Source organism: Cupressus sempervirens, chromosome 7 (assembly GCF_028749045.1).
Source record: "Cupressus sempervirens isolate cs-2001-9-10 chromosome 7, ASM2874904v1, whole genome shotgun sequence".
NCBI classification, from domain to species: Eukaryota; Viridiplantae; Streptophyta; class Pinopsida; order Cupressales; family Cupressaceae; genus Cupressus; species Cupressus sempervirens.
Window position 1 is genome coordinate 459984302 of NC_143124.1, and position 144179 is coordinate 460128480.

Consider the following 144179-nt stretch of genomic DNA (forward strand, 5'->3'; position numbering starts at 1 on the left):
TGTTAAAAAGTGACATTCACTAAAACTTTAATAACTTTTTTATATTATAATTTTTCTTAAATTAATTTATATGTCATCAATCTACATAAAATTCTTTTTATGTTAATTTTTTTTGTTTTTCAAAAAAGTGAGATTTTGATCAAATTATGTGGTTCATACATGAGAGGTTTTAAAATTTACTTTTATAGCCAATTAATAATTAATAATAAAAAAATTATTCAATAAAAAATTAAGAAAAAATATTCTCATCAATCTTAGGTGTATTAGGTAACTCCCTTTGAAAGGATTTGCGAAAATTCATTTATTTGTGTCAAATTATGGTGTCCATACATGAGCGTGGTATGGTCCTGAAACAAGTATTTTGAAAAAGTGGTTTTTTAAGATCCATACCAAAAAAAAATCTATCATATGGGTACACAAATAAATTACATATTCAAAAACTAGATTCCGAACACTAAAATTTTTATTTTTGGAGTTTTTTATATTCAATCTTTAAATACCTCAAATTTTGAAATCAATTGACAAAAAAATTTAAAAATAGGAAAAACACTTCCAAATTTTGGCCAAAAGTGAGATCCAACTTCTTGCACTAACCCAATTATAAAAGCCAAAAAGGGAGGTTATTTATTTGGATATGCTTTTGGATGGGTTATTAGATTTTGGATATTATAATATAAGTCAAAAATTATAAGGGCCATTTTTTTCAAGGATAGTAGTAAAATTGGGAGATTTGGGTTATTTGGTTATTTTAAATAACACAAATAGTAATTATATTGGTTATATGGTTTTAAGCCAAATATAGCCAATATCAAGTATAAAAGGTGAATTTTTTTCCTTTGAAAAACAAGCCTAGAGAGGAGAAAACTCTAAGGAGAAAATTCTTGTAAGAAGACAGAGTATTCTTATTTCTTAAATTCTTGGAGAGTTATTTTACTCTTGATAAAGAGTTTTGGGAAAGTGAAAGTTTTTCTTGTAAGTAAGCTAAGTGGTCTCTTCAGACATAAAAACTTGGTGAATTCCTTGAGATATTTTTTATGACTTTTAAAATCATTTTTGTAAAGGCTTAATACCCATTGAGAGAGAGTTGCAGTTTTATTGCTTAGCATTGTAAAAATGGCAAAGGAGCTATGCATGAACATGTTGCTAGCAAGTCTCTTTCATTGCAATGTGGAAGCAAGAAGTAGATTGTAACTCCATGGAAGACCATGGTGATATATGAGTTTTGCATCATAATAATAGCATTGATCTTGCGAGTTTGCAGATTCAGAGACATAGCTAGAGTCTGGTGAACTCCAAAATCAAATCTTTTGTCTCTTGTTCTCTTTGATGCATGTTTTGTCTACTTAATTATTTTTTGAATTTCTAAGTATTATTTTCTTAGTTCAAAAGCAACATGAGTTATGATATTTCTATTATATATGTATCCTAGTGAATCTTGAAATTCTAAGTGATTCATAACAAGGATTTTATAGATCAATCAATTGGAGAACTTAAAAATGATATTTCCTATTTAACTAAAACTTCATTATATGAACCATATTTGGAGATACATTTTCCTTCATTGATTCATAATTACAAAATAAGTGTGATGCTACATTTGCAAGATCATTTTGAGTGTCAACAATAATTTTCGTTTGTAAATGAATCTTTTTTACTTTCAACAATGACTATCATGCTACTACTACCATTTTATATAATTACATCTAGATGCATGTATAGACACATATGTTAAAATAAAAACTTCCTCAATTCTTTCATGAGTCCATCCTTCACATATAATAGAGATCTACACGTTATACAAACATTCATGGAGATTACCTCATTACAATACAATACTCAAAGGGCATGAAGGAAGGTTCATAATTTTCAAAATATTACTCAAAGGAAAATATTTGTTTTCCTTCTCCAATACAAGGGAATAACAATAGCTTCTTTTGTATCCCAAGAGCACAAAACCTACAAAACACTTACACAAGAACCATGGAGGCTCACCTCCCATCCTAGGCTTCTAAGAAGCCACCCACTGAGCTTGGGAAACAAGACTCAATTAGGTTACATTCAAGCACCAACAATGCATACAACATCTTATTATAACACATATAACTCCCTTCCAAGGCTTAACACAATGGTTCACCATTGGAATCATGAAACAATGGGTGAAGGTGGGTTCTCCAAATAGGAGAATTCCATATCCATATACACATATTCATTTGCAATTGCATACTGCCTCTTCAAGGCTATCAAATACATCATCCTCATCATATCATTACACTTATACATCCAATAATACAAAACAAGGCATATGGCTTCAATGGAGCCCATACTCCATGAATTAAAAAACCCTCTCCAAGAGGAAAATCTCTCAACTTCAATGTTGAGCCGAACTAGCCCCTTCACCCAAGGCATCTCTTCTCTCCCAAAGGGTGAGTGAAGCCTTCACACCCATTAACAATCAACACTCAAAAACAAGAATAAGGAGATAAATCCAAAGAAAGTAAATGCAACACAATCTACAATCACTTCAAGACAATACAAAATCTAATTTCTCCAACAACAATTTAACAAGATCACAACACCATTATGCAAGTGCACAAGAAAGTCATGGCATGGGCACCAACCTTGGTCCAAGCTAAAGGCAATTATAGTTGATGAAGAGCTCCCTTAGCCTCCCTCCAAAACCCTAACTATTTCTAAACTTAGAGAGTGGGTGAACACCCACCAGTTTGTCCAAACTCCCTTAAGAAGATGTCCAACCCCACTATCTCCTTTTTTGGCAAAATATGAAGCCCCCTTTCTCATACACTTTTGCCCCTTCTAAACATAGGACCTTGACCAAGTGTGAAGGAAAAGTTAAAGTCATATGACAACTCAAATTTGAAATTGGTGAAAGAATGCATTGGTAAAAGGGTCCCTAGGTTAGCTAAGCACTAAAATGGTCAAATTTAGGCCCCTAACATGTTATGCTAACATATGGGTAGTTTATTTTCACAAAAAAAGGAACTTTGGGACCACTTATTGACCCTCTAAAATATTTGTCAAGTTTAAATTTGAAATTCCCCTTGATGGTGACTCATCCTATTCTCTCTCCAAGTGGATTTGATTAAACTTGTTGAAGGGCATTTAGTTTAAGGTTAAGTGTTGCCATGACCAAGACCCTAGGTGACATGTCATTAACACATAAGCAAGTGTCAAGTGACACATTAAAACACATTACACACCACAATAACATGTTGCTAATTCATTCATGAATATATATTTACTGTACACATGTAACTTACATTTACTAAATAAACACATCATAGTGAGGCTTTGAATCTTCCAAAGATTCACCTTGGCTATACTATGTCCACATAAGTTTGGGCCTTGTTTCCCCAATAAAATTCCATGGTTCAATTGCCTGCACACTAAACTCGAACATCAATAGCCCAATGAAAAAAATCATATAAAATGCATGTGTATAGGTGCATGACAAATTTTCATATTGAATAATTTGCATTAACATAATCAATTATCCTAATCAACTTTATTTTCTAGTCATTTTAGTATAAAGCATCTAAATATTACAATATCAGAATCTTCATATCAATATTACTATCTAGTCAAATGTTCCAACTAACATTCTAAACCACATCATAATCCATTTTTGAGCATATTGATGAAATGTTGAATGTATACTATTAAATGAGTAAGCATGAAAATTAGTTCTAAATACACATTTTATGTCAAAATGATGAAAATGTAGACATCTCAACTAATATCCTTTGATTCAATTAAATATAATTTGGTTGCTAATATTATCTTGGTATTATTATGAGATAATTATAAAGTGTATCGATTATATCTCATGACTATTAATATTATTCACCAGAGTGGGTGTTGAATCATCTTTCCATACTAGCCATCTAATTTAATTATCCTAATAGGCCATAAAATATCACAAACCCATTGACGTAGTTTCTAAGTTATGACATCTCAAGCTTTTATTACATAGGGTCTCAACGTATCAACCTAATGTAACTCCAAATAGGGTACCTAGCATAACAATAACTATATCAGTCTTAATAAGATCTCTGGTTCATTTTTGATAAGGGAAATGCTAATCATGACATACTTAGATCTTGGAACCTTCTTACCATTGCTGAATCTTAAGGTATATGGTGATAGTATATAGTTCACATTAATTACATCAGACACAAAACTTGACATCTCATCTCCTTACGCTTCCTATCTTTGACCAAATTTGGGTTATTAAGATTCATAATAGGGTATCGGGGAAGGGGACTTACAAAATCTTGATGTCAAGTGTATTCATGCTATTTATTTTATGTATTTTCAACTAAGTTAAAGTAATATTAATCACAAATAATATTTTAAATATTTTTGTGTTATGCATTTATCAAGCTATTTATGTGTTTACTGAGTTACATCATTTTTCTGTGTTTATTGAGCATCAATATAATTAAGTTTTCAACGAGTTTTTTTGTACTAACATCTAAGGGATTTGGGATTTATTTTAGTGGTAATTGATTCACCCCTCCCCTCTCAGTTACTCCTCTTATATTTCCAACAATTGGTATCAGAGCATTTGGTGCTTGTAGAGAAGGTTTTAAGGACCAAAGCTAAAGATCAGGATGTCTTATAGAAGAGAGATTCCCAAGTTGAACTGAGAAAACTTTGTAGCATGTCAAGGACTTATGAGGTTACATCTAACAACTATCAATGACTCAGGCTGTAAGTGTCTTTACACTAAATACAAGACTCCTACTAGAACACTATCAGTTGAAGATATTGTTGAAAAGAAAAATCATAAGATCATGATGATTGATATTGCTTTTGCTCTTAACTATGTTGAATTTGATGGAGTCAAAAGTTGTACTATAGCTTATGATATGTGGATTAAACTGAAAGACATCTATGGAGGAGATGATAATGTAAGAAGAGCTAAAGATGAAATTCTTAGAGGACAATTTGATCAGATGAAATAGAGAAGATGAAAACATTACAAAATATGTTGAGAGAATTAAAGAAAGTGTGAGCACAATAAAGTATCTAGAGGAGACATTGAGTAAAAAACAATTGTGAGAAAGGTAATCCAAACCCTTCTTCCTATCTATGCAATTAGAGTGTCTACTATTCAAGAAATGAGATGTGATCCAAATAGAAAAATATCTTTGGATGCTCTAGTTGGAAAATTGATAGCTTTTAAGTTGGATAACTGTGTTCCTAGTTCCAAAGCTATTGAGTTTGCATTTGAAGCCAAACTCTCACTTAAGAAAAGAAGTAAGAAATCAAAGGCTAATCAATCAAGAAGTCAAGAAGAAGAAGAAAGTTCTAACAATGATCTTGAAGTTGTTAAAGCCCTACTTGCAAGGAAATATTCCAAAGAAAGAGGAAAGTACAAAGGTAAGATACCTCTAATCTATTTCTCTTGTGAAGAAGTTGGTCACATTGCTACAAGGTGCCCAAATAGAGAAGACAAGGATGAAAATAAAAGCAATAAATAAAAAAGAAAGAAGGAATTCAAAACTACGAGCACCACAAGGAAAAAGGTAAGAAATCTTGTTTTATAGCTAAAGATTCTGATAACCATAAAGATGAAATGGTATATATTGCTGTAAAAGACGAATCTAATGATGAAGGATATAAAATGTCACTTATCTCTCATATTAGCAAAAATGACACATGGATTATTGATAGTGGCTGCTCACATCATGTGACTGGAGACAAAAAAAAGTTCAAGCACATGGAATATTATGATGGTGGTAGTGTGAGTTTGGAAATAATGAACCTTGTTGCATAAAAGAAAAAGGATGTATCTCATTAACCAATGAACTTATATGTGGCAATGCTTATTTGGTTGAAGGAATAAAGCACAATTTATTGAGTGTGGCACAATTGAGTAACTTTGGATTCAATGTAGAATTTATGAATGGGAAGGAAAAACTACTAGATGGAGAAGGAAATCTAGTTGGATCTAGCAAATAAACAAAAGGTAACCTATTCTATCTAGATCTCAGTGAAAGTTCATATTTTATTGCTCAAGTAGAAGAAATTTGGTTACAACACAAAAAATTATGTCATGTAAAATTTTATAATATAGTGAAGATAAGAAAATATAGAAGAGTAAGAGGTATTCCTAGCTTGAGGAAACTTGATATGGGTCTATGCAAAAATTGTCAAATTGGTAAGATGAGAAAAACTACTTTCAAAAGAAAGAACTATCATTCTAAAGAATTCTTAGAGCTTGTGCATACAAACTTATGTGGACCTATTGGAATAGAGAGTTATAGTGGGGATAAGTTTTTCATTCTTTTTGTTGACAACTATTCTTGAATGATGATTGTAATGTATCTAAAAGAAAAATCTAAAGCTTTTCAAAAATTCAAGTGGTATCTAGCAAGAGTAGAAAAGGAAACTGGAAAGAAGCTAAAATGTTTAAGATCAGATAGAGGTGGTGAATTCATCTCCAATGAATTCAATGAATTTTTCATTGAAAAAGGAATTAAGAGACAAGTATCAACCCCTAGTACTCCTCAGTAGAATGGTATAGCTAAGAGAAGGAACATATCCATCATGGATTGTGCAAGAACATTGATGATAGAAAAGAAGTTTGCAATCAAATACTAGAAGGAAGTGATTAGTACTATAATGCATACCTTGAATAGAGTATAGTTAAAAAAAGACTCAAATAAAACTCCTTATGAACTATGGTATGGCTACAAATCTAATGTAAGTTACTTGAAAGTATTTGGCATCAAATGTTATATCTTGAAAGAATCTAGGAAAGGTAAATTTGATATCAAAAGTGATGAAGGCATATTCCTAAGATACTCCTTTAGAAGTAAGACATACACATTTTTAAATTTATCCACTCATAAAATCATAGAAAGTGGACATGTGAGAATTGATGAGTTTGTAGAAAAAATAGAAGAAGAAAGCAACAAAGAGTCTGAGGACTACATAATATTTGTTTACTATGAAGCTAATACTCTGCCAAATCTATCTAGAAGAAAGGAGGTTGTTGTAAATATAGATGGAGGAATTGAGAGTGGGGGGTGAATCAGTTACCACAAAAATAAATCCACAGATCTGTTAGATGTCTCAAATAACTAGTTATTGCTATCACTTGGTAGCCACACAAAAAAAATGATGTAAGTTGATAGATGAACTGTGTATTAACTTATTATTGATCTTTAAGCATTCAAAATCATTAACATGCATGCAAAAGTAAATAACATGAACACAAGAGACACCAAATTGAATGTGGAAACCCAATATGGGAAAAACCACTAAGTCACTAGCTACCAATTTTCACTCTTCTAAAGTGAGCCCTATTAGGAGCCAATCCTATTAAAAGTTACAAAACACACTATTAGATGCAACCCTATTAGAGGATTTAATCACCCTACTAGGAGTGGCCTTGCTAGAGGACTTTAGAACAATATAGTAGAACTATCCACCTTGTTAGAGGATTTACAAAATGGCTATTAAACCAACTCTATTAAGAGATTTAGAATTCACTACTACAATTGTGAGAAATTAACAATGAGAGAACTAAATGAGATGCAACTAAACTTTTGTTGATACAGATCTCTATTCTTCTTCAATAGATCCTCACTAATCAAATACAACTTTGCTACTCCTCAAGGATATCTGATCCTTCTTCAAAATTCGCTCACACTTCCTCTTCACAATCAACTCACTTGCATGCTCATTCATTACAATTAGAATTCACAACTTGACCTTTTATTTATACATTTAAAATTATCAAGTCAGCTCATTTACAAGTTACATTTACCAATAAGCATTACATTAGTCAGCTACTAACATTACATGAAGCAATTAAGCTTTATTTCCCAAAACAATGAAATCCTTCATTGGCCAACCTTGCTCGATAAACACTGCTCCAGAAATTTCCAATGTTAGACAAGTGAAGCTTGGTAAAAATTGAGAACTCTGCAAAATCCTTTGGAGACCAAGTAAAATTGGTAAGAACTAATTTTTCTTCATTGACTTTGTGAGATCAGTAGAAACTAACTTTCCTTTGTTAACCTTGGGAGCTCGGTTAACACTAACTTCTGTCACATAATCTTTTGAGACCTGAGTGAGCTCGGTAGAATTTGTCATCACAGTGTAACCTCTAGAAACACTCGGTAGACTTTGTAATTCACTTTGCTAACCTTCTAAACTTGGTAGACTCTATCTAATAAATGATATGACATTTGTGTAACATCAAAGACAACACACAATTGAACAATTGTATCCAACAATCTCTCTCTTTGGCATTGATGGCAACACAACATGTCATAGCAGATTGAAATTTGAAAACAAGTCTTTTTCTAAAAATTTCTCCCTCTTAGATTATATTCCACAAATAGTAATCTCCCTCTGTGAAGGAATTACATAAACAACAAACTGTCCACAAAAAAAATTCAATTTCAGAAAGATATGACAATATACTCTCCCTCTTTGAAAACACATGCCAAAGACAACACAAATCAAATGAATAGCAATGTACCTTATGTACTAATTCATATGCAATATTTTCATGATTATGTAATCAACTGATAGATATTCAACTTGTTACCTATTGATGCATCACTAAAACTTCATTTTAGTGAGCCTTAGATAGGGGAATGACCCCTAACTTACCTCTTAGATACAAGAATGCATCTTTAGGTAAAGGCTTGGTGAATATGTCAGCAATTTGTTCCTTTGTATGGACATATTCCAATATGATCTCCTTATCCTGCACCAATTCTCTGAAAATGTGATATTTTATTTCAATGTGCTTAGTTTTTGAATGCATCACTAGATTTTTAGATATGTTAATTGCACTTGTATTGTCACAAAACATAACAATAGGTTCTTTGATTCCCACCTTCATGGCTTCCAATAATTTCTTGAACCAAACAATATTAGAATATTTTACTACTGCTACAACATACTCTGCTTCAACTGTAGATTGGGATGTGCAATTTCATTTTCTACTTGTCCAAGAAACCAACCTCTTTTCAAGAAAAAATTCTTCTCCACTTGTACTCTTTCTATCATGAATGTTTCCCACCCAATCTGCATTAGTAAACACTTTCAAATCTAGATTACCTCCAAATTTGTACCATAATCCATAATCTTCAATTCCTTTCAAGTATCTCATGATTCTTTTAATTGCCATCATGTGATTTTCTGTTGGTTTTGCTTAAAATATTGCTACAATACCAACTGCAAGAGCAATATTTGGTCTTGTATGAACTACATACTGTAGCTTTCCAATCATAGATCTATATAGTGTCTGATCTACCTCCTTTGATTCATCATCCTTGGTAAGCTTTAGACCAGTGCACATAGGAGTCCCAACTGGTTTACAATCCTCCATACCAAATTTTTTTAGTATCTCCTTGATGTATTTTGATTGAGTAATGTAGATGCCATTCTTACTCTGCTGAATTTGAAGACCAACAAAGAATTTGATATCTCCAAACATTGACATCTCAAATTCCTTGTTCATTTTCTCTGAAAATTCTTTGCAAAGATCATCATTTCCTATGAACAAAGTATCATCCACAAATATTTCTTCCAAAATAATCTTATTATCTGGTTCTTCCTTGATATACAAGCTACTATTATCATTAGTTCTCTAAAAACCAATCTGAATAAGATAGTTATGCAATCTTTCATACCATGCTCTAGGGGCTTGTTTTAGACCATACAATGCTTTGTGTAATTTTCAGACCATGTCCTTCTTGTTTGGATCAACAAAACCTTTAGGCTAATCAATGTAGACTTCTTCTTCTAGTATACCATTGAGAAATACTGACTTGACATCCATTTGATAAACCTTAAATCCTTTCTATGGAGCATATGCAAGTAGGGTCCTAGCACCTTCCAATCTTACAATAGGAGCAAAAGTCTCTCCATAGTCTATTCCTTCTTCTTGAGAGTATCCTTTGCATACCAGTCTAGCTTTGTTCCTTGACACCTTACCATCTTCATTCAACTTATTTCTAAATACCCACTTAGTTCCAATCACATTTTTATCTTTAGGCCTAGGTACAAGAGTCCATGTTTTGTTTTTCTCTATCTGATCTATCTCTTCATTCATAGCTTCAATCCAAATTTCATTTTCTAATCCATCTTTGACACTTCTAGGTTCAAAATCAACAAGTAAACAAGTACCTTTTAACTTCTTATCAAGGTACCTTTAAATTTGTCTCCAATGATCTGATATGGTGCATGATGTCTCCTGACATATTTTGCTAATACAGGTTCCTTGCCCTTTAAATGCATTGCACTATCATCCTCTTGCACTTCAACTTTAGGTTTTGGCTATTCTATCTACTACTTGGGTCCTTCAAACTCGGTAGGCATTGGCTTGGTAGCATCAAAATGTGACTCGGGTTCCTATATCTTGGTTTGAACTTCCTGCAACTTGGTTATTGAAGACTCAGGAGTAGAAGATTCCTAATTGAAAGGTGTATTTGGTATTGTATCAAGTTCAGTGGAAACAAATCTTCTGTAGTCTCCTAGTTCCCTTCTTCTTTCTTCTTCAGTCCTTTCTACAAAATCATCTTCTTTCACATGTGCACTTTCTATGACTTTGTGAGTAGACAAATTCAAACATCTATATGCCTTACTTTTGCAAGAATATCCTAAAAATATTCCTTCATCACCTTTCACCTCAAATTTACCTTTTCTAGATTCTTTCAAAATGTAACATTTGCTTCCAAATATTTTTAGGTGAATTACATTAGGTTTATAACCATACCATAACTAATAGGGAGTTTTGAATGAGTCCTTCTTCAGCTATACTTGGTTCAAGGTATGAACTATAGTGCTGATAGCTTCCTTCCAGTATTTGATAGCAATGTTCTTTTCAATCATTAAGGTTCTTGTATAGTCCATGATAGATCTATTCCTCCTTTCAACTATTTCTATTTTTCTTGGGTGTTCCAGGTGTTGATACCTATCTTTTGATTCCCCTTTCAATGAAAAAGTTATTGAACTCATGGGAGATGAATTCACCACGTCTATCTAATCTCAAGCATTTGAGTCTTTTGCTTGTTTCCTTTTCTACTCTAGCCAAATACCATTTGAACTTTTCAAATGCTTCTAATTTCTCTCTTAGATACATGACAATCATCATTCTAGAGTAATCATCAATAAAAAGAATGAAGAACTTTTCTCTAGTATAGCTTTCAATTCTAATAGGTCCACACAAATCAATATGCACAATTTCTAAAACTTCTTCAGATTGATAGTTCTTACTTTTAAAGCTAGTCTTTCCCATCTTACCAATCTGACAATTCTTGTATAGACCAATCTCAGGTTTCTTTATATTGGGAATACCTCTTACTTTCCTAAATTTACTTATTTGCACCAAGTTATCAAAGTTCACATGACATAACCTTCTATTCCATAACCAACTTTCTTCAACTTGAGCAATAAAGCATGAACATTCACCAAGTTCAAGATAGAACAAGTTATCTCTTGTCTATATGCTTGATCCAATCAGCTTTCCTTTGTTATCTAGTAGTCTTTCTTTTCTATGCATGAATTCCACTTTGAATCCATTATTGAGTAGCTATGCCAAACTCAATAGATTGTGTTTTAGTCCTTCTACCTAGTATGCATTATCACATACAAGCTCTTTGGTTAGTGAGATTCTTCCTCTTTCTTTTATGCAACAAGGTTCATTATTACCAAACCTCACACTACCACCATCATAGTCTTTAAAATGTTCAAACTTAGTTTTATCACCAGTCATATGATGGGAGCAACCACTATCTACAATCCATGTATCATTTTTGCTCACATGGGAGATAAGTGTCATTTCTTCATCATTATCAGAATCATCTTTCATAGCAATGTAAACAATTTCATCATCTTCTTCATCAGAATCATTAGAATCCTTAGCCATGAAATATGTTTTCTTACCTTTTTCCTTGAATGATTTGAAATCTTTCTTGCCATTTCACTTGTGACCTTTCTTCTCATCCTTGTTCTACTTATTTGGGCACCTAGCAAAAATATGTCCAATTTCTTCACATGAAAAATAGATTAGAGGAACCTTACCTTTGTATTTCTCTCCACCTCTCGAGTATTTCCTTGCAAGCAGAGCTTCAACCAACTCAAGATCACTATCAGAACTCTGTTCTAATTTTTCTTCACTTTTTGACTAAGAATCCTTTATCTTCTTGCCTTTCTCCTTGAGTGAAAGCTTGGCTTCAAATGTTGATTCAATGTTCTTGGTAGCTAGAACATAGTTATCATAGTTATCTAGCTCAAATCCAGTCAATCTTTCAACTATGGCCTCTAAATTTATCTTATGATTTGCTTCACATCTTCTTTCTTGAATTGCAGAAACTCTAATTGCATCAATATGAAGTAATGTTCTAAGAACTTTACTTACAATTTTTTCCTCCTCAATGTCTCCTCCAGAAGCTTTGATTGCACTGACAACTACTTTGACTCTTTCAACATATTTGGCAATGTTTTCATCCTCTCTCATCCTCATCTAATCAAATTTTCCTCTTAAACTTTTTGCTTTGGCTCTTCTCACATTATCATCACCTCCATAGATATCTTTTAGCTTGTCCCACATTTCAAAGGTAGTTGTGCAGCCTTTGAAATCATCAAATTCTTCATAGCTTAGGGTAGATGCAATGTCTATCATCATGGTCTTATGAGTCTTCTTCTCAGCAATGTTAGTAGCAGATAATGTTTCAGAAGGTGTTACATATGCTTGATCAAGATATTTCATTCCCAAATCTCCAATGGAAGCCAGATGGAGTCTCATGAGACATTACCATGCTAAAAAGTTGTCCTTGTTAAGCCTTGGAATTTCCCTCTTGTAAGACATCCTGATCTTTAGCTTAGATCCTTGAAATCTTTCCTACAAGCACCAAATGCTTTCATACCAATTTTTGGAAATATAGATGGAGTAACTGAGAGGGGGGGCGAATTAGTTACCACAAAAATAAATCCACAGATCCCTTAGATGTCTTAAATAACTAGTTACTGCTGTTACTCAGTAGCCACATAGAAAAATGTTGTAACTTAGTAAATGAACTGTGTATTAACTTATTACTAATGTTTAAGCATTCACAATCATTAACATGCATGCAAAAGTAAATAACATAAACATAAGAGACACCAAATTTAATGTGGAAACACAATATGGAAAAAACCACCAAGTAACTAGCTACCAATTTTCACTCTTCTAAAGTGAGCCTTGTTAGGAGCCAACCTTGTTAAAGGTTATAAAACACATTGTTAGGTGTGACCTTGTTAGAGGATTTAATCACCCTACTAGGAGTGGCCTTGCTAGAGGACTTTAGAAAAATTCAGTAGAACTATCCACCTTGTTAGAGGATTTACAAAATGGCTGTTAAACCAACTCTATTAAGAGATTTAGAATTTACTGCTACAATTGTGAGAAAGTAACAATGAGTAACTTGAATGAGATGCGACTGAACTTTTTTTGATATAGATCTCTATTCTGCTTCAATAGATCCTTATTGATCAAATACAACTTTGCTTCCCCTCAAGGATATCTGATCCTTCTTCAAAATTCACTCATACTTCCTCTTCACAATCAACTTACTTGCATGCCCATTCATTACAATTAGAATCCACAACTTGACCTTATATTTATACATTAAAAATTGTCAAGTCAGCTCATTTACAAGTTACATTTACCAATAAACAATACATTAGTCAGCTACAAACATACCCAAAATCTCCAACAACTACCAAGTTGTAGATAGTGCAACCTGAGCCATAGTCTAAAAGGCCTGAGTCATAGTCAGAAGCTACAAAGCTATTACAAAAGAAAATAGAGTCTGATGGAGCCGAGTCATAGATAGTGGGACCCAAGCTTAATGTTGAAGTTCATGATGAAATCAGTGAAACAAACCCCAAAGCCAAAGTACTTGTGCTAGCAAGATATGTCAAAAGGGATCATGCACCTAGCCAGATCAATGCAGACAAATTAGATGGAACAATGACAAGAAACAAATTGGAAGTACATGTTTACTTACTGAATTTGAACCTAGAAATGTTAAAGATGCTTTGGATAATGAAAATTGGATTGAAGCAATGAATGAAGAAATAGAATAGATAGATAAGAATGAAACTTGGAATCTTGTTCCTAGACCCAAGGATAAAAATGCAATTGGCACAAAATGGGTATTCATAAATAAGCTAGATGAAGATGGAGAAGTTTCTAGAAATAAAGCAAGGTTAGTATGTAAAGGTTATTCTCAAGAAGAAGGTATTAATTATGGTGAAACTTTTATTCCTGTTGCAAGATTAGAAGGTGTTATAACTTTACTAACATATGCAACACACAAAGGATTTAAAGTTTATCAAATGGATGTAAAATCTGCATTCTTGAATGGAATTCTTAATGAGGAAGTCTACATAGAACAACCTGAAGGTTTTGTAGATCCTAGCAAAAGAGATATGGTTTGTAAATTATACAAAGCATTATATGGTCTCAAGAAAGCTCTCAAAGCTTTGTATGAAAAAATTCATAACTACTTGGTACATATCAGTTTTAAAAGAACAAATGAGAATAGTAGTTTGTATATCATAGAAGGACCAAACAAGAAGATTGTGTTGGCAGAAATATTCGTTGATGATACTTTATTCATAAAAAATGATGACTTATTCAAGGCATTTTTAGAAGAAATGAGTAAAGAATTTTAGATGTCTATGTTTGGAGAGGTAAGTTTCTTTGTTGGATTGCAAATCCAATAGACGAAAAATGTTATCTACATTACTCAATCTAAATATATCAAGGAGATACTTAAGAAATTTGGAATGGAAGACTTAGGACTAGTTGGAAACCCCATGTCTACTGGACAAAAGCTTTCCAAAAATGATGATTCCAATGATGTAGATTAGACCACATACAGATCAATGATTGGAAAATTATAGCATGTAGTGCACATAGGGCTTGATATTGCATTTGTAGTTGGTATGGTGGCAACATTCTCAGTAAATCCCAAAGAAAATCACATGATGGCAATCAAAAGAGTCATGAAATATCTAAAAGGTACTGAAGAATATGGTTTATGGTACAAAATAGGAGGCTATTTGGATTTAAAATTATTCACAAATGCTAATTAGGTAGGAAGCATTGATGATAGAAAGAGCACCAGTGGTAGAGCATTCTTTCTTGATGAAAGACAAGTGTCTTAGACAAGCAAGAAACATAGTTGTATTTCTTAGTCCACAAAAAAGGTAGAATATGTGGCAAAAATAGTTAATTGTTCTAATATTGTTTGGTTCAAACAACTGTTGTTAGGTATGAAGATAGAGATCACAGATCCAGTGGTTATATAATGTGATAACACCAGTGCAATTAATATATCAAAGAATCTAGTGATGCATACCAAAACAAAACAAATTGCTATAAAATATCATTTTTTGAGAGAATTATTACAAGATAAAGAAGTTAGATTGGAATATGTAAATACTAAAGAACAAATTACAGACATATTCTCCAAGCCATTACCTAAGGACGCAGTTTTGTATCTAAGAGGTAAGCTAGGGGTCATTCCCCTATTTGGATCTCACTAAATGAAGCATAGTGATGCATCATACAGAGCATGTTGAAGATCATTCAATTAGTGCAGTATTGACAAAGGGCATATTGCAAATGAATTAGTACATAAGGTACATTGATATTCACTAAACATTGTCTTTGGCATGAGATGTCAAAGAGGAGAAGTTTTTTGTCATATCTCATAGAAATTTTATAAAGATAAAGAGTAAAAGATGTCAAAAAGGGAGAATGAACTTGGTCTGATATCAAAGATAGAGTTTTTTATTAGAAGAAGTTGTTGCAAACAAAAGTTTTCTAACAAAGGAAGAAACTAAAGGCAAAAATAGTTCACACTGATAGAGGGAGTTTTCATAGATGAGAATTAGAATAAAATTGAGGATATGTTCCTTACTCTCTAAAAATTTCATTGCATTATGACATGTTGTGTTGCCATCAATGCCAAAGAGGGAGATTGTATCCATTAATGGGTGCATGAGCCTTTACATGACATACAAGAATAAAAGAATGAGTAGAAAAGAAGAAGAAAGTTTTGAGATGATGTAGTACTCTATGGAATCTCTAAACATGAAAGCTTAATTTTCTTTAGGCACCTTTGGGAGTTGAACTGTCATCAAAATGTGTTTCTGATGCATGGAATACTCTAAAATAATAACTAATAATTAACTATTGATGCATTGATTCTTCTTCAAAATTTTTGGCGCAACTCTATGAAAAGTGCATCTGCACACTGGCACACCTATACCTCTATTAACCTTGGTGACATGATAAAAAAATCCAAAAAATATTTTTAGTGTCAAAACTGAATCTCTTGCATCTAAGCTTTCTCATTCTTTATACCAAAATGATGTCTGGATGTTTATTCTTGTACTTTTCTATTATCTCCACAAATTCACTAGCTTTCAATAAATCTAATTCACCATACTCATTCTTTATTTCTTGTCGGTAGTCACTAACTTCTATCCTCATCTCTACAAAATCCTCAAGCTTTGTGTCTCGTTCCACCAATGCCTCTTTAGTTGTAAATGCTTGTTGTACATCTTCCAACAAAGCATTTTGAAATGTATATTTGAATTGATGAGCCATTTATTGCACCAAAAAATCTTGGTGTTTGACTCATCCTAAAAAATCTCAAGGATGGCAGCATTATAGTACCTTTCTACTTCCAAAAATTGTTCTTGAGATTTTTCCTTTATTTGTTGGATTCCCTCATGCAATCCTTCCATAAATTTATTCTCCAAGGATATCTTCTCTATCCAATCATTGAGTTTATCTAGCTCCTTCACTAAGTAATCTTCCATTAGCATCAGGTAGCTTTTCCCCTTTATTGATCTGAGTGCTTTTAGATCTTTAGCTCATGTACACACTTCATCCATTAGCCCAAAATCTTGGTTTACAATGGAAACCAACTTTTTAGCATTAGTTTGGACATTTTTGACACCATTTTTGACATGCTACCAAAAATGAATTCATCTACGACCTTGCTTCATTCCTTCCAAGTGCATCACCAAGAGTGATATCAAGATTCTCTAGGTCAATGGGTCCCACCACCTCATTCAAGTAGCCTCTTAACAACTCATTTTTCTTTTTCTCTGTTATCGGTTATGATTCATCCTAATCCAAGTGCTTGAACATTTCCTTGAGGCCTATGGTTATCAACATTTTAGTCATGTCCACCGTGGCCTTTCCCAATATGATCTCTTTTATTTTGTAATCCTTAGGACTTAGTTCTTTGGTGTCACCATGAGGAGGAGGAATAGAAATATGGGTTAGAAGGTCTTGATCTTGATTCTTCATAATGAAGGCAAGTGTTTTAGCATCACCCTTAGATGGTTAGGCTTCTTTATTTCTGTTATTAATTCCTTCATTCCTTCCTCTTTTTTTAGCTCCATCTACTTCTTCTATCAGAACATAATCTCCTTCTTTATCCATGATGGTGTGGTCCCTATTGGTGACATGTACTTGGCTAAAGAAGTTGATTTTGAAGTAGGCTCCTTTCCCTTATTACTCCTCTTTGGAGTCTTATCATGTCAAGGAAGATATTCAAAAGGAGTTTCTATGTTTTTTTAGGCTAAGGATATAGCCTCTATATCTAGGGGAGTTTGTTTAGTTTCTTTTTCTATTCCCCCCTGTCAAATACTTCATCGGCATGAAGTTGTTGATATTCTCCTTCCTCAATTCCTTGACTTTCTAGTTCTACTTGTATTTCTAGAGGAGGTGGAGCTATTGACCCTTTATCTAATATGGTGGCCATATCATGTGGTGATGGAATTCCAAGTGGTCCCTGAGGTAGAGAAGGCAATTGTTTCCAACCCTCTTCTAATGACTCATTTGTCAATGTATCCCTTATCTTCTCACCCACCATATCTATGCCCACTGGCATAAAGTTAAAATCTAAGAGATCAAAAATATCTACCCCTTCACTCTCCATCTCAACTACCCACTTATGTTGTTCATCCTCTAAAGTTTCTACTTGGATAGGCTCCATTGGAGTAGATGGAGATATTTGAGTAGAGCTTCTCCTCCTCTCTTCTTCTATTGTTTTGGATGAGTGGGTTCTCTAACTTAAGAGGAAAAATTCTATGTGTTCCCCTTCTTCCTCATCCTCTTATTTGGGAGCCTTAGGTAGAGGTATGGTCGAGGGAATTGGATCCATCTAAAATGCCTTCAAAATCCATTCCATTGTTAACTTTACTACATGTCTGGCTTGATGATCTATGTCATCATTCTCCTTGCACCATATCTTTGTGTTCATCATGGCTTCGTTGTATATTTTATCCCTCCTATACAAAGGATCCCTTACCTCTAGGACATCCTTTTCAATGGAATTTAGGGGAATCTTCATTTTAAGAATCTTTTTTTCCCAAATGTAGACTCATCTTACAATAGTCCCTAACATGGACATCATAGGCATCCAGTGATCTTCTAGGTCTTCCTCATGAATGAACTATTTTCCCACAAGATGCTGAACCATCCCAATATTATCAAAATATGGGAAAGGAGCTTGATATTATTCCAAAGGATACTAATCCCATTATGAATTAAAGGTAACAAGATCCTATTTTTTCTTTACCTCAAACATCCCAATGGTGATTGGTTATACCTAGGTCTTCTTGTGCTATTTCCTCACTCTGCCATATGTAGAAGTTAGTTGGTGGGATATCTCCAAAAGTATTAACTAATCCAAAGGGTACCTTGGGATGTTATTGTTGGAATTACAATAAAAAAGGTAAAATTCTAAGGGTGGGTGAATTAGTAGTTTAGACTAGGATCCATAAAACTTTCACCATACATCCATCTCATGCATTCAATGAGTAAATTGAAATAACATGTAAATTATATACATCTAAACCATGTAAAAATGTAAGCATTCACACACATAACACCAATATGACTACCCAGAAACCCTCCAAGTGAGAAGGTAAAATTGGGGTAGGGATGACACCTAGAAATCTTCACTACTATATTAATAAAGTGCATCTATTGAAGGTTACAATGTTTTGACCATGAAACATGATCTACACCATAGAAGGTCTACCTTGTTAAAGGCTTACAAAGACTGTTAGGTCTCACGTTGTTAGAGGATTTCAACTCCATGTTAGAAGTGTGCCTTGTTAAAGGAATTCAACTTACAACTAAGTAAGCACCCTATTAAAGAATTTCTTAAAGTCTATTAGGACTACTCTATTAAGAGATTTGACTAAAATCACTTGTTAAAATGTCTTAGCATAGATCCTATGATTGGCACTTGCTTTCCTAATAATAGATCACCTCTAAACAATGTCTTCTTGATCCTTCTCGATCAAATGTCTCGATGATGTATCCCTTACTCTATTGTTTGATCTTCTCTAATTGATTATGTAATTCACTCTCACTTCTAAGTCACCATGAATACTCTGTATGGGAACTATCTTCTTTGCTCCTCTAATTCCTTACACACTCATTCATTCATCCCTCTATCTGTAAAGAGTTTAGGACTTCATCCTCCTTAAGAAGAATTTGGTGGCTTAGGGTTAGGTATGAATCTATGGTTGAAATTCATCCATTTTGCCACTTAATCCTTCCCATTCTATGATTGGTTGCATGTAATTGGATAAGGAATCCAAATAGAGATTTTTCCTTATCTCCAAAATATCAAAATATAATCTTAAGTCAGATAAAAAATGGTGTACATAGTTGTTTGTGCCATAACAAAAAAAAATGTCAAAACTATCTTACTCAACATATGAGGTCTTTGATGCTCACCATACATTGTTCTTTATATTGTGACTCAACACCTATATTTCTTGACATCCATTGTTTACTTAGCTCTTGATTCACTCAACATGGTTCATCTACTTGGAACTTGATTGACTTAGCAAATGAGTGGCTTAACACTCATTGAAATTCAAAATGGTCTAATATTTACATGTTGTGCTTGGCATGAATTACTAGTTTGGCATGAACTAAGTAAATGGATTAAGTGTGTTGACACTCACTTGTCAAAACCAATATGAGATCAACAATATCCCCGTTTGACATGAGTATCAAAAACACTTGAATACACAATATTATCCTTAATCTCTCAAGTATAACATATCCATGACTCGACTTATATACAAAACCTCAAAATTTCAAAATTATGAAATAGCTTAAATACCTCAAAATTTGATAACTCCCCCTGGGTTAATATGTCTATTCTATATCCATAATTCTATGCTCCTTTCTGAGTAAATGTGTCTTTGCTTACACACTTTGACTTCAATTCTTTATTTTCTTTCATGCTCTGCCTTAGCTAATATTTCATATCTCTGCTACTATGCTCTATTTTTTGATTCTCTCTTATTCTCCCCCATTTTTTGTTTCTCTATGTTTCCCCCCCTTTCTTTTATTCTCCTCTATTTTATTCTCCCCCAAAAGTATTTCTCCATGCTGTTATGCTCCCCCTTTTCAAAACTTATGTCAAATGGGTTATACACTTATTGTGTGTTTGTCTTGAAAGTATGATCATGAGGACTGCATCCCAGTTATCACATGCAACATCCAATTACTTTATTTGTATTGCAAGCTTAGCAGCAAGGTGTACTAGACCATCTAAAGTAGAAAGATTGGGGTGTTTCTTTAATAATTGTCAACATAGCCTATCTCCTTGTGTAGCATTTACATGTGTGGGGTGAGAGTTGCCTGCATGCTTGTCAATTTGGATCTTATGTTAGCCTCATTTGCTATTAAAATAACTAACTAAATTTATGATTGAAGAAATGTCCTAAAATTATTCTCACTCTAAGCAAGATTTGTAGGTAATCATGCACCTAATGTAGATATTTGGCTTTCGAAACTAAAAATGTGACTTCTGGTCTCTTGGGTGAAGAGTGTTGGATTACATAGTTTTATGCGCAATGAGAATATATTCTCTATTACCTTCTTCACATCCTTAACCTTAGTTGCCAATGCAACTTCTGTAAGTGCTATATCACTAGATATTTTCTCATTCACCTTGTTCTAGAACTTCTTTTTTGACCATTCTAATAGTTTTGCATTAGTATCAAGGTCTTCATTACTAACCTTCTCCATGATGTCTATCAGTTGTTCTATGAGTGGCTTAGTCTCTTCAGAAGTTGATAGACTAAATGCATCTAGAAAGATGTCCTTAATATCTTGAAGTGCTTGCTTCTGCCTATGTTCTCTCCTAAGAATTTCTTGATGATTTTTCCTTTTTAATGCTTGTTGTAGTATGCCTATTTACTCTAATGTCATAGTATTACAATCATACTTAGGTATAAAAATTTCTTCATCAAGAGTGATATCTCCATAGTGAATTACCTTTTCAAAATTTGATGAGCTCGGGCTTGGCACTAAGATCTGCAATGGAATAGCTTCTGTGCTTAGCTTCTAAAGAGTTTGTGTAGAAGGAGTGCCAGATAATAGTAAAGCTACCAATGCTTGAATGACAACTTTTTCCTTCACCTTTGGTATTAGCTCACTCTCTTTAGGCTTATCCTGGTTGATCACTATGACTTGACTAACACCTTGTCCTTGTGCTATAGGTATAGATGAATCTATTTGAAATATTTCCTTCTATTCTATAGTGGTGTCTTTCTCTTCTACTATTCTCTTTTGAGTTGTATCAACTTTACAATTATATTACCCTTGGTAGACGTATCTACTATGGTTTGGACCAAAGGTTGTACATGAGTGACTAAAGGGATGATAGAAGGTGGTTCTTGTGGATTAACCTTTTCCCTTGTAATATCAGTTATTACCTTCTATAGTTCTTCTACACTAACCAAAATAGGATTATCACTAAGATTGGCTTGCAATGTAGATTGATCTAAGATTTTCTTCAAATCTTCTACAATAAGAGGATTGATGTTCTAAGCTGATGGATTAGAGACATCCTTTATAGTTATTTTTTGAGTTGTCTTGGTCATGTCATGGGGAGGACTAACACTCGACAATTGTGTGTCATGCACACTCTATTCTTCTTGCTGCTTAGGTTCAACTATTGCCTTATCATATTCTTTTACTTCTATCTCTCCTCCAATAGTGTTATCTTTTTTGTCATCTTCCTTATAATCATCTTTAGCCTCTAAAGGGTTAGTTTCTCCTTTCTTTACTGTGGTCAACCCATAAATGACTTTCCATATTTGTGCTGATTTCTTTACAACATCCTCAATATTATTTTGGAGAATGCTAAAGGCTTTGTGTTTAGGTTTTAACCTAACTGCATGTTTCTTTATAGCCTTAGCAATTTTTTCCTTAGTCAACTCTAGCACTACTAAGGCTAGTTTTGTCTCCCTAATTTGTCTTTGCAAATTTAGACAGTAATGCCATTTTTTCTCAACAATTTCATATAGACTCTTAGGTATAGAGTTGGAAAATTCTAGTGGAGTTGTTTTGAACTTTGACATCATGAGAAACAATGCCTCTTCCACTTTTTTTTTCTCTACTTTGTCCAATTTATCAAAATCAACATGACTAAAACCTTACCAATCCAATTTACAATTCATCAAATTTGGCTACAATACAAGTTTCACCAAAATGCACATAGTTGACCTAACTACTGGTACTTAGGTTTTGAAGATAAACTCAAGGAGGTTTTGATACTTGGAAACCATTTTCAACACTCAACATCATCATGTACTCGATAGACATAGAAGCTCAACTCATACTAATCACTTCCAAGTAGTCTAAACTCAATCTACACTGGTGACTCAGTGAACACTATGAAACTTGGCATATAAACTAAATTACTTGGTTGACACTACATATCTCAGTCAACACTATCACTGCAATCTTGGTATAAACTAAATCACTTAGTTGGAACTCTATAGTTTGGTCAAGACTAGATTCTCATTGCTAAAGCTGCAAACTCAGTAATCACTGGAGAACTTGGTTTGCACTGAGAAACTTGGTAAACACTATGAAGCTTAGTTTACACTGATAATCATCAACCTAGTAGATATTGCTCAGTACAAATTGAATAATGGTCCTAGAACTCAGTGACAACTATAGAACTCGGTAGAGCTCGAATTACTTTGTTAACATTGTTAAATGTACTATAAGTTTTGTAGCTACTATCCATTTGATTAAGTGTGTGTGTCACTAATAAATAAACTTGACTATAATGTCAACACTGACACTAACAACACAAAAAGCATAAAATTTCTCTAAAAAAGGATAATTGTGGACTATGTATTTTGATGGTGAAAGTTCAAAATAGGGAGTTGTTGCTGGAGTTGTACTTATTTCACAAGAGAACAAGAATTTTGGATACTATTTTACTTTGGAATTTACATGCACAAATAAAATTACAAAATATGAAGCACTACTCATGGGTTTAAGATTGGATGCTAAACATGGTATAAAATATGAATATGTAATTGGTGAATATGAGATAGTAGTATCATAGATTAGGCAATCCTATGTGTCCAATAAAATGAGGTTAAAGCAGTATGGGAATGTGTTATGGAATGAAATTGAGGCCTCTTCTACATTTGGGATTACATGGATGGATAGAATAAACAAAAAGATGGAAGATTCACTAGTTAATGTAGCCATTAATCCTGATGACACAAATTTTGTAGGAATATCTAGACTTGATGTACAACTCAAACCTTCAATTCTTGACAATGTTGAAAGATGGAAATTATTTGAAGATGATGCAAATATTTTGAATTTTTTGAGTGGTGAGCATAATTATCATGGACAAGAGTTGGACTCTAGTGATTTAGTAGAGACAATAGATAGATATGACACTATTTTTGGAAAAGAGATGATCCAACTCAAAACTTACAAAGATCCCAAAGGTTTAGTTGTCCTAGAAAGTGTGTTTGATAATTTGGATAGAGTAATATCAGATGTTGGAGACAAGAAACTAAAAGAGTAAGAGGAACTAAATCTAGGTTCAACAAAAAACACACATAAAATATACATAGGAAATAAGTTATCTCCTATTGTAAGGGATTATTTGATTGAGTTGTTAAGGAAATACATACGTGTCTTTGCACTATCCTATGATGACTTGAAGGATTATAGGGAAGATCTATTTAAACATGTCATTTCTCTTAAAGAAAATAATAAACCTTTAGGTAGAAGAAAATATTGATAAATCCTACCTTGGCCTCAAAAATGAAAGACGAATTAATGAAACTCAGGGATGGGGGAATCTTAAAATCAAATAGACTTTCTATATGGGTCTCAAACATGGTGTGTGTTAGAAAGAAGAATAGGGACATCATGTTGTGTGTTGATTTTAGGAACCTAACTATTTCATCTTTTAAAGATAATCATGGATTATTTAACATGGAGGCTATCATATAAAGAGTGAAATTTCTTGGATTACTTTCCATGATGGATGGTACCTCTAGTTATAATCAAGTATTGTTAGATGCATTTGAGTAATACAAGATAGTTTTCACCACACCATGGGGGGCATATGTGTATGTGAGAATGCATTTTGGAGTCATGAACACTAGAACAACATTTCAAAGGGCCATGGTTATATCATTTGATAATTGTATAGATAAGTTCATGGTGGTGTACTAAGATGACCTTACTACATACTCTAAAAGAGTAGATGACCATTGTAAACATCTCAAAAAGATCTTTGTAAAAGACATTGAGTATGGTGTTTCACTTAACCCAAACAAATGTTCATTTGCAGTGATCAATGGTCAACTCTTAAGTCATATAGTATCTGAAGAAGGGGTTAGGATATATCTTGAAAGGATTTATGCTATAGATAAGGTCCTTAGACCAAAAATATAAAGGGGATTCAATCATTCTTTGGACAGGTGAAATTTTTAAGAATATTTATGACCAATTTTGCAAAAATTAGTAGACCTATACCCAAGATGACCAATAAGGGAGAAAATACTAAATAGGAGGAAGAACTAACACCTACATTCCAAAAAATTAAGGATGCAATAAAAAATAAACCTATAGTAAGAACACAATATCACAACAAGCCTATGAATATATTTTCTTTTACCTTGGTCCACATAGTTGTAGTAGTGTTACTTCAAAAAAATGAGGAAGGATTTAAACAACCTATAGCCTTCTTAGTAAATCTCTCTAGATAGAAGAGATTAAATATGATACAAATAAGAAACATACATATATCCTAGTAAAAGAAGTGAAATGTTTTAGATATTACTTAGTAGGAGAAATAATGGTGGCTTTTGTTCCCAATGTTGTGGTTAAGGACACTTTCTCTCTACAAGAGGTGTCAGGTAGGAGGTGTAGCTGGATAGGTTAAATTCAAGAATTTAATATTAATATTCAGATCACTAATATTGTCAAAGATAGATAATAAATTGAGGCCATATATATGTGATATGGATTCCTATGACTATTATAGAAATGTTAATTAGTATTTATAGTGTATGTCTACCCCTTTACAATGAGTGATAATGAAAAAGATAGGACTAAAGCTTTAGAACATCAAATACATAATTGCAAAAGTTATGGTGGAGAGTTACACAAAGTGTACTCTTGAAATTTGTAGACCAAGAGGGTTAAGTTGAAATATTAAGTGAGATGAGCAATGGTGTATGTAGAGGTCACTACATGGATAAAACCATAGTTCATAAGGTCATAAGGGTTGGGTTCTAGTGGCCTACTTTGTTTAGAGATTCTCATGTATTAGTAAAGAAGTATGATACTTGTCAAAGGTTTGTAGGCAAATCAAAGTTCTTTGAAAATTTACCCTTAAATCTAGTAGAAGTATAAGCACCTTTTCAACAATGGGGTTTGGATTTCATAGTTAAGATAGCTAACAAGTCTAGTGGTGGATAGTCTTAGATTTTGGTGGCTATAGATTATATGAAAAAGTGAGTGGAAGCTATCCCAACTAGAAGGTCAAATAGAAAAGTGGTAAATGATTTAATTTTGAATAATATCATTACTAGGTTTGGATGCCCTAAGAATATTTTCACTCATATTCCATGTGTTTCAGATTAGTTGAATATATTCAATTTTGTGACAAGTATGGAATAACAAGGTATTCTTCTTCTCCATATCATCCCTAGGGGAATGGATAGGAAAAATATATCAATAAAAGCATCTAAAAGATCATGAAAAGGAGTTTGGATGAGAACAATAAAACATGAGATTCGAAGTTTCCTTTGGTAGTTTAGGGTAACTAAGTTACAATCAAGAAAGCAATTAGTTCTACACCTTTTGATCTAATATATGTAATGCATTCTAGTTTGTAAAAAAAAATCTGATTGGGATGTATATGTTCATTGAAAAATATGAGGACAAATAGAATATAAATTCAATTTTTTTTATTTAGGCCTAAAATGGTAAATTGTGCACAAGAAGGGCTTTACTTTTTTTTCACCTAGTAATTTTTTTAGCTTAAAATAGAACCCTAGTTATACCCCATATTTCAAGTTTATCTTCAAATTTTCTAATTCCTAACCCTTACATTGAAATTGGCCTTTCTGCAACTTCACATGAGCCTATATGGTTTTTCCTTAAAGAATTGCAAAGTAGTGATATAGGCCTTGATCACAAAATCTTATGTGTCATGTAATAATTCATTTCTAATCTTGCAATGTTGGAATCCACATGGAAGAAAAACTTCACAAATACTTTTTATAAGTAGAAAATGGATGTTACAAAGTCACAATAAAACCTTTATTCACTACATCTCTTGCTTTTATCTTTTAACTAATTTTTGAGGTGTGATGCAACAATAAACAGTTTGTGAATGAAGCACATCTCTTGAATTTTCTCACTTAAATGTTTCAAGTTTGTGATCTAGTGACCAAAAGGAATGCAATATTATTGTGGACATTTGTCTTCTAGGAAGGAGGGTTACAAAGTAACAATGAAAGTTATTTTTTTATAAACATGAAAATTCTCCATGATTATGTAAACATAATAATAAAGGGTTGCAAAGAAGTGATATCTTATTGTTAACAACCATCTTGACTTCTTTGTGGTTAGTTACTTGATCTAATTAGAGGTTGAGATGTTACAGTGGACTATGGAAAAGGCTAAGAAGTACTTTGTTGTAGTTTTATAAAAAGTGTTTTATAGGGTCACAATGCTACAAAAATCCTTAAAATTAACTTCATATGATTATGTGTAAGGATGACATCCTAAAATATGGATAAAGAAGAATAGAAAGAAATTACAAATCAATCATCAATAATGATGCTTGATGAATTATGTCAGCAATTCCTTTTTGGTTACCATGCACATTTGTAACATTTTGAAGATAGTAAATTCTTTGACTTGTGATGTCAAAATAAAATTTCTCTTATGGTTAAGCACAAGATTGCAAGGTTTCTAAACTATGACAAGTAGGATATTGTATCAGTGTGATAAACCATTAAAGGATTAAGCAGAATATTGCCATTCTAGAAATGGTATGACTTGTTATCCATTGTGATATAATGAGGAAGGTTGGTACATGGTTAAGTTTGACTTCATAGGTCATAAATATGACACTAAAATAAGGTTACAACCTAGAGATATAAGGTATAACGCGAGTTCACAAGTGTGAGTCTTGTGGTTAGGATAGGAGGTTGTGAGGCTGTGAGGTGAAAGGAAATATGTGTAGCACAACGGTCATAGGTTCCCCATGAGGTTAGGAGATAAGTAATACAAAGTAGGGACTAAGGTATTAAGTGACTTTGCAAGGGTATGTGAACTATTGAAGTTTAGGGGAGCAAAGTTCTAACTAAAGGGAATTTTTTTGAGTACATAGTTAGCACTACATCATGAGAGTTAAGGGTTACTATTTGAATCAAGTAGTGAGGTTTTAATAAGAATAAAATGGTAACTAGTGTAGCTTCATGGAGGATTAGAAGGTTAAAAGGGACACCATTGTGAAGCAACAATAAAAATTAAGAAAATAGTTTAGCAAGGCATCACAACCTTGAGTTGAAAAGTCATAACTAGCCTACAATGGATATGTAGGTGGGGTCTAGAAAATGATTTTATACTATTACTAATGATATAAAATGAATGCCTAGTTATAAAAATTCAACCAGTTCTTTGATGAAATATTTTTGAGAATTTTGAAAGGAATCCATGCATGCAGAGTTAATTCCTAATGTTAACTCTAAATTTTAAAAGCCACTAAATTGTTTGTAAACACCAACATTGCAAAAAAAAATTTAGAGATCAAAAATTTGAAGAGAGGAAAGATTCATAGAGATTTGTAGAAATAAATTTCCAAAATTTGAAGATGTTACAAGAAAGTGTACTAAATACTAAAATTGAGGTAGTGGAAGTTTCTACTTCTTCTAGTTAGGCTAAACTAAGGAAACCAATCTATTTTGTTAAAGAATGGTTGGAATTTATTCTTGGTTCATCAAATACATAGTCAAATAATGCACATGAATTGAGAAATCCCTATTTATTTTTTAGAGACACTAAAATCCTAGACACTAATGGAGATGAAGTGTTCTAGGTTTTCTACAATAATAGGGTAAAAAACCCTCTTGTGTCAAACCCATGGGAGAGATTAATTTGGGAAAAATGATAATTCTAGAAGTGTTCATCAATGTGGACCTAGTTAAGGCTATAATTAAGCTACATAATCTTCATACCCATTCATTTCATAAAATGGATAGGAGTTTATTTTGTTGATTGGATAGAAAAAGATTTATTAAAGCATTTAGACTCCAAAGATTGATTGGTGTTAAGGTTGACTTGAAAAAGTTGGAGAATACTTTTCAATCATAGAATAATTTTTTCATTGGTAGGGAAATTTAAATACATATACCAAGAAGTAAAAAGAAAATGGGAGAAATCCCTAAGATGGTTGATAAGCTCATGCTACTAGAGTACTTTTGTAAATACTTTTAGAACACAATCTTTGGTGTAAACAAGGTGTTAGGTGTTGATGGAACCATTAATATATCTGTGTTGGTCAAAAGAATAGTCTTGAAAATTGAGTGTCAACACACTTAACCATTTTCACTATATATGCTAAGTACACAATGTATGGCAAGCCAAAATTTCAATAGATGTTGAGCCATAGTTGGTGCTGAGTAAGTCTGAATGTAGTATGTGTTGAGTAATTTAGAAATGTTCAAATGCTGAGCAATACAAGAACACACATGTGCTAAGCAATATAGTATTTAACAAGTGCCGAGTGATCTAGGAAAGTAACAGGTGCCGAGCAAACCAGGAAAGTAATAGATGCTAAGCAATCCAAGAATCAATTCATGTCAAGCATCAGTAATGTAATGAGTGCCAAGTAACTCAGGATCAACATAAGAGTTTGTGCTTTCACAAACTAAGATGTAAATCATTTTTGGAACCGACTTAGAGAGATTTCAAAGGAGAAAAAGGATAAGGATGAATCATTTACATTCCCTATGCAATCTACATGCAATGAATCAGAAAATTGGAGACAACATGCAACCAATGAGAAATATCCAAGGTATGAGTGAGAATTTAAGATTCAATATGGATTATAGATCCATACCTAACCCTAAGTCTTTGCATTCTTTAAAAGGACGTCAAAAACCCATTGCATGTGTGGAAGAGAATAGTGTAAGGGGAGATTATAGAAAAAATTTAGTGTGAAGAGGAAAAAGAATTAGAGGAATAGAGCAACAATTTCATATCAAGTTGATTATAATAGTACAAGAGACAAGGAACACATATAGAGATCAGATCAAGCAAGGATCAGGACGAGAAGAGCAGATCTAGTACCTGAATCCAACAATTTGAGATTGCATTCAATTAGGTCAAATGTTTTAATACTTTCTCACAATTGTATTAGAGGTTGAAATCCTATGTTTATAGATTAGCTTAATAGCTAGGTAGGAGAACCTTTCGAGAAGGTCTTGAAAATCCTATGTATTAGGTGGGTTTAAAAGCCTATTGTAAATCCTTTAATAGGGTGACACTTCATGTAAGTGTTTGTAAATCCTCTAACCAGGTCACTATTGACACAGTGTAAAGCCTTTAACAGGGTAGGCCTTTCACAGGGCAGACCATTAGAAGTGGTTGAACATTGATTGCTACAATGATTTTTGTGGGTGTTATCCCCACCCCAGTTTTACCTTCTTATTCCTAGAGGGTTTCTGGGTTACCAAGTCTTTGTGTTATGTGGTGATACATGTTTTCATTTCATGTTTGCATATATGTTTAATTGAATGAAATTTACTTTTAGTTATATGTTAAAAAGGACTTAAAAGGATAAAAGCTAATACTTCTGATTCACCCCCCCCCACCTCAGAAGTACTCTTCCCATTTGAACATTCCAAAAATTGGTATTAGAGCTCTAGTTTTGACAAGGAGAAGCCTAATAACTTGGAGAAAAAGGTCAAAAGATGGAAGTCTTCAAACTTGGGAAGATCATTAACAATCGGGTGATTGATGTGCAACTAGCTCTACATAAAGAAGAGGAAGCTAGGGAGGAACAGAGAAAATCCTTGAAAAGAAGGAAGGAGATAGCTATAGCTAAAAATGACATACAGTACAAGGAGATTGACACCACACAAGTGTTTTCCAATGGAGATTCCAAGGAATTTGATGCAGCAATAGTAGAATTAATGGAGAAAAATAGGGCTCAAGTAGAAGAGATAAGATTTCTTAAGATGGAACAAGAATCACAAGCCATGATGCTATGTGAGATTACTAAACAAAAGAAAAGAGCTATTGAAGACAAGGACATGATAGAAGATGACAAGAGAAATCTCACCAATAGGCTGGAAGAAAAGATAACTAAATTTGAAAGGATCTCAAACATGTAGTTGGATACCTTAAGCTAGATGATGAATGTTCATCATGAGCTAAACATGAAGGACATTGAGATTTCCACCTTGAAGATGCAGAATGAACAATTATAGAATGGATTGTAGAGAGAAAAGGAAATAGCAAAAATTTACAACAAACAAAATGAGGCTATCAATTACTTTGAGCAATTTCTAAAATCACCAAGGGTTAGTAATGATACTTCAGGACTTGGCTACATTAGCACTAAACAAGGAGAATCATCCAAGGCTGCATAAGAAAGAAGCAACAAAGGTAAGAACACTAAACCTACTTGTCATTACTGTGGTAAAAAGGGACATACCTCTAATTTGTGTAGAAGCAAGAATAGTCATCAACATGATAAGCCTACAAATGCAAAATTTTATCATAAATGCAAAAAGAAAGGAAATTCAACACAAGACTATAGAACTAAGACCATGGGGACACCAAGATTTGAGGGTCACTGCTACAATGGTAAAAAGTATAGAGATAGAGAATTTGAATGTAGATCAATGCCTATGTGGACACCTAATCTGCCTGCAAGAGGAATCAATCATCCACATCACTACAATTGGGATTACAATACTAGGTATAGTTGTCACTATTGTCAAGAGTATGGACACATTTCTTAAAATTGCATAAGGACACATTTCAAGGGAAGTTACAGCAGGTGGCTGAACCAAACTACATGCTTTAGTTGCTTGAAGATTGGTCATATCAATAGAAACTATCCTACAAATTTAAAAGCACCAAAAGCTGAAGTCAACAAAGGAAAAGAGAAGATTGATGTTGAACAAATAAGAGGACAAATGAACAAGACATGGAAGAAGAAATGTGAATGCAACACATCAAATGGAGAGATCACTTTACCCAAGAGGTCAAGTGATCATACCTCATCCAACTAAGCAAAAGACAAATACATGGGGCTGATACATATAAAAGATGTATGATACATTAGCCCAAGAAAACATAGAAGTATTGCAAAGGAGAAATATGAATGAGAAAAGATGTCAAGTTAAAAATTAGAAGATGATGCCTAGCTATCTTTGGTTACGAACTCAAATTCCAATATATGCCGAGTTGAATAGACTAGTCGATGCTGTGAAAGACATGTTAGTAGCTACTAAGTAAATGAAATTTAGTGGAAGTCAAGTTGATAAAATATTTGGAAGCCGAGTGTACAACTGTAATCACAAATGCAATAAATGCTAGGTTTTTGAACCTAATAAAGTTGAAAATCATTCATTTGTGAATCATTTTAACACAAAGCAAAGTTGAGTAGAGGAAAGAGGCAATTCTATAGCAATTTGCAGCAATTCCAATAGCAATTCAACTCGATTTCATCAATTCACAGGTATTTCATTCAAATGCCAAGCTATGTAGAGTTTGAAAGCTTATTTAATTTTAAACCCTAGTTTGGTAAATGATGGCATTCGAGTCAAAATCTACCAAAGGAAAAGAAGGTCTTGAAATTCAACTAGTCAGTAATGAAGTCAAACTATTTGAGTTTAGACCCATTCCTGAAGTCACTTATAAGAATGATCCCATTGGTGCCCTATCCGTAATACCTGATAAAGTTGTTATGGTTAAAGACATTTGAAAGTGTTATAACTACAAAGTTAGAGCCATAGGAGATTTGGATATTTTTAATGCATTTGATAAACTATGTGAAAATGGAAAACTTAAAGATGAATTCTCCATAGTTGAGAAGAAGGGTCTGATCAAAACCCTAGTTTTACATACTTTTTTCAAAATAGAATGGATATGCATAGTGTTGAGCAGAATCTATGATGGAGCCTTTTGGTTAGAGACAGGACCAGTAAAGTTTACAAAGAAAATTATCCATAGGTTTACTGGTATTCCAACCCTAGATTGGCCAAAGACCTTGAGAAGTGACAAAAAGGAGGCCATAGAGAAGAATACAGGTGCAAAATGGAATAATAGGGGAATGCCAATAGACATCATCATAGAACCCCTACTAGATTTTGCTATGAGTTTCATATCCCACAAATTTTTACCAGTCAAGTAGACTAAATAGTGTACCATGTATTGCAGTAGATGTAGCTTATAATTGGTGAAGAAAGATCATACATATGATCCTACAGAGCTCATGTTATAGCAGATCAATGAGAATCAGGGAGCTATACTTGGAAGTATAAGGGAGCTCATTGAAAATTTGGCTCAATTTTGGTTTGTATGTTTTTCTATATTATGAAAGAATTCCCTTTAGTAGAAAAGGTGAAATGGGATCAAAATAAGACCATTTTTGAGCAAATTAATGGATTCATTGAGCATATGGGTGAGAATTTTGATTCCCAAATGACTAGCTATTTTGAGGACTTCAAAAAGTCCATGAAATAGAGGATGAGGATACTAGTCACTAGTTGAGCAACATGAAAAGGATATTTTCTTTCTTGTGGATATTGATTACACTTATATACAAGCATTCATACCTAGAGTGAGATGGCTTAGGCCACTAGGTTATGAACTTGATGTTGATCAAGCCTCAACAATAATAACAACACTACTTGTAGAAGACATTGACAAGGCTGCAAAACATTTTTGAACTTATGACATTGTCAAATCAAGGGTGGCGATAGACCTTAAGAAAGCCACAATAGTGAAAAAGAAGGACAAATTGATCAAAAATATCAAGAAAAGATTTGGATTTTAAGAAGCAGGCATAGCAGAGGAAGATGAAGCAGATGAAGAAGAGGATGGCAATGAAAATGAAGAAGATGAGCCTCTACAATTGACACAAGGTCTAGGTGAGGATAAAGAGGAAGGTGTAGAGGAAAAAGAAGCTGAGGAAGCACCTATTAGAACCAAAGTCACCAAGAGGAAGGCTAAAAATCCACTTGCTCCTCAACCTAAAGCAAAGAAAGTGACAAAACCTGCACCAAAAAAGCCTACTATTGGAGCCACCACTAGAGCTACAACACAAAAGGCCAAAGAAGGGGCAAAAAAGAAGAAGAAAACTACCAAGAAGATTGATGAGTAGCCAAGGAAGAGAATAAAATATGTAGCTCAACCTAACTCAAATGAAGAAAAGATAGAAACAAATGATAATAGTCAGTTCAAAGTGGTAAGTCGTCCACCTATGTCTTCAATTGATAAATTATGTGCAAAAATTAGAAATGGAGACTTAAAAGATTTAAAGAATTTAGATTTTAATAAGCTCATTAAGGAAGAGAAAAATAAAATAGAGGAATCTGTGTATGCTATGATGGCCGAGTACAAGCACACACCTCTAGAGCTAGATGGCTCAATGCCTAAGGAGTTGCACAAAATCATTGAAGATAAATGGCATTTTTGCTTACAAATGGAAAAGGAAATAAGGGAATCTACTTTAGCTAGATTTTTGCCTAATTTGACTAAGGGTCAAATAACTCATACAGTCAAGAGGAACAATAGTAGATTTACTCCTAAGTATAGAGCATTTTGTATTTTGCAAAATAAAATTGAAGATGTAGTCAACAAATCCACAAGACCATGGAAAATAATTTATAAGAAAATTGATGATGTTTTTGATGAGGAATACAAAGCAGAAGCAATTGCCAAGAAAAAAGAAATGAAAGAAATAGGGAAGGAGGAGGAAGATAAGAAGGAAGAAGAGAACAAAGATGAAGAAGAAAAGAAAGATGAAGAGGAGAAACAGGAAGAAAAGGGTACAAATGAATAGCAAGAGAAAAGCATGCAAGATAAACAACTAGCACCTCCTACCCCTCCTCATGCCACCATCACACCTATAGAGATTATCAAGATTAAGGATGTTATTGACACTTATAGTCAAAAAATCAATCCATTAACTATAGAGGATCTAGCAAAGATCCTTGAGCAATCAACACAAGTAGCTAGATTATGTTCAAGCCCAATACTAGTTAGTGTTGATGAGTTGCAAAAGGTAGTAGTAAAATCAAAGGAAGTCAACGTGAAAACAAAAGAACCACCTTCGACCACTCAAACTGCTGGAATCCTATTCCTTCCTCCACCATCTCCACCAAAAGAAATAGTAGATGCACTTCAAGTGCTGAGTGCAGCAATAGGGGAAGACAAAGAAAAATCAATACAACCAACAAGCACAACCCCAACCATTAATAGTGAAAAGGAGAAACAAATAGAGGAGAAGGAAGAGATAAGAGATGAGGAGGAATTGACAATACAAACTTTGGTTGAATTACCAAAAATAGGTACTCCCACTCAAACTCTTCAGAAGCTGAGCACTGAAATGCTAGCATTGCAAGTTAGAAGACCAAGCTTGAGCTCAACAAAAGTAGCCAGGAAACTTTAGTATGGAATTCTTGAGCTTGATGAGGAAATCACAATACCTTACTATGAATCCAACACCCTCACTAAAGAAAAGATTAATGAAATATAGAGTGCATTAGATAGAAGAAGAAGACAAGAGTTATTGAGAAAAGAATACAAATGTAGGCAAGCACTGAATGAGATAAAATACATCTTTATGGATGCCTTTAGCTTGCAGACACCTAATGAGTCAAGGCCAATAGTAGAGAAACTATCTAACATAGTTGATTAGGTAACAAATGAAGACCATGATACAAAAGAAAAATTAATGGAATGGTCAGAAAGGAAGTTCCAAGGAAAGGTAAATGAGAAAATATCTGGTGATATAGCACTATCTCAAGTTGAGCTAGCTAAGAAATTGGATAGAGTAAAAATTGTACTTGGGAATATATTCTCCCAGTACAAGTTGTGTGATTTTTCCAACTTCACACAAGAGACTAGCTAGAATATACTGAGTTTGGAGAGATATCTAAAGATTTCTAGTATGCAACTCCCCACCAATCTAGCTTAGAGTCAGAAGCATTTTGCTCAAATGCTTCACACTCAAAGAGAATTAGCTATATTAACAATAGAGGAGGCAAATACAAAAGCTAAGTTGATGCAAATGCAGTCCTCCATAACCCCTCACTTGGAGGTACTCCATAAGGAGCAAATGTATGCACAAACAATCCTCAAGAAAGATTCCAATATTTATACCTCAGATGGACTTATACATCTAGGAGTAGAGATTGCTATCTAGTATAAGTCATTGGACATTGCACTAGCAAACTGGAATGCAGCTTTGAAAATACTCTTGGAGGTAAATAACACATTTTTGGCTAAGCATGGTATTACTCCATAGAACGCTTTGACATTAGTGTCAAAAAGAGGGAGATAAAGTAAGGGGGAGATATATGTATAAGGGGAGATGAATCATTTTTTGATTACATTCTTTCATTTTGAGAATAATGTGGAAAGTTTGTAAATAGCCAAAAAGGGGGAGACTAGTAATAAAGGAGAAAGGGGGAGATCCAAAATTTTGAACTTCAATAGATTAGATACAACACACAGGCTTAGAATGTAGAAATAAGACAAAGGATAGAGAGAATCAGGCACATTAGCACAAAATTTCAGTCTCAAGAATGGAGAAAGCATAATCAACTCAGAGGGAGTCATAAGGTATATTGTTACTCACAATATTTTTTGAAAATTTGCATGAATACCAAGCAAATAAAGAATGTACTCAATAAGGTTAAGTTCATAAATGTTTAGTTAAGTGTTTTTGACACTCATGTAAAAGGGGGAGATTGTTGGTCAAAAGAATAGTCTTGACAATTGAGTGTCAACACACTTAAACCATTTTCACTATATATATGCCGAGTACACAATGTATGTCGAGCCAAAATTTCAATAGGTGTCGAGCCACAATTGGTGCCAAGCAAGTTTGAATGTAGTATGTGCTGAGTAATTAAAAAATGTTCAGATGCCATGCAATACAAGAACACACATGTGCCAGGCAATACAATATTTAACAAGTGTCGAGTGATCTAGGAAAGTAATAGGTGCTGAGAAAACTAGGAAAGTAATAGATGTCGAGCAATCCAAGCATCAGTTCATGCCAAGCATTAGTAATGTAATGAACCAAGAAAGTAATAGATGTTGAGAAATCCAAGAATCAATTCATGCCAAGCATCAGTAATGTAATGAGTGTTGAGTAACTCATGATCAACATAAGAGTTTGTGCTTTCACAAACTAAGATGTAAATCATTTTTGGAGCCAAATTAGAGATATTTCAAACGAGAAAAAGGATAACAACAAATCATTTACATTCCCTATGCAATCTAAATGCAATCAATTAGAAAATTGGAGACATCATGCAACCAATGAGAAATATCCAAGGTATGAGTGGGAATTTAAGATTCAACATGGATCATAGATCCATACCTAACCCTAAGTCTTCACATTCTTTAAAAGGAGGTCAAAAACCCATTGCATGTGTGCAAGAGAACTATGTAAGGGGAGATTATAGAAAAATTTTAGTGTGAAGAGGAAAAGGACTTAGAGAAATATAGCAACAATTAATTATTAATTAACCTATGCGGTAAACATTTGGCATCGTTGCTCGATGGACCTGGTACGCAGGTAGGTGGATATGAATTAAATGCCGAATCAGTTGAACAAGAATAAGAATAAGTTGAAGGAAAAGGATGAATTACGTGCAGCACAGGAAAATTTAATTTTGGCACAACAAGATGAACGCAGACGGAGATTTCAGCAAGTTACCAACGGACAAAAAGCACTGAAAAATTGTTAGAAGAGACTCAACAATGGCTCAATTTGGTGGAAGAAGCAAGGGAGGAGTTTCTAAACTTGCATACACCCCGGGAAGAGAATCTTGATGGAAGGAGATTGACTCACACGGCTTGAAGTGCCGAAGGAGCACGAGTGTGGAGTGACCTCTTCATTCGAGATATACTTCTGGAATGAATAGCTTTGGTTGACGAAGCCTCTTCTTCACCAAATAGCGCAGAATTCGAAAATAGCGTGGAAGTCAAAAACAACGCGGGTGTTGCAAACAGCGCGGGTGTTGAAAATAGTGCAGAAGCAAAAAACAATGCAGGTGTAGAAAATAGCGCAGGTGTTCAAAACAACACGGGTGTGCAGAACAACGGGGGTGTTCAAAACAGCACGGGAGCTCAAAACAATGCAGGTGTTTAGAACAATGCAGGTACATAACAAAACCCCCAACATACAGTAATAATGGTAGGTCCAAAAGAAAAGTTGCCTAAATTTGATGGTGAAGGAACCGCCGATCTGATTCGACATTATAAAACATGTGAAACAATCTGAAGAGCAAATGGCATAACATATACAAACAAATGGATTCGACAACTTAGAGGAATAGAGCAACAATTTCATAACAAGTTGATCAGAATAGTACAAGAGATAAGGAACACATACAAAGATCAAATCAAGCAAGGATTAGAACAAGAAGAGTAGATCTAGTACCTGAATCCAGCAATTTAAGATTGCATTCAATCAGCTCAAATGTTCTATTACTTTCTCACAATTGTATTAGAGGTTGAAATCCTATGTTGATAGGTTAGCTTAACAGCTAGGTAGGAGAATCTTTCGAGAAGGTCTTGAAAATCCTATGTATTAGGTGGGTTTAACAGCCTATTGTAAATCCTTTAACAGGGTGACACTTCATGTAAGTGTTTGTAAATCCTCTAACTAGGTCACTATTGACACAATGTAAAGCCTTTAATAGGGTAGGCCTTTCACAAGGCAAACCATCAGAAGTGGTTGAACATTGATTGTTGCATTGATTTTTGTGGGTGTCATCCCAACCCCAGTTTTACCTTCTTATCCTTGGAGGGTTTTTGGGTTACCAAGTCTTTGTGTTATATGGTGATACATGCTTTCATTTCATGTTTGCTTATATGTTTAATTGCATGCAATTAACTTTCAATTATATGTTAAAAAGGACTTAAAAGGATAAAAGGTGGTACTTTTGATTCACCCTCCCCTCCCCTCCTCAGAAGTACTCATCCCATTTGAACATTCCAAGAATCTGGCACATCTTATGTGATGGCCATAAATATATAAGATCAGCACACTAATGTGGGATATGATTATGTGAAAAACATGATCACTGTGATGTATAATAAAATCATAGCCACAAAGGTAGGAGAATTGGGGAGCTTCAAATTTCATCATTACTTAATGCTTATGCATATGCTCTTATACAAAAATATTGGTTAGATTAGCCCATATTTCATTGAACAAATAAAGGAGATGGAAGAATCAATCCACGTGCAATGATGGAATAGGGCATGGATAAATTTTTATCCTTACTCCAATTATATTTCATTTTATAATGATTTCATTTTCTCTATCATGAATATATTATTTTCTAATATAGAGAGAATTCCATGAGAGACAAGGAAGTTTCTTAGGCCAACTTTGTGTCATGATGATGTTTTATTAGATCATAATTGGAGGGATATGTATTTTTATTTGGAAATAACACTATAATGAGGGTATATGGGTGCCCACAACCTCCCCATTTTTTACCAAGAATTTTTCCTAAGAGGTTAGGAATCATTGATATCTTTTGGAAACTCAAATTGACGAATAGAGAACATTTAGGCCTTGCTAGGAAAAAATGCTCATTGTGTGTAGGAGTTTCAAGAAAGGAAATTTCACAATCAGAAAAGAGGCCATTGATGAAATTAATGTATTCCTTAGATAATATAAATTTCTATCCTTAGTTGGCAGGACTTATAATCTTTAACATGTCTTAGAATAACACTAAGAAGTATAAGGGGTTATAGTTTACCCTAGAAGAAACCCTTATGGGAAGAAGATATAATAAGAAATTTTCTATTTGATGATTTTCGTAGAGATAGAACCCTAAAGTGGAGAGATATAGTGAGGGTTGAAGAGGAGTCAAGAAGGATTGGGCTTGAATTTTTGGGATTATATATATAACAAAAAACATTTGGACACATTTAGTAAATGCATTACAAAATATCAAGGGATTATGTCACATATTCTTGATGAGGTTCATGAGAAATAATATGGAAGGGTGAATTATGTATCCCTTGAGCCATTTATATACCTTGAAAAGGAAGAAGATTAAGAAGAATATGCACAAACTATGACATCAACATGGAAATAGGGGTGAAAGAAGAAGAGAAAATTGACTGATATACCTTCAAAGGCTGGGAAAAGGGCTTGCAAATCTTGCCTAAAAGTAGTCATTATTTTGGTGACATAAGACAAATTATTTCAATAAGATAGGCAACAAAGAATGAAAAGGCTACAAGTAAGTTGGAATTGGTAGCAAAGATGATAGACAATGGGGTTGTTCAATCCTGAGAATTCCTTCAAGATGATGATTTTGTTAAGAGTTAGGAGATAAAAAGATTCTTATTTAAATTGAAATTTTTTAAACTATCTTTTTCATTGCAACCAGGGGATCCCAATGAGAATATTTTTGAACTCATAGGAAGGTTTCTATCCTATGATCTTGATAGTGAAACACTCACTTTGAAGGAGGCTATAGAGTTGGTGAAAATAAGTGGGACATTACTACTCTCTAGATGTGATCTTAGCTCTTCTTTTATATTGGATCAAATCAAAGAACATGAAAATTCAATTTATTTTTAAATCATTTGTCCTTGGGGGATTTTAGAGAGGATCTAGATACAATATAGATGTATAGACTAATGCAATTTTGAGCATCCCCTCAGCATCAACTAAGCCATTATTGATGGAAGTGATGACACAACTTAGGAGAGTGTCATGATTTTGAGTGAAAAGTCAGTATCTAGTGGAGAAGTCTCAAGATTATTGAGTGTAATGTCATTATTGAGCAAGGATAAGATGGATAATATTGTAGATCAATTATCTTAAAGAATTATGTTGCTTCTAGGAAGCAATATGAAGAGGAATTAGAAATGAATTATGTAATGGAAAAGAAAGATTCATGAATTTGTAACAGAGGTAAAAACTCTAAAAAAGGTCACCAAGCCATTGATAGAAGTTTTTGACAAAGAAATTAAAACAAAGGGAGAGGGATCAATTCCTATTGTGGTAATAGACCTACGTGTGAATATGGACATTGATGCAAAAGAATCAGCTAGAGATATTGAAATAAATGAAATGAAGGGTGTTTTTCCCCATAGGATAAGTATTTTGTAAAATATTTCTCAAAATGTTCATAGTGTTTTTATCTCTTTGCAAGGTATAGAACACCAATGTTATGAAGTCCTTTCTTTGTTAACTTTATTATTTAATAAGTGGAGCCCTTACTCTCATATCCTTGACAAATTAATCCCAATGATGACTATAAAGAAAAAGTTGCCAAAGGAAATTATCATTACTACTAAGAAAATTCTTTGTAGGGTTAAATAGTTGTATGGGATTTTCACTGGCAATATCTAATTAATACAAAGTGAGGTGAAGGTTATTGCTGATCATATACAAAGTTTCATATCTCCTATTATAGATGATGAAGGAAAGTTAAATGAATGAAAAGAATTATCTACATCCTTTGACAATAATCTAGAAAATAAAAGGATTGTTGCATATTTTGATGGATATGTCAATGTATAAACTTTTTATGAGGTTTGTGACACACTGTCTAAAATTGAAATGGACATGAACATGATTTTTAATGATGTGAGACCCATAAAAGATGCTAGATGGGGAAAATGATTGACTGAGTTGAATATAGTTAGAGATTCTATGTGTCATGATGTGGATACAAATATTACTATTTGGGAAGGAATAGAAGGATTAAGGCCTTGCCAACTAGACATAGCTAGAGAGAAGAATTGGAAGAAAGCATTAAGAGAAAAAAGAGGGAGGAAAATTGTCAAATTATGATACCTTAGTTTTGAAATTCACCTACTATAGATATACCTACATTGAAAATAAAGAACTAATCTTGAATGTCCATGCTCCCATCTATTCAAATTTGGAATTGTCTCCAATGTTTTATTTCTATTATTTTGTCTTTAATAAGGTATTATGTCCAATAATGTAATGAAATGTATATTTCCCTTTCAAGTATAAAACTTGTTGCAACTCATATCTATATATGAATTTCCAAGACTTAAAAGAGGGTCCAAAATTTAGGAAAATGAGTATTAATTTTAGATGTTTAACCGGTCCAAAAATGTGAAGCGTCATATCTTGATTTTTCTCATCGATAGAACAAAATAGAGTTTTAGTGTTTTGAGTCTATCTTGAGTCACTTCATTTAATAAGATATGACACTCCAAATGTATTATATCAAGTAAACTATTTAAAAATGAGAAAGCCATTTTTAATTACTAAAATTTGAATCTTTTCTCTTTTCATGCTATTTTTGAATTTTCTACGATTCAACGACAAGTATGTTGAATTTTGTTGGAAATTTGATTGAAAAGATCATTATTGAAGGAGATTGTTTGCAAAGAGGGAAATTGTTGATAAAAGAATGTTTTCAATCATTGTTTTTCCACTAATGTCAAACTTTCTATTTGCTAGAATGATAATTTCTTATAAGATCCATGTACTATCACTTAGTTGATTGATGAAGAGGATTTAATCAACAAGATGTAAGAAAAACACCTAAGGGAAAGGTTGAGTTATAGTTTTGTAATGGAGTGCAAGAATTAGTTAAGAAAATGGTAAAATTATATATTGATAATATAGTTGAAGATACAGAGGTTGGCCACACTTAGATACATTAGAAGTATAAGTTGTAACAAGGTTGTCTACAAAGCTTGACTAAGTTCATTAGTGAGTGCCGAGCAAGCTAGTTCATGCCAAATAGATTTTTAGTTAGTGCTAAGAAAATGCAAAATCTAGTGTGTGCTAAGTGAAACAGAAGGAGCCAAGAAAGTTCAGGTGTTGAGAAAAGTAATAGGTGTTGAGCATCAGAAAACCTAGTGGATGCAGAGTGAATGCATAGTAGGTGTTGAGCATCAGTAAAATGTAGTTGGTGCCAAGTAATATAGTATGTTCCAAGCACCAGAATTTCAATAATGCTGAGTTACTAAATTATTTGAAAAGTTAAAGATTCGGTAGATTTGAGCTAACAAGATTGTTACCTTGAATTTTGTGAACTAGATGGAGGATAAGGATGATGAGCTGGAGGCATAGCATTTTAAGTAAACCATTTTAAGGTGAATTTAGGAGGATTCTTCATGATTTTTCTAGAAGGAACACGATATGGGTTAGATTCATTGAATCCTACCTAACCCATTCAATCTAAAATTAAAGTGGGAAGATCAAGAGCTGAAATTTTTTTCTAGACTTCTGTTTAAGGAGTCATAGCCCAAGAAGCTAGAGTTGTTGGGTCAAAGTTGTTGAAGGGTGTCAAGGAGAAGGCATTGAGAAGAAGGAAGAATAGAGCACAAAGACTCTGCTTCAATAAGTGGCCATATAGGAAATTGCACTAGTAAATTGAGCAAAGAGACTCAATGAAACAAAGCTTGAAAAGAAGGACAAGTTGTCAAAGCTATAGAGATTTAAAGCTAGGCAATGTTGTGAGTTTAACAGAGATCTAAATTCTGTCAGTTAAGTTGTTGTTACTCTCTAATAATTGTACCAATTAGGATAAAATCCTATGGACTTAGGTTGGTTTAACAACCATTTGTAAATCCTTTAATAGGGTGGCATTCCAAGCGAATGTTCTAAAGTCCTTTAACCAGGTCCACTTCTAATAGGGTGGTTGAATCCTTTAACTAGGTCACATTTAATAGCGTGTTGTAGCCTTTAATAGGGTAGGCCTTTCACAGGGCATCACTTTAGAAGAGTGAGAATTGAGTAGCATGTTACTTGTGGTTTTTCCCAAATTGGGTTTCCATGTAAATCACTATGTTATGTGTTGATCTTTCATGTCTTATTCTTGCATGTTGATTTTATAGTAACTTGCTAAGTAGGAAAGTTTAAGCTTGGATGCATGAACAATTTAATGGGCTCACTTTACTTGATGAAAAAGTTTTATTAGGACATTTAGACCTTGAATGACTGATTCACCCCCCCCTCTCACTTATTCTAAAGCATTTCTAATAGATAGTTATAATTCATTTTGAATTATATCCCATTTCATGTTTTACTATTAATCAAATTGAATAATAAAATCATTAATATGATATGAGAGAATTAAGGGGTTTCATGCTAAGAATGCGTTATGTATGAGATCTGTATTCTATATTCAATCTTATTCAAAAGGTAAATGAGTAGATCTAAAGCTATAGTGTCAGATTGATGAGAAATAACCCAATGGATAAAGTATTGGTCATGTTATAATTCTAAGCAAGTTCTTAGGCTTACATAGCATTAAAATATTTGATCAAAATCTTTTACATTTTATGTTATGTTGTAGATATAAAATAGTTGGCCTAAACTTGATTTAGAGAGCTTTTAGTTATTTTATTATATCAAAGTAAGAATAATTGAAAGATATTATCTTCTATAATGGGATTAAATTTTAATAGTGTTGTAAAGAGAAGTGGTGATTAATCCAAAGGTATACCCATCTAAATCCTAAAAAATTCAAAGGGAAGAAGAATAATTAGCCTTATCAGTATGTCCTATTGGTTTGATTTGATATATTTTTCATGATTTATAGCTAACTTCTAGATGTTATCCACATCCCACAGATAATTGAAATCCTATTAAATTAGGAGCCAATGAAATAACAACTCTAGTGGGGAAAGTATTATGTAGATAATGTCAAAAGGTTCTCATGGTATGTATGTTAGCCCAATGTCTTTTCATCATGTGACATAGTTACTTTCCTTGAAGTACACTTTTCTTTTATCAAGTTAGTATGTTGTCACATCTAGGTGTGAGTACTGAATCTTTTATGGTAAAGGTGGGCCAATCAAGATAGTTCACATTTTCATAAGCGAAGGGCTTGCTTCTGTGGGTTCTCATTTGATGTATATTCTTAAGGATTGTCATTAGAAAAGTCATATTTTCCTTAGTAGGTGGTGACTTAGTCAAGGTTTCCTAAGTAGCGTTTAGTTTATTTTAACAAAAATCGATAAAAAGAACAAGAAAAAAGGTGAGTCTAGTCATAATAAAACACTTAGGGATAACATTGAAAGTAACCCACAATATCAACCAATAGAGGAAAGAGAATCTTGGTGAAATTTTCATGACCCCTTTCTAAGAGGAAGGTGTTGGAAGCATGAATGCTAATGATATTCCCATGGGGAAGTATTGTAGATATGTTACTATGATGATATATTACATTCATAACTAAGTTTTTCATTGATGTCAACATAGCAATTTTCTATGGTATCTGACAGAAGAACAATAGAAAGATCAAGTTAGTATAGATGGATAGTTGAGTATTCTAACTATCTGAGGTTATGGGAGATGCTTTTTAGTATTTGGTATATGTAGTTAAAGTCAAAAGAAGAAAGGATAAGTCTAGAAGAAGTGATCTAAGTTTTGGTGATTTCTGTTTTGAGATAGAGTTTACAGAGGCATGTTCTGGTAAACTTGTTATATCTCTTAGCAGAGTTGATATTCTAAGGATTGAAGTTGAGGACATGAATAAAACATGTTGATGATGATGTGGATAAGTTCTCTCATCATAATATTGCATGTATGAAAAGATAGTCAAGTTGCAAGGCAAAAGATTTATGTTATCACTAAGTGTAACATGTTCTTATTGTGGTCTTATAATAATTAATTGAGAAGGTCTAACAACTGACTCAGAGAATTGTTTTGAGGAATTGGTAGAAAGAAATGAAATTTTATTTTATCATGGTATGGTTTTATAATTGATGATAAGAAGCAGCAAGAGCGAAATGTGAAGTTGAGCAGAGTAGTGTAGAAGTGAAGGAAACTTCATTGTCGAGGTTTTGTTGAGTGATCCAAGGTTTGATATTTGAGTCCAAGATTTGTGACTTGGTCTACAAGGTTTGATAGTGATTGGTTTAGTTGAATGAACAAAGGAAAGAAAAACATAACAATAAATTACATGTTTGAGCAATGAGCTCTTCTTGTAGTTAAAATTGCATGTTTGGGCAGTGGGCTCATCTTGCATACATAGTACCACAACTCCTAATAGGGTTGTAATCTCTTAAAAGGGATTCAAAGTCTCCTCATAGGGACTCTATATACTAAATTTTGTAATAGAATCCTAATGGGGTCCATCCTCTAACAAGAAATATTTATATTAGTACATCATCTTGTGGGCATCATGTCCATTGGGGTTTTCCCTTTGATCAAGCATTTTTGTAGTCAACATATCTAGTGTAATTGTCTATGTGCATTTTATTATGGTTGTTGTTTAATTTGGTTGAATGGTTAAGTTTTTTTTTAAAAAGATAGATGTTTTAATTGTCAGATAAGTGATTCACCCCCTCTCTTAGTTATCTTGGTGGATTATTGTATCTAACAATTGGTATTAGAGCATCAGGTCCTTGAAGATAAAGTTTGAAAAATTCAGGAGATCCATGGAGAACATGTTTAGGAAAGATAGTCCAAAGTTTTATGGAACAAATTATGACAGCTGGAAAGAAAAGATGAAGATACATCTATTGTGTATGGGTCCAGAATATTGGATCTTAACAAAATCAATGAAGACAATCATTGCTGAAAATGATTTGGAAATTTGCACTAAGGTAGAAAGAGATCTTTTTATGTGTGACATGAGAGCTAAAGAGGCACTCTTGATTGCACTTCCTAAAATTGAGTACAATTAGGTAAAATCACTTGCTACTTCACATTTGATTTGGAAAGCTTTGGAAATAGTTTTGATTTGGAAAGCTTTGGAAATAGTTTTGAAGGAGATGCACATTCTAAGAAGTTAAGACTACAAAGTTGGATTTGTGCATTTCAAGATGCTAAGATGATGAAAGATGAATTTGTAAGAACAAATATAGGCAAGATATCAGAAATTACTGTAGGTTATATGGAAGATATTGAAGACTTTAACACCACCATTTAAGTCAGCAATTCGGATGATACAATTGTTGATATCTTGTACCAAAGATTTCACAAAAGATTCATTGCTTGGAAGACTTGAAGTAGTTGAGAAGGAGCTTAGATAGTCTAGAGAATTGAATAGAATAGAGACAACTTTCAGTGCCTTGAATATTCAACCCAGTCTATCAAGGAGCACAAGTGCTAGAGGAGATTTTGCTAGCAGTAGCAAATCTAAGGATGAGAAAAATATTGAAGAACAAGTAACCCTTCTAGTAAAAAGAGAAAAAGGAGGTAATAAAATCTTTGAATGTTGGGCTTGTGATGAATATGGTCATTATGCATATAAATGTCTTGAAAGAGAGAAAAAGTATAAGCGAGATTACAAGCCTAGAAAAGAAAGAAAGTGTTGCATGAAAATAAAGATAGTGATTCTGATGAATAAGCATTAAGTGCTAGTGATGATGAAATTGGATTTGTGGCAATTAAAGAAGAAAGTCTAGAAAAGGTAGATTTGGTGTCGTAGGTTGAGAAGAAATCTAATTGGATAATTGATAATGCTTGTTCACATCATATGACTAGTGACATGAACAAGATTTTTGACTCCAAAATTTAGGATGGATGAATTGTCAGAGTTGGAAATAATGTATTTGAATCTTATTGAAATGACATGTTTGGTTGCAAAGGTAGATGACAGTTGGTTATGGCATAAGACATTTTGTCATATAAACTTTGAAAGTATTGTAAAGACTAGTAGAATGTTTGTAGTTAGAGATTTTTTGAAGATTGTAAAGTGTACTAACACAATTGGCAAGGAGTGTGTTTTGGAAAAGCATAACAAAACTTCTTTTCCCAGCAAGAAGTTTACCACTACAAAAAAGTTGAAGATTATACACATACATCTTAGTGGTCCTAAAAAGACTAAAGGATTCTATGGTGAAAGGTATTTTATGATTCTAGTTGATGATTTTTCTAGAATGATGTGGGTTGCATTTCTTAAAGAGAAATCTGAGGCATTTGATAAGTTTAAGATATTCAAGAATAGGGTTGAGAATGAATTTGGTATGAAGATTAAATGATTAAGATTAGATAGAGGAGAATTTACTTCAAATTATTTTAACATGTTTTGTAAATAAAATGGAATTAAAAGATAGTTATCAGCTCTAAGAACCCTAAACAAAATGGCATTGTAGAGAGAAGGAACAAGTTAGTTATAGAAGCTGTAAGAGCTATGTTAGCAGAGAATGATGTATCCAAAATGTTTTGGAGAGAAGCTATGAATACACTAGTCTACACTATGAATAGAGTGAAAGTTAGGAAAGACACAAACAAGACATCTTACAAACTATGGTTTGATCACTCACCTACAGTTAAGTATTTCATTATTTTTGGGAGTAAATTGTTGGAAATCTAATTGAAAAGCTCATCGTTGATGATTAAATTGTTGAAGATCAAAGAGGGAGATTGTTGCAAAGAAGGAAGATTGTTGTTTTAAATAATTATTTTGTCATTGATGTCAAACCTGCTACTTGTAGGAATGGCATTTTCTTATAAGATTCAAGTACTATCACTTAGTTGATTGATGAAGAGGATTTGATCAACAAGATGTAACAAGAGTACATAAAGTGAAGGTTGAGTTATGATGTTATAATGAAGAGCAAGAATCAATTAAAACAATAGTTAAATAATGTATTGATAACATACTCAAATAAAAATAGGTTGGTCACACTTAGAAACATTGGAGGAAGAAGTTGTAACAAGGTTAAATGCAAAGCTTAAACTAAGATCATTAGTGGGTGCTGAGCAAGATAGTTGAAGTCGAGAAAATTTTCAATTGGACCTGAGTAATAAGAAATTCTAGTGTGTGCTGAGTGATCTTTAGGTTTCAAGTGAAGATTAGGTACCAAGCATTAGAAAACCTTAGTTGGTGCTGAGTGATCTTTAGACTTTGAGCATCAGGAAAAACACAGTTGATGCCGAGTAACACAGTATGTGTCGAGCACTAGTATTTCAATAGTGCCAAGCTACTGCATTATTTTAAATGATGAAGATTTGCCAAATCTGAGCCGACAAAGTGGTTACCTTGAATTTTGTAAACAAGTTGGAAGATAAGGATGATGAGCTGGTGGCATATAATTCTATGTAAACCATTTTTGAGAGAATTCTAAAGGATTATTCAAGAAGTTTCTAGAGGAAACAAAATATGGGTTAGAGGCAATGAATCCTACCTAATCCACATGAATTGAGATTAAAGAATGGAAGAATGGAGTTGGAAAATAAGTCCAAGACTTCTATTTAAGGAGTCATAGACCAAGAAGCAATTTTTTTTGATACTATTGCTGCTAAAGAGCCAAACTATGAAGTTGTTAGAAGGGTGTCAAGAAAGACATATAGGAGAAGAAAGAACACATAGGCTCTGCTTCTACAATTGGTCATGAAAAGATGATTGCATTGGTACATTGAGCATGGAGACTCAAGGAGAGTAAGCTTGAAAGGAGGGAAAGCTATCAGAGTTGCAGTGATTGAAGGCCAAGCAAGGGTATGAGCTGAGAAGTGATTTGAGATCTGCAAGATAAGTTGTATGTTGTTGTCAGGTCAAATAATTTCTAATACTCTCTAGGAATTGTATTAGATTTGAAAATCCTATGGACTTAGGTTGGTTGAATAGCCATTTGTAAATCCTTTAATAGTCTGGCATTTCAAGTGAATGTTCTAAAGTCCTTTAACTAGGCCCACTCCTAAAAGGGTGGTTAAATCCTCTAACAAGGTCACATTTGATAGTGTGTTGTAAGCCTTTAATAGGGCAGGCCTTTCATAGTGTATCACTTTAGAAGAGTGAGAATTGAGTAGCATGTTACTGGTGGTTTTTCCCAAATTGGGTTTCCACGTAAATCACTATGTCATGTGTTGATTTCTTGTGTGTTATGCTTGCATGTTGATTTATAGTAATTTTCTGATTAGAAAAGTTAAAGCTTGGATGAATGAAAGGGCTTGCTATACTTAGTGAAAAGTTTGAATAAGACATTTGGACCTTGAATAATTGATTCATCCCCTCACCCCCCCCCCTCTTAGTTATTCTAAACCATTTCTAACATAAGTGTTGTATCAAAAGATGATGATATTGGTAAGTTTGATGGTAGAAGTTACAAAAGTATGTTTCTTGGTTATTCATTGAAAAGAAAGGCTTATAGATGTTATAATCAGAGAATTAAGACTATTATGGGAAGTGAAAATGTGAGAATTGATGAAAAATTCAAGATACAAGAGAGAATAGTTGATTAAAATGATGATGATGTTGTTACTAAGCCAAGGAATGATGAGGTATTTCTTGAGACTAACGATGATTTGTAGAATGAAGGAGAGCTAAGGTAGGAAAAAAGATCAAAACCTTTAGTAGAGACAAGATTTGAGATAGCAAGTCCTACTTCAGCAAAGAATATGATAAAGAATCATCCATCCAAGAAGATCATCAGAAACAAAGACAAATGTGTGATGATAAGAAGCAGAATAAATGAAGAACTATGCTTGATATCAAGTTGAGCCTAAGAATGTAGATGAAGCATGTAAAGATTATTATTGGAAAAAAGCAATGAAAAAGGAATTAGATTAGATAGTAAAGAATAAGACATGGGAATTGGTCCTTAGACCAGCAGACAAAAATGTTATAGGAAATAAATGGATATTTAGAAACAAAATAAACAAACAAGGCAAAGTTGTAAGGAACAAAGCAAGATTGGTATGTAAATGTTACTCACAACAAGAAGGGATAGATTTTGAGGAGACTTATGCTCCAGTGGCTAGAATATAAGTAATAAGATTATTCTTAACTTACACAACATAGAAGAAATTCAAAGCATATCAGATGGATGTCAAGTTAGCATTTATGAATGGAGAACTTGAAGAAGAAGTATATGTTGAGCAACCTAAAGTATGTCATTTAACAGATGACAAGGACATAGTATGCAGACAAAGGAAAGCATTGTATGGATTGAAGCAAGCACCTAGAACCTAGTATGCAAGGTTGGAAAAACATTTGATAAAACTTGGATATAAAAAAGGTATGGTAGATAATAATCTATATTGGAAAAAAATTGATGATGGTTTGATGATTCTGGTAATATTTGTTGATGAAATCATATTTGAAGGAAATGATGAAGAAAGTAATAAGTTTGTTGAGAAGATGAAGAAAGAATTTGAAATGAATATGATAGGAGAGATGAAATATTTCTTAGTATTGTAGATTGTATTTAATAAAGAAGGAATCTTTATTTCTCATACTAAGTACTTGAAGGATTTACTAAAAAGGTTTGGATTGGAAATATGCAAACCCATTTAAACACCTATGGTAACTAGACATAAGTTATCTACAAAGGATGAGACACCTACTGTTGAGCAAAAAAAGTAGAGATCTATGATTGGAGGATTGCAATATCTAACACACATAAGGCTGGATATAGCAAATGTAGTTGGAATTGTTGCAAGATTCCAAGCTGATCCCAGAGAATCACATTATGCAATAGTCAAAAGGATATTTAGATATCTAAAGGGAACATTTGAGTTTAGATTGTGGTATGACAGATCTAACAATTTCACTCTAAGTGCTTACATTGATGTAGATTGAGTAGGTTGTATGGATGATAGAAAAAGCACTAATGGTTGAGCCTTCTTTCTCAGAGGAAGATTGGTTTCTTGGTTAAGAAAAAAGTAGGATTCTACATTACAAAGTATAGTAGAAGTAGAGTATGTTGTAGCAAAAAAAATTGCAATCAAGTCATTTGGATGAAGTAGATGCTAAAGTATATAAGGATAGAAATCAATGACCTATTGTCATACATTGTGACAAAACAAGCATGTTAAATATGTCTAAGAATCAGTGTTGCATTCTAAGACCAAGCGCATTTCTATTAAGTATCATATGTTGAGAGAGAAATTTGCAGAAAAGGAAATAAAATTGGAGTATGTGAGCACTAAAGACAAGATTGTAGATATATTCACTAAGCCTCTTCCCAAAGAGACTTTTCAGTATTGTCGAGGTATGCATGGGGTTATGCCCCTTCCTACATCAAAGTAGAAGATGCAAGAGTGCATGAGTCTAGTGTAATAGAGTACCACTATTGTCTGGACTGAATGCTAATGCTTCCTGTATCAAAGAGTATCCATGATTGATAAAGTCATCCAAGACTCTTGTTGGGTGTTGTTTTGAATAGTGTCTTTTGACACTCAAGTTAAGTAAGAATCAATTGTTGCAAATTTTGGTGCAGTAAAGTTGGTTGTTCAAAGCTTTGACATTGATGTCAATGGGGAAGAAGTTTGGCATAAAAAACAACATAATAAAGTAGTATGCATGAAAATTGGAGAAGTTAGGCATGACTACAATATTATTGGCACAAGCACAACATGGAATAATAGTTTGACAGAAAGCACATTAAGGTACATCAATGGGGCAGAATAATTGATGAAGAAGATTTGAAGTTGAATAGTCTTTTGGTGGTATTCTTAAAACTAGATGTTTTTCATCTATGTTTCCATCAGTGTCAATGGAGAAGATTGTTGGAAGCATGAATTCTAATGATATTCCTATAAAGAATTATTATAGATATGTTACTATGGTTATATGTTACATTCATGATTGAGTTTGTCATTGATATCAACACAACAATTTTCTGTGGTATTTGACAGAAGAACAATGAAAAGATCAAGTTTCTACGGATGGCTAGTTGAGTGTTCTTACCATCCAAGGCTATGGGAGATACTTCTAAGTATCTAGCATATGTAGTTAATTTTGGAAGAATAAAGGATAAGTCTAGAAGAAGTTATGTATGTTTTGGTGATATTTGTTATGAGATAGAGTTTATAGAGGCATGTTCTAGTAAACTTGTTATATCTCTTAGCAAAGTTGATATTATAATGATTAAGGTTGAGGACATCAAGAAGACATGTTGATGATGACATGGCTAAGTTTTTTCATCATAATATTGAATGTACAAAAAGAAATCCAAGTTGCAAGGTGGAAGATTTATGTTATTGCTAAGTGTAACATGTTCTTATTGTGGTCCTATAATAATTAATTGAGAATGTATAATAGCTGGCTTAGGGAATTATTTTGAGGACCCAGTATAAAGGAAGGACATTTTACTTTATTATAGTATGGTTTTATAATTGATGATAAGTAGCAGGAAGAGCAGAATGCAAAGTTGAGCAAAGCAGTGCGTAAGTGAATGGAACTTCATTGCCAAGGTTTTTCTGAGTAGTTCAAGGTTTGATATTTGGATATGAGTTTGTGACCTAGACTACAAGATTTTATAGTGATTAGTTTTTTTGAGAGAACAAAGGAAATAAAAACATAACAATATATTACATGTTTGAGTAGAGAGCTCTTCTTGTAGTTAAAATTGCATGTTTGGGCAGTGGGCTCATCTTGCATACATAGTACCACAACTCCTAACATGGATTCAAAGTCTCCTAACAAGGACTCTATATAATAAATGTTTTAATAGAATCCTAATAGGGTCCATCCTTTAACAAGGAATATTTATATTAGTACATCATCTTGTGGGCATAATTTCCGCTAGGGTTTTCCCTTTGATCAAGGGTTTCCCTAGTCAACATATTTGGTGTAATTGTCTATGTGCATTTTATTATGGTTTCTATTTACTTTGGTTGCATGGTCAAGTTTGTTTAAAGAAGATAAATGTTTTAATTTTCAGATAACTAATTCACTCGAATAGGAGTATACCAAGGTAAGATAGTCTCATCTACTACATATGTCATCTTAAGGAAAAGTTATTTCAAAGAAATGGATCAACATAGAAAACCAAGAAGTATTCAACCTATAGGATCTCATCTAGGGAGAATCCCTTTCATTGAGAGAAATCTCATAGAATTGAATGATACCATAGAATTAGGAGCTACCATCATCATTCTTGATGATATTTTTACTAATTTAGATTCTTCAAGGAAGAAAGATGCAGAAGAAGATGCCAAATGCTTACATTTGGAGGAAGAAAAATAAAGGACAACCATGAATGATCTCATAGAGAGAGAAAAGTTATTGAGAAGGATGACCTTGTTGAAAGAATATAATAAGAAGTTTCAAGAAAAATCAACATCTCTGAATATAGTTTTATTTGGTGCTGTTGAAATCTTGAAATCTAAGAGTTAAGATGAAGATAATTCTAAGAAAAAGAATGAATGACCTATCATTGCACAAATCCATCCATATAAACTAGTAGATGAAATTAGGTTGGAAGAAAGCACCATAGAGCCTATAGTCAAGATTGCAGATAATGGTAAGTCAAAAGTCATGGGTATTCAAATAAATGAACCAATGGTAACTACAAAGAATAACCTCACCATATCCAAGATATATTTGGAATTAGAGAAGGCTAGGAAGGAGTGTGAAGATATTTCTAAGAAATAGAAAAGGTTGAGAATGAATATCAAGTTGCTCACAAGAGAAGAAAAATTGAGTTCCTCAAGTCATTTTCTAGTCTTTTTGTTGGAGAGGTTGCATCTTCCTAAGCTATGTCTTTTGGTGTATCTTGTGACCCTCTAGCAAGTAATATAGATGCTTCCCAAGATGGTCCTATGATGTATTGTACTACAATAGGTCAAAGTATGTTTGGAAAACAAGTAACACTAATGTAGGGACAACATCTAATCTTGTTGGACCAATTACTAGTGATAGTCAAGGTTTTCAAAGAAGACCCATATTCTAGAAAGATACAAGAAAATAAGATTTGTAGGAATATAGGTGTTCTAGTTTCATAATGCACACCCCATTTCCCTTAGAAATGGGGAACCCCTAGTAGATTTTTGGTCTCCCAGACCCCTGGTCCAGGGCCTAGGTAATTTTTGGGACTCCCCTAGGAGTATGGATTTAGTCTGTGTCTCTGACTGAGAAGCTTAGAGTGTTAGATTTGGGAGAAATGGGTAGATTTTAAGTCTATTGTCCAAAAGGTTGCACTAGCTCACCTAGTGCACATGCATACCTATTCTATGTATGCATGTGTACTAAATGCACAAGTTCATACCTTTTTGCCTTTGGAGATGTGCACCTATGCACATGCGTAGGTGCACACCTTCAAAGGGTGTGCACCTACCCAGGCCTATAAAATCCCAGCCCCCCCTTGCCTCTCCTAACTTATTTACCCATGCTCCCCTAATTGTGCACCTCCACAGTCTTAAAGGTGTGATCATACCCTACATCAAACACAAACACATAAGTCTTAGAACACAAGGATGTGCACATGAGCACCTGTTCAAGGTGCACATATGCACACCTTTGTCCATTCATTAAAAAAACCTAAAAAACTAACACAAGAACAAGAAAACCTAAAACTAAGGCATTAAGGCTAGAAAAGGTGTGCACATACACACCTATTCAAGGTGTGCATGTGTACACCTTTTCCTTTAAGGTGCGTATGTGTGCACCCTTTTTTATGACATTGGAGGACCTAAGTTGAGTCCCCCTTGCACTTTCTTCATAGGTGCACACCTCTCTAAGGTGCATAGGTGCACAACTATACCAAAATGGTTATAGAGAAACCATTTGAGTGCACTGTTTGTCATATTAGGGGTAAAGGGAAGATTACCTTTTTTTTTTCACTATTTTGGAGCATTTGGGCTAGGCAATTTTTTGTCAATTAGGGTTTGTTTTAGGTTATATATTTTTTGATTTTTAGGCTAATATCTTCTTTTTTTGTAGATAAAATGGCATTCTCATCATCCTCACTTGCAAAAAATATTTCTCCAAAGCCTATAGTGTTAAAATTTCAAGGAACACCAAAGAAATCCCATTTTCAATATGGACACTCCAAGATTAGAGACACAAAACTTGGTCACATTGATTGGAATGCATTCCTCACAATCTGTAACAAGCCTAAGGAGAGATCTGCAATGGTTTCAACACTTATCTAATCAAGGTTGGTTAACATGGCATCACATCCTACATTAGTGTAGTCTTCTGAACTCATCATAGGCCTTGTTGAGAACTACATTAGAGAAGAGAAGGTTGTCAAGATCATTATAGGTGAAATTATCTTGGACCTCCAACCTAGAAACATTAAGTATTTCACCTTCCTAGAGTAGATCAATATTTATAGATATCCTATGAGGGAGATGAAAGATGGTAATAAAAGGGATGTGAGAGAGATAATGCAATAATCATTTTTGATTGATAGAACACTTTTGGTCCAAAGAGTTGGCAAGGTAGATATGACTCAGGGATACATGAATGATGAAGTGGGATACACCATCATACTTTTAAGAAAACTCATGGGCCTACCAATAGCTAGGAATCTTCATATTTGGATGGTCCATTTCATTGAAACCATTAGAACAATCAAGATGCCAATTGATTGGACCACATAATGTTGAGTGATAACCTAGATGAGAAACTAGTAGCTACTAAGGTAGATCCTAAATTCTATATGAAATCATATTCGGTGTACTTATTGATGGTAAGGATAACAAACTAACCATGACTTTACAAAAGGGCAAGCATGCAAAAAGGAAATGCTTGGCTCTATGTGGTATATCCTTAGCTAGTGAAGAAGAATCTCTCAGATTAGAGAAAAGAATACAAGATAGTGAATGATGACTTTATATTTGCAATCATCCTATTGATAGAGGGTGATTATGCCAAAAGGATTATAGTAGAGGCAATATTAAGGATCACTAAGATTAGTGCCTACTACATCCAGTTTAAAATATTCACTTACCTAAGGGTAGCTAGTACTATGGTCAAACCAAAGAAGCTCCCAAGATATTCATCTGATAGGATCATTTTTTTTGAGATTTCTAGGTGACTCACATGTGCATATGACAGAGTGAGGAAATTTCATAAGAAGACATGGGTATGGTCAATCACCATAGGTGCATTCAAGGTCAAGAAAAAATAGGATATAATGACCTTCGATTTGGAGTAGGATCAATATCTCTTAGAAGAGTACAAATCCCCTCACCCATACTTTGATAATATTGCAATGGTGCACTAGAAGATCATTCAATGAATGCCATAGATGAATATGAAGTTTGAATTAGGGAATATTATAGGATGACTCTATATTTAGTGGAGAAAGATCTTAAAATGAAGATCCCTCTTTAGGCTGTCAAGAAAGACAAAAAAGATGTCTTAGATCTACTATACAATAGGGATAAAATATATGGTAGACTAATAATGAATGCAGAGATTTGTAGGGATGAGAATGTAGACATCAACAAAAAAGCCTACCATATAGTACAACTAATGAGGGAATGGGTCAAGAAACCTTTTAAACTTGATCTAGTTCCACATGTTGTTTCTCTACAAGCCATCACATAACCTATCAAAGAAAAAGGTGTTAAGGTCACTATACCAAATTTATTGGCTCAGTCCCCAATAAGGGAGGAAATAATTCATCGACATGAGTGCGAAGCTGAGTATCTTGAGGCACATAGAAGAGGGAAGAGGAAGAGAAAGGCTAAGGAAAAAATGGTTCAAACTCAAAAACCTCCACATCCATAGAAAGATTTGACTCACACAGAGCATTAAGTTGAATAGGTAGGTCAATTCCAAGAGACTAAGCAAGTACCTCCTCTAGGAGAGGAATAGGAATCAGAAGAGGAGGAACAAAGGGTGCCACTAGTTGGTCAAGAGGAATAAGCCTCAACCTTAGCTCCCAAGAAGGCCAAGATTGAGTCCACTATGAGAGGGGCACAAAGGAGGAAATGAAAGAAAAATAATACTCCTCCCCCATAGGTTCCCAAGACCATCCCTAAAGTTGATGTAGAAGAAGATGAGGATGAACAAATGGATTATGTTGACTTGAGTCAAAGGACTCACTCAACTACAACTATGAAAGAAGAAAGAAGAAGAAGCTCCACCATGATGCCACCATCCATTCCCAAAGAACCTATTCAAGTTACAACTTTAGAAGATGAGCAAAACTAGTGGATTATAGATGAGGAGGGGAAAAACCAAATGTCTTTGACATTTTTGATTTTGACTTTATGTCAATAAGAACTGATGATGGGTGACAAAAGAGGATTGGAATTAATTTCCACCTCTACCTAAAGAACTTCTGGCCATACCACTGCTACCATCTCAAGATCTATCATTTTTGGACAAAGGCTCAGTCACCCTACTCACCATTCAAATAGAGGAACAAGAAATAGAAGAGGAAGCACCTAAACAAATGCCAGCCTATGAAGTATTAAAGGAGGGTCAACTACTAGAAGAATCTCAAAAAACTCCTCGTGATATAGAGGCTAGGACATTGACCACAACATATACAAGGAATCCAAATGTAGATCTTTCTTAGAAGGAGAAGACACTAGAAAGGAGTGATAAGGGGAAGAGTCTTGTAGTACAAACCCCCTCTATAGCCAAGTACAATTCTCCCATGGGCACTACATCTACTTGGATGAAGAGGGAGGTTATGGTTTGATAGAAAAGGCTGTTACACTTCAGTGTAGATGAGGGAATGGATGAGCTAGTAAAAGACATCAAGAAGCTTGAGCCACCTATGGGTGATGCATGACCATTAGCCTTCATTATGAAGAACCAAGATCAAGACTTGTTAATGCACATTTCCATCCCTCCTCCACATGCTGACACTAAGTATTTGACTCCTAAAGACTATCAAATCAAGGAGGTCCTACTAGGAAGGCCCATGGTAGATACTGCTAAAGTGTTAATCACTATAGGAATAAAAGAGGTGTTTAGACACATGGACCAAGATGATTCTAAGTTGATATTACTGTGGAAGTAAAATGAGCTTTTTAGAGGCTATCTACATGGAGTAGTGGACCCTATAGACATGGATCATCTAGAGATCACCCTTTCCAAGAAATTAGAGAGGAAAAAAAGGGTAGGAAATAGATGAATTCATTTTTTGGGAACATGTCAAAACTAGCATGATAATTTTGAGGATAAAGGTGTATAGATAATATAGAACAATTTGAACCTATTGCACCATATTGAGTCTAGTGCACATAAATTGATGTCCATAATGAACTAAGATTTTGGTTTAATGGATGTCGTACATACCTAGGGGAAAGTCCTTCAAGCAGTTTGAGTAATAAAGGGTTAGAGGTATCATACGATCATGGAGGTATACTTTGCTAAAGAGCTTGATAAATTAGAAGATTGGATCAAGAAGATTTCCATTGAGAATAAAGTAATGGAGACATTACATGCAAAGATATAGAAGTTGAAAGACAAAACTCAAGAGCAGATTTTGGAAGTAGAAAGGTACAAAAATGCTGCTTGCCTTAAATTTTTTGAAGATGATTCAAAAGCCAAGCTCAATTTAGTGAAATAAATGGTCCAATAGTTCTAAAGAACCTTCAAATATGGTTCATTAGATCAAGATATTAGACAAGCATTTAAGACTAGAGAGGTACTATTGGAGCTAGACACTAAACTTGAGGATTTTGTGGCAACACATATAGAAGTTAGTAATTATTGAATGGTAGTAAAAGATAAGTGTGTAGCTTTGAATTTTTTGGAAGTAAGCCAAGTGACTGAGGTAATAGAGAAATTCAAGAGAAAACATTCAAAAATTGTTCTAGTATAAAGGGGTACAAAACCTAGAAGATAGGAATTTAGTTTTGACACTTGCGAAATTTTGCAATTTTAGAACTTGTCACCAAGGTGTGTAGGTGCACTTTTAATAGAGGTACATTAACCATTTTGAAGAAGTAATAGTGCATCGACAGTTAACTGGCAGTTCCTAATTTAGATCATTCCATGCACTAAAAACACATTTTGATGACAATTTAACTCCCATAAACACCCAGAGAAGGCTAAGCTTCCATTTTTAGAGCTTCTAGTGACTCAATCCTTTTGAATCTTCCTTCTTCTTATCTCCTTCTTATTTTATTATTTCAAGTCATGTAAAGGCTCATGCACCTATTAACTGATATAAAGGGTGGAGACATACTTAACACCATTTAGAGAGTTAGTTTGTATATAATTATATTTGTTTTATTAGTTTTTAGCATATGCTTGCATGAAGATATCTCTCATTCTGAATACAAATTGAGGACATGATTTCTTATAAACACATGGATCTAATATGTACTACAAGATATTATTTTGATGCAATAATATATGCTATTTGTGCTCTCATTATGAGTGTAGTTATTCTTGCTGGAGTGTGTTATTTTTGTGAATGCATGTTCATGAATAATAATGAGCCAATGACTTTATTATGTTTACCTCATGTTAACAAATTCCACTAATGTACCAAGTTGGAGAAGAGATCACCTATTTATTCCTACACAACTTCTTGTCTCACATGAGTGGAATTTTTGTGGCCCTGTGATTTGATGAGAAGTGAAAAATCTTTTGGTTATTATTAAGTTCCCATTGATGATTGCATCAGTGGAATTGAGGAATCACTACTCCTATTTGTTTATCTCAGATTGGTTTTGACTACTAAGTGTCTATACACTTAAGTCATTTACTTAGTTCAGGCCAAACAAGTAGTATATACCGAGTACAACATTTATAAGATAAACATGTTGAGCCCACAGTGAGTGTGGAGTCACTCATGTGTCGAGTCACTCAAGTGCCAAGCAGACATTGTATGTTAAGTGATATAGAAGCCAAATAATATGTGCATGCTGAGTCATTTAGATGTTGAGTCATAATATAGAAATTATTATATGTTGAGAATCAGAGACTATAGATGCCGAGTAACATAGTTTTGTCATAGTTCTTTGTATTGGCACAAACTACTATGTAAACCATTTTTTAGCCAACTTACAGATTGAATTACAATATTTTGGTGATAAGGATGAATCTTAAGTTGGAATCCTAATGCATTACATGCAACCAATTAGGTAAAGGAAAGCTTTAAGAAGAAAAATGGATGAATCAAAGTTGTTGATTCATACCTAACCCTAAGTCACCTAGGTCTTCTTAAAGAAGAAAAACCCTAAACTTCATATGTGTGTGGAAGGAGTGAAGAGAGAAGTTTGCATGTGCAAACAAAGCACTCATGGTGACTAAGGAATTGTGAATTGAAATTGCATTGTAGAATTAGTTAAAGTAGAATAGAGGAAGGAGATAGTGAACAACATAGAGACATCTAATCAAGAAGGATCAAGAGTACATCAATTTAGAGGTGATCTATCATCAAACAACAAAGTGCTAATTGTGGGATCAATAATGAGACATTCTAACAGGTGAATTAGTTAAATCTCTTAATAGAGTAGTCCTAATAGGCTATATTGAAATCCTCTATCAAGGTGCTTACTTTATTGTGAGTCAAAGTCCTTTAACAAGGCACACTTTTACAAGGGTGTTGAAATCCTTTGACAAGGTGAGACCTAATAGTCTTTGTAAGCCTTTAATAGGGAAAACCTTTCATAGGGTATATCATGTCTCATGATCAAACATTGTAAGCTTCATTAGATACACTTTATTATTGCAGTAGTCAAGATTTGTGGGGGTCATCACCACCCTAGTTTTATCTTCTCATTGGAGGGTTTCTAGGTAATCATATCTAGTGTTAGATATGTGTGAATGCTTACTTATTTCCATGATTTAGATGTACATTCTTTACATGGTGTTTTAGCTTACTTATTGAATGTATGAGATGGATGTGTGGTGAATATTTTATGGGTCAAAATTTAAAGCATTGATTCACCCCCTCCCCTCAGAAGTTTACCTTTCCTATGGTAATTCCAACAATTGGTATTAGAGCCTAGTTCTGTGAAAGAGGAGCTTTGTAGCTTTGAGGAAAGATCTTGAAAATGGAAGTCTACAAGTTGGGAAAGATCATTGAGAATCAGGCAATTAAAATACAACTAAATAAATAAAGAGAAGACTTAAAGAAATCTTTAAAGAGAAGGAAGGAAATTTCTATTGAGGAGAATGACACACAATATAGAGAGATGGACACTACTAAGATATTTTCTAATGGAGACTCCAATGAATTTGATGCAACAATTATAGATCTAATGGAAAAGAATAGAGCCCAAGCTGAAGAAATCATAAATTTTAGGTTAGAGAAAGAATCATAGGCCATATTACTATGTGAGGTGGCTAAACAAAAAAAGAAATCTATGGAAGAAAAGTCCATGATTGAAGATGATAAAAGAGTTTTGACCAATAGACTAGAAGAGAAATCATTAGAGCTAGCTAAGATTTCTAACATAAAATTGAATACTTTGTGGCAAATGATGAATGCCAACTATGAATTGAATGTCAAGGACATTGAGATAACAACATTAAAGTTGTAGAATGAGAAATTGGATAATGACCTAAAAAGGTAAAAGGAATTTTATGAAAGCTTTAATAAACCAAGTGAAGCCATCAAATACTTTGAGCAATTAATGAGATCCCCTAGATCCAACAATGATACATTTAGACTAGGATACACAAGCACTAAAGAAGGAAATTCATCCAAGAGTGCTAAAGAAAGGAACAATAAAGGTAAGAATTCCAAACCTACTTGTCATAATTATGGTAAGAAAGGAAACACTACAAATGTATGCAAGAGCTAGACTATAAATCATAATGTTAAGCAAAAGAGCATGGGTCACTATCATAAGTGCAAAAAATAAGGTCACAAGCACATGAATGAAGAACTAAGACCATGCACACTCAAAAATTTGAAGGATATTGTTATAACTATCAAAAGTATGGACATAGTGCTTTTGAGTGTAGACCCAAATGCATGTGGTCATCAAATAGGCAAACAAAGGTAAAGAATAATGGCAACTCTTGTAACTGGGATTATAATACAAGATATAGCTATAATTATTCTCAAGAGTATGGACAAGTTCTTGAGAATTGTATTAGAACACACTCCAAAAGTGAGTACAAAAGGTGGTTGAGTCAAACCACATGTTTTAGTTGTTTGAAGATTGGTCACATTAGTCGATATTGTTCAACAACGTCAAAGGCACCAAGTTATGAGTTCAATAAAGGTAAAGAAAAAGGCAAGGAAGATATTGAAAATGTTATAAATGAAATGAACAAGACATGGAAGACATAGGAGGATTGCAACACATCAAGTGGGGAAGGGATCACTTCACCCAATGGTTTAGGTGATCACACCTCATCAAACTAAGCGATCAAAAGGTATGTGAGATTATAATTCAAAAGTTACATCATACATCAGTTCCAAAAGGATTTAGTATTGGAAAGAATACATGAGAATGAATAAAGATGCAAGGTGTTATAAGGAATTCAAAAAAAATCTTTAAGTTTTCCATGTTATTGCCAAGCATGAAAAGTTTCTTGTGATTATCGAGTGAAATGCTAGAGGATGCTGAGCTAATAGACTAGCTAGTTGTTGCCAAACTTGTAATGGTTTCTGAACAAATGAAAAGACAAGTGGATGCCAAGTGAGCTAGAAATTGGTTGATGCCAAGCTTATAGCTGTGTAAGCACTCAACATTAATTGTAGTACTTCAAAGGAGTATTAGATCAATTTTTGCTCATTTAACATCATTTAAAATTGAGAGGAAGCAAGGAGAGCTAGAGGTGATATGGACATTCCATTTGAAGTGATTAAAAAAGATTTGAATAGCTATTCAACATCATTTCATTAGATTTTGCAAAGTATTTATCATGTTCTGAGCTACATTGTTTCTATTTTCATAAACCATAGTTTTACATAATGGCACCTAGTTCTTCAAAGGCAAAAAGTGTAGAGGGAAAAGAGGTTTTGAATGTTTAGCTGGTTAGCAATGAAGTAAAAAAATCCATTTTCAAATCCATTCTAGAAATTACATATAAACAAGATTGCTCTGATGCGTTATCTATGATACCACCAAACGTCTTAATGATTCAAGATGTCAGAAAGTGTTACAATTGTAAAATTGGGAGTATTAGTGGCATGGAAATAAGAGAAGCATATGATAAACTATGCGAAAATAGATTGTTAAGGGAAGAATTCAATATTGTGGAGAAGAAAGGGTTAACTCGTGCCCTAGATTTCCTTAATGTTTTCAAAATTGAATGGATCAAAGACTGTTTTGAGTAGGATTCATGATAGTTCACTGTAGTTAGATAATGGACCTATTAAAAAATAAATAAATAAAATCCATAGGGTAACAAGGTATCCAACCCTAGATCGGCCTATGACTATGAGGAGTGTATCCAAAGAATTTATTGAGAAGAACATAGGGGCTATGTAGAATAAGAGGGGAATGACCTTAGATACCATCACAAATCCTCTAATAGATTTTGTAGTAAGGGTAATTGCACACAAGTTTTACCAATCAAGTAGATTGAATAGGGTGCCTTGTATTGCAGTAGATACATGGGCTACAAGATTGTGAAGAAGGATCACACATATGATCTTGTTGAGCTACAACTACAACAATTGATTGAAAACCCAAGAGCAATAAGGAAAACAAAGAGTGCTCAGTGCAAATTTGGATCTATTTTGATATGTATCTTCTTCTATGTTCAGAAAACATTTCCTAAATTTGGCACTATGACATGGAAGACAAATGGGTCTATTGCAGTTCAAATAGGAAAGTTCATTGAATAGTTAGGTGAAAATTTTGAGTCAGTAATGAGCAGTTACTTTGAGGACTTTAAACAATCTATGAAGAAGAGATTTAGGATTCAAATATCATTAGTGGAAAAACATTATGATGATGTTTGTTTCCTAGTTGATATTGATTATACATTTTCTCAAGCAACAATTCCAAGAGTAAGATAGTTAAGGCCATTAGGCTATGAAACTAATATAGATGAGGCCTTTGTAGTAATAAAAACATTGCTTGTAGAAGAAACAAACAAAGATGCTACAAAATTTGGTAATTATGAGATGACTAAATCTAAGATTACTATGGAATTAAAGACTACCTCTGTCATCAAGAAGAAAGAGAAATTAGTAAATAAATTGAAAGAAAAATTGGGTGAAGGTGTCGAGCAGGAAGAGGATGAAGAGGAAGAAGACAACTAGATTCAAGCACCACTTGCATTGACACAAGGACAGGGTGAAGATCAACAAGAGGAAGAGATAGAAACTATAGAAGATGTTGAGGATGAAGAAGTTGAGGAAGTACCTATTCCTACTAATTAGAAGAAGAGAAAGGCTATGACACAAATAGTGACAAGACCCAAGAAGATTGTCAAACAAAACCAACCCAAACCTACTGCACCTACCACAAGGGCTAGTGCACGTGTCACTACATAAAAGGCTAAAGAGGAAGCCAAACCTATATAGTAGGAAGGAGGAGCACTAAAAAGAACAAGGAGAAAGTACATTGCTCAGGCTGAGTTTGATGAAGAAAGAACTAAACCCAATGACAAAAAAAATTCCAAGTGGTGAGTCATAATCCATCTTGACATCTAGACAATCTATGTGAGAATGTTAAAAATAATGTAGATTTGTCAAGATTTTCTCACATTTATTTTGAAAACCTTGGAAAATTTGAAAAGAATCAACTAGAGGAGGCAATATATGCAATGATGGCTACTTTCAAGAAAGCCCCTCTAGAGATTGCAAACTCAATACCTAAAATACTATATGAAAGAGTTGAACAAAAATTGGCACCATCATTTAGAAAATGAAAGGAAAATAAGAGAAACTGCCCTCACTCAAGTTATGCCTGAACTTAGCAAGGCACAAATGGCTCAAGCTATAAAGAAATATGCTGTTAGATTTGTCCCTAAATATAGAGCCTTTAGCATATTATAGAATAACATAGAAGATGTTGTAAATAAGACTACATAGATGCAAAAAGTCACATATCTTGTTGAGGCCTTCATTTTTTCAGCATTTTTGTACTTACCTCTTTTTGGGAGAGGGGTTTTCCCATGAGGTTTTCCCTCTTTCCCTATTTTCAGAGGTTGCAATTATTTGCATTGTACATGGGTACCTAACATGGCCTTGTTGCTGGGACCCATTCTACATTTCATCTTAGCTGTTGTGAGCTTAAGGCATTCCCCTAAGTTGCACTTAAGGGGGGGTGTTAGAGTAAATAATTATTTATTAATTATTTATTCTTTTACTTAACTTTACTTAGGTTAAATGCATTTATTTATTAGTTGTAGTCTAGGAGTTGTCAACAACATGGGATTTTTTCCCTACTTAGTCATACTTATCTTCTCACCTACATGGAGGATAATCCACCTTTTGTGGATGTATGCTTACTTGTCAACCTTATCTCCTAGCACTTTCTAGCTTGTTCTATAAGCTTCCTTGAGGCCTTTATATTCAGGATCTCCTATTTTAATTTCATATCATATCACATCATATTGTACAACAATTTACATTTTATCTGAGAATACAATTTTCTTATTCTTAGATCAAACCCTTGCCTCTTCTTGTCTTTTTCTTCACTGTGATAGGTTTTCTATGTGTAGGTGATTCAAGGGCTTGTGGGTTTGATTTGCATATTTACTCAAATCCAACATGTTATCAAAGCCAAATCTATTGTAGCTTGTTCAATATTTGGAGAAAAGGGACAAAGAAGGTTTGACATAACATATCTAACATTTTTTGGGCTTTTATCTTTATTTTTTGGAGGTGTGACAGTGGCGATTTAGAAAAAATAACTATAGAGGTGATTTTCAAACAATGATATCTCCCTCACATAGACTCATTTTTTTGAGAATTTTCTTTTGTTTTGGGGTAGAATTTCATGATCTACACATTGGTGTAGGAATTTTGACATCTCTATTCCTAAATTTTTCTGCAATTCAAAAATCCCATTTTTTGCACCTTCAAAGGCTTCATTCGGGCTCATATGGACACATATTTTAATACTATTTTTTTAAAAAGTGCATGATTTATTGTCTACTTTCTAGATCTGGAATTAGTTTGGTGTAATATTGAGTTCCTATTTTTGGTATTGAAGTAGAGGCTTCAGCTTCCTCCCTCTCTGCATCTGGAATCCAGGTTCTTTTCTCAAATTTTGTGCTTTCTATAGTTTTTTCTTTGATATTTGAGGGATATCTTTACACATTATGGGGGGAGCATTTTCTTTTCTACAATTTACTTCAAAATAGACCCTTCTACTTCCATCTTCTTCTCTCAATGTCAGATCCTTCTGTGACCCAGCTAACATTGTACAACTATCACACCTGGAAGGCACAAATGACAAGGCTTCTCATGTCAAGAGGCTTATGGTCATGTCTGGATGAGAACCAACCTATTCTAACATGCCCTTTTGAGGTTCTTCAACACAAGAATAAAATGGATGAGGCCATGAGATTGATTACACTGAACATCTCAGATAGTCTTCTATTTCATTTGGATAGTTTGACCACTTCGCAGGCTATTTGGATGAAATTCTAGTCTTTGTTTGGCATAGTAAATGAGTTCTGGGCACTTCAACTTGATGTAGAGTTGACTCTTTAACACTTGATAGCTTTCCCACCATTGAAGACTTCTTAATGAAGTTCAAATCTCTATGTGCAGTTTTGCAAGGATGTGGGAAAAACAAAATAGATGATGAGTGTATCTTTTTAATACTCTCAAAGTTTCAAGGACAATATCAGATCTTTTCTTCCACTTTCTACTCCACTATGGATGCCTTGGGTACTAGACATCAGATAACTTCTTTTGAGAAATTTTATGATTGGTTGACACAGGAATAGTCTAAGATCACTTAGATGGATTCACTTATAGGTTCACAGTCACAAGCATTGCTTGCCAAGGATACACAGGAGCAAAAGCTAAAGCAAATATCTGATTCCTCATCTTAGCACACTATTGGTAAATCCTCTTCTTCTAAGAAGAAGGAGAAAAAGAAGGCTAATACTCCTACCTATTCCTATTTTTAGAAAGGATCTCATGATGAGTCATGTTGTTTTTAGAAGAGATTTGATGGCTATGAGAATCAGATTGCCGATTTGTAAGCTCTCCTTCAGAAGAGCACTATTTCCTCTCCATCCTCTTCTACCTCACAAGTGTCTTATTTTTAGGCATCTTACACCTCTTCAATATCTACACCAGATCTTGGAAATGTTAATACATTCTGGGCCTCCATTGCATCCCCTTCACAGGTCCCTTGGATACTGGATTCAGGTGCTTCTCACCATATGACATCTTCTCAAGGTGTCTTCTCCACTATTGAGGATTCTCCCATTCCTCATATTCTCATGGGAAAATAACACTACCATACTAGTCTGTGGGGAAGGTTTAGTTCACATCTAAGATGGTATATTCAATGATGTATTGTATATTCCATCTCTGTCTGCAAACCTTCTCTTAATTTCTTAGATTACACATAGTGGATCAGGGAAAACAGTTGAGTTCGCTACTGATTTAGTCTTCATTTGGGATCGTGCAATAGGAAGTCTTATTGCTATAGTGGTAGTTGATCCTTAAACTCATCTCTACACCTTCTTGCACTTTGGTCCACATCTCCATTGTCAGAGCACACTTATTCTCTTTTGCAAGAGCATTATGTGGTGTAGTCAGGATACTTGAACCTTTGTATTATTCCTAAGATCCTTGTTTTGACTACCACACCACATTCAATTGAGGTCTTTTCTCTTTAATAGGATTCTTCTTTTGCTCTGCCTACTTCTCCAACTCCATTCATCAAGTCTCCAGGTGCACCTATTGTGGATTCTACAGTGGACATGCATGACAATATCATCACACCTACCTTAGGGATTCCCTTTTAGGATCCTCATATTTTAACTTTTGAGCATCAACTAGGCCTTCTAGTTTTCCCTCTCATTCAGGGGTTCCCTAGTTTTGTTCTCTTGTTTACTTTGCATTAGAGTTTGATTGGTTCAATTATTTCTCAAGGAGCTCCATTATTCTAGGGGGGGCTTTGGCATCTTTTCTATCTCTCATGGGGGGGCTGGTTGTACTTATGGTTTTGAAAGATTCTCTTAAAACATTTTTGGTGGAAGTTGTTCATGGGGGGTCTTGTTGAGGCCTTCCTTCCTTCCTTCCTTCCTTCATTTTTTCAGTATGTTTGTACTTACCTCTTTGTGGGGGAGGGTTTTTACCATGAGCTTTTCCCTCTTTCCCCATTTTTAGAGGTTGCGTTTCTTTGCATTGTACATGGGTACCTGACATGGCCTTGTTGTTGGGACCCCTTTTTTTATTTCATCTTAGCTATTGTGAGCTTAAGGCATTTCCCTAAGTTGCACTTAAGGGGGGGTGTTAGAGTAAATAATTATTTATTATTTATTTATTCTTTTACTTAACTTTACTTAGGTTAAATGCATTTATTTATTAGTTGTAGTCTAGGAGTTGTTGACAACATGGGAGTTTGTTCCTACTTAGTCATACTTATCTTCTCACCTACATAGAGGATAATCCACTTTTTGTGGACGTGTGCTTAGTTGTCAACCTTATCTCCTAACACTTTCTAGCTTGTTCTACAACTTTCCTTGAGGCCTTTATATTCAAGCTCTCCTATTGTAACTTCATATCATATCACATCATATTGTACAACAATTTACATTTTATCTAAGAATATAATTTTCTTATTTTTAGACCAAACCATTGCCTCTTCTTATCTTTTTCTTCTCGATGATAGGTTTTCTATGTGTACATGATTCAAGGGCTTATGAATTTGATTTGTGTATTTGCTCAAATCTAACAACATATGGGTTAGCTACAGTTAAAGTAAGAGAACAAGTGCCTATTAAGGTTAAAGATGATGAAGAAGATGACAATAATGAAGGAACAGTCGAGGGAGCTACTAAAATGAATATATATGATTAGGCAATAGCTAAGAAAGAGTAACAACAAAAACAAAGTGTACAAGATACAAGTAACAAATAAAAAGTGTAAATACTAAAACTATCATAGTAAAGGATGTTTCTGATCTCATTTCTAAGAACATCAATCCTTAATAGAGGAATACTTGAAAAAGATACTTGATCAATCTATACTATAGGCTAAATTATGTGACAACCCTGTATTAGTGAGTGTAGATGAAATTCAGAAATTAGTGACTAACACTACATGGGAAGAGGTGAAAACACAAGAACTACCTACCATCACCCCTCAAGTCACTAGTTTACAACCTTTAGATAAAGCACCATAAATTACACCAACAAAGGTTTATACACTTGGATAAGATAAAGTAGAAAATCAAGCCACTACTGAAACACATAGTCAAATAAGTCAGATATATTTATCTGCACCTCCAACACAAGCTCAAGGTGCAATTCAAGGTATTGTGGTAGAAAAGGACAAGCCTAAAGAGACTGAGTTTACACCAAAACTAAAGGAGCAAGCAACAATTCAAGTCCTAGTAACTTTACCAGAATCTGTCTCTCCTTCCAGTCACACTCTTCAAAGGCTGAGTGCAGATGCAACACCTTTGCAATTTTCAGTGCCAAGTCCAAGTTCATCAAAGGTAGAGGAGGTAATAACATATGGAGATGTAAGCCTAGATGAAGAAATTGTTTTGCCAAAATATGATTATGCCACAATGACAATAGAGCAGATGGGTATAGTTCAAGAAGCCCTAGCTAAAAAGAAATGACAAGAACTACTTAGAAGGGAGCATAGGTAGAAGCAAGCTTTGCTTGATATTAAAGACATCTTCCTAGATGTATTCAATCTTCCTACTCCAAATGAAACAAAGCTACTTATTGAACAATTGACAAATATAGTGGAAAAGGTAAGTGATGCAAACCTTGATACTAATGCAAAATTATTAGAATGGTCTGAAAAGAAATTTCAAACTAAAGTGAATGAGAAAATATCTAGTGATATAGGTGACGAAGGGCCACACCACCCTTACCAACTCATAACCAGCAATACAACAATATGGAGACAAATAGATGAAAAAATGATTTAATTATACTTGCAAATCCTTACAATATTCTCCAAATGAGAAAACTCCAAAATCTTACAATATAAGAGAGTTTCCACACTAAGATATTTCACCTCAAAAGCTTGCTTACAAGATATTACACCATGAGAGCTTATACTTGAAGAGCTTGATTACAAATTATCATAAGCCTTGCTTGAATAGGAACTTCTAACCCAAGACATTAAAAACACAACTAATGTGGGATAAAAGGTAAATACAACTACCTTAAAATAAATATTGAATTCCCACCCGAATACAACTAAGCACCACCATGTAGCCAGTTAGAAAATTACATTTCCTTTGTCAATCACAACTAATATTAAATGCATAATTTAAGGAACTTTCCAAAAACTTATAAGATGCCACCTACACACCTTGATAAATGAAATGACAACAATTTTTCTTATTTTTCTATTTATGCTACCTATGTACCTTGAAAATCAAAATTTCTCTTTTCTCTTTTTTCCTATTTATTTTATTTTAAAATTATTTTTCTTTCTATTTTCATCACTTTCTCTCTCCTCCACTTTTTTTTTTAAATAATAATTTTGATCATACCCCCTTTTTTTGTGATGCAAGATGCTCCTACATCAATATCACTTACACAATTTGCATTGGCAACTAAGATAGAGAGTGTGAAGAAGGTATTTGAGAACATTTTCTTTCTGTACACCAAACTGTGTAATCCTACACTCTTCACACAAGAGACAAGAAGTCATATTTTGAGCTTGGAAAGTCATTTAAATTCATCAGGTGCAAAATTTTCTATGACTTTAGGTCAAAGTGAGAAGGACTTCATGACTTTATTGCAAATCCAGATTTAGTTAGTAGCATTATCTATAGATGAAGCCAACATAAGGGCCAAACTGATAAGCATCCAAACCACATTGACTCCTCACATGGAGATTTTTCACAAGGAGTTAGGCTATGCAAAAACTCTTATAAAGGAAGACCCCAATCTTTCTACATTAGCTGGCTTAGTTCACCTTGTTGCCAAGCTAACTATCCAAATTAAGTCTTTGGATATAGCTTGTGATAATTGAAATGTAGCTCTTAAGATTATCCTTGAGACCCATAAATATTTGTTAGAAAAATACACTATTAGTTTATAAACGATTGACATCAATGTCAGAAAGGGGGAGAAAGAGAGCTAAAGAAAGGGGGAGAAAGTTAGCTTAAGAAAAAATAAAGAAAGAGAGTTAAGTAGCATGGGGGAGAAAGTACAGATAGAAAGTAAGTAAAAGAGTATTGGTCAAAGCATATCTATTTAGCAAGATTGATATTTTGAGCACAATAACTAGATCTAACAACTCAGGGGGAGTTATAAGATTTTAAGGTATAAGTTGTTGCAAAATTTTGAAATTTTGAAATTTTGTATATAAGCCAAATAAGAGATATGTTATGCTCATAAGAATAATAGTATTAATGCATGAACAAGTATTTTTGACACTCATGTCAAAGGGGAACTTTTTTTTATCTTAGATTGGTTTTGACTAGTGAGTGTCTATACACTTAAGTCATTTACTTAGTTCATGTTGAACAAGTAGTATATGTTGAGCATAACATGTACAAGATAAAGCATGTCAAGTCCACAGTGAGTGTTGAGTCACTAAGGTGCTAACCAGACATTATATGCCAAGAAATACAAAAGCTGAGTAAGTAGTGCATGCCGAGTTATTTACATGCCAAGTCATAATATAGAAATTAGTATATGTCAAGCATCCGAGACTATAGTTACTAAGTAACACAATTTTTCATAACTATTTTTATTGGCACAAACTACTATGTAAACCATTTTTGAGCTAACTTACACATTGAATTATGATATTTTGGTGATAAGGATGAATCTTAAGTTGAAATCCCTATGCATTACATGCACCCAATTAGGTAAAGAGGAAGTTTAACAACAAAATGGATGAATCACAGCCATTGATTCATACCTAAGCCTAAGTCACATAGGTCTTCTTAAAGAAGAAAAACCCTAAACTTCATATGTGTGTGAAAGAATCAAAGATAGAAGTTTGCATGCACCAACAAAGAATTCATGGTGACTAAGGGATTGTGAATTGAAATTGCATTGTAGAGTTAGTTAAAGGAGAATAGAGGAAGGAGATAGTCAACAAGAGAGAGACATTTGATCAAGAAGGATCAATAGTACATCAGTTTAGAGATGATTTATCATCAAGAAACAAAGTTCTAACCATAGGATCAATGATGAGACATTCTAATAGGTGAATCAGTTAAATCTCTTAACAGAATAGTCTTAACAGGCTATATTGCAATCCTCTAAAAAGGTGCTTACTTTATTGTGAGTTAAAGTCCTTTAACAAGACACACTTTTAGTAGGGTGTTGAAATCCTTTAATAGGGTGAGACCTAATAGTCTTTGTAAGCCTTTAATAGGGCAGAGTTTTCATAGGGTAGATCATGTCTCATAATCAAACATTGTAGCCTTCATTGGATACAATTTATTATTGTAGTAGTGAATATTTGTGGGTGTCATCTCCACCCCAGTTTTACCTTCTCATTGGAGAGTTTCTAGGTAATGATATCTACTGTCATATATGTGTGAATGCTTACTTTTTTACATGATTTAAATGCACATGCTTTACATGGTGTTTAAGTTTTCTTATTGAATGTATGAGATGGATGTGTGGTAAATGTTTTATGGGTCAAAGTTTAAAGTACTAATTCACCCCCCCGCCCTCTCAAAAGTTTACCTTTCCTATTGTAATTCCAACACTATTTTCATTGGTTTCTTACTTGATCTTATCAATGATTTAACTCACAAACGTGTAGTTACCATGGTTTATGTCTATTAAGAATTTCCTTTTCAAGTTATTTTCTTTAATATCTCATTACCTTATCTTTGTTATTTTCTTTTCTAAACACTTGGTTAAAATACGAATTCATTTAGTTGCATCAATTAATTGTATTCATAATAAAACATAAAATACCAAATATATATTTCTTTTGTGGTTACTTTTTTTGAAACAACAAGCAGATCAAACATCTTATCTAAAATTTGTCAGACTAGCAAAGGCCTCCTTATGAACATACACATTTATCTTCAATTGAGATAATTCTAGTACATCGCAAGATCACCCAAAACCTTGGAGTTGATCCTAGAATAACTTTTCAAGAGAGGAATTCAAAAGGATTCCTACCATTAAGAATCCTGCAAAATGATAGCTAAACAATAGGATATCCTAACCCTATTCCTAATAAATTAAGAGATAAGGTTATAAATGTTTCTCAAAATAATGACATTAGTGGAGACGAATATCTTAGGAACTTCACTGACATGCTCAAATATCATAAAGTGGAGCATAAAGATGTAGTTATTAAATTGTTTGTTCACTTCCATATTAAGGATGCTAGGGACTGGTTTAGAAGACTCCTTGATGATAGTGTTAACTCCTAGAAAGACCTTTAAATTTTTTTCAAAGAATAATACATGGATAACACCAATGATATATTTGTATTGAATGAGTTTATTAACATCAAGAATAACCAAAATGAATCTACCTTCAATTTTAATGTTAGGTTCCAAAAGGGTATGTAAAATTTATTCCAAGTGGTGAAGTTGGATGAAAATGTGTATATTATAATGTATTTAAATGCTTTTGAAATTAAGATGGCATACATACTAAGAGATAAAGACCCTAAAACCTTGAGATATGCATTCATAGTTGCAATAAATATATAAAATAATAAGAGAGCCTCAAGTAAATTGGGGAGAAGGGATAACCCTAAGTTTTTTTTAATACTAGAGGTAACAAGAGGGAAAGTGCAAAGTTTGTGGAAAAAAAGAAGCACGAGGAAGAAAAGATGGATCAGATGTTAAATCTATTGATGAATATAAAGCTTGTAACTAGAAATGTAAATAACAAATCTACTAATGAAAAGCCCAAGTTTAACATCAATAACTTTATAGGTAAGACACATTACAAAATTTTCCTTATAATACCCAATGGAAGGATGAAACTCCCATCAATAATATTTCCGAGGGTACTAATGAAAAGGCTACACCAAACTCTATAAATGTTGCAAAAGTCCCTTGATGCATAACTTATCAGTCACCACATGCTCTAGAGTATTGTAAAGTTTTCCAATCCATTGCTACCTCCCAATGATTTGAACTGAAAGAATTTGTTGATGAAGAAAATAATGATGATGTGGCTAGCAACCTAGTGAGCTCTTACTATGAGTGTGATGATGAATCATACCCAGATGAGTTAGAATTGGATGTGAATGATTAGAGAAAAGAATATTGTTGAAAACAATTGATCAATTGTATATAGTCTTTGATGTTACACAAAATGTCATATCTTTACCAGTTAGTGTTTGTTGAGCTCACTTAGGTAATGAATATGGTTTCCCATGTCTATTGTGCATTCCAAAGTTTACCAAGTTTAGAAGATAGTATCTACCAAGTTCACTTGGGAACCAAAGAGAAGTTCACATAAGTTCAGTGTTAACCAAGCTCACTCAGTTAACAAATGAAAGTTTGTATGGAGCCAGTGTTAACTGAGCTCACTTGATTACCAAAGAAAGTTTACAAATTTGCAGTGCTAATTGAGCTCACTTAGTTAACACATGAAAATCATTTTAGATTTAATGTCTATCAAGCCAACTTGAAAATTTATATGATATAAGTATAAGGTCAAGTTGAGGATTGAAGATGTGAGAATGTGTGGTAGAAAAAAAGATTGTTAGAGGAAGCAAATTGGAAGGATAAGAAGAATATCCTTGTTGAGCTGCAAAGATAAATCTAATCAGGAAGGATCAAGGACTCAAGCCAAAATTGAGATCTAAATTAGAAAAGAAAATTTCATCAATAATTAGGTCAATTCATTGTTACTCTCTATCCATTGTATTAGTGAATCAAATCTCTTAATAGAGTTAGGCTAACAACTATTTTGTAAATCCTCTAACAAGGTGACATTTCTAGATTGAAGTGTCTAAAGACCGTTAACAAGGCCACTCCTACTAGGGTGATTAAATCCTTTAACAAGGTCACACCTAAAAATGTATTTTTTAACCTTTAATAGGGTTGGTTTCCAATTGGGATCACTTTAGAAGAGTGAAAAATAGTAACTTGTTGCAATTGGTGGCTTTTCCCAAATTGGGTTTCCATGTTAAATCTTGGTGTCTCTTGTGTTCATGCTATTTCTTTTATGTGTATGCAACTAAGTTAATTAAGTTTAGTTACACTTAATATCTTAATATTTGCATGTTTAGTATCTACTCAGTAATAGTTGATATTATAGTACTTTTTGAGTGACAGTAAGTTGTTAGTCTTAACCGAGTAACAACAATAGTTCAGTTTCAGTAGAGTTTTGGTTTTGATTTGTATTGATATCTAAGGGATTTTAAATTTATTTTTATGGTAATTGATTCACCCCTCCCCTCTCAATTACTCCTCTTATATTTCCAACAATTGGTATTAGAGCTTTTGGTTCTTTCAGAGAAGGTTTCAATGACTTAAGCTAAAGATCAAGGTGTCTTACAAAAGAGGGGTTCCCAAGTTGAACATAGATAACTTCGAGGCATGGAAAGAACTTATGAAGCTACATTTGGGAACCATTAGTGACTTAGGCCTAAAATATTTGAAAACCAAGTATAAAGCTCCTACCAGAACTTTGACTATGGAAGAAATTATTGAAAAGAAGAATCATAGAATAATGATGATTGACATTGCATCTACTCTCAATTATGCTGAATTTGATGAAGTCAAAGATTATACTACTACTCATCAAATGTGGGTCAAGATGAAAGATATCTATAGAGGAGAAAATAATATGAGGAGAGACAAGAAAAAAAGTTTAAGAGGTTAGTTTGATCAAATGAAGATGAGAGAGGATGAGAACATTGCAAAATATAGTGAAAGAATCAAAGTGTTAGTACAATCAAAGTCTTTGGAGGGAAAATTGATGATGTAACAATGGTCAGCAAGGTACTCAAAAATTTTCTTCCTATCTATGCAATTAGTGTTTCAACTATTTAAGAAATGAGATGTGATCCCAAGAATGACATAACTTTCAATGCACTAGTGGGAAGGCTGACAACCTTTGAGTTAGATAACTATGACAACTATGTTCCTAACTCTAGATGAATTGAATTTGCATTTCAAGATAAGTGTTTCTTATTCTTACCTCCCACCAAAAAAATTGAATTCAAATGCTTAAACCCCACCCAATGACATTCTCATGTTTAATACTATTTAATTTCCTCAGAAATGCAAAATAAAACATTTAAAACCTTAGTGTATTTCCCCTTTTTCTGTTACCACCGGCCTGTAACTTTCATTACCATTAGATCTCCCATGCTCTACGGTCCTCGCTTCCCCACAAAATGAAGGTGCAGTGGTTTTAGGTGTTGCAGGGAAGCCTCTTTCCACCGCATGGTATGTGGATCTCCTTTTTTTGGCAGGTCACAAAAGATGTTCGAGACACAAGCCTTATTCACCATTTGATGTGATCTGATCCACGGTTGGTTCTTTCCTACTTGATGGAGATGTAAGGGGTTTAATTATTGCAGGAAAGCACCTTAGTGACACCTATCCTAGATGATGTCATGGGCCCACCTATTTCACAAGATAATGTACGAAGAGCTCCCACCATCAGATCTTCACAGATCAATGGATAGCACTTTCCCGCAAGATGAAATTGCATGAACTTTAAAAGATGTGGGCAAGCACTTTGCTGCCACATGTCCCTATGGGGCCTATCTCTTTGGGCATTGCTAGGTGATGCCATGTCATGCTGAGGTGTGGTACGGGTTGCTGAGTGGTACCAAGTGTTATGGGCTCAAATTATATGACAGGTGTAGATACAAAAGATCTTCTCGATTGTTGATCTCATGGAGATCAACGATCAAGGCTTTCCTGCTTTATGGAGTCACAGGGAAGTTAAAAGATGCATGAAAGTGCCTAAGAGACATGTGTCTTAGCAGCTCAACTAGGGTATCAATGTTGCTAACAACTTATGTAATTGCCATGGTTAGGGTTTTGGGGTGGCACAATTAGTTTAAAAGGGGCGGTCAACACAGAAGACCTTGCGAGGTGGCAAAAAGAAAGAAGTTCATTGGCCCACATGGCTCCTCCTACTTACAGATCTCGTTGACTTGCTAACTATGCTAACTACCAGGCCAAAAACAAATGAAAGCCAGGGTTCTGCATGAATCTGATCTCCATGATCGCTTCTAACCACTAGAAGTGAATGCAAAGCATGTGGAGACACTCTACCACCTCAATCCAATCTATCTATCCAGTCAGAGCACAGTTATGGTACTTTTTCTGTCTTCTCAAGGCCCTCATTTAGTTAAAAATTAGATTTCATGGTACCAAAAGCTATACTCAGATCAAATTTTCTTTGAAATCCCCATGATTGTTCTCTATAGGACTTCAATGCAGTGGATGCGAAGTAATTATAGTTAGAGGACATCTCAGTTATGCCTGAACTATAAAGGAAATTTTTTGTAGATTTTGTTTTGGTCAATCCTTCTCTATTTTTTCTGTTATTGCTCTGCAAATTTTTAGTGTAAATTCCCCTGTGCCTCTGAACTGCATGATTTTCTACGTTATCTCTTTCAGCCATTGGTGTGAGAGTGCAAGAACTCTTTGCCTTTGCCAGTGTTTTGTGGAAATATGTAATCTGCATGACTATATCTCCTATCGGACAATGAATGATAGTATAAGTGAATCTCTCTTTCCTTGTGTCATTCATCTTGGTCTTTTGATTTGCATTTGATTATTAGATTTAAACAAGTTTGAATTTGTATATCCTTAGTTTCATTCTGGTTCTATAGTGCATGTATGGGGAGAGATTGGTCTGAACACTCTATTTTGGTGCATCACCTCCCTAGATTAGAATAGGTAGATTTTCTTTCTTCCATCCCCTTCTTCCTTTTCCCTTCCAAGAGTAGTTAGGTGCACCCTGATAGTAAGAGGAAGCTGGCCTTCTCCAGAGACTCAACCTCATAGTTCAAGTCCCATAGCTTGGAGGTTGTTTCCATGTTTCACTAGGTTGTCCTCATGCATAGGCTTTGGACAAGGGTACAAATCTCAGTGACAAATTTTTTTGGGATGCACGTTGGGACCTATATCAAAAGATTTCAAGACTACTAGTGTCAAGAAGAAAGATTTCAAGATTAATATCAGGGAAATAGTATTGGCTTCGGTGTTCAAGCCTTTAAGAGGCTCATTTTTCAAGTACTTGGCGACTCTAAGCTTCAAATACATCTAGTTCCAAACCAAAGTTGCAGTATTTCATGCCCAAAGCTGAAACAAGGGCATCTTCTAGAGGTAAATTTCAGTACCAAGAGCTTTCATTTTCCAATCCTAGAAGAAGAAAGACTAGAGTATCTTTATCACTAGTTAGGAGTGCAATAGCAACTAATACACCTACAAGATCTATCTCTACTCCTCCTACTATTAGATCTTAGCCTAGATTACCATCAACACATATAAATAGATTGCTTGTCTATATGGCATTGCCTAGAGCTCATGCTTTTGCCACCTTTAATGGTGGGAGTCCTCTTTTATTGGCCCAAAGACATGACATACCAATAGCTGCACTTAAAAGTATACCAAAGTTTACTGGTGAAACCTCCATTTCCTCCTTAAAACATATTCAAGAGGTTGCAAATGTTTGTAATATCCATGGTATTATAGAGGATGATGTTGTAGTTAGGCTTCTAGCCTCATCTTTGAAAGGAAAAGCACTACAGTGGTATAGAGGTTTGGCTCATGGTTCTATAACAGATTGGGATGGATTAGGAGTAGGACTATGTAAACACTTTGAGGATAAAAGTGACCATTTGTCACTTTTAGAACAGATGACTACTATAAAAAGAGCCCCCCCATGAATGTATGACTGATTTCAACTATAGATTCTAAAAAACATGGGATAGAATACCTATTTTAGTGAAGCCTACCCTTGGTAATGCCTTCTTGCATTACCTTAGAGCCTTTAATAGTGATATTTCCACTACAATCCAAACCATGGGAGGGGATACCTTACCTAATGCTTATGACATAGCAATAAGGGTAGAAAATATATTGATACAATAAGGTAAGTTAGCTCCAAGGCCTCCTATGCCTTTCTTCCTCGATGTCTCAAACCACCAACCAGCGATGACTCCTCTTCCCACAACTTCCACATCATTATCCCTTACTCTAGTCCCTCAAGCTTCCACATCTTCAAATGGAATGGATGAAATCAAGGAAATGATGCAATCTATGTTGCTTAACATAGATAAAAGATTGCAGGGCCAAGAAAAGAAGCTAGAGGACAACTTCTCTATGATGCAAAAAATGAGCAATAAGGTGGTGACTTTAGAAAGGCAACAAGCTCAAGGTAATAAAGCTCATCAATTACAAGGTCAAACTCTAAATAGTGGTAGGCCTCCAAATTAGAATTATGGGAACAATTCTTTTGATCATAATAGATAGGGTAGTCATGCTTCAACCTCAAATATAAACCAAAGCAAGGCCATAGTTCTTCAAAACAACATAGCCCAAGATCAGGATTTTTGTCCCTCTTGTAACTATTTTTATGCCCATTGCATGTGTCAAAAAGCTGAATCTTATTTGGCTTTGGCCATCCAAGAGCCTACAGTAGGACAATCATACATGGAGGACCAATTCAAGGATGCCTCATATGTGCAAGGTCAAGGTGATTGTTCTTTTATGAACCATCAGATGGAGGAACATTGTAATGTAAACTAGGATTCCATTGCTCACAATACTAGGAGCAAAAGAAGAGCTATTGAAGATGCTGCCATGCCTTCCCCTGATCAGGCCTCAACTTCAAATGCAATACCTCATGAACAAGCAGTCAATGAGCAATCAAATGTTTCTAAGTAGCAAAGGCAAAATAATGTGATCTTCCAGTTGTTCCATCTCAACCTCCTACAAACACAACCCCCAAGGTTTCTATCAAAGCACCTACTTCCCCATTCAGTGTGGTAGTTAGATGAAGAAGACAACTATGAATATTTCCATGTGGGATGCTGTTGCTACTATACCCATGAAAAAGAGGTTGCTGCAGCAAGCATTGGAAAGTATTGAACCAAAGGGTTAGCCACCAAACATGGAAAGTGCCACAAGCCTAGTACAACCATCAGACAGGGCAAAAAAAAACAAAAAGGTTAGACCTCCTCCATTCTATGTTTCTCTAATTATAGGGAATAAACTACTCCACAATTGTATGATTGATTTAGGGGCTAGTAGTTTAGTAATGCCTAGGTGTGTTGCTGATGCTTTGGAAATTAAATATGAGCCCATTGTTAAGGATGTATTATAGTTGGATGGTAGTACTGTCAAGACTGTAGGGATCCTTAGAAATATAGAAATGACCCTACATGCATGCCCTAGTTGTACTGTAACTCAAGATATATCAGTGGCTGAAGTCAAGCCACATTTTGCCATTTGTCTGTCAAGAGACTTCACTGCCCAAATAGGTGGTTACATATCTTTTGATTGGTCATATATGTTTTTTAGAACAAGATATGGAACCAAAGCTTCAATTGGAGTAGAGACTCTAGCCCTTCATCATACTGAACCCTACACCCCTAATCTCATCAACATGAATTACACTATCCTAGAAGTGGATGAAAATGACATAGTGAATGAGCCCACCACACCCCTAGTGCAAGTACTTGACTCTTTCTTAGATGAATGAGTTGATGCATATAATTTTGATCCTATGTCAAAGATCCTTGAGATAAGCCTCAATACCTATTGTATATTAGAAAAGGATGCTCTAGTTCCCAATCTTGTGGAAACTAAAGAGGATGTAAGTGGGATATGAAGTATGTACTTTGATGGATCAAGGAATAAGAATGGATCAGGAGCTGGTGTGATGTTGATTTAAGCTCTAATTCAGTTGCACTAATAATGTGGCTGGCCAAGTATGAATCCTTGATTCAAGGTCTCCTACTCACTCAAAAAAGAGGAATCCAAGCTTTAAGCGTATATGGAGATAGTGACTTGGTGGTGAATCAAGTGAGAAATCAGAATATCAAAAAAAATGGTTTTCTCAAGTCTTATAAACATAGAGTTTGGGATTTGCTTGAAGGTTTCAATGCATTTAACATCCTAAGCATCCCTAGAAAAGAAAATAGACATGCTGATAGAATTGTAGCAATAGGTGCATCTCATGATGTGTCAAGGAATTTTGGGGAGAAGAAAGGGCAACAAATTAGAGTGGTAGTAAGGCTTGCCATCCCTGACAATAACACCCATTGGCAAGTTTTTGAGTCTGATGAGAAAATTGTGAGCTTCTTGGAGAATGAGGCAGAATTTTCAGAGAGAAGTCAATCAAGATTGCAGGATCAGTATGGTGACCAAATCATTAATCTCAGCTCCAACAAGCTGCCTAAAGGTCTCATTACTCTAGAGAGTGCTTTTAATCTTGATGATCAAGCAAGAGGCAAAGTCATGAACCAAGCTACTAATGAAGATGACTATACTCTAGTCATGATTGATGATGGAAAGTCCTTAAACATAGGGAAGGTATGTTCTAAAATTGAACACGAAATTTTTATTCATCTATGTCAAGAATTTAATGATGTATTTACTTGGACATATGATGACTTAAAGGTCTTTGACCCAAAGTTGTTTCAGCATACCATAGATTTAATTGATGATGTAAAACTAGTAAGACAAAAACAAAGACTAGTGAATCCTAAAATTGAACCCTTAATGAGAAAGGAGCTATCCAAATTGATTGAGGCCAATATAATTTTCCCTATCAAGCACTCATCATGGGTAGCAAACCTTGTCCCTGTGAGGAAGAAGAATGGGGAAATTAGATTGTGTGTGGACTTTAGAGACCTTAATTGAGCTTCCCTTAAAGATCACCATTCTCTTCCTTCCATGGAGCAAATTTTATCCAAGGTCAGTGGTTCAAAGAGATTTTCATTTTTTGATGGGTTCTCTGGTTATAATCAAGTACTGGTCAAGGAGTCTGATAGATACAAGACTGTATTCACTACCAAGTGGGGTACCTATGCTTATTGCAAAATGCCATTTGGACTAACTAATGCAGGTGCCACATTTCAGAAAGCAATGGAGATGGCCTTCAAGAATATGATTGAAAGGTTTGTGTTGGTTTACCTTGATGATATCATAGTGTATTCAAAGAATGTAGATGATCATTTTGGTCATCTCAAACATGTATTCTTGAGATGTAGAGAGTTTGGGGTAACTCTTAATCTAGGCAAGTGTGTCTTTGCTACCAATCAAGGAAAATTAGTAGGACACATTGTATCTAAGGATGGCTTAACCATTGACCCAGAGAGAACAAAAACAATACTTTATCTTCCCCTTCCTAAACATAAGAAAGGGCTGCAAAGTTTACTTGGTAGGATAAATTTTGTGAGAAGATTTATCACTAATCTTGCTACCATGGTGAAACCCCTTAGAGCTATGCTCAAGAAAAGTGTGGTCTTTACATGGACCAAGGAGGGGAAGGAAAGTTTTGAAGAGATCAAAGTAGCCATAGCATCAACCCCTACTCTCATCAATCCAAAATTTGAGAAGGATTTCATTCTTTATACCTTAGGTGGTGAGTCAAGTATCTCTACTATCTTGACTCAAATAAATGACAAGAATGAAGAGCGGCCCATAGCCTTCTTTAGTGAAGGGCTCAAGGAGTATGAAGATAAGTATAGTTATGTTGAGAAGCAAGCACTTGTAGCCATTAGAGCTTTAAAGAAATTCAGACACCTCCTATCTCACAATAAGATTCATTTGTTAGTACCTAATGCCAGCGTGAAAGATTTCCTTTTGAGCAAGGATATTAGTGAGAAAAGAGCTGATTGGATTACAAAGGTAATGGAATATGATGTTGACATCCACGTTACCAAGTTGGTAAGAGGGAAAGGATTGTGTAAAAAAATGATATCATCCCAAGAATCAGATGAGGAAGTTGCAATGGTATTAACAGAAGAACAAGAAGCAAGACATGAGGGCCCAAGGAATTGGGTGAATGACATGAAGAGTTTCTTATCAGGAAATGGATACCCTTAGGGATTAGATAAAACTAAAAGGAGATAGTATAGATTACAGTCAATCCCTTATGTTGTAGTTGATGGTATCCTTTTCAGGAAATATTTTAATGGAGCCCTACTAAGGTGCATTGACAAAGACCAAGCTAAAAGAATGATCAAGGAGCTTCATGATGGTCTTTATGGTGGCCACTTCTCAGCTAGAACAACTATAATGAAGATAATTAGGGCTAGTTACTTTTGGCCATCCTTGTTCCATGATTGTTATAGGTATGTGAGGAAGTGTGAAAAATGTGCCTTCTTTTCTAGAAAATAGAAGCTTGCAGCTCTTCCCCTTCATCCTATCCAGGTGGATCAGCCTTTCACTCAGTGGGGATTGGATTTCATAGGCCCTATCAATCCTCCTTCCAGCTTTGGTCACAAGTGGATTTTAGCTGCTACAGATTACTTCACTAGATGGAAAGAGGTAGTTGCATTGAAGGATGCCACAAAATCTTCAATTGTTGAATTCCTTAATGGAATTGTGACCAGGTTTGGTGCTCCCTCAACCATCATTTTAGATAATGCAAAATCTTTTGTAGGAGCTCAGATTTGTGCATGGGTAGTTGACCACAACATTTACTTGAGCACATCATTAAACTACTATCCTCAAGGTAATGGCCTAGCTAAGTAGTCCAATAAGAACCTGATCAAAATTATTAAAGGGACAATAGAGGATAACCAGAGGTGTTGGCATAAAAGGTTAAGGACAACTCTGTGGGCTGACAGGATAACACCTAAGAGATCAATAGAGAATTCTCCATTTGTGTTAGTATATGGTAGAGAAGTGAGACTTTTGATATCATTGGAGTTCCTAGCCCTAGAACTAGCTCATCAACTAGAGCTGATTGACAATGATGCCATGATAGTAAGGATGGTAGAGCTAATGGAGCTGGAAGAGAAAAGGAATCAGGCCATACAGACTCTAGAGGTACATTAGTAGTAGGTGAAGAGGAGCTTTGACAAAAAGGCTAGGGTCAGGTCCTTCAGGGAAGGTGATTTAGTTTTGAAATGGGATGCATATAGGGCAAAACCAGGGAGCCACTCAAAATTTGATGCAATATGGAGTGGTCCCTATCTGATTGAAAGTTGTAAACAAGCCAATGCTTTCTAGTTAAGCATGCCTGATGGTGAAGTTTTGCCCATACCAGTCAATGGAATTTATCTTAAGCCATGTTTCTGATAGGGTTTGAGATTCCATGTATGCAGTTAGCTTAATTTTGTTCCAGTTTGTTCCCTACTTTTCTAAGAAGTGCACAAGCATAGGGTTGTCTCTCTGTGAGACATCAAATTTTGAAATTTTTGAAGATTGCAGAGATGTTTGATTTTTGGTTCTAGTTGCAGAAACAGAGTTTCTTCAGAGTTTTATGCCTGTAGGGGCAGGATTAGGGTTTAATGGCACAATGATTCACATTTTTTCATGACTTTGTAGCCAATTGGATGCTTTAGGCCACTAGTCATATGCATAGCAGGTTCGCATCCCCTCTGAGTCACCAGAAATGTTGCTTATTCTTACCTCCCACCAAAAAATTTGAATTCAAAAGCTTAACCCTCACCCAACGGTCATTCCCATGTTTAATATTATTTAATTGCCTGGGAAATGCAAAATAAAACATTTAAAACCTTAGTGTATTTCCCCTTTTTTTGTTATTGCCAACGTGCAGCTTCCCTTACCATTAGATCTCCCACGATCTACGGTCCTCGCTTCCTTGCAAAATGAAGGTGCACTGGTTTTAGGTGTTGTGGGAAAGCCTCTTTCCACTGCATGGTAGGTGGGCCCCCTTTCTTTGGTGAGTCACAAAAGATGTTTGAGACACGAACTTTATTCATTGTTTGATGTGATCTGATCCATGGTTGGCACTTTCTCGCTTGATGGAGATGCAAGGGCTTTAATTATTGCGAGCAAGCACCCTAGTGACACTTTTCCCAAATGATGTCATGGGCCCACCTATTTCACAAGATAATGTACAAAGAGCTCCCACCATCAGATCTTCATAGGTCAATGGATAACGCTTTCCTGCAAGATGAAATTGCATGAACTTTAAAAGATGCAGGCAAGTGTTTTGTCGCCACGTGTCCCTGTGGGGCTTGTCTCTTTAGGCATTGCCAGGTGATGCCGCATCACGCTAAGGTGTGGTACAATGCCAAGTGTTATGGGCTTAGATTATATGGCAGGTGCAGATACAAAAGATCTTCTCAATCGTTGATCTCACAGAGATCAACGATCAAGTCTTTCCCACTTTATGGAGTCACAAGGAAGTTAAAATATGTGGGCAAGTGCACGAGAGACACGTGCCTCAGCAACCTGGCTAGGGTATCGATGGTGCTAATAGCTTATGTAACTGCCATGGTCATGGTTTTGGGGTGGCACAATTAGTTTAAAAGGGGCAGTCAACATAGAAGACCCTGCGAGGTGGTGAAAAGAAAGAAGTTCATTGGCCCACATGGCTCCTCCTACTTACAAGTCTCATTGACTTGCTAAGTATGCTGATTCCTAGGCCAGAAACAAAGGAAAGCTAGGGTTTTGCACGAATCTGATCTCCATGATTGATTCCAACCACCAGAAGTGAATGTGTAGCATGCAAAGATACTCTACCACCCTAATGCAATCTATCTACCCAGTCAAAGAATAGTTATGGTGTTGTTTCTATCTTCTCAAGGCCCTCTTTTAGTTAAAAATCAGATTTCATGGTACCAAAAGCTATACTCAGATTGGATTTTCTTTGAAATCCCCATGATTTTTCTCTGTACGACATCAATGTAGTGGTTGCGAAGTAATTATAGTTAGAGGATAGCTCAGTTTTGCCTGTACTATAAAGGCAATTTTTGTGGATTTTGTTCAGGTCGACCCTTCTCTATTTTCTCTATTATTGCTCTACAAATTTTTAGTGTAAATTCCCATGTGCCTTTGAACTGCATGATTTTTTTCCTTACCTCTTTCAGCCATTGGTGTGAGAGTGCAAGAACTCTTTTCCTTCGCCAGTGTTTTGTGGAAATCTGTAATCTGCATGACTGTATCTCCTATCAGACAATGAATGATAGTATAAGTGAATCTCTCTTTCCTTGTGTCATTCATCTTGGTCTTCTGATTTGCATGTGATTATTAGATTAAAACAAGTTTGAATGTGTATATCCTTAGTTTCATTTTGGTTCTATAGTGCATGTATGGGCAGAGATTGGTCTGAACACTCTATTTTGGTGCATCACCTCCCTAGATTAGAATAGGTAGATTTGCTTTCTTGCATCCCCTTCTCCCTTTTCCCTTCCAAGAGTAGTTAGGTGCACCTTGATAGTAAGAGGAAGCCTACCTTCTCTGGAGACTCAACCTCATAGTTCAAGTCCCATAGCTTGGAGGTTGTTTCCATGTTTCACTAGGTTGTCCTCATGCATAGGTTTTGGACAAGGGTGCAAACCTCAGTGACAACAATAAGCTTTCACTGAAAAAGAAATGTGGAAAATATAAAGGAAAACAATCTGAAAGTGAAGAAGAAATCAGTTTTGATAGTGATTTTGAAGTCATTGGAGCCCTTCTTGCAAGAAGATATCCCAAAGGCAAAGGAAAGTAGAAAGGTAAAATTCCTCTAATCTATTTTTTTGTGAAGAAGTTGGTCACATTGCTGAAAGGTATCCAAAAAAAGAAGGTAGAGAAGAAAAGAAGAGAAACAAGTAAAAAGGAAAGAAGGATTTCAAAAATCATAAGGACTACAAGGATAAAGGTAAGAAGTCCTATTTAATGGCTAAATTTTTTGATAGTAGTGATGATAATGAAATGGTTTATATTGCTATAAAAGATGAATAAGATGAATAAAATGATAAGATGACACTCATTTATCATGTTAGTAAAAATGATACATGCATTATTGATAGTGGTTGTTCTCACCGTATGACTAGTGATAACACAAAATTTGAACATATGGAACACTATGATGGTGGGAGCATTAGATTTGGAAATAATGAACCTTGTTGTATAATAGTAAAAGCTTGTATTTCACTAACCAATGAACTTTGATGTGATAGTGCCTACTAGGTTGGAGGACTAAAGAATAAATTACTGAGTGTGGCATAGTTGAATAACATTGGATTCAAGGTAGAATTCATGAATGGGAAGGCCAAGCTGCTAGATGGAAAATGAAATCTAGTTGGGTCTAGCAATAAAAAAAAAAGGTAATCTATTCTACCTAGATCTAAATGAGAGTTCATGTTTCATAGCTCAATTAGAAGAAAGTTGGTTATGGAATAAAAGATTGTGTCATGTGAATTTCAATAACTTGATCAAAATAAGAAAAAATAAAAGAGAGAGGTATTCCTAGTCTAAGGAAACCTGATATGGACATGTGCAAAAATTGTCAAAATGGAAATATGGGAAAGACAAGTTTCAAAGGCAAAAACTATCATTCTAAGGAAGTATTGGAGCTGGTTCATATAGACCTTTGTGGACCTACTGGCATTGAAAGCTACAGAGGAGATAAGTATTTCATTTTATTTTTTGATGATTATTCTAATATGATAACAATAATGTATTTGAAAGATAAGTCTGAAGCCTTTCAAAACTTCAAGTGGTATGTACCTAGAGTTGAGAAAGAGATAGGAAAGAAATTAAATTATTAGATCTATAAGATTTCCACAATCCATTAACATAAGTTATAATTTCTAGATTTGATTGTGTGTAGTTTTTTACCATCAACATTTTAGATCATACTACATGATCCATCATCAGGATGAAAGAGAACATGAAGAACAAAAAATGATGATGGATCATGTAGTATGATTTGAAACATTGATGGTAAAAAACTACACAAAATCAAATCCAAAAATTAAAGTATTTAAGGTCAAATAGAGGAGGTGAATTCATCTCAAATAAATTCAATTAATTTTGCACTAAAAAAGGAATCAAAAGACAAGTATCATCCCCTAATAAACCTCAATAGAATGGTATAGTAGAAAGAAGGAATTGTTATATCATGGATTGTGCAAGAACCTTGATGATAGAGAAGGAAATATTGTTGGCAGAAATATTTGTAGATGATATACTATTTATTGGTTATGATGACTTATGTAAATCTTTTTCTAAAGAAATGAGTAAGGAATTTGGGATGTCAATGTTTGGAGAGATCAAAGTCTTTGTTGGCTTATAGAGTCAATAGAAGCAAGATGGTATCTACATTACTCAATTAAAGTATATCAAGAAGATACTAAAGAAGTTTGGAATGGAGGATTCAAGACTAGTTGGAACACCTATCTATACTGGACATAAGATTTCCAAAAATGATGATTGCAAAGAGGTAGATCAGACCACATATAGATCCATGATTGGAAAACTTCAATATGTAGTGCATACAATACTTGATATTGCACTTGCAATTGGTATGGTGGCAAGATTTTAAGCTAATCCTAAATAAAATAATATGATGGGAATAAAGAGAATCATGAAGTATCTAAAAGGTACTAAAGATTATTGATTATGGTATAAGAAAGGAGGCAAATTTGATTTGAAAGCCTTCACTAATGTAGATTGGGCAAGAAGTATTGATGATAGGAAGAGCACCAATGGTGGAGAATTCTTTCTTGGAAAGAAACTAGTGTCTTGGATAAGTACAAAGCATAATTGCATCTCTTAGTCTATAGCAAAGTCATAATATGTTGCAACAATAGTCAGTTGTTTCAATATTGTTTGGTTCAAGCAACTATTGGTAGGTATGAAAGTAGAAACCAAGGATCTAATAGTTATCTTTTGTGATAACACCAGTGTAATTACTATATCAAAGAATCCTATGATGCATACCAAGACCAAGGACATTACGATAAAATATCATTTTATGAGAGAATTAGTGCAAGACAAAGAGGTGAGATTAGAATATGTGAATACAAAAGAACAAATTTTAGAGATATTCACCAAGCCATTACCTAAGGTTGTATTTTTATATTTAAGAGCTAAGCTAGGGATCATACCCTATCTAAAGCTCACTAAACAACATTTAGTGATGCATCAACTGATTATTTCTTTTAGAGCAGTCAAGTTGATGCAGTAATGAATAGGTAGATTGCATATGAATATGTGCATTAGGTACATTAAAACTCATTGAATATTGTCTTTAGCATAAGATGTCAAAGAGGGAGAGTTTTCTATCATATCATATAAATTTTGTAAAGGTAGAGTTTAGAAAATTTTTGAAGGGAGAGATTTCTATATCAAGATTTTTTTTGTAATAAATGAGCTATCAAAGAGGAAGAGTTTATTGAAGAGTAAAACTTGGAGAGTTTGCTAACAGAGGGAGAAATTGAGATTAGCAAATCATTTAGAGGGAGAGATTGATGTCAAACAGAGCTCAAACTGATAGAGGGAGTTCTCATGGATGAGAATCAAAATCAAACTAAGGATATTATCCTTGCTTTTATTTTTCTCTAGAATTTCATTTTATTATGACATGTTGTGTTGCTATCAATGCCAAAGCGAGAGATTTTTGAAAACAATAGATCAATTGTATTTTTTCTTTTATGTTACATAGAATGTCATATCTTTGCTAGTCAATATCTTCCAATCTCACTTGGGTGATGAAGACAATTTTCTATGTCTATCGAGCATTCTAGAGTTTATCAAATTTAGAAGATAGTTTCTACTGAGTTCACTCTGGCACCAAAGAGATGTTCACAAAATTTTACTATTAATTGAGGTCACTCGATTAAAAAAAGGAAAGTTGGCATGGAACGAAGGTTAAATGATCTCACTCAGTTACTAAAGGAAATTTATGAAGTTGTAGTGTTAACTGATCTTACTTGGTTAACATAGGAAAATAATTTTAGAGTTAGTGTCTACTGAGCTAGGTTGGCTAATAAAGGATTTTATTGCTTTTGCATATTAAGTTTAATGTAGTTCTTTTTTGGTTCTAGCTGACTAAAGAGATCAATATTAATTATTTTAAGTTGTATTCAAGCCAAATTGATAATGTATATGGTATAAGTATAATATCAAGTTGAGTATTGGAGATGTGAGAATGTATGGAAGAAAAGATGATGCTTAGATGAGGTGAATTGGAAGGATAAGAAGAATATCTTTGTTGAGCTACAAAGATAAATCTAATTAGGAAGGATCGAGTATTCAAGGTAGAATTGAGATTTGAATCAGCAAAGATAATTGCATTAGCAATTAGTTCAAGTCATTGTTACTCTCTAACCATTGTAGTAGTGAATCAAATCTCTTAATAGAGTTAGCCTACCGGCTATTTTGTAAATCATCTAACAAGGTGGCATTTCTAGATTGAAGTGTCTAAAGAACTCTAACAAGGCCACTCCTAATAGGGTGATTAAATCCTTTAATAGGGTTACACCTAATAGTGTATTTTGTAACCTTTTTAGGGTTAGCTAATAATAGGGCTCACTTCAAAAAAGTGAAAAATAGTAACTAGTTGGAATTGGTGGTTTTTCCCAAATTGGGTTTCAGCGTTAAATCTTGGTATCTCTTGTGTTCATGCTATTTATTTAATTTGAATGAAGCTAAGTTAATTATGGTTAATCAAACTTAATATCTTAATATTTTCATGTTCATTATTTATTGAGTAATAATTGATATTATCGTACTTGCTGAGTGATAGTAAATTGTTAGTGTTGACTGAGTGCTTTTGTTTTAACTGAGTAACAATAGTACTTTAGTTTCAACAAAGTTTTGGTTTTGATTTGTATTGACATCTAAGGGATCTAGGATTTATTTTTGTGGTAACTAATTCACCCCTCTCCTCTCAATTACTCCTCTTATATTTCCAACAACTATAAGAGGTTTCAACAACAATTTTTTTCTAAGTACAATGAGGAAATGGATAATAGAGTATGTAATGTGACATAATATATAGGCCATATTAGTTTGAGAAACTATTGAAAGAATAAATTTACAAAATAACTATAGATATGGTTATTTAGGTTCAAAGTACTTATAACCTGAGAAATAGGGTTTTAAATATTATTTTGGTAAATCATCTAGTATTTTTATTAAGGATGTCACTAAAAAATCTTATAAGTAAAAGAAAAAATCATTTGGTTATGAAAGTAAAATATGTCAAAGAAAAAATATTTGAACCAAAGAGGAACCCACATGCTCAAGATACAAACACGAAGAAAGAGTCTATTAAAGCCAAAATACCAAAGGTAAAAACTAGAAAACAAGCTGAGAGCACTATTTTTCAACTACATAATGATAAAGATATGCTTATTGATATCCCTCCTTATACTACTATAGATATGCAATGCATGTTATCATATTTTACTATAAAATTTCCTTTTTCTAAAATTTATAGGATAGAGGAAAAAAATAATAAAACCCTAGCATGGTTAGGGGGTGTTGGAAAGGGTAGTGCTACTAAAAATAAGAAGCCTTTAGGGGAGAGGATACAAACCCTACCCAAACAAAAGGAGGAAAAAGGCATAGTATCTTAGATTCCCCCTATGTACCTTGATAATTATGTAGTAGTCTTTATTGAAAATATTAAACGTCTCTTCTTGAGTCTAATTATCAATGAAAAAATATTTAAAAACTCTATGTTTGATTTTGGTGTTTCAAACAATTTTATGCCATTTAAGATTATGAAGTCTCTTGGCTTGAAAGTGGATACTTAACAAGGGAGGTGTTGTGTTTTAGACTCTAGAGAAGTTCCTATCATAGGAACCATTAATACACTTCCTTCAAAATTACTTGTATACCCAGATAATGAGTTGACTATGAGTGTGATGGTAGTGGATATCCCACCTCAATGTCGTATGTTTTTATCTAGAAAATGGAGTGCTACCATGGGTCATAGTTTACAGTATGATTTGTCTTTTTCCATATTTCATATTAGTGATAGAGATGTTAAAACAAGTAAAGAACCAAGGGTCACCCATATGAATGAGGAAAAAATGGATAATGATAAAACTTGTTTCTTCGACATAGAAATAAATAATTTTAGGGAAAAATTGTTTTTCTTAGAGAAAGAAAATGCACTAGTACTAATAACACAAGAGGTAAAAAATTGCATTGAAAAAGGAAATTTGTGGACTATGTATTTTGATGGTGCAAGTCAAAAGAGAGGGCTAGTACTAGAGTGGTACTTAACCACATAAGAAGAATTTTAGATACTCTTTCTCTTTGGACTATACATGCCCAATTAAAATTGAAGAATATGAAGCACTACTCCTAGGTTTAAGTTTGGTTATTAAAAATGGTATAAAATATTTATATATAATTAGTGATTCTAAGTTAGAAGTATCACATGTTTGGAAATTCTATAAATCAAATAATAAGAGGTTAAAGAAGTACATGAATATTTTATGGGACAAAATTGAAGCCTTTTATGCCTTTGGGATTACATGGACAAAAAAATAAATAAGAAGATCATAGATTTCCTATCGAATTTAGCCATTAAGCTATATGACGTAAATTTCATGAGAGCATCCAAAGTAAAAGTGCAAACTAGTCCTTCAATTCTTGAAAGTGTTGAAAGCTCTAAAGTATTTTAACATGATGTAAATATTTTGAGTTTTCAAAATTATGAAGGTAAGTATCATGGACATGAGTTGGATTTCAAAACTTTAATAGAGACCATAGATGGTAAGGACACAATTTTTGGAAAAGAAGTGATCCAACTAAAAATGAAGAAAGTGCCCAAAGGTGTAGTTGTCCTAGAAAGCATTTTTGATAATCAGGATAGAATAACATAAGTAGTAAAGATAAGAACCTAGAAAACTTGGAGGAAATAAATCTGGGTAAACCTAAATCCCTAAAGAATGTATACATATGAAATAACTCATCTCTTGATGCAAGGGATCTCTGATTGAGTTGTTAAGGAAATACACACAAGTCTTTGCATGGTCATATGAGGACTTGAAGGCTTGTAGGGAAGATCTGTTTAAATATTTCATTCCTCTTAAAGAAAGTGCTAAACCTTTTAGGCAAAATCAAAGATTGATAAATCCTATCTTGGCCCCTAAGATGCAAGAGGGATTAATGAAACTCAAGGATGAGGGAAACATAAAACTAATTAGGAATTCTACATGGGTCTAAACATGGTACCCATCAAAAAGAAGAATTGATACATCAGTCTCTGTGTTGATTTTAGGAACCTAAATACTTCTTCTTTGAAAGATAAAATTATGGATCACCTAACATGGAGGCTATTATACATAGAGTGATAGGGTTTTAATCAATGTCCATGATGGATGGTTTCTCTGGTTATAATGAAGTATTGGTATCTAAAGTTGGATAGTACAAGACTTCTTTCACTACACCATGGGGGACATATGTGTATGTGAGAATTCCTTTTGGACTCACCAATGTCGGAGAAAAAATTGAAAGGGCCATGGATGTAGCCTTTTATAATTTTATTAATGAAATCATAGTTGTGTACTAGGAGGACCTTGTAATACATTTTCTAAAAGAGTAGAAGACCATTGTAAACATCTTTGTGAAAGCCTTGGAGTATGGTGTCTGCCTTGTTATGGTTACATAAGACACACCCCATTTTGAACTCCAAAAATTGGGACCCCTTTCTTCGGCTCAAAAAAGATCAGTTATAAGAATAGGGTATCTTCTAAGGTGCCTTAGGCAGTGGAAATTTTGTAGTTTGGGTTTAGGAATCTAGTTAGTTAGCATCATTTTAAACCCCTAACACTAGCATACTAATGTTTATCTTTGGTGTAGGTCATCATGACATCCTTATCATCCATAGAACAAATAATTTACCAAGGTGTGCATGTGCGAATGTGTGGAGGTGCGTAAACTGAAAGTCGTGAAGATGCCCAAAGTCCTAAAGATGCTAAGGTGCACAAATGCACAATTTTACAAAGTTTTGAAGAGAAAAGTGCATAGCTTTTATAAATTTTTCAAATGGGCCTAAATCATTAAAAATATCAAAATAAATAGACAAGAGTGATCTAGAACACCAGTTCAGCCAAACCTAGAAACCATTTTCAAAACTGAGAACTTTGTTTTTTTGGTGAATTGAGCACCTTGTGCACTTCCCTAAAGGTCTAAAGGTGCACCTTTTTCCAAGGTACACCAAAATTTTTGACGAAGAAATAGTGTACCAATAGTTAATTGCTAGTTGCTATTTTAGAGCATTCCATGCATTAGAAATGTATTTTGATGACATTTCAACTCCTAGAAACACTTAGAGAAGGGCAGGCTTCCATTTTTAGAGCTCCTAGACACTTCTAGATCATCTCAAAACTTCTACCTTCTTATATTCTAATTCTTTTATTCATTTAAGTCACATAAATGATCATGCATCAATTAATTGATATAAAGAAGGGTGGAGATCTACTTAGTACCATTTAGAGAGTCAGTTTGTATGTAATTAGGTTTTTTTTATTAGTTTTTAGCATAAGTTAGCATTTAAAGAGCTCTCACTCCTAAGACAAAGGGAGGAGAGGATTACTTTTAAATACATGGATGCAATATATACTCAAGGCCATTATTTTACTACAATAATATATGCTATTGGTGCTCTCATTCTGAGTGTAGTTATTCTTGTTAGAGTGTGAATCAAGGAGCTTTAATACCATTAAATCATAACAGAAACATAGAAACAATAGACAATGTAAGAACAAAATATGGACTTCTTATTTGCACCACAAATGCAGAATTATAGACTACCTAAGTACAATAATTTGTAAGACAAGCTGTGAACTATCACCCATAGCTATCCTAGACAATGTTTGAGCCTTTCTTAAATAGGTAGTTTTATGCCACTTGAGAAGGTTCTAGATACTAGGTATGTGTAGGATCATGGTGTGCCAAAAAGTGGCAATTTGAAAAATATGTAGTTTTGAAATGTCTCAAAGCATTTCAAAATCTATTTTTGCTTTTTTTCCACCCATCTTGATACCAAATGAAAATATTAATACCTTTATAAGCTCTATTATTTCTTTGGATACCAACCCTACATGATCAACTTTAAAAATGTCAGGAAGACATGTGTTTGGCCTGTTCTTGTGTGTTTTTTACTTCAAACATGTGTTTGGTGACTTTTTTTCACCTAAATTTGATGAAATGAAAAGGGTTTCCTAATAATGTTCTTATCTTTTCATCAATGTAATTTTTGTCAAATTATGATTTTAATAAGTAATTATTATTCATTTTCTAATGGATCCATGCAAAAAGTGTTGATTTATACACTTATTGAAAAACAAATATAACTATTTAACGATATAACATTTTTGAAATCCAAAAGATTTGTTACATTAGATACCTCTTCTACTATAAGGAACATTAAAGAAAAAATAAAATTTTTGAATTTTTGAATTAGTTAAGGTGGTTAGACACAGGATTTTTTAATTCTAAAAATACTATAGTAGAAAATTCATAATTAATTATTTATTTGGAATAAAAATACCCAAAAATGTGTCACATCAGGGTATAAGTCTACTTCTTATATCTAGAATCTTATTAAAAAATATTATCATTTGATTTTGATTAAGGTGTTCATACATATGCTTACTTCTTATTTTTGACCTGATTATTTTGTACTATAACACTAAAATTCAAAATTTTGATCAATCAAGCTTTCCTTTCTTCAAATATGACCTAGTAGTTTAGAAACTAAATTCAATTTCCTATTAGATTCTTTTCACACAACTTTGTGATGGAAGTTCATAACAAGTTTAAAATTGCATGTCAAGTTGACATAAATTTAATTTACTATTTTTTTATTGCCACTTAAAGGCATACTTTGGTTGACCATGATCCTGCACATACCCTACTCAAACATAATACCTAGGGCCGATAGACCCTAACAATACACATAGAGTCAACCAAATACATCTTTGACAAATTATTTTATAAGTTTTGGTAGCTCAATTTCTGAAGCTCATAACTCATGAACCGTTGCTCTAATTGGCTATTATAACAACTTTTAAGAAATGCCAGCTCCTGATCTACATGCTTAAAATCACGCTAGTGCCCTTTTGTCAAGTTTTCAGACCTCATCTAGGAAATCTAAGGCCTCCAATGGTGAGCTTGAATATTTTTCTACAATTTTTTTCACCAAAAATTGGCAATAACTTCTCTGATACTAATGCTTGATCAATGAGATTTTTATAGTAGGCTTATAACTCTAAAATGAACCTCCCTATAGAAAATGAGAACATTCCAAGTGTTTATGAAAAACTTACTAAAAATAGTAAGTTCCCATAAATAGTGACCACCCTATCTACTAGTCCTTATTAAAATGGAAAATATTGAAAATAAAATATTTTTGGGTGATGGAAGATTGCCCTTGTACCTAGGATTCTCTTGCATCATACAGCTAGGGTAATTTGAGAAGTGACTCCATTACATCTTAAGTGTTCAGAGGAAAACCAAGAGGGTTAACCTCCTCCTTTGCTAGCCAGGATGAATCCTCAAATGGTCCCCCTTTCTATTTGACCAGATATTCCTCATAAGTTCTATTTTTGGTACTTTTTCCTACATGATTGTCTAGTATCTCCTCAATCTCCTTTGTAGTCGAGCTAGCTACTAGAATGCTCTACTACATTTCTGCAACTTCATCTCCATCACCTCCTTCATAATACTCTATCAAATCTAAAATATTAAATACTAGTGAAATATTCAATTCAACAAGCAACTCCACTTCATACACATTGCCAGAATCATGCCTCTTCACTATCTTGCATGGTCCAAACTTCTTCATTTTTAACTTATTATATGTACCTAGTGGAAAATGCTCCTTTCTCAAATGAACCATGACTTCATCTCCAATCTAAAATTCTTTATATCTCCTTTTCACATCTACCTTGGCCTTGTACTATATATTCATCTTTATGTTGTGCTTCTTCACCTCCTCATGGATGTTCTTCAAATGTTTAGCAAAATCTTCTGCTTCAGCACTACTTATCTCTCCTTTATCCAACTGCCTTAGTTCAAAAGCATTTTTGGGACTACTTCCATATACAATATGGAATGGTGATTTACCAGTACTCCTATTGATATAATTATTATATGCAAATTTTGCCCATGATAAAATCATATCCCATCCTTTTGGTTTATCTCTAACCAAGCATCTCAACAAATTTTTGAAACTGGGATTCACAACTTCTGTCTATCTATCAATTTGTGGATGATGTGATGAAATAAAATTCAAAATTGTCTTCAAATTCTTCCACAATGTACACCATAAATACCCAACAAATTTGGTATCTTGATCAAAAACTATACTCTTTGGCAAACCATGTAATCTCACCACTTCTCTAAAAAATAACTTTGCTACATGAACAACATCACTAGTCTTCTTGTAAGGAATAAAATGTGCCATCTTTGAAAACATGTCAACCACCATAAAAATAGAATCATGCACACACTGTGTCCTTGGTAATCCAAGAAAAAAATCTATGTTGATATCCTCCATGGATTCTCTAGTATAGGTAATGGCTGATACAACCCTATATTCTGCTTCACTCCTTTTGCCATCTAACATACACTGCAACTTTGTGCAAACTTCATCATATCTTGCTGCAACTATGGTTAGTAGTAATTTTTAGCAACCAAAGCTATGGTTTTATCTCTACCAAAATATCCATCCAATCCTCCACTATGCTTCTCCTTGATGAGATTCTCTCTCATTGAAATTTTGAGAATGCACAACTAGCTTCCTTTGAACAACATATTATCCTAGATCATGAAATCCAACCACTGTGTCTTGTCAAGTGTAACAGGTTCTGTACAAGCCTTCCACACTTCACTAAAATTAGGATCATTTGGATACAATGTACTAAGTTCCTTGAACCCAACCACCTCTATCTACATTTTTGCTAGCAAAAGTTGTCTTCTACTAAGAGTGTCTATAGCTTTTTTAGACTTCCCACTCCCATGTTTCAAAACAAATGTAAAACTTTACAAAAACTCAACACACATTAAATGCCTTTTGTTTAATTTTCCTTGATTATTCAAATATTACAAAGCTTTATGATCAGTATATAAAGAAAACTCCATAGGAAGAAGATAGTGTCTCCACTTCTTCAATGCTTGAACTATAGCATAAAATTCGTGATCATAAATAGAATATTTTCTTTTTACATCAATAAAATTTTCACTGAAATAAGAAATAGGTCTACCTTCCTGGCTCAAAACAACTCCTATTGTAGTACCACTAGCATCACAATCTACTTCAAACACTTTATTAAAATCATGAAGTGCTAAAATATGTTGCCCAATAACTTTTTGTTTTAACAGATTAAAACTCTTATCTGCTCCTATAGTCCACTTAAACTCTTTCCTATCTCTTCTCATTGTTTCAATCAAGGGTCCACAAATATTGCTAAAACTTCTTATGAACTTTCTATCAAATATAACCAGTCCATGAAAAGATCTTACCTCTATCACACTCCTTGGACTAACCCATTCAAGGATAGCCTTCACTTTCTTTGGGTCCATTTTTAGACCTTCTCCTAAGACTACAAATCCCAGGTACACCGACTCTTTCTTTACAAAATTTCACTTCTTTAGGTTTATCAACAACTTTTCTTCCCTTAACTTATCAAACATCTTGCGAATATGAATCAAATGCTCCTATAATGCCTTACTAAAGATCAATATATCATCCAGGTAAATAATGACAAACTTACCCAAGAACTCCTTTAGTATCTCATTCATGAACCTCATGAAAGTTCTTGGTGCATTGGTTAGCCAAAAAGGCATGACTAACCACTCATATAGTCCTTCCCTTGTCTTGAAAGTAGTCTTTCGCTCATCACTTTCACTAAGAAGAATCTGATAGTACCCACTCTTCAGATCTATCTTTTTGAAATACTTAGCTCCACTCAAATAGTCCATAATATCATCCATCTTGGCAATGGAAAGCTATACTTTATTGTGATCTTGTTGATAGCACAAGAATCTATGGACATCCTCCATTCTCCATTATTCTTTGGTGCTAATACTACTAGTATAGTACATGGACTCAAACTCTCTCAAATCAACCCCTTCTGTTACAACTCATGAATTTGCCTATTCAACTCTTCACTTTTTGCTAGTGTCATTCTATGCACTACCTTGTTTGCCAAATTGGCTCCTAGAATCAAATCCATTTGAAGACTAATCTTCCTCATTAGGGGCAATCCATTAGGTACATTATCTGATACAATATTAGAAAACTCTTCGAACATATTTGCAACTTCTGTAGGTACCTCCTCTACTTCTTTACTATCTTTAGGAATTATAAAAAAACACATATGATCATGTTTCATACCTTTAGAAAATCTTTTCCAGCAACAAAACATATTCTAGTAGCACTACATACCTTTTCTTCTTTATCTTTCAATGACTTCAACTTATATTTCACTCCATCCTTAGTTAGAGTGTAGGTATTTTCTCACCCATCATGTACAACATGCCTATCAAACTACCATGGCCTACCTAACAACATATGACATATGTCCATAGATATGATATCACATAGTACCTCATCCTGGTAGCTTCTAATCTTGAACTTCACTAAGCACTGCTCATTGACCATGACCTTGTGGTCATCTTGCACCCAAGCAATATGATATGGACATGGGTGTTTCTACATCTTTAGCTTCAACTTAGTGACTATCATTTCTGACACTAGATTGTTAGTACTTCCACCATCAATGATCACATCACAATGCTTATCTTCACATCTGCACCTTGTGCGAAACAAGCTCCTTCTTTGCTCAAGATCATTCTCACCACTTACCAAGACTCTTTAGTTAACTAGGACTTCTCCTCTCTCAGCATCTTTAGAATGTGATGATTTGACATTTTCATCAACATGTGCAACTCTCACATGACCTTCTATTCTTTGATCTTGGTGTTGGGTACATTCAAATGCTCAATGCCTTTCTTCTCTACAGTGAAAACATTTTCCACAGAAGCCTCCTCTTCTATATCCTTGTTCTCTCCCTCTTCCTCTCTAATATTTATTATTTTGATCATGGAAATGATTGAAATTATTTTCCTTCTAGTTCTGACTACTACTTCTAGCCTCATCCCTATTCTTTTGATCATCATTAAGACCACCATAATATTGTCCACCAAATCTTCCACCACGACCTCTTCCACTATTCTCATTGTCAAACTTCTTGCTTAGTATCTCCTCAAATCTTAGGGAAAAATGGTATGCCTCTTCAATACTACTCATTTGAACTAGACATAGCTCATCCTAAATGTTGAGTTTTAACCCATTAAGATAACAATTGACTTTCTCCTTATCAGCTTCTACATGGTTAATTCTAATGAGAACTCGGTAGAACTCTTCGGTATACTCTTGAATAGATTTTCCTGCTTGCTTCAACCCTTGCATCTTCTTCAATAGATCAAGCTCATAATCCACAGGAATGAATTGCTGCTTCATTTTATTTTTTATTTGATCCCATCTGGTGATTTTTTCCCTTACCTTTTCTATTTTGTCCTTTGTCCTTTTAATTTTGCCTTCGTAAACTTCACCCTATTAGGATCAACAATATCTTCATAATCAAAGTACTCTAGTTCATTGATCCAATCAATTAGCTCCTCTGGGTTAAGATTTCTCAAAAATATGGGAACCTCAAATTTAGGTCTTTTTAGAATCTTGGAGATGGCCCTAAAAGCCTCTCTTTCTCTAGATTTAGAACTACCTCTGCTTTGGCATTTTCTTCTACTTCAACCTCGTCTTCACTTCCATCTCTTATGGGAAGATCCATTCCTTTGCACATTTTTTCTTCCAATGCTTGAATTTGTCTTTGGAGGGCTCAAAAACCCTTAGGTGTAACACCTATAGCTCTTCTGCCATGCTCCCTTCGTGGAGGCATTTTCATGCTTTCACTGAAACCCTAGTGCAAACTACCTCACAATTGATTAGTTATCTACATGCTCAGCCCAAACCACAATCCTGGTGCAAAATACCTCATAGTTAGTGACACAAACTCAAGAACTCTAGCTCTAATACCACTTGAAGCAGGGAGCTCACCTTAATACCATAAACTCATAACAGAAATATAGAAACAATAGAAAATGTGAAAACAAAATATAGAATTCTTATTTGCACCACAAATGTGAAATTACAAAATTCATAAGTATAATAATTTGTAGGACAAGCTATGAACTATCACCTAGAGCTATCCTAGACAATGTTCAAGCCTTTCTTAAATAGGTAGTTTTATGCTGCTCGAGAAGGTTCTAGATGCTCAAAATTAATACCTAGGGCTGACAGACCCTAACAATACACATAGAGTTGGCCAAATACATCTTTGACAAATTATTTAGAAATTTTGGTAGCCAAAATTTTGAAGGCCATAACTCACGAACCATTGCTCTGATTGGCTATATAACCACTTTTAAAAAATACCAACTCATGATCTATAGGCTCAAAACAATGCTAACACCTTTCCATCAAGTTTGCAAACCTCATTCAGGCACTCTAAGGTCTCCAACAGTGAGCTTGAAGATTTTTCTACAAATTTTTCCACGGATACTAACTTCTCTGATACTAATGCTTGAGTAATGAGATTTTTATGGTAGGCTTACAACTCTAAAATGGAGCTTCCTATAGAAAATGAGAACATTCTGTGCTTTTATGAAAAACTTACTAAAAATAGTAAGTTCCCATAAATAGTAACCACCCTATCTACTAGTCCTTATTAAAATGGAAAAGACTAAAAATAAAATATTTTTGGGTGATGCAAGACTTCCCTTGTACCCAGGATGCTCTTGCATTAGAGTGTTTTATTTTTGTGAATGTATGTTTATGAATAATAATGAAGCCAATCATTTTATTATGTTGCGATGATTGTGCAATATTTTAGTTCTAGTATTTGTCTCAAGCTAATGTAAATTCTACTGTTGTGATGAATTGGAGAAAGGATCATCTATTGTTATTGTATAGAGTCTTGTCTCACATGAGCACACTTTTTGTGGCATTGTGATTTGATGAAATGTGAAACATCTTTCAATTTATACTGAGTTCCCATTGGTGATTGCATCAGTGGAGTTGAGGAAGCACTCCTCCTAATTCACTAGTACATTTGAACTTGTTTTTCTACCAAATTTTTTGACCAAAGACATGATTTCTTTTATTTTTTGGTTTACATCCCCATATTGGTTAAAAATTTCCTAAGTATTCTCAAGTTGGTCAAAATTTCAACCAACTCGGGTCATAACCTTAATATTTTAAAAGTATCATAGAATAGTATTGGTCAAAAAGTATGTTAAAATTTAATATTGTATTTGTGTGGGCTTATAGTCATATCATTATTTGATTCTTTCATGTAAGGGTATCATGGAAATTTGTAGGTATTGGGGCTTCATGGGTAACAAACAATTGATTCCCATAGGGGCAACTTAGTTAGCTTCCTTTTCTTTCAGTGGTGGTCTTGCTATTGGTGCATATTACCTATATCAATATGGAATGAATGCTAGGCTAGGTCATGTCTCTACAACTAGATTTGCCTTAGTTTCTAAGTAAAGAATTGGTGGTTCTTCGACTGTAACTAGAATAGATCCTGGGCAAGGTGGTGGTAAAGCTGCTAGTACTAGCACTAGAACCATAAGGGGCACTTACGCTGGCACTTAAGCTATTATAGGCTCATGTGTCAGCTTCCATAGCTAAAGTCATTCACTGGGTTGGGCCTAATGTGACCTGAGTTACCACCCACATGCTTATCTCTAAGAAAAACTCTACACAAGCCCTCTAGTGGCCTCAGTTTTGGTCAAATGAAATACCCATAATTGCATTCAATGAGGTCTTCCTTGAGTCCCTCTACTAGAGAAATGATGGGATCTATGGAGTAATGGCTATCTCAGAGCTTTTATAAATTGTTTGGTATATTTGGTGAAGTGGGGTTAGATGATATCAAGTAGGAATATCGACAGCTGGCTAGAAAGTATCATCCTCATGTGTGTCCTCCTTAGCATGTAGAGGACTATACAAGAAGGTTTATTGAAGTGCAAGATTCTTATGATATTCTTTCTCATCCTAAGAGGAAGAATTTATATGATAGTCATCTTGCAATGGGGTTTGTCTCTAGATCTTTTGAAAACAAGCGCTGGGACTACCCACAATAGGTAAGGGCATTGAGCAAACAAATTTTGTTTTGTTTGATGACTTTTTCATTTTTAAAACCTACTTAAGCTAAAGACATTTTCATATTTTTGGTTTAAAAATCCATTCAAGTAGAGCTAATGGACTAGTTTATTACTTCTACCCTTGTGTTCCTACTAGTTTTGTGTGACAATTATCTATCAATCCTGATTGCATATTTCAAGAAAATTCAATGTACTTATTGGTTTTGGTTGCTTTAGACACCTAAAATCTCATTCAAGTAGATTTGATGAATATCAGTTCTCATCACAAGAGTGAAAATAGATTTTATCTTTCTGGTTGTTTGGATCCACTCAATCAAAGCCGATGATTTTTTTATTATTTATCTTCTTTAACATCTATATGAGCTAAGTTGATGATGATAAGGTTATTACAATTTGATGCATTAAATTTGCAATTTTTGGTTATTAAGATTTCAACTTTGTGAAGGTTTTCTTATGCTAGGGATTAAGATTTGTGGATTTTTTTTTAAAAGAATGCATGTTTTGGGGGTCAAGATCTGTGTTGTTCTGTGCTTTGTCTTGTTAAGTAATCAAAATTGATGTTTTTGTTTTAATCTCCAACCGTAACTATGTCAGAGGAGTTAACTTGTGTTGGTATTTAATTATCTAATATTTAAAGCTCTAAGTTTATAAATCAACTTGATACCTACTTGCAATGATTGATTGGGAAATAATGCTTTAGATTTGTGTAGTCCATAGGTGTCTGGGGGTGGAAAGTTTTATATTTCAAGTTATGGTGTGGAAGATTTTGCCCATCTCTTCTATCTATCTAATCTTCAAAGTTTATCTGGGCATCTAATTTCTTTCAACTAACCCTATAAAATCTTTTGCTTTTCTTATGGTTGAAGGTTTGAGAACTTTGAATGTATATCTGATGCAATGAAAACAACTCAATTTTTGGTTGCTCATGATTTGTATTTTGTCTTTTCCTGGAAATGTTTTATGCTTTTATGGTATCTAAATTTGATGGTTGAGGATTTGGACTTTGTTGTTTTTTTGTTTGATTTTTCAAATTCTATTTTTGTTTTCAAATTTCGATTGGATAAGCTGATTTATTTTCAAGTTCTTGTGGTTTAATCTTTAGTTTCCTAGTCTTTCTAAAAATGCCTCAGCAAAGTGGTTGTTTATCCGCTTGAATATCCACTGTAGTAAAACAACTCAATCTTTGTTTTCATATATTTATATTTTTTTCATTAGTAAATCTGAATTTGTGCCCTTCTTTGATTGAATCCTAATATAATTCCTCTATCCTTGTGTGCCTATTCAAATATCAAAAGTTCAATTGTAACTAAACTTGTATTAAAATTAGTAAATTTATCAAGTTTTGGGAGTTGAAGATTTAGGAACTCTGTCTATTTTGCTTCAATTGTTATTTGGTAATTTGACATTTTATCACAAGACAAAACTCAATCTAGTTGTTCAAGGCAGCCATCTTTTTAAATTTCAATTTCTATTTTGATATCTAACTCTCCAAGCTTTTTTCTATTTTGGCAACTTGCAAAGTGTACTCTTATTCAAGCTTCTAACCCTGTGAGTCTAGGTCATATCACTTCATTGCCAGTTAATACCAATTTTCCTAATGGACCTCAAAATATATAATATATATCTATATTGATGATGTTTGAATAGAATGAGAACTATAACTTTCTTGATTAAAAGTAAATACATTTGAGCTTTGAAGTGCCAATTCCTCTTCCCATATTCAAGGACTACATATGTTGAGTACCAATAATGACATTATTGATCCCATCTTGATTGATAGGATTCATGTACCTCTTAGTTTTCAGGGGTTCTTACATTAAATATTTTATTTCTTCCAGAATCATATTTTGTTGTTATGTGCATGATGAAGATGTGTTTTGTGCTCTATAATAGTAATGTTTACTATTTTACCATTCCATATTGAGTTTAGTTATTGAATTCTGGTAGGATCTTATGAAAGAAGAATGGAAATCAAGGTGGGAAGCTCATCTCTCAAATATGAAATGGAGAGGTGATGTAAACAATGGGAGTGAACCATTGTCCTGGGCTGCTAGGATGCGTCAAAAGAGGAATTCTACTTGTAATTAGATAATACTCAAATTTCTCTAACAAAAAAGCCTATTTTATGGACTGCAAAAGAGGACCTTCATAAGCATGAAAAGTTGCATTGACTTGAAAACTTCTTCCTAGATACTAGTCCACTTTTGACTTCTAAATTCTTATAGTACTTGGCAAGCTTGTGTTATTCCAAAGTAAGCTATTATGAGTTATTATACATATAATATTAAAGTTTATTTTGTAGTTGTTTCCTTAGTTGTGAATTGATGCCAGAGTGAAGCAATGATTTATATTATATATCTTTCTTAATGGAAAAGAATTTTGGCTTAAAACAACAAGGGTATGCTTCAACATGTCCATTTGTATTATACCTAACATTATTATTTAACATAGGTGAGAGCTTTCGTTTAACATACGTGCGAGTTTTTTATAAACACATATACTTTTTAGTTTTTTATAAAAAGTGAAGCAATAGAACATATGAAAGAATTTTAGTGAGATTACTTTTAGTATTAATGTGCTTTAAGCTATGACTGAGATGCTTAAGGAATAATGTGCTTTAATATGAATGCGATTTAGAAAAAGTGTTTGCTTCTTTAGGAGATTTTTTATGACTGAGATGCTTAAGGAATAGTGCTGATTTTCATGTTTGTTTCCATGCAAGTCTATGGATATCATATACAAACAAGTGTTATATGGTATGAAGTGCATTTGACGCCTTTAATGTTAGGAGTTAGCCATATCTAGTCTATTTAGTAGACATTAACCCAACAAAAAGATATAGCCAAGTGTTTGGACACAATAGTTTATCAACATTTATCTACATTAGAAAACCTATTTAATTAATTGGAACTGTGAAAAATAAACTTGTAGTTCCTTGGTAATTAGTGGGAGAGCACTTTGAAAATTGTCATTCTATAGAAATGTTTGTTCACAAAGCTATGAAATAGATACTGTATTTATTTGTTTTTGTTCCATCAGTATTGTTTAATAAATTGTGTTTTTCCTTCTTTGTAGTTTCCCCATTGTTGTTGTAAGAATGAAATATTTCTTGGCTTGAATCAATATGTTATTATGAGATGGAAAAGAAAGATTGACATCTAAAACCAATTTGGATCATTAGAACAAATTTTGCATTGGGTTCTCTTCAATATTTAGTGCCAAGAAGAATTGTTTGGCTTACTAGAACAAGGAGTTTTCCTTGGCCTTTCTTCAATATCTATGTGATGAGGAAGTTAGGATCACTAGAACAAGTCTTACCATGGGTTATCTTCAATTTATGTAATGTTGAGGTTGCCTTGGCTTCTCTTTAGTATGATTTGTAGTTTGTCTTTGCTCGTAAATGTTTTAATCTTTTATGGTATCTAAATCTGATGGTTGAGGATTTGGACTTTTTTGTTTTTTTGTTTGATTTTCCAAATTCTATATTTGTTTTCCAACTTTGATTGGATAAACTAATTTATTTTTCAAGTTCTTGTGGTTTAATCTTTAGTTGCCTAGGCTTTCTGACAATGCCTCAACAAAGTGGCTATTTATCCCCCTGAATATCTACTTAAGTAAAACAATTGAATCTTTGTTTTCATATATTTATAATTTTTTCATTAGTAAATCTAGATCTACGCCCTTCTTTGACTGAATCCTAATAAAATTCCTCTATGCTTTTGTGCTTGTTCAAATATCAAAAGTTCAATTGTACTATCCTTGTATTAAAATTAGTAAATTTATCAAGTTTTGGGAGTTGAAGATTTAATTATTATTTGGTAATCCAACATTTTATGACAAGGAAAAAAAATTTCATACTTATAGTAGTACACACAGTGTCATGTTTTATATTCACATTTAACTACTCCTAGTTATATACAATCATGTAGTTTTCTCAACTATCATGAGTGCTATTGTTGATTGAGAACCTGTTCCTATTTGAAGATGCATATATTTGATTTCAATTTCATGATAAGAGATTTCTGATGTAGAAGAAGGTCGATGTGTTTATTCTAGAATTCAAAGGAAGATGTATATTCCTTGTGGGTGAGTCCTGATTACAACACCCAAAAATATATTTATAAAATAGGGAAATGCTAGAGCCATAGATTACAAAAGTCATTTCTATAAATAGGGTTTGATGAAAAAATCTCTCTAAGTGCAGGAATGATGAGTAGTGAAAAGACAACTATTGGAATGATTATATCAGAATCCTTGGGATATTACTTTTTTGACAGGTTGGTTTCCAAGGAACTTTTGGTGTTTATTACACTTTTACTATTATGATAATCACCATTTAAAAGCTGCAGTTTCCATTATGTGCTTTAAACAATTTGATGTTATGAACAGTGATAGGTTAGTAGAGGAGGTTGTAGGAGGTGTATTTGTTGCCCAAATTTTTAAAGATCAAAATGAGTAGAGCTTCTAAGATTCTAAGGTATTCTCCTCTTTCTTAGAGTACCTTCCCTTGCATGGTTTATGGCTATGGGTTTTAGAGGTAGCATTGTGCGTATGTTCCTTGATTGTTTTAGTGGTAGCTATCTGAGTTTTCCTCAGTTTAATCTTTTGAAGATCTTTAACTTCTTAACTTAAGGTTAAACTACTCTATACTATAGGAAATTATATATCTCACAATACCAATAGTTTTCTTTTTCTTGCATTTGACACCAAATCTTTCTCTTCATAGAGAAAAGAGCCTATTTCTGCTTGCAAATTTAACCAACAAGAATTTACAAGTTATACTAACAAACTAATTTTCTATAGAGTGAAGTAGTGAAATAATTATCTACCATGTATCATCTAGTTGTTGCCACTAGATGTGGTGATGTAGTTCATGCTCAAAATTGGTAGAACAATGCAGTGTATTATGCTGACAATCTTCATATTGAGCATTTATTTTGCTTATTCTTATAATGCAGTAATTGTATGACTAGTTTTTTCATTTTTTTCAAAATTTTATTTAAAATTTAAAGGGGCTATATGAAGCAAGGAATTACTATTTGGTTGGATGTTCCACTAGAGGCACTGGTTGAAAGAGTTGTAGTTGTTGGAACACATTTTTGACCTCTTTTAGGTCAATCATCTAGCAATGGTTATTCTAAGGTTCATTTTCTTCATTTTACTTTTATGTGTTGCTAGAGTTATCATCTTTTATTGCTACAAATTAATGGTAGTTTCAAATGCATCTAAAAATTATGATTTCTATTTGTTAATAAAGCATTTCCAATATATATACTAGTTAGCAAGCAAACACAATTCTTTGTTTTACTAGGTTTCATGAGCAATAAGTGATTATAAATTGACTTCTAAGGATGTTGGTCCCAATTCTGACTGGTTCATTAATATGAAATGCTGGAAATGATGAAATGATTTGAAATTCTTTTTGTTTTGTTTTTGAAAGTAATTGTTATTAGAGTATAAAAAATGTAATTGTTATTGGAGTATACAAAATGAGAACAACTCTTGATATCTATCAAGCTATATAATTGTAAATTCAAAATGGTTCTCAAACAAGAAGAGGTTCATTGGTTAAAGAAAATTAAAGTTATATTTGGGAGAAAAATCAACTATTCTTAAATTTTTATGCACATGTAAAAACTTTTCTTAACTAAATTAAGTCTAATAATTAGAAATGCTGAAGATTTGGACATGGGTCCACAATCAAACCTTTTAGGTGTAAAACTTCAATCCCCCTTTGTGCATACTGAGAAGATTAATTTTTAAAATTATCCCTTAATACATGTATCTAGATTCATATTCCTGTATTTTTGTTTTGCAAATATGGCCTAAAATAAATAAAACCCATGAAAACTTACTATAAAATCTGTGTGTGTGTGTGTGTGTGTGTGTGTGTGTGTGTGTGTGTGTTTAGTGAGTTATGGATAAAGGGTCTGGTCCCATGTATTGAATGCATAAAAAAATGATGGTACACATTGACCCTCTAATAGAGGTGCACTAGAAGTTCATTCTAGAAGTAACAAAGAAACCCCATCCCATAGATATGGGTGCACCAAAGTACACATTTCATCCTTATTTTGTTGTTTACTTGATGACCTTAGCAACATTGGATGTCTAGATTTTGTTAGTGAGAGTTTTCATTCTCCTTACATCTATCCATTCTTGCTAGAAAGTAACAAAGGATTCCTTTGAACAAGCCTGGGAACTTCTAACAATTAGAGTTTCTCGTGGTGTTAGAGAGATTTCTAATTTTGTAGAAACTATTGAGGTGACTAAGTCATCTACTTTGGATTTATCATCATAAGAAACCATATACTCACATACTTGAGATCCATGTGAAGGATATTCAACAGGAGAAGAATTTCCATCTGTGAGAGGATGAGGCTTAACATTATGTGTGCTTGAAAAGTCAAAGATATATGAGATAAACCTTTTAAATCTGAGCACTAGGTGGAGCAACATGGTGTTGGGGCTCAACCTCAATTCATCATATCAGCTTCCCTCTTGAATCCATGTTTCTTTGGTGGTTGGTGATCTTTAACATTTGGTTTTGAAATGATTAGTTGAGAAACATCTCCTACATTGAATAGCTATCTTTTCATAATCCATAGACTAGGTCCAATAACAATTGCCAACTTTTAGCAAAGTGTCAGCAGGGAGACTATTGGAGAGGTCCATTTCCACATAGACACACATAAGGATAGGGCTTTGGTAGAATATTATTTCATCAAAATTGCAATTATATTTACCAAGGCCATTGCCAAGTGCATGTAGTCAATCAATTCTGAAATAGGAAAGGGTGACAGGGAAGACACACCACACCCCTTGAAGAATGTAGAGGGGAATGAAGGATAACATGGTTTTCATGCACAAGATAAATCTCCTTTGAAAACCCAAGGCAAATCCATTCTTTGAACTCTAGAGCTTCAAATTTGAGTATAAAAGTTAAAAAACCTCCTAGCATATTTCCTCTTTTAAAGAGTTTATCCAATTATCCAAAGCCTAAGAATGCAGGTCTTTTAATCTAGGCTAGATCTTAGTAAATCTTTAAATTAACAAATTACTTTGCAAAAATTCTTCCCTATTACTTGCTAGACCCTACAAAAACCCTTAGAAATATAAGAAGACCGATTTATGCAAATGGCAGAGCCATGGAGAGCTGAATCGCCAAATATAGAGCAATTAGGATTTCATCTAGTCCTAGGTTTGCATATTCTTATTTTTTTACAATCTTTCTTTTATCCTAATTTTTAGGGTTTGTTGATTATTACATATTATCAATAATGTGTTAATTGTTACCCTTCATTATTTAGTAAGTCAAATTTCTAAGAAATTAGAATCATATTTGGTGAAGCTAATCTATTATAAATTCTTCATAGGCATATTGTATGGTTGTACATTCTCTTCAGCCCCACTTGGTTGCAATTGGTACAAGTCTTGGTGTTTTTCTCAATGAATTTGATGTAAGATCTCTGCCAATAGTAGCTCCTCTTCCAAAATCCTTTGGAAGTAGGGAACATTTTGTAGTATTTACAACTGAAAGGGAGTTGAAGCTATTAAATTTTCAACTATTGAATCCTACCAACCCATCATTGGAAAACACAAATTCTATATCTGAGACTAGAAGGTTGAGAACAAATTCTTTAGAAGCTTTGCAAATCAAGAAAATGAAACATCATGCTGGCCAAGTAACTGATGATTCATGCTCCTATGTTTCTGTTAGCAATTCAAGAAATTAAGTTGATTTCTTTTTCCAGAATATGCTTAATATATCGATTATAAATGGTCAAGTATGCTTAGTGAAACAAGATTGTAGACTTTAGTTGAGATAACCTTAAGATGGGGAGAGGTTTATAGCACCTTGAAATACTGAATTCTCTCTAGATAAAGAAAGATGCATTGAAACATATCTATGTGGTTTACTAATTTGGAAACATAATACTAATGCTCGTGGTTGTTATTTTGGTGTTGCTATTTTCAGCCTCTTTAGCTTTGCTGGTACCATCTGCAAAAGAAAAGAAGATGTAGATTAAAAATTTTCTATAATGAAAACAACTAGAAATTCATAATTTTCTATTCAACTTGTAAGAGTTAAATGAAAAGACAAAAACTTCTATAGTGGCTAGTCTTTTAGTCAACAGTTCTAATCTACTTCTGTAGTGATGAATTTGAGGTTTGGGTAACTAATGCTCAAATTTGAAGTGTTGAGGGAAAATAATATGTTTAGGACTATTATTTTGGTGATCAGGCACATGGAATGAAAGTAAGGGACTTGAAGCTTCTTCCTTTAGATGATCATTTTTTGAGTCTATTGAATATATGTTGCTTTCTTTTGTAACGTATTGTAACTAAAGCATCTTTTTGGGAGTTACCATAAAATTTAGTCATTTAAAAAAAATGAAAGTATGTTGCTCCTAAAATGACTTCTCTTCAAAGTTCAGATCATCAAGTTGAAGGGATTAGGAATTTTTAGAGCAACTCCAAATGCCCAGTTGAAAGATGGAATTAAGGGAATTGACCCTACATTGGCCTTGACATGTTAGATACATTTGGCTAGTATGTCCTTGGCTATTTAATCCTTGAATTTTTTTTTCTATTAAGTTAGGAGAGTAATTTGATTGACACATTGATAGTCAAAATAGACACAATATATCTAGAGTTTTCTTTTTTTGTCATTTCTTTGCAAGGCTTCTACTTTCCTCTATTTGTCTGCAACACCTTGTGCTCTTTTATTTGCAAATGCAACAAATTATTGATGGGAGTCCATAACATCTTGAAGCATGATTTTACCTTCACAATCTCTTTATGATTTGGCTCTATAGGCTATTGATTTCCATTGTTAGGGTTCTCAACTTTAGATTTAGAGTCTGCCTATATTGATGAAGCTGGTTTCTTTCTTATTTTCTGGTTTATTTCTAGCCTATAATTCCAAATAGGAGTATATCCTTCTTCCTATTGTGGTTGCCTTTGACCACTATCAACTGAGCACAACCTAATAGTACATTGTAGGCCTTTACATAAACATTATTACAAAATTCAGAATAAAGGATTGGTTTCCTATAAGTACCTAGTATCACAGAAGCACACCTAGCAATTTTATGTGTTTTTGGCTTACTCTCTCCTATTGAAAGTTTTAGTCAAAATAATAGGGTTTCCTAAGATAGAGAATCATGAAGCACCATAAGGAATTACATTCACACTAGAAAAATCCTAGATAATAGTGTAAATTACAATAGATTTTTCTTGTCTATTGTCATTTTAACCATGGTGGTCTTAATGCTAGATTCATGATGGGGAACATATACTCAGTCACTTGATATGATAAAATGGGGTATTTAGAATTGCTTGACCTATTGACTCTTAGTCATCCCCTTGTTTTCTACTAGGTGTATTGTACCATACTCTAAATCTCGACCATTACCTTCTGCATGTGCATTAATAGTTATAACATTCTTGAGATTCTAAATGCTTTGTAATAGATAATAAATATTGGAGGACTTACAATTACTTTATTAGATTACACCTTCTTGCTACCATAGTTGTTTACTCATGGGAGTATTTCATGTTTTTATCCACTCAATTTGTGTCCTATGCATAAATGTCCAATTGTTCCATGTTGTATCAAGTAGTTGTTTCTTATCCAAGCCATTTAATTTGTAGCCTTTTAAATCTCTGCAAAGATAAAGTTGGAGCAGGAGAATTTTTCTTCTCAAAGGTGTCCTCTGATTGTAAAGTGTCCATTTATTCAACATATAATGGAATGGATGCTTTACAATTAGAGGATGCTTTTGAGAAGAAAAATTCTCCTGCTCCAACTTTATCTTTGTAGAGATTTAAAAGGTTGCAAATTAAATAGCTTGGATAAGAAATAATTGCTTGATACAACATAAAAAATAAAATTGACCAAACATTGGTGGAAATTTTGACCAATTTTTGATAGTTTTCTACCAAGAATTGGTTGAAATTTCCACCAATTATTAAAAAAAATTGATCAAAAATTGGTGGAAATTTTGACCAATTATTGATAGTTTTCTACCAAAACTTAGTTAAAATTTTTGCCAATTATAAATTTTTTTTGACCAATTCTTGATAGTTTTCTACCAAGAATTGGTCGAAATTTCCACCAATTCTAAATTTTTTTGACCAAACATTGGTGGATATTTTGACCAACAATGAAAAATTAGAGCTAGCAAAAATTAAAATTTTTTGACGAATGTATTGATTGAAATTTTGACCAACTAGTAGGTTGGTCAAAATTTTGACAAGAAAAGCTATCATGAACTACTTGGTTGAAATTTCCACCAACTTGCATCAAAATTTTGACCAAAATTTGTTAAAATTTGAGTCCAAATTTACTAGTGATTTCATTGGTTTCTTACCTAATCCTATTGATAATTTAATTTGTAGATGTGTTTTTACCTTAGTTTATGTCTATTAGGAATTTCCCTTTCAATTATTTCCTTTAATCTCATGTTACTCTATCTTTTTTATTTGCTTTTCAAATATTTGGTTAAAATAGGAATTCATATAGTTGCAATGATAAATTGCATTCATCATAAAACAAAAAATAAAAATATATATCTCTTTTCTAGTTACATTTCAAATAGTAATAGATTGTCCAAGATTGGTTTGAACCAGAAAAGGCCTCCTTGTAAACATACACATTTATCTTCAATTGAGGGAGCCTTGCAGGTTTGAAATCCCACCCGAAACCTTGGAGTTAGTTTTTAATTAAATTTTGAAGAGAGGAGTTCAAAAGGATCTCTATCATTGAGCATCATGCAAAATGAAAGCTCAACAAAAGTGACACTAGAAGGAGGGCCTTTAACCATTCTACCCAAAAACCAAAGTTGCTATTTGAAAAATTTTAAGTTTTTAGAAGTTCAAATTTTTTTGAAGTCTGTCCCTATCTGAAGGTGTGTACGTGCACTTTTTTAGGGTGTGCTTTTTGAAGATGGACTTTTTGGAGGTATTCTTTTTAGAGTAAACTCAAACTAGAAGATTCTAACCCACAATCTACATTTCAGCGAGCTTTAAGGTCTTCATCCTGTGGACACAAGTTCTTGGGACTTAGTCATTTTTTCTATCCTCACAATGATAAAGGGATACCTAGGCTCTATCCATTCAAATTGAAAATTCCATCATCATCATCCACTTTACATTCTAATTCACACATTCCCATCATTATGCACCATGGCTTTCTTCAATGCCCAATGTTCACCTTTGAACCAAACTAGTCTATTACATGACTTGCCCAAAAATTATGAAAAGTTTTGCCCATAGTTCATCTATGAAGAATCATGAACATCAGAAGATCATATTAAATTTTTTAAGGAAATCTATAATCGAAACTAAATTCAACATATGGACATGGTCTATCACCTTTTCCCTTACACTTTGGGGGAAACCATATTCAATTGGCACCTCAATCTACCACTAGCATCAATAAGGGATTGGAACTCTTTTGAGAGCAAGTGTCTGGCATAATTCAAGGTCTATATTGATCCAACTATCCTACATCATCCATTCATCTTAATTAAGAGTGATCCCCATGAGACTATTTCATAGTTTAATCACCACTTCTATGAAAATGTATCAAAGAATGGAGTTTCCTTACATTGTTCCACAAGAGGTTGTCATCCAGAACTATTTGGGAACAATGGATTCACTAAATTTTATTTTTCTAAGAAGGCTCCCACCTAGAGACATTGATACCATTGAAAAGGTCTTTAAAGAGACTGGTAATTCACGAAGCAGGTAGATACCCATGGTGGAAGGAACTTTGTGTCTTCATTCACTTTGAATAATACAATAGCCATACCACAATTTCTAGCAGGAGCATCTACCTTTCCCAATCAAATGCCCCTATTGAATCTAGTACCTTTACAACAAGTTATTGTTGTTCCAATGCCAACAATTACATATTTAAGGTATAAGCCCCAAAAGACTATATTCTTTGAGAAAAATACTTCTTCACTTGCTAAACTCGAGAACAATATGGCTAGAGAGTTTAAGGCCATGAAGAAGACAATGTCTCCTTTATCCAATGAAATCATCAGAATAAAGTTGAAGTCCTCAAGAAATCAATGCAATTATCCAAGACAATTTTTGCCCAAAAAAATTATTCTCAAATTCAGAGAAAAAATTATGGACCCTACGTTAGCATCTACAATGAGAATAATGGTCTTATAGGTATGAGTCCAAGAGAAAATGGATATGGGTACAATGATGTTTTAGATTAGCCTCCCCAAATCATGAAGGAACAAACTTTGCAGTTTAGTGCAATGGTGTTTGAATCATATTATAAATCCATAGAAGGAGAAAATGATGAAGACGATCAAAAGGAGTTTATGTTCCCATTCAATGAAGAGAAAGAGCATGGACCCTCTGGGATACATTTTTATCACAACAACAATATGAACACACAAAGTTTGAAAAGCAAAGAAGAGTCTCTAATGAATGATGTCTCTCTCTATGGTTACATCCCACTACTCTAGACATATGGGTCTGCAACACTCCAATGTATTATGAGACCCCAACCAACATTACCATGACAATTTAGAAGGATTTACATGTAAAGGATGAGGTTTTGAAAGGTTTCACGAATAACATAACAAGAAATTTGAAGTATCTTGGAGAAGGTCAAAATCCAAACATAATTTTTCTTCCTAAACATTGGCACCTCCATCAAAGGATTCATTCAGAGTTAGAACATGCTAGTTACTAAGATGCAATATCTAATGTGTTAGTGTAGACTAATTAGCCTATTGAAATTGTTAGAAGTAATGAATTTTTTTTCAAGTTTTGATGTCACAATAAGTGTGGATATTTAAAAAGAAAATTGAGCATACAAAAAATTTTGAAGTTCCAAAACTTTGTGGAATTGCAAAAATTCTCAAAGTTGCAAAAAATGATGCAAATGTAGAAGATCCTGAGGTTGGTGAGATTTTTGAACTAGGAATTCATCAGGAAGAAGATACCAATGATTCCTACTGTGATATTGATCCCCCATTGGATAATTATAAGATACCTACCTCAAAATAAGATATGTCATTAGAAGAGATGGATAGAGTGCTTAATTTGATCTCAAGCTTGACTAAGGAAATATCTATTTGTGGGTATTCTACCCATATATCAGACCATGCAATAACTGGGTCATGTAGAATCCATCCATTTGGGTTCCATTTAGAAGCAAGTTTTTATGATTTCTTGTTATCTTGGGAGATCGCAATGGAGGGTAAGTATGATTTTGAACATGCTTCTTTGGGATATCAAGGAGAAAGCACTTTGATTAATGATATTAATGAATCTTGTAATTCAAAAGGAAGGCTTATTATTTAGTTTTCTAGTCCCAAGGAGTCTAGAGGTGACAATTCATGGTTTAGGGATAATGATGGTGATAATATGGACCATTAAAACAATGTTCTAAGGTAAAAGTACAAAGCTATGTCACCTTTTAGGTTGACTTATCTAAACGACTAAATTTGAGTATTTATATCCAAAAATCAATTTTGTTAAAACATATGATCTAGATAAATTTATTCTAGCTAAGTTATATATGGTCTCACACTTTTCCAATTGGAAATGGCTATTGAATGTATGTTTTATACTAGTTTGTATCCAATTACTAAAGAAATAAAATTATTTCAGAAAAGTGGCATTTCAGTAACTCTTACTATTTTTTATGATATTTTTTTAATAACATATAAACACCATTTTATAGAGCTCAGATTCAAAAATATTCTCATATAGATTTTATAGTGTTTTAATTAGATATAGTATATTGTAATTAAAAAATTCTACAAGCAAGTATTTTAACACTTGAAAAGATGTCAGTTTTGAGAAAGGAAAATATATTAAATCATATCAAAAAAATCTAAAAAATAGATGACATTATAGAGGAGAGAGTTCTCTTCTAGAATGTATAATTTTTCTCTTGGTTAGAATATATTTGTTTTGAAAAATGTGGTGGGAGATGAAAACTATCGATTTCAGGTGAGTTGAAATTTGAATCAGTATAAAAGAGAAAATATAGGTCTAAATCTAAGTTTTATTTTTTATTGTTCTAGCTATATATGTTATCTATAATTTAGTCTAAGATAAAAAGGAAATAAATGTTTACCCTATAGTTTTGTTGTAGAAACTAGACCCCCAATTTTTAGCATTTTTCTGTAGCTACAAAATTGTCTTTAAAAATTAGGAAAATATATTAATTCTTATTCTAAATAATTATGAAAAATTATAATCCTAAACTTCATCCATTTCTACACATTTCATTAGTTTACTTCATTTTCAAATTCAAAATAATAATACCAATTTTATGTCATTGAAGGTGAACAATTATACTTTTGTTAGCCTTTTCTTTACAAAGGGTGACACAGGTTTGTGCTTTCACCCTCTATCTTTTGGGTATTATTTTAATAGCTATATTACATCATCAATGGTAGTGATTCCATGTGCCTACGGAGTTGTGTACCATGAGATAAGACCACCAAAAAGAGAAATTGCAATGTGTGAGTGTACCCCTATGGCGGGGGACTCGCTAGATCAGGTAATACCTTTCCATTATCCCTCTCAATTTGATGATTTTTAATTTGAAGGTGATGCTAAAGGTAATAAAACATTCGTATGGATTAATCATAACCATGGAGAGTTACCACAAGTTCTAATTTACATGATTTGTACCCAAAATTTGAACCAAGATTACCCAAATTTTATTTTTCCACATACAAATACAAGTCAACATTTTTTAGAACTATATGGGTTCGATTATTACTATTGAACATAATGAAAAATCTACTAACAATCACCCCACATTCTAATTATTTAGGGTTTTCTGGATATATATATATATATATAGTTAGGTGTTAATTTTCTTTGTGTCAAGTCTATTTGTTTGGTGTTTTTTTTCATATTTTTTGTTAATTTTCTTTTTTAGTCTTTGAGTTAGGGAGTCATTGTGTTTTATCAGGTCTATTCCCAATTGGTCTCAATTTTTGGAAGAGGAATTTCTTTGTCAAAGGATTTGGATAACTTTGTTTCTTGTATGAACTAAATACAACTGTTACTCATAGGAAAGAGGACTTTCAACCTTAAAATCAAATTCTAGATTGATCACTCTCAAAAATTTACAAATATAAAGAATTAGTCATCTAGGTTTCTTTCAACCTAGATGGACAATGGCTAAGTGATAGTCCTACGTTACTTTCTAGTTTGAACAGAGGATTTCCCCAATGACTTATCAAAATCCCTTGTTGGCATGTGAGTTTCCCAAAGTTAATTAAAAGAGGAACGCATGAGTAATTAGATTGAAAAAAAGTCCATAAGGAAGGAACAACAACATCTTGACCACAGAGTCCAATAGTTGTCAAGAGAAAAAAAATTGGTGTCACCAAATAGGATCCTAGAACTAGGTATGAACCAAAATAAGGTGATCAATTGGAGCTAGCACAATATAATCTCTTACTCACTTCAAACAAAAAAAAATTTCAATGAAGAATCAAGTGGAAATGAATGAGCTCCATGAAGATGACAAATGGATCACCAAAAATACAAAAAATAAGTAATTGATGGCTCATTAAGAGCCCTACATTGAATGGTTTCTCAAATCTGGTCATATAGTGATTGGAAATTTGTTGATGGGGATTTTTCAGACTCTCACCAGTCAATGAAAGATTGTTTCTATGTTGTTGCACACTTATGGTGGTTGTAAATTATGAGTGTCACATGGGAATTAAGACACTGAACACACACTGAGAGTGAAAATTGAAAAGTTCAAGTTTCTTGTTTAAAGTTCTCAAATGCCACTAGTGACATCTAGAATCAACTTACAAACTTGATACAAGTTTGAAAATTGCTTGTTGACAAAGAAATGCCTTTTTCATTTCTTCCTTTTGTCAAGACTATTTGTTATGGTTCCACAACACACACCTCATTTTCATCTTCAAAAATGGGGACCCCCTTTTTTGGCTCACAAAAGCTCATTTGTTAGAATAGGGTATCTTCTAAGGTGCCTTAGGGATTGGAAATTTTGTAGTTTGGGTTTAGGAGTCTGTTTAGTTAGCATCATTTTTAACCCCTAACATTAGTATACTAATGTTTATCTTTTGTGTAGGTCATCATGACATCCTCATCATGCATAACACAAGAAATATACCAAGGTGTGCATGTACGAATGTACAGAGGTGTGTAAACAAAAATTCTTGAAGATGCCCAAAGTTCTAAAGATGCTAAGGTGCACAATTTTACAAAGTTTTGAAGAGAAAAGTGCATAGCTTTCCCAAGTTGCACAAATGGGCCTAAATCATCAAAAAGATCAAAATAAGTACACAAGAGTGATCTAAAACCCTATTTCACCAAAACCAAAAACCTACTTTCAAAATTGAGAACTTTGATTTTTTCGTGAATTGAGCACCTTATGCACTTCCCTGAAGGTGTGTAGGTGTGCTTTTTTCCAAGATGGGCTGACAATTTTGAAGAAGAAGCAACACACTGATAGTTAACTGCCAGTTTCTATTTTAGAGCATTCCATGCATCAAAAATACATTTTGATAACATTTCAACTGATAGAAACACTTAGAGAAGGTCAAGCTTCCATTTTTAGAGATCCTAGAGACTTCTAGATAATCTCATTGCTTCTATCTTCTTATCTTCTCATTCTTTTATTCTTTTAAGTCATTTAAAGGCTCATGCACCCATTAATTGAAATAAACAAGGGTGGAGACCAGCTTAGCACCATTTAGAGAGTTAATTTGTATGGAATTAGCTTTGTTTTATTAGTTTTTAGCATAAAGTTGCATTTAAAGAGCTCTCACTCCTAACACAAATAGGCGAGAAGATTTCTTTGAAATATATGGATGTAATATGTACTGAAGGCCATTATTTTGATGCAATAATATATACTATTGCTGCTCTCATTCTGAGTGTAGTTATCCTTTTCGAAGTGTGTTATTCTTGTGAATGCATGTTCACGAGTAATAGTGGAGCCAATGGTTTTATTATGTTGTGATGATTATACGATCTCTTACTTCTGGTATTTTTCTCCTGTTAACAAATTCTACTATTGTGACAAATTGGAGAAAGGATCATCTATTATTCTTGCATAGTGTCTTGTCTCAAATGAGCACACTTTTTGTGGCCTTGTTATTTGATGAAACGTGAAACATCTTTTTCTTTATATCAAAGTCCCATCAACGATTGCATCAGTGGAATTGAAAAAGCGTTGCTCTTGATTTTATTGGTTTCCTACTCGATCCTTTTGATAAATTAATTCATAGAAATGTTTTTACCCTAGTTTATGTCCATTAGGAATTTTCCTTTTAGTTATTTTCTTTAATCTCTTGTTACACTATCCTTCTTGTTTTCTTTTCAAAAATTTGGTTAAAATAAGAATTCATATAGCTCCATCAATAAATTGTGTTCATCATTAAAAAAAAAAATATAAAAATATATTTCATTTGTGGTTGCATTTCAAGCAACAACATATTGTCCAAGATTGGTTCAAACCAACAAAGGCATCCTCATGAATATACACATTTATCTTCAATTGAGTGAACCCAATAGGTTTCAAAACCTAGCCAGAACCTTGAAGTTGGTCCTCGATCATCTTTTTAGAGAGGGGTTTGAAAGGATCCTATCATTCAACATTGTACAAAATGATAGCTCAACATGCCTTAACCAAAGGAAATATGTATTTGGGGCAATAGAGGATAACATATTAGGTCATATAGTATCTAAAGAAGGGATTAGGATAGATCATGAAAGGGTTTCTACTATAGATAAGGTTCCTAGACCAAAAAATGTAAAGGGTATCCAATCCTTCTTTAGACAGGTTAACTTTTTAAGAAGATTTGTGACCAATTTTGTAGAAATTAGTACACCCATATCCAAGATGCTCAAGAAGGGAGTGGAGATTTAATGGGAGGGAGAATTAACAACTACATTCCAAAACATTGAGGATGCAATAAAAAATGCACATGTACTAAGGACACTAGATTGCAACAAGCCAACACATATATTCTCCTTTATCTTTTTCAACATAGTTGCAACAATGTTACTTTAGAAAAATGAGGAAGGCTTTGAATATACTACAACCTTTTTCACTAAATCTCTCCAAGTAGTAGAGCTTAAATATAACATAAATTAGAAACACAGATATGCCCTTGTAGAAGTAGTGAAAGCTTTCATATGCTACTTAGTAGGAGAAATAGTTATGGCTTTTGTTCCTAGTATATTGCAATTAAGGATATTTTCTCCGAGCAAGAGGTATTAGGTAGGAGGTGTAGATCAATAAATCAAATATATGAATTTAATATTGATATTCATTTCAATAAGCTTTTTAGAAGTTAGGGATTGGCTAAGTTAATGGCATAGTTAAATTTGTATGCCAATCAAATCAATTAGGTGGATAATAAATATATATATATTCTTGTGATGGGTGTCCCCCTACAATGAATGACAATGAAAAAGTGAGAACAACTTGAGACCATCAGATGCATAATTGTAAATGGAAAGTTATGGTGGAGATGTAAAAAAAATGTCCTCTTGAAATAGGATCAAGAACATTCAATTAAAATCCTAAGTGAGATTCACAATGTGTATGTGATAAGGGTTGGGTTTTGGCTGCCTACTTTGTTTAGAGATGCTCATGTATTGGTATATAAATGTGATCCTTGTCAAAGGTTTGTAGGAAAATTAAAATTATTTGGAAATTCACCCTTAAAGCTAGTAGAAGTACAAGCACCTTTTCAACAATTGGGTTTACATTTTATAAGAGAGATAGATAACAAGTCTAGTGGTAGACAATCTTGGATTTTGGTGGCTATAGACTATTTCACAAAGTTGGTGTAAGCTATCCCCACTAGAAAGTCAACTATAAAAGTGGTAAATATTTTTTTTTGAATAATATCATTACTAGGTTTGGATGCACTAAGAATATTGTCACTCATAATGTTGTGTGTTTTAGATGAGATGAATATATTCAATTTTGTCATAAGTATAGAATAATAAGGTATACTTCTTCTCCATATCACTCCCAGGGGAATGGACATGCATAATCTAGCAATAAAATCATCTTAAAAATCATCAAAAGGATGTTTTATGAGAACAAGAAAGCATGGGATTGCACGTTTTCCTTTGGTAGGTTGGGAAAATTGTGTTACAATGAAGAAAGCAATTGGTTCTTCACCTTTTGATCTAGTATATATGGCATTCGTAAAAGGTTTCCATAGAATAATCTAATTGGGAGGCATAAGTTTATTAAAAAATATGAGGATGACATTAGTGATGATACGTAGGATAGATTTAATGATACTATTGAACTGGATGAAACTAGGAGAGAGGCTTCAACCAAAAATGCTAAGTTGTAGTGGCAAATAAAACACTTATACAATAAAACTTCTATAGATAGAAAATTTGAACCACATGTAGTTTGGTTTTTCTTTGGAATATACTATTGGAGGACTAAGGGAAACATGTGAGGTTTAATCCTATTTGATTGGGTCCATATCTAATTCATAGTAAGTGCGGAGAGGACTCATATACCATTAAGGATCTTTCCAGGGATCTCCTTGAGCTACTAGTTCATGGATAGTTCTTGAAGAAATACTTCTGTTAGAGGTATTCTTTTTTCCATGAATAATAGTTAGGGTTGTACATATATAATTCTAGATATAGTGGTTTTTGTCCTTGTAAATAAGTTTATCCTATTCTATGCATTTTCTTAGTGCTCTCTAAGTGTTTTCAAGCTTGTGGTCCTCCCTCTGAGTGATTCTAAGTTCTTGCATGAACATAAAGTGTCCATCATCTCTAGGTAAAGTCATTGTTACCCCTATTTTTCAATAGGCTATATATTTGATTTATTTTTTATTAAAGACTAAAATGGATAAATTGCATACTTGAAGGGTTTTATTTTTTTCACCTTGTAAATTTTTCACTTTGAAAATAAAACCCTAGTTATACCCCATGTTTCAAATTAATCTTCAAATGTTTTAAGTCCTAACCCTTGCATTGAAATTAACTTTTTCACAATTTTGTGTGAGCCTATAGGATTTTTCCTAAAATAATTACAAAGTAGTGATGTGTGGCTTAATCCCAAAATCTCATGTCTCATGTAAGCATTCATGTCTAATGTTGTGATGTTGCAATCCACATGGAAATGAAACTTTACAAAGGTTGTTTGCATATAGAAAAGGGATGTTGTGAATTTGTGATCAAACCTTTTGTCACTGCATCTCTTTCTTTTCATCTTTTAACTATTTTTAATGTTGTAATGCAACTTTAAACATTTTATACATAAAGGACAACATCTCTTGATTTTTCTCACTTAAATATTTCAAGGTTGTCACGTAGCAACCTAAAGGAGTGCAACATCATCCCAAACATTAGTCTTGTGGGAAGGAGGGTTGCAAAGTAGTGATGAAAGGTATTTTGTTATAAAAGTGCAACTTATCTATGGTTATGTCAATATAAAAATAAAGGGTTGCAAAGAAGCAATATCTTATTGTTAACAACCAACATGACTTTTCCATTGTTAGTTCCTTGACCTAGTTGATGGTTGTTATGTTGTAGTGGACTATGGAAAAGGCTAAATCTACTTCACTAAAGTTTTATAAATAGAGTCTTAAAGGGTGGTGATGTTGTGAAAATCCTTCAACTTAAATTCATGAGATGATGTGTAAGGAGGACATCCTTACAAATGGATAAAGAAGAATGGGAAGGAATTAAAAATCAATGATCAATAATGAAACTCAACAAATCATGTGGTTCATTCAAACTTTGTAATTACTATGCATATTCATAACATTTTTAAGAGAGTTAATTATTTGACTTGTGATGTCAAGATAAAAATTTCCTTATAGTTATGCTCAAGATTGCAAGGTTTTTAAATTGTGACAGATAAGATGTTACGAGGCTATGATGGACCTTGAAAATGATTAAATATGGTGTTGCTAATCTAAAAATGGTATGAGTTTTGATCCATTATGATGTCATGAGGAAGGTTTGTACATAGTTAAGTGCAACTTCATAGGTCAAAAATAAGATAGTAAAATAGGGTTGTGACTTGGCGATATAAGGTCTATCAAAAATTTGCAAGTGTGAGTCTTGCAATAAGATAGGAGGTTGTGAGGTGAAAGGAAATATGTATAGTGTAAGGTCATGATTTATCCATGAGGTTAGGAGATAACTATTATGAAGTAGAGATTAAGGGATTGTGTGACATTGTAAGGTTTTAGGAACTATTGCAGCTTAGGGAAGCAAAGTTTCGATTGAAGGGAAATATTTTGAGTATGCTCTTAGTACTATATTATGATAGTTAAGATTTATAGTGTGAATTAAGTAGTGAGGTTGTGATAAGAATAAAAGGTTAATGAGTGGAGCTTCATGAAGGATTAGAAGGTTAGAAGGGAAACCATTGTGAAGGAGTGATAAGAATTAAGAAATAGTTGGAGTGAGACATCATATTAGCCTTTAGTTGAAAATTCATTACAAGCCTATGATGGATAGGTAGGTGGGGTTTGGCCAATGGTTTAACACCATTGCTAACAAGATAAAATTGATGTCTAGATGTACAAACACCACCATATATTTAATGAAATTACTTGAAGAATTTTGAAAGGAATTCATGCATGAAGACTTAATGCCATTAATGCTAACTTTAACTTTTAAAAGCTACTAAACTATTCATAAAGACCACCACTACAAAAAAATATCAAAGCTCCAAATTTTGCAAAGAAGATAGATTCAAAGAGACTTTTAGAATTTATTTTTTAGAATTTGAAGATGTTAGAAGAAAGTGTACTAAAGACTAAAGTTGAGGTAGAGGAAGTCTCATCTTCTTCAAGTCAGGTTAAACCAAGGAAATCGAGCCAATTTATCAAAGAGTGGTTGGAATTTCTTCCTGGTTCATCAAATACACAGTCATCTAATGCACATGAATTGATGAATCCCTATTCATTCTATAGAGATGATATAATTCCAGCCACTAATGGAGATGATCATTTTTTGTTTTTTTACAATAATAGGGAAAAAAATCATCCTTCTTCAAACCCATGGGAGCAGAATTTGGGAAAATTGATCGTGCCAGAAGTGTTCGTTGATGTGGACCTCATTAAAGCTTTAATTAAGACATATAATCCTAATACCCATTCATTTTAAAAAAGGGATAAGAGTATATTATGTTGAGTCGATCGAGAAATTTTTCACTAGTAGCGTAATGTTAATACATATACAACTAAGTAAAAATTGGATGGGAGAACTCCCTAAGAATGTTGATAAGCTCATGTCACTGGAGTACTTTGTAGATACTTTCAAAAGATAGTCTTTGGTGTAAACAAGGTGTCAAGTGTTGATAGAACTAGGAATACATCTGGTACATCTTATGTGATGGCCATAAATATATAAGATCAGTATACTATTGTGGGATATAATTATGTGAAACACATGATCACTATAATATAAAATAAGATCATGTGCCAACAAAGGTGTGATAATTGGAGAACTTCAAATTTAATCATTACTTAGTGCTTATGCACATACTCCTATACATTAACATTGGTCACATTAGGCCATATTTCATTGAACAAATAAATGAGATGGGAGAATCACTACCTGTGTAGCGATGGACTAAGGTATGGAACATATTTTACCCTTATTCGAATTCTATTTTATTTTATAATGATTTTTTTCCCTAAGAAGAGAAACTAAAAAGGAATAATGTAATGGAAAAAATGGTTAAGGAATTGGAAATAGAGGTAAATACTTTGAAAAAGGTCACCAAGCTATTGACATAAGTGTGTGACAAAGAAATACAAACATAGGGAGAGGTATCGATTTCTATTGCAATAACAAACCATCTTGTGAATATGAATATTGATGCAAAGGACTGGGGCAAAGATATTGGAATAAATGCAATGAAGGGTGTTTTGCACCGTAGGATAAGTATTTTGAAAAATGTTAATCTCAAAATATTCATAGTATTTTTATCTCTTTGCAAGGTGCAGAACAATAGTGTTTTGAAGCCCTTTCTTTGTTGATGAGCAATTATTAAATAAGTGGGACCCTTACTCTTAGTTCCTTGACAAATTAATCTTGATAAAAACTATAAAGAAAGAGTTTCCAAAGAAAATTATCAAATTAGTACTAAGAAAATGCTTGACAAAGTTAAAGAGTTGTATGGGTTTTTCACAAAGTATGATGAAGGTTATTGCTAATGGTATACAATGTTTCTTATCTCCTATTATAGATGTTGAAGGAAAGTTAAAGGAATGGAAAGAATGATCTACTTTGACAATATTCTAGATAATGAAAGGATTATTGTATAATTTGATGGAGATACAGATGTATCCACATTTTATGAGGTTATTGACACAATGTATAAAGTTGAAATGGACATGAACAAGCTTGTTACTGATGTGAGAACCATAATAGATGGTAGGTGGGGAAAAATACTGAATGAGTTAAATATAGTTAGTGATTTTACATGGCTTGATGTGGCTAGAGATATTTTATTGAGAAGCCATAGTAGAGATTCGGGCCTTGCCCACTGGAGACAATTAGAGAACATAATTAGAATGAATCATAAAGAGCCAATATAGGAAGGAAAATCACCTGAATATGATCTTATATTTGTGTTTCAATTGCTATGGGTATACCTAGATGGCAAATATAGAACTGATCCTGAACATTTATGCTGCCATTTGTTCAATTTTTGAGTTGTCTCCAATGTTTTCTTTCTATCATTTTGTCTTTTATGTAACAAGTTCTTACGTCCAATAATGTAATGCCACGTGTCTTTCCCTTTCAAGTACAAAGCTTGTTGCAACTCATATCTCTAAATGAGTTCCCAAGACTTTAAAGAGAGTCCAAAATTTGAGAAAGTGAATATCAATTTTACATGTTCAGTCAGTCCAATACTATGTAACTTGTTGTATCTCAATTTTTCTCATGAATAGAAGGAAATAAAATTTTAGCATTTAGAGCCTATCTTGAGTCATTTTGTTTCATAATATTTGATACTCCAAATATAATATTTTAATTAAACTAATAGAAATGGGAAAGCCTTTTTAAATTGCTCAATTTGGATCTTGTCTCTTTTCATGTATTTTTAAATTTTTTGTGATTCAACAACAATTTGTGATTCAACAAAAAATATGTTGAATTCCAGATATAATTCTTTTTGAATTATATCTCATTTCATTTTTTTTCGTTAATCAAATTGATTAATTAAATGTTTTGTATGATATGAGAGAATTAAAGGGTTTTATGTAGAGATTGTGTCAAGTATGAGATCTGTATTTTGTATTGAATCTTATTCATGAGCTGAAGGAGTAGATCTAAAGCTATAATATCGGATTTATGAGAAATAACTCAATGGATAAAGCACTGGTCATGTTATAGTTCTTAGAATGTTGATAGGCGTACACAACATTAAAACATTTAATCAAAATATTTTACATTTCATGTTATATTATAGATCTGAAATGGTTGGCCTACACTTGATTTAGAGAGCTTTTAGATATGAAGGGTTAGCTATCTTTCATTTTTGTTGTTGTCTCCAAGTTAGAAAAATTGAATGCTATTGTCTGCTATGATGGTATTAAATTTTAAAAGTGTTGTTAAGAGAAGTGGTGATTAATCCCAAGGTATACCTACTTGAATCCTGCAAAATTCAAAGGGAAGAAGACCATTTAGTCTTATTAGTTGGTCCTTTTGGGTTGATTAAAAATATTTATTATGGTTTGTAGCTAATTCCTAGGTATTTTCCACATCCCAAGAGGTAGTTGAAACCCTATCAAATCAGGAGTTGGCACCACCTAAAATGCATAGTAGTTTACTTCAAATCAGCTACTACAAATGGTCTAGAAAATCTAAAATTGCTATCCTAGAATTTGGGTATCATTCATGTACTATAAGTGTCTGATTCATGTTAATCTTCCATAGTCAAATAACAATTACGAGATGATACATATGTTGAAAATAATAAAACTAATATAGAAAATAATGGATAGACATAAATCTATGATCCACAAAAGTATGTAACTCCATAATGATTCCATTATGACATTCCCATCAAAATGTAGACATATTTTAATCACAAAAACTTATAATTGTTTATATTTTCTAAATATTAAAATTATATTATACTATACTTTTTTGTATTGATTAAAATCAATATCTTATCATATTTAAAGTAAGAATTTGTAAAAATATCCAAATTCTATATATATATATATATATATAATTATCAAATAAATATTAAAGAATTGAACTTTATTAAACATAGTATCTAATGTTTTCCTTTATTTAATAAAACACTAGTAATCTTAATATAACATTTAAGAATTACATATTTCTTTATGAAGACAAAGAAAAAAAGCAAATAATTTTTTATTAAAAACTATATTGAAGAAAATAACAAAATTGACATAAAAATAAAGTTTAGATGTTCAAAACAAATGATTTATTAAAAGTTCATAAAAGACATTAATATATCTCTAAAGAGTATGAATTCACGTTTCTCATGCAATGTCATCATCAACCATCAAGAAATATTACAAATTGATTTAACAAGGAATGAATATTGTCAATCGAAGAAAGATATTGTGTCCTCTTAATTCCCACATTAATTTGACAAAAGAAAATAATATACCCTAATGATTAAGATTTTAAGTTTTTTCTTGTAAGATTGCTTTAACAAGCAATGAATATTGCCAATTAAATGAAATTATTGAAACCTTTAATCCCCACATCACTTTAACAAAAGAAAGGAATAGAATAATAGAATGATTTCGTGATTAAGCAACACCTATACAGTCAAAACATTACTGGCAAAGCAATTTGATGGTTGAATTCACACGCGATGGAACGAAAATATATCATGAACTATCATAATGTTTGAGGTTTCACGTTTCTCATCTAATATCATGATAAAATCTAGTTTCAAACAATGAAAGAACAAGTACGTTGAGCCCACCTTTTCAACATTCTTTATTGGTCGAAGAAATGAAAGAACATCGAGCAAAGGAGAAGATTACTTTGAATGCTTTAATCCCCACCCGATTTTCCTTTTGACTGCTTTAATACCAGACTGTTTAAGGTTTCACGTTTCTCATCTAATATCATGATAAAATTTAGTGTCAAACAACGAATCTTGTGGACGAAGGGAAGTTTTCGTCTGCTTTGATCCGGGTTTAACAATCTCCGACGCAATTCCATTCTCAAAAGGCATCGTTAATTATCATTGTGAAATTATGTATCGATTTCTTTGACGATGAACGAATCCTCCGTTCGTAGAGCCCACCTTTTTAACATTCTTTATTGATCGAAGAAATGAAAGAATAAAACTTTATTAAATACGATTAAATAAATGAATAAATGAATCCTCCCTTCGTTGAGCCCCCCTTTCTTATATTCTTTATTGGTCGAAGAAATGAAAGAACATCGAGCAAAGGAGGACGTTACTTTAATCCCCACAAAATTTTCCTTTTGACTGCTTTAATACTATTTTGCACGGCTCTTCAAAGTATCCTTATAAGCAAATTTCCTTGAAACATGTACCGTATTTAAATATTGGACAGGCTAATTTCTAGACTATAGCTATTATGGAGCCGTCTATCTATCTTAAGGCAAAAAGGACATGGGAGACGAAAACAACATCTGCCCGTACTGAAATATACATGCATAGCATCTATGTTATACATTAATATGCCTTACCAGAGCTTTAACGGAGGAAGTGAAAGGTAGAGGAGATTGTCGTGGGCCCCACTCTATGACAAACTTTTTAACTGTGTTTATAATTCTCCCGCCTAGTCACGTCATGGGAAACTTTTAAACTTCGCTCGCCATTTTGTAAGAAAGTTTTTAGAGTTTTGTAATAATAATTAAATATTTGATTTTTTTCAAATTTTTATTATAATTTATGTTAATAATTATTTGATTATAATATTGTGTTATTTAAATTTTTTCTAAATTTATTTAAGATATCTATAATAATCTTATATTTATTAGCTTCAAATTTGATCCATGATTTGATATAAATTAGTACTTCTCCATTTATACTTACAAGCCATTATATTTGTTCACAAGGCTTATTTATCATTGTTGCTATCTCAAATCATGTATTTAATAGCACAACCTACCTCCCTCTTTAGGTAAAAGAGGTATGTCCATCTTGATAATTTTCCATTATAAACATGAAGTTTTGGTATAGCATTAAGGTTAGGGTTTAGGGACTAGTGTAGGGATTAGATTTTATGGTTATAGGGTTTTGGGTTTTGGGCTTAAAATTTAGGCTTTAATAGGGAGAGAAATGGGGAGAGGGAAAAACAAAAAGAGAATGGAAAGAGGGAGAAAGTGGGGGAAAGGGAGGGAGAAAGGAGAAAGAGAGAGAGAGAGGGATATGGGAAGAGATGAAAAGAGTGAGAGAGAGGGAAGAGAGATGGGGAATAGGAGGGGGGAAAGGATAGGACGAAATGTGGAGAGAGGATAGAAGCAAAAAGAGAGAAGGGGAAAGAGATGAAGGAAATAGAGAGAGCAAGAAAGAGAGAGGGGGAAAGGTTGAGGGGAGAAATGAAGAGGGGGTTATAAGAAGGGGAAAGAGAAAGAAAGAAGGGGAAGGGATATGTCAAAGCGAGGAAGAGGGGGGAGAGAGGGTGAAGTTAAGAGGGGCAAAGGGAGATTCCTCTCTCTCTCTCTCTCTCTCTTTCTCTCTCTCTTTCTCTCTCAACCCCTAATCCTACAAACCTAATCCCTTAATCTTAAATCCTTTCTCCCTTTCTCTTCTCCCTCTCTCTTTCCCCCTCTCTCCCCCACCTTTGTCCCTCTCCCCACAAGAAATAAAATGAGAAATATAGTTTTTTTAGGGTGCACATTTATTACCTAAAGAGGGAGTTTGTAGTATGAAACTTATCTATTTCTTGTCTTCCCCTTCCTACTAATTAGTATACCTTTCCACCTCCCCCACTCTTCATTAATCTCTCATTTACTCTCATTTTCTTGATTATTATGTCACTTTCTATTATATTTTTCTCCCATCCTCTCTATCTATCTCTCTCTCACCCTCTCATTTCTACTTGTCCCCCCCTCCAAATATCTAATGATAACTAACTACCCACTTCTCTCTATCCTCCTCCATATATCTCACCATTTTCCTTCCTTATCTACATCTCTTACAACTTTATCTCCTTATAGTCTTCTTGTCTCTCTATCAACCCCTCATCTATTTATATCCCTTCATCTAAACTTACCTCTCCCTCAACCTACCCTTATCCTCCTCTACCTATATATCTCTCTGTCTCCCACTCTACAAAAGATTTAGGATTATGGTTGATGGTGCAAGGTTTAAGTACACAAGGTTGAGGCTCTCTCTCTCTCTCTCTCTCTCTCTCTCTCTCTCTCTCTCTCTCTCTCTCTCTCTCTCTCTCTCTCTCTCTCTCTCTCTCTCTCTCTCTCTCTCTCTCTCTCATCTTCCCATTCCTCCATGAACCCCCATCTTACCTCTCTTCATATTTATAGGTATCTCATCTCTCTTCATATGTATCTTGTATCTCCTTAGGTCTCTCATTGTTTCCATGTCTACATCTCCCCCAATCTCTTCTTACTCATATATTCCTCCCATTTCTAGGTTTATTCCCCTCTTTAACCTCTCTCTCTTTCTCTTAATATTTATTGTCTCTTCCATTTTATCTCTCCATATGTCTATTACTACTTGCCTATCTCTACTTATTTATGAATTTTTTATTTCTCTCCCTATCTCTCCATTCCCACTATCTCTATATCTCCTTATGTCTCTCTATATATAAAACTATATCTTACCATATATATACTATAGAATTATAGTGTTAGAATTATACTTAGAATTATGGTTAGGGTTAGGGTAAGGATTGGGTTTAAGATAATGATTATGTTTACTATAAAGAATGGGGTTAGAATGAGGAATATGTTTAGAGTAAAGGTCTATGTTATAGTTTATTAAATTATAGGATTATATATGTTCCCAAAACCTTGTACCATCAATCTTTTGCTCTAAACAATATGCAGAGAGGGCAAGGAGTATATAGAGAGATGGCATGAGAGAGATGAGAAGAGGGTAAGAGTTTAGGAGAGGGAGGTCTAGAGGGAAAAGAGAAAACAAAGAGGGGGTAGATAGAGTGGGATATCTATATGGTGTTGGACTGTGAGGTTGATGGTTATTGTTGATGTCAACATCCTTGTCTTAACCATTGGTGTATCAATGAATTACACTAGTAATGGGTTTCTAGAAATTGTGTATCAGTTGATTATGTATTAATTATCTTACTTTTTAATAGAATGTTCTTTGTGTATGGTTCATAGACATTTGTTGAGAAATAACTACATTACCATTTCATGCCTCAGAGGTTTCTTGGATTGTCTTGTTATTTGCATGGAGTGTGTACTTTGGGTCGATCCTTTTTGGAGCATGTTGATGTTTTAATTTCCAATATTATTTTCCAGTGTGTTCATCACATCCATTGGCACTAGAGATCATGATAGTATATTGGTATGTTAAAGGGTCACTATACTGCTCAAGATGTTGTGTCCCATCTTAAATCTATTGTGGCTGACAAGTTTATGGCAGGTGGTTGAAATATATGTAAAAATAATTCAACATGGATGCATAGTTCTTAGTGTATAACATTGTATTTATGTAATAGAAATGTAAAGCTACTCAAATAATTGATCAAAGAAGTGAGGATAATTTACAAAGTCTTGACAATATATTCTATTTTGGTTTCATTTTCACTTTGTTGGTAGTGAGCCTAATTATATCGACAATTAACCTTGTTATTTTTCAAGGTGCGTAACTACTTTGGTGATTAGGCTATTAGTAGTACCCTTGTTCAGGTAGTTGGTCTTGTTGTACAAAATTACTCTCTTATTCCCAACTTGTACCTTCTATTTCCATAGATAATAGAGAAAGATAAGTAACTATTTTAGGGGAGATATAGAGGGAGAGAGATTTATAAGAGAGGAAAATAGGGAGAGATAGAGAGAAGGAGAGTGGGAGAATGATATTTAGAGGGAGAGATAGATAAAGGGAGGGAGAGATGCATGATCATAGAAAAATTCTAAATGAGGAAAAAAATTGAGTTGCACATATCCTTGTTTCAAATGTATATGGTAATCATACAATAAAGACACATCTCCAAGTATCTATCAAGTGCTCTCTATTACCAACACTTATATTCGTATCTCTTATTATATGATCTCTTAAATTATCTCTCTTAATCTATCTCTATAAGTTGTACTATCAACAAGGGCATGAAAGATAGATATGGAGAGAGCTTAAAGGGGTGAAGAAAGATAGATATGGAAGGAAGGGAGAAGATAAGAGAAAAAGGACCAAGTATTGATAGAGGATTAAGAATATATTGAAGGATAGGTGAGAGACCAAGGGGGAGACAACTAAGGTTATTTGTTATGGATACAATAACCATATCACACTCTCTTTCTCTCTACTCCATCTCCTTATCACTCTCTCACTCTCTCACCCCATTTCCTTACTACTTTATTTTTTGTCCCTGCTAGTTGTACCATCGATATTTCCATATAGAATAGAGAAAGACAAGCAAGGAGGGTCAGGAAAATATATTGGGGAGAGGAATATGTTAGGAGGAATCCTATTTCTCACTATTTAATATTTTCCCTTTCCTTTTATCTATCTCTATATCTACAAATCTCTCCCTCTCTTCCTCTCCCTAATCTCTCTCCCTCTTCCCCCCATCATCCTACTATACACCCTCCCTTTCCTTAATGATACCTTTCCCTTCTTTCTTTATTGATCTCTCACTTTCACCCCATCATCCTACCCTACACTCACTCATTCTTCAAAGAATCTATATACCCAAAACCCTATAACTATCTCTCTCCATATCTCTCACTATTTCTCTCTCTAACTCATCTCTATACCCATTTCTCTCTTTCTCTAAACTATATGCCTTAAACTATAAACCTCTCTCTCTCTTTCTAAGGAAAAAACTTCAACCTTATGTACCCTAAAGCTTGTGCCATGAATTTTTCACCCTAAACCATATGAAAAGAGGAAGAAAGAGAGATAAAGAGGTTATAAGAGAGAGAAGAGGAGGAATATCTCTTTTTCTTGAAGATGAATGTTGTGATATCTATTCCTCAAATCTCTCTCCCTCTCTCCCTCTAACCTCTTAGATGCTTTAGTAGAGGTATAAGTGTTATGGTGTTGTCTTTCATTCTACTATGCATTGTTATATTCTTAATTGGTATTTGGTTTAAGAAGTTTGAAGTTGATAATTATTACACACAATTGATTTTATCTATGCACTCTATATCTTACCATGTATATACATACATACATACATATATACATACATACAATACATACAATCTCTCTTGAAATATTCATATCTATTCTCAATATTCTATGTGATCCAAATCAAGTTGGGGCTCATGTTTTTTAGAGATTAATTAGGTTTGAGGTTAATATTAAATTTGGTTTGGTTTTAGGATTAGGGTTTCATTTTTTAGTGAACAAAGATAGATAGAAGAGATATACGAGATTAAAGAGAGATGAAATTGGAGAGATATAAGGATTGTGAGATGATTTACAACTAATATTAACAAAAAATGTTTGTAACTAATTTTTCCAACACTTGTTTTCAACTAATGTTAATAATGTGTAATACTTGATCCCCCTCCCAGCCCTTTTTTCTTATCTCTAGTTATGATAATATTGCTTTTCAGTTTTATTGTTTTCATCATGGTTCTAATGTTAATATAAGAGTGTGTGTGTGTGTGTGTGTGTGAGAGAGAGAGAGAGAGAGAGAGAGAGAGAGAGAGAGAGAGAGAGAGAGAGAGAGAGAGAGAGAGAGAGAGAGAGAGAGAGAGAGAGTCAACATTACGTACTTAAACCTTGCACCATCGATTATTTCTTTGTCCATATCTCGATGCCCCACTCTCTATATATCCTTATATATGTCTACATCTCTATCATTCTATATATTACCATTTCCTCTTCTTTGCTCTATAGAGGAAGGAAGATATCAAGATGAAGGAAGAGAAATCAAGATGGCATGGATAGAGAGTAGAACAAATACAAAGAATGACTAAAAATGCCCAAATAGAAGAAGAAATGTCCACCTAACACCTCCCAACTTTATTTTCCTATATAAACCCCCAACCCCACACCACAAAAGCCCCCTCTCCCTATTTAGGCAATATATTGCCTCATTTTTTTCCATGCTAAACCCCTCCAATATAAATACACATGTTATTATATTACCCTTTCAATAAAGGTTTCGTTATTTTCATTTCCCTTTATCTTCTCTTATCTCTCCCTCTTTCCCTTTTCTCCACATTCTCATCTCTTTCTCTTTTCATCTCCTTTCCTCTCTCTCCCCATTGCACTTTTCATGTCTTTCTCTAAATCCTATAACTTGTTGTCATAATCCCTAAACATTTAATAATTTGTCCTTTTCCGCTTCTCTCTTTCCTCCTTAATTTTTCTCTACCTATTTCCCTTCTGTCCATTGTCCCCACATCTCTCTCTCTCTCTCTCTCTCTCTCACACACACACACACACACACACACACACACACACACACACACACACCCTCCCACTTTATTTTATTTATATAAATTATACCATCAATATTTAACCCTTTAACACAAAAGAGTAGTTTTTCCTTTTAACCAACTACTCCCTCTCTCTCTCATCTCCATTTCTTCCCTCTTCCTTCCATTGTCTTCATCCTTTCTCTCTCTACCTCCCCCCCCTCCTCCATGTTGTCATATTTTTAAGGATGAAGGTGAAGAAAATAAAGAGAGAATTTGGAGAGAACTAAAGAGGGGGTGGATAGAGAGTCCAAATAAAACTAGTGAGAGAGAATTAAAGAGGGGGTGGTAGAGTGTCCAAAAAAACCTAGTGAGAGAGAAGTAAAGAAGAGGTGGATAGAGAGTCCAAGGAATCCTAGAGAGTGGTAGAGACATGAGAGACCAAGTCGGCCTTCGAAAAAGAATCTAATCACAAGCCCAAAAGCTCTCTATTTTGTGGATGTAGCCTAGGACTAAGTAAACCACAAGCCCAAAAGATCTATATTTTGTGGATGTAGCCTAAGATTAGGTTAACCTAGATTTCTCTAGACATCTACTCCTTTATATTTTTATCTCTCTCTAACCAACACTATATTACCATATCCTTTTAAGCACTTTTTCTTATATTATGTATGTTAAGGGGTCCTTAGATCCCTTAGGACACATATTGTGTGATTGAATGGGTTTAGGAAATATAAATAATTCACTAATTCAATATAGCATATAAATAATTCACCAATTCAGGATAGCATATAAACAATTCTCAATGGTAACACAAAGCCATCAAGCCTTCGTATTCAAAAGCCATAGGATGGTTATTGCCTTTGTTATAAGAGTGCTATCCAAAATTTATTGTTTGCCATTTTTGCCCCTCATTCAGCTCATCCTTGATAACCGATCTGAGAAATCTTCAATGGGCTAGATTCTTTGTTGTGGGTTAACACACGATTCGTTTGGGGTTAACATTTATGTTAACCATTTTTTCTATTTCAAAAATATTTTCATGCCCTTTCCAAAGTAATGAAATTTTCTATTTCAGAAGGCTTCATTTCTTGCCTTTCTAAAAGAGTGAATTTTTCTATTTTGGAGAACTTTTTTCCTTGCCTCCACAAAATAGTGATAATGGATTGTAACAAATGGGCTTGTGTTACGTGGTGGTGGGAAAACTTGTGTGTTATCCCTATTTTTTTCCATTTTAGAAGGGTCATTTTTGGTGTTAGTGTAGTTTTTTATTTTTCCTATTTTGATAGGTTTTTCCTACACTTTTAATAATCTCGCTTAGGTTAATAAAGCATGTCTTATTAGGTGAATGGTTGTGAGGTGTCACCTTCCTACATGTGAGCATCCATTAGCTATCTTGAGAAGATACTTTGCTATCTTTAGTCCAATAGATGGTTGCTCCTCATTGGTTGGTGTTGCCACCTCCTCCCTCTTCCTAGCCTATATAAGCATGCTACCTGGCTTGTATTTGCATCTCTTGTTTTTGCATCCTCTTAATGCTATTTTGCTTCCAGCATTTGCATTACTCTCTTGGAGACTAACTCTATGATGCTATTTTGATTTTGTATCATTTGCATTCATAGTTTAGATATTTACTCTTTGCACTAGTTTTCTGGGTTATTAATCTTATCAGATTCTAACATGGTATCAGAGCTTTTCTATGTGCAAGAGTAGATCTTAGTTTCCTTATTTGAGAGATTCGGGGGGGACTAATAAATTTTTTTGTAGTTTTTTGAAAAATGAAGTATGCTCTTCTCTTGCATATTTGGATGATCTTGAGAATCAGAAAAGTTTTGACAAAAACAGTTTTTCTCTGGGGTTTCAATCTCAAATCTGACAACCAACTTGTATATTTGAAGTTTTCAATCAGTTGTGCAAGTTCCAACATGCCATTGATGGACTTAGGAAGCTGATCTAGCATTTGCATGTCATATTCTGGTTGCTAGGGTCGTTTTTCATTTTTTGGAGCCGTTTTTTACTATTAAAGGTGTCTGATTCACACTACAACAACATCTTCTGTACATCAGCAAGAAAAATGCTTTTTGGGTTTTGTTTGCAGCCCCGAAAAATCTTCTGGGTATCTTTTAGATTTTGCATGCAAGCTGTATATTTTGCAGAATCGAGCATGCAAAGCTACAGCCATACCCCTCTCCATTGGCAGTCGCAAATTTGAACACAGTTTTCAAATGTTTCATTCTTGCTCATACGGACTCTGATTTTGATGATTCTTGTTATGAACTTGGCTATTTTTTGGTGCTCTATCCACTAGTGGAGTTGTTTTTTGATTTTCATGCATGAATTCTTCAGAAATCGTAGATTCTCAGCCGTGACTGTGCACAGTTCTTGTTTTGGAAACTTCGGAGGATCATAAATTTCTCATACGACCTCGTATCGAGGCGATTCTTTTTTTGAAAGTGCATGATTTTTTGACTATATCACAGTGGTGCTATTTGTTTCCTTGATTATTGTGACCAAATTTCACTTTTAGCATATGCTCTTCATGAGGGTTTGTAATGCATTGAAATCAAGACCACTAAGTATTTCTTTCTAGTGGTAGTTGTAAATGCACTAAAATAAAATGCCAAATCATATTTCTTTTGGGGGGGTTCTTTGATTGAGTAAAAAGTAGGGGGCATTGTCTTGGCTGGGTTCTCTTCTTTTTAGCATTTCTTCTCTACATTTCTTCATCATGGATCAAACAAATATACCCATCCTAACTCCATACAATTACTTTGAGTGGAAATCACGCATGAAAATTCACTTAAAGAAAGCTAGATTAAATATGATAACTATGGGACTTGAAACTGAACCTGCTAAAGATGAAGATAAGCCTAAGTGGTTTAACAAATGTGATGAGGCATTTGGAACATTGTGTTTGTCTGTTTCTCCTAACTTTCTATTTCACATTGAGTCTTTGGATACACCAAATGAAGTATGGACAAAGTTAGAAACACTATTTGGCACACAAGATTCAATGAGTGGTCATATGTTGGAAAATGAATTAATTAGTTTGAGTCTAGGCAATTTCAACACAATCCAAGATTTTTTCACCAAATTGAAATCACTAAGGCTACAGTTAAAAAAATGTGGAATTGAAAAGAAAGATGAACAACTGATTCTTAGTATTCTCTCTAAGCTAAGTTCAGAATATTCTGTGTTTGTCTCTACCTTCTATGCTACTAAGGGTGCACTTGGTACTCAAATTACCATGCCATCTCTAGATGATTTTTCTGTCAATCTCACTCAAGAACAGGACAAGCTAATCCAGATGGGCACTCTCAAGTCCTCTAAGTCACATGCCTTAGCAACCAACCAAGGCACAAAAGAACAACAAGGACAATGTAGTAACAACAATAGTAAGGACAAGAAACAAAAGAATAGTGAGGAGAAGAAGGATCAGATACCCATTTCTTCAAAAGCAACTATTGATACACCATCTTCCAAGGGCGATAAGCCTAAGAAAGAAAAGGTCAAATGTGCCTATTGTAAAAGACCTGGTCATGATGAACATAAATGTTTGCAGAAACAACTTGATCACTTGACATACATTCTTGAGAAGAATAATATTAGTGTTCCTAAGTCTATCAAACAAAGTTCTAATGAAGGGTCTAACAAGGAAAAAGAAAACATCAAGGGGAAAGGAAAGGGCAAGGCCCTTTTTGCAGTTGCTTCCTCACCATCCACTTGGGTTCTTGATTCGGGTGCTTCACACCACATGGCTTCATCTAAGGAAGAACTTGCATACTTGGAGTCATGTACTATGCCTTCTATTTTGATGGGTGATAACACTCTTGTTGAGGTGTGTGGGAGAGGGTCTGTTGATATGGGGGATGGCACATTCCATGATGTTGCTTGTGTACCCTCATTGTCAACTAATCTCCTATCGGTACACTAGATCACTCACACAGGTTTAGGCAAGCAGGTTGAGTTCACTCCTAATTTAGTGGAGATACGCGAGTTGCACAATGATTCTACAGTTGCAGTTGGGAGAGCAGAACATCAGTCACGACTGTATAGGTTTTCTCACTTTATTCCTGATCCTCCTTTGACTGTTTCACTCACTCACTCTAATGATGTGAGCAGATTATGGCATGAGCAGTTTGGCAATCTTAACTTTCACTACTTGCATCAGCTTAACTAGCAGAGCATGGTCATAGGGTTGCCTTCTACTTTGACATTGGAGTCACTTGGAATACATGATAGATCTTCTGATGGGTCAGATTCACTTGAGCAGTCTTCTATCTCCACTTTTGATGCAGAGAGTGATTTAGAGGACTCACCTCCTTCCTCTCCTAGTCATCATTCACAGGCTGATGATTCTCCTCTAGATTCTCCATCTTCTGGTCCACTTTGGGCTAGACGGACCTTGCAGTTTGCAGGTGATTGGGTTGGGGATCCATCAGACACCAAGCAAACTCGTTTACAATTCCAAGATGCTCTACATATCTTCATTGCTACTGCCTCAAATCCACAATCCTTTCATGAGGCTTCTAGTATTTCTGAGTGGGATACAGCTATGCAGGAAGAGTATAGTTCCTTGATGACGAACCACACTTGGGATCTTGTCCCTTTTCCTAAGGGAAGAAAACTTGTTCGATGTAAGTGGATCAACCGGACAAAATTTGCAAGCTTTGTTGGAGGTATGGGATGCTTCATCTTTTGGGGGGGCCTCTTCCTCTCACTTGGAGTCCTAATTTTCTTTGGGGAGTCTCTTTTCTCTCTCTTTTGGGAGAATTTTATGTACATGGGTACCTCATCAGGCTTGACTTGTCGGGACCCATTTCTACATCCACCTAAGCTTTGCTTATGGGGGGGTGTTAGTGTAGTTTTTTATTTTTTCTATTTTGATAGGTTTTTCCTACACTTTTAATAATCTCGCTTAGGTTAATAAAGCATGTCTTATTAGGTGAATGGTTGTGAGGTGTCACCTTCCTACACGTGAGCATCCATTAGCTATCTTGGGAAGATACTTTGCTATCTTTAGTCCAATAGATGGTTGCTCCTCATTGGTTGGTGTTGCCACCTCCTCCCTCTTCCTAGCCTATATAAGCATGCTACCTAGCTTGTATTTGCATCTCTTGTTTTTGCATCCTCTTAATGCTATTTTGCTTCCAACATTTGCATTACTCTCTTGGAGACTAACTCTATGATGCTATTTTGATTTTGTATCATTTGCATTCATAGTTTAGATATTTACTCTTTGCACTAGTTTTCTGAGTTATTAATCTTATTAGATTCTAACATTTGGCAACCCACAAAATTGCAAAATCAATTATGCCTCTTCCACTATGCATTGGGAAATGTGTCATCCAATAGGTTTGTGCCATGTAGCATTGGGAAAAAATTTGGTCCTAGTGAAATGGTGAAACTAGTTAGGCTCTTCCTTCCTTATATGTCATATGTGGGCTAACACGCACTATTGGTGGATAACATGTTGGATGTTCCATTTTCACTATTTCATAGTACCATTTTCATGCCCATTGTGAAAAATAGATAAATTTTGCTATTTCGCGAAGCTTCCTTCCTTGTCTTTGTGAAATAGTGAACCTTTCCTTATATGTCATAGGTGGGTTAATGTGCACAATCACCGAATTACATGTCGTGCTGTCTATTTTCACAATAATAATTTTAATAATCTTATTTTAACAGTTAAACATATAAATAAGTTTTAATAATGTATTAAGAATGGTAGATAGAATATTAATTTTAATAAATTATTTTATATATTTTTAGAAATTTTATTTCTCTAGATGGTTAAAAATATAAGTATGATAAATAAATAATTCTTATAAATTTTGTGAAAGTTATATATGTCATAGGCAGGTTAACACACACAATTGGTGATTAGCATGTTGTGTTGCCCATTTTTCCTATCTCGTAGTGCCACTTTCGTGCTCTATGCAAAATAGTGAAAGCTTCCTTCCTTATATGTCATAGGTGAGTTAACACACACAATCTATAGTTCACATATTGTGTTGTCTATTTTCACTATAATAATTTGAACAATATTTTTGTTTTTCATACTTAAACATATAAATAAATTTTAAATTTATTTTAATATATTATTTTATATAGTTTTAGAAATTTGATTTCTCTACATTGTTAAAAATATAAGTACGCTAAATAAATAGTTCTTAAATTTTTTGTGAAAGTTATATATGTCATAGGTGGGTTAACATGCACAATTGGTGGTTAACATGTCATGTTTGCCGTTTTCACTATTTCGAAGTGTCACTTTCATGCCCTTTGCAAAAGAACAAAATTTTTCTATTTTGCAAAGTGTCCTTCCTTGTCTTTGCAAAATAGAAAAGTTTTTCTATTTTGCAAAGCTTCCTTCCTTATATGTCATAGGTGGGGTAACACACACAATTGATGGTTAACATGTCGTGTTTTTTCCAATAGGTACTTGTTTCAAGAGTGGATAAGGATATAGCTGGTCATATAGGAAAGGAAATAAGATACGATGATTAGGAGTCTATAAGATATCACCTATAGAAGGTGGAATTACATGTCCCCCAATAGTTGATCCTCTTCCATTTTTAAATTTAAGATAACATCAAATAAGAATAACAAGTACATCCCACCAACCATAATATAATTTTTTGTAGGTTGTACAATACAATGTACATAGTTCAACCTAGTACTTCATATTTATAGTGAAATAACATTGAGGTGTGGATACTTAAAGAAAAATGATTTCATATCCAACCTTCAATATGAGGTGAAACCAGATGAGTGAGTAGTACATCTTACCAACCATTGTATTTCAAAATATACTATTTTTTAGAACACATCTCTCTTTCCTCCATGACCTCTTTCCCCATTTTCTTTATCTATCTCTCACTCTCTCCCTCTCTTCCCCATTATCCAACTATTATAGAGAGGATATAGGAAGAGAGGGAGATAAAGAGATAGGCAAAATACTTAACATTGGAAATACCCTCAACCTTATTTACCCAAAACCATGTATAATAAATATTATATTCTAAACCCTCTATAGAGAGTATTTTTCCCTCTTCCCCCCTCTCACATTATCTCCATATTTTAGTTCTCTCCTTCTTCCCCATTTGTATATATATCTCTCTCTCACTAGGGGATACAAAAGAGAAATAAGAAATTAAGGAGATGTATTATTTGAAGGATTTAGAGGCCTAGGAAAAAAATTGGTAATTATTTGGTAATTTTGAGGTATCATTTCTTTGATGTATGTATTTATAATAAGAGATTTTATTTGATTAGTCTTTTATCTCTTTTGTTTCACCTTGATGGGTATAATTAATTTGTGAGGAGTGAAAATGGAGAAAGGAGAAAGGATTTAAAGTTTAGAGATTATGGTAATAGAGTGTAGTGTTATCTACTAAGATATATTTTAGACCTTAGGGTTGGATAGTTCAAGATATTAGGATTAGGTAGGCTTTAGGGTTTAGGGGATAGAGAGATGTGGATGTAGCCCAAGATTGGGTAAAATCACCTACAATCTTTGTGTCTTCTATTCAATTTAAGTATGCTTTATTCCTTTGTAGTATTGGTTATAAGTATATATGAATGAGATAAGATTTACTCCAATAATAAGATAGATGTAGAAGTCAATATAATAAATCATCATAGATCTATTTTCAAGACCTCTTTCTCTTGCATTAAATGACAACATTCAACAATTTTGTCTACTTCTTCAATAGAAAGTATAGCTAGTGAACCTTTCTTGGATTTGGTTATGAGATATGGTTAGAAAGATGGGTATGGCATTCCCTCCATACTACTCTCTCCCTATTTCTATTCTCTACCAATTTACCATCCCTCTCTCCCTCTTTTCCATCCCTCTCTCCCTCTCTTCCTTTCCCCAACCTCTCTCCCTATCTACCTCATCATCCTATCATACACTCTCTTTCCTCCATGATCCCTTTCCCCTATGTAGAGAGTATTTTACTTCCCCCCTCTCACACTATCTCCATATTTTGCTTCTCTCTCTCGCTCTCTCTCTCTCTCTCTCTCTCTCTCTCTCTCTCTCTCTCTCGCTCTCTCTCTCTCTCTCTCTCTAGGGGATGTAAAAGAGTAATAAGAGATTAAGGAGAGGTGTTATTTGAGGGATTTAGAGACCTAGGAAAAACATTGGTAATTATTTGGCATTGTTGATAACACCTTAAATTATCATGCAATCAAAAAGTGTTCTCTCCAAATTTAATTATTCAGCTCCCTTTGTGTTCAGTGGGAATGTGGATCACTGTTTCTACAATATGA

The 144179-nt window shown here is 33.8% G+C and overlaps 1 protein-coding gene and 1 pseudogene across 1 annotated transcript; both read left to right on the forward strand.

Moving 5' to 3' along the window:
- Positions 1–37788: 37788 nt before the first annotated feature.
- On the forward strand, positions 37789–105499 carry LOC149547539 (chaperone protein dnaJ 20, chloroplastic-like; annotated as a pseudogene).
- A 488-nt stretch (positions 105500–105987) lies between these two features.
- LOC149547540 (shikimate kinase 1, chloroplastic-like) lies at positions 105988–108464 on the forward strand. The gene is made up of 5 exons (XM_089794143.1): positions 105988–106005; positions 107393–107447; positions 107566–107638; positions 107751–107816; positions 108374–108464. Exons 1-5 carry the CDS (start codon positions 105988–105990, stop codon positions 108462–108464), a joined length of 303 nt encoding a protein of 100 aa, XP_089650269.1.
- The last annotated feature ends 35715 nt before the right edge of the window (positions 108465–144179 follow it).

What these genes read in the sequence shown, in the direction of transcription:
- LOC149547540 (XM_089794143.1), top strand. An exon ending in AAGATGTATATTCCTTGTGG is followed by an intron (nt 107,448 to 107,565) that starts GTGAGTCCTGAT and finishes CTCTAAGTGCAG; the next exon opens with GAATGATGAGTAGTGAAAAG. An exon ending in ATTTTTAAAGATCAAAATGA is followed by an intron (nt 107,817 to 108,373) that starts GTAGAGCTTCTA and finishes TAAAATTTAAAG; the next exon opens with GGGCTATATGAAGCAAGGAA.